The following is a 133,569-nucleotide window of genomic DNA, read 5'->3' as shown; positions in this document are numbered from 1 at the left end:
CAGTCCTGGTGGTTGAGATTGATTCCTGTATCGAGGACGTACACGCTTACCCCCTCACCGTCTCCGAGTACTTGGTTGTAGGTATCATCGAGTGGGAGATTGATCTGGTCAATGCGATCGAGCCCCCATGATGAGACTGCGCTGGCGTATGCTATTCCGTCTTCTTGGATGTATTCAACGGCATCAGATTTACGGAGCTGAAAATTGACAATTATGCATGACCCTTTCTTGAAATGATATATCTGTTTTATCCAGAGCTCTCGTTTACAGTATTTATCAATGACTCACGAGACTACTTGGGCTAAATAAGACTTAATAATAAAAATGACTTACATTTTGTTTTAATGAGAAATGATGTCATTTGTGCGATTTGAATATGAGTTTTTTAGGAATCCGGAGGAAAACAAAAGCTAACTTATGAAGAAAATTTGAGTCGTCATTATACACAAAAAAGGATGAAGATATCGAAAAGCTTTAGGTCGGGCTTCATTCTAACAGTGATAAACGTTTAGAGTTCTTTAAAAAGCACGATATGATACTGCAATCAGTGAATGTAAGATTCGAGCGGCCCTCGTGCGTCTTTGTAAAGGCCGTATTATAAAGATATTATATAGATATTGCAAAGCGTTATGTTGAACTTCATGTTAACACTGATTGGTCAATTCTTAATCACATGACATGCGTTAAAAGTAATGTTAAACAGCATCATTCTCCAGGCGCCATTTTAATTTGCGAGTAAACATTGCGTCATCAATGTTTTCGGATGCGCATCTATTGTTGCGTCACAGCCTGCGCTGCGCGATCACATCATTATTGACATAGGCGCCATTTTAAAGTGCGAGTGAACAACTTGTTTACTCGCACTATCGGTAATTTCATCGATAAAAAACGAAAAAACTCGTTGAGATTTCGACAAGGCTCTAGGAAAACTAAATTTCCGTCCGAGGTGTTGTATAAAACAAATAGTGAATGGTCTTTATTCATGCAATGGAACAAGATTTTGCATTCGGTGAAAGATGAGACGCTCTATTCAACTCGGCTTCTCCTCGTTGGATAGAGCGTCTCTTATCTTTTACCTCTTGTACCATATTGCACTCATGGCCCTTCGCTATTTGTAAAAGAGTTCCTTAGAAAGCACGATATGATACTGCAAACAGTTAATGTCAGATTCGAACGGCGCTCGTGCGTCTTCGAAAAGGCCGTAAAGCCTTCTGACCGTCAGTAAAAAAAAAAAAAAAAAAAAAAAAGAAGCTAATACTAGTTCATCATGCAGTAATAAAGAGGATATACTCACTCGTTCAACCAGACGATCGCTGAGATCGGCGGCGAATCCACTGAACACATTTTTGTATGTGCGTAGAATTTTGGCGCCATCTAGTTTGAAAGCGACATCATCCAACTTCCGTCCTTCCTGTACATATGCAAAATGTTGGTTCATGAATATTGTTTCAATTAAAAAAGAAAATATTTTTTACTCTTTTCAAGTAGTTGTATCCACTCTACGTTATTTTATCTATGTGCATGACATATTGAGCTTACTTTAGACGTAACATTTTTTGAAAACTTGAGAAAACGTTCACCAATTTACTATTGGAAATTACATTATTTCACTATTGTTTTCGGGACATCACACATTCTTTGAAAAGTTTTTTTTCGATCCGTATTATGCCGTTTTTTGGCGAACAAAATCTCACAAAGCCAATGACAGAGTTGACAAGGTATGAAGTATAATGTTGCTTTTAGTTAATGTATTTTAATTTAGATAATGCTGCTTTTGGACTCTATCAAATATTTTGTGTGCAACATAACTGACTTGGTTCTTTGGGACTCAAAACTCAATTAGTCCAAATTAAATGATAGCTTTAAATTTAGACAGAACCTTAATTAAATATTATACTTCCACAATTGAAAACTCATATTTCTTTGAATAGCTTGATGTTTAATCATATATTTGTCTGAATTCTTTGCCATTTGTCACTTTCATTCTTATGATAGAATTGTAAATGAACTGGCAACAACACCCACCGCAAAGCATTATTGTTACGTCTCCCTTGGGTGCCCTTCCGCATCCAGCAACGAAAATTGCTCGTGGTGTATTTGTAAAATGGTCGCAAGATTCCCTCCCCCCCCCCCCCCATTTCCCTATAAATTTGCATTGAATTAGGGGTGAAATGTTTAATAAGAAAAATAATGTCAAGATGAGAGGGATGAATGCTCAAAATAAGACATACAGAAAAAAGAGGTAAACCAGGAAAATTAAACGCTGAGTAAGAGATGGCCATGGTAGAAAAATGACAAAATATTGTCTATAAAAATCGTTATAATTTTTTTTAAAACATGTTCTAAAATTCTCCCCTTGTTTAGAAGATTAATTTTTCTTACCTTGAGTTTGACGATATAACGCCCGGGAATGGGTTCATCAACTGTTATCAATGGCGCAATCAGTTGCGAAGCTACAGCGGTCGCTAAGAGAACGACTAGGAGAACTTTCATTTCTATCAATCAAATAAACATAACATACATCAGGATAAATTGCTGAAAATTAGTTCTTCACAGTCGCTTCACTGACATGCAGTTTGTGTAAAATCTACCTGTTACTTTTCCTCTGATGGTGATGAAATGTATTTGCCAGCGTTACATCGTATAGCTGGCAAATGTTGTTTATACGGCAATAAGTGGGAACACTAATAATGTTATCTGGTATGCGTGACGGAATTATTCAATTCCATTACGTCGAAGATGTTAAATTTGAATATGAAAAGAGGGGATGCGGAATAAGGGTGCGGTGTATAGGAGGAGACATTCTAGTTGTCCAAGGTCCGCACACTGGCACGTTTTTTTAATGAAGTTTTTAAGGGTGAGCGAAATAATGATAATTTGTAGAAGACTTTGTTGCATCGAAAAGTATCGTGACTTCAGACCAGTTAGAGGAGCAGTGAACCCCAAATTATGACAATTTGTGTGATGTTAGATTGATTATTAAACAAGTGGACACTGGTGGACATACATATGGATATGCCAAACTTTGAAAAATACATATTCTCTACTGTCCTACTACCCTCTACTCCTTTGAAATGGATAGGATAAGTTTTAAAATGAAAGTTTAAAATCATTGTGTTACAGCCAAATTTTCAGGTTTCTCTTGTAAACTACTTCTAATTTCCTTTTGAAATTTCATATACATCAATATTCATATGTACTCCACAACTGCACATGCTTTTCCGTGATTTTAAGCGGTTCAGTTTCTTTTGCGCAGGTATTTTGTAGATTCTTCAAGGCACAGTTTTGACTTTGTATGGCTGACTTGGTTGGTTGGTTGGTTTTATTTTCCGTATAACAATTCAAATACATACAAGAATACAATTTACAAATATAATACAAATCAAGAATTAAAAAACGGCTGGAAAGTTCTATTTAGAGCCATTGTCAAAAAGACTCTGTTCTTTCTAGAGGTCCATAAATAATCAAACATAGAAATAAAACACAAAATATTACGAAAATATAGCATTACAAACGCACTATCTACAACCCCATCCCAAACCCTCTATAACACAATAATTATGAATACGACTGTTACCATCCCTCCCCCCTCCCCGTTTACACCAAAAGTTTATACATCAAAATCTAGAATCCATTTATTTAGGCCATGCCGAAATAGATTGAGTGTGTTCGGTCTACGTAAGTTAATCGGTAATTCATTATACAATTTAGATCCGCGATAAAAGAATGTTCGTTTACAATAATTAGTTTTAGGTTTGGGCAAGACTAAGTTATCGACATTTCTTAGGGCATAATTGGTTTCTTTGTGAAAGAGTTATTCTGCATATAATCTGGAGTTAAATTGTGGAAAATCTTATACAGCATTATGTACATGTGCTTTTTACTGGCGGCGGTCGTGATGAGATCAAAGCTTGGAAGCATGTTTGGAATGTCATTTTGATACTTTTGACAGAGTCAGGCAGGGGCGGATCCACGTAGCGATTTTTCCGGCCCGGCCCCCCCCCCTAGCCCCCCAAAACGATTAAAAAAATAGGATAATAACGTAAAGTTAACCTTTTTTAAAACACAAAAAAAAAAAGCGCCTCCCCCCCAAAAAAAAAAAAAAAAAAAAAAAATAATAATAATAATAATAATTGATTCACCGACCGGCTGAGTCGGCGCAAAATTTTTCCTCCAAAACTCGATCAAAAAAGGGAAATAAGAAAGGTGCTCTCCCCCCCCCCCCGACTTATTCGCCGGCCGGCTGAGTCGACGCTAAATTTTGTATTAAGATTTGGCTCCCCCCCCCCCCTTGTCGCCAGTTGGATCCTCTGCAGGCGCGGATCCAGGGGGGGGGGGGCTGACGGGTCAACAACAGCAATTTCTTTTTTTAATTATTTACCGGCTGGCTGAGTCGGGGTAAAATATTTCCTGAAAAATTGGACAAAAAAAGTGTCTCCCACCCCCACCCCCCCACCCCCCCCCCCCGCTTATTCACCGGTGGTTGAGTCGCAACTAATATTGTCTCACGGATTGGGCCCCCCCCCCCCCTCTTCCCGCCGGCTGGATCCGCCACTGGAATCAGGTGCATGGATATGTACCGATCAGTGTCCATTTGTAGTAGGTCCATGATATGATTAGTGTTAAGAGCCGGTAAAACAATATTCTGTATGAAGAATTCTCAGACACGTTTTTTAGAATTTGTGTTCATACTTTGGAAAATGATCAAGGCAAGTGCTATTAGCTCGGCAGGCTATAATAAAAAACATCGTATATTTTGACATCTGAATGTGATGGTTCCTATAATAATAATAATAATAATAATATAGAGTGTTTGTAATGCTCCAACTTCACATGACTAATGTGTTTGAGGCGCAATAGAGAACAAAAAGTACACGAAAATACACAAAAATGGGTGATATTATGTGATAAACGGTGTTAGGGTGAACAGAATCAATTTCAACGTTTCATCACTAATCAAAAGAGCCTCTTTTATAGTTAGCATGATAAATGTTGCTGACTGCAATTTTCTGAAAAAAATGAATTAAAACTCAAATACCTGCAAATACATCGGTGTATGTTACTTCCCCAAGCTCAGCACATGCTCACAAAAGAATAGGCCATTTTCGTAATGTAACCAAATTAAATTAAAGTGCCTCAATATAAATTATTTCATTCATAAGAATAAAATTATTTCAATAGTCAGAATGTAAATTGCATATATTAAGTGTTGCTAGGTAGGTCAAGCCATAATGTTTGTCCTACCTTGCAACAACTAATGTATGCAGTTTGGATTCTGTCTATTGAAATATTATTATTCTTATCAGGTGAATGAAATAATTTGTATTGAGGTACTTCACAAAGACTAATGCATTAAATTTGGATACATTACGAAAATGTAAGCAAGTATTACAACGATCAATCAAAGTATATTAAAAATCTTGATTTTCAAATCCTTCAAAGAATATAACTTACTGGTTTAGTACTGGTAGATGTAACTTGGAGATCAGTGCTGGCTTCGTACAGAAAACCGAAAGAAATTGTGAGATTTGGACACTAGTAAACGTATTTATAGCTTAATTTCAAATTCAGATGTTCTGGTTCTCATAATCAATTACACCAGGTAGCACATTAATGTGTCACACGTTCAAGTTTGCAGGCTACGTAATGCAAGTAAATAAGATAAGACTGTATAACATCAATTAGACGAAGGACAAAATGAAATGCGAAATGACAATAAAATATTTAAAAGTAGGGCAAATAACTAGCACATGCACTACTTGTTTATTTATTTGTACTCCTACTAATGCTACATAAACTTTTATTTCTCTCACATGACTGTGTGGGTTTATCTCCCTCTTTCTCTTCCTCCTTCTTTGTTTCCTCTTCGTCATCCTCTTCTTCATCTACTTCCTCTCTCCGCTCTCTCTGTCTGTCTCTCTGTCTCTCTCTCTCTCTCCCTCCCTTTCACACTCATTCCCCATTCTCTCTCTATCTCTATCCCTATCTCTCCTTTCTCCCCATTTCCTCCGTCGCTGTCTTTCCCTTCCCTCCACCCCACCCTCTCACCCCCCCCCCCCTCTCTCTCTCTCTCTTTCTTTCTCTCTCTCCTTTCTCTAATTCCCCCCTTGCTCTCTTTCCCATGCATTCCTCCCTAGCCCCTCTGTGTGCGTACATTATGTGGGGGAAAGTGTGAATCCGATGACGGGGATAATAATATACATGTACCTGTAAAGCGCTAGAGACAAGCGCTATATAAACCCATGATATTATCATTATTACTATTACTCTTTTTTTTTTTTTTTTTAAATAAAATGTTATGTTATGGTCAATTACTATGCTAGTAGATTTATTGGTATTGTGGCCACCACTCTTTAGTGAACATATTCAGACAATAAACAAATGCATACGAAAGAAAGTAGGTATTCTATTTAAACTGAGACATTTTGTTCCCAAGAATATACTTGTGTTATTATATAAGGCTTTTATACAGCCCCACCTCTCTTATGGAGTAGAAGTATGGGGGAGCACTTACAAAAGTAATCTAAATTGTATATATTTAAGTCAAAAAATGGCAATGAGAGCAATTACATTCAGTCCACTTAGTACAGATTCCAAAGCTCTTTTTCAAAGTCTAAATATTTCAAATATTTTTCAACTTCATGAACTTCTTGTACCAACATTTATGTACGATTTGGTAAAAGGTGTTTTACGACACTCTTTATGGAATGATCTCCCAGATGAAATTAGATTAAAAACATCGAGGTTATCTTTTCGGAGACATCTTTCCACCTACCTTCTATGTAAATGACGTGGGCTCAATCCCACCCCCCCCTCTTTGTTTTTCCTTTTATTTTACTTGTCTTCCTATGTATACACTTGCTTGTTAACGATTATAGCTTCCTTAAGCTTTTAAAGGATTTGTGCATGTACGCACATCTGTATGATAATATTTTCATTAATACACCCTTTTCATTTTTATGAACACATTGATGATTTTATTTGTTCAAAGATTTGTCTTCTTTCATTATAATGCTTTAACACTTAAACTATTTTTTTTTCTTTTTCATTTTAGTATGTACAAAAGTTACATGATACTGTATTATTTTGTTGAATATATGTAAATACAAAACAAACAAGTTTTACATTCATATGTATAAACAAATTAACAGGAAAAAATCTTGCCAAAGAATGGAACTAGGCTCGACTAGCACTTGTGCTAACTTCTAGTTCCCATTAACAACTTCACCTAGATATATTAATACACATATTTACGTAATAGTATGCAGATGTATGTCTAAATATCGTATTTAAACCATTACTGTTCAATCGACTCTTATTCTTTCTTTTGCAGCCCATGTCCAGGCACGCGCCACCTCTCACTTCTTCCATATATTGTTGTATATGTTCCCCTCCCTTATGTTAACAGAATAAACGAATTATCAGCTTGATTGCCTAATAGTTTTACATAAATTTTCCATAAAACACAAATATAGCTATCAAGCAATACGAAATCAATATTCTAAATACAAATAAGGAAGGAAAGAGTTCCTTGACCTATTCTTACATGCCTCGAAATCCTCTCGTGGTATTACATCTAGGGTCCATGTCTCTAGTAACCACTTTGTTATCATAATCATATCGTACCATTAGCCAGGACAAATATTGACACATTACGATATTCATTTGGCCTTATCTTTGTTATGACCGAATTCAAGTTGATAACTAATCTCAATAATTGTGAGAGTATTGACATGTGTCTTTGTTTTAGACAAACTTACACAAAGAACAGAAATAAGCATTAAATAATTGATATTTTAATCTAGAGAGGGATAAAAGAGAAAGAGGGGGGCAGAGGAAACCAGCGAGATAGAGGTAGAGAGAGAAAGAGAGAACAGAGAGACAAACAGACAGACAAAGAGACAGAAAGAGACATAGAGAGAGAGAGGAAAACAAAAAATGGAAAGTGGATGATGAGTGGGACAAATATCTCAAGAATTAACAATCATAGTTTTTAAAGTGTATTACGTTTCTTATGCGAAGAATTAAAAAGGCGACGTGGAAAGGCGATGGTCCCAATTAACTGATCCCAATCAGAAAGAATTTTAAAATGGCTTGCAATTGACACTATTTTGAAATGACACTGCATGCTAGAGTAACTAGATAATATTCTTCATTGGCCCGAATTCACAAAGGAGGTTTAGATTTAAACCACGGTTTAACGCGTCATAATACGTCATAACACCGAGCTTTAGACCATGGGTCATTATTTTGGTATTCACAAGGGAGGTTTAGGTTTAACCCACGGTTTAACGCGTCATAATACGTCATAATTTTATGTAGTGTACCTGTTCTTTGAAGATTTCTATATCGAGTCCCACTATATATGTGGCTTTGATTCGCTCAAGGTAATTGTTCTCTTTAGTTTCTCTCTTTATACTCGATATTTTTTTTTTTTAAGTCAGCTTTCACAACTTCTTTCTTAGTTTTTCGTTCGTTTGTTTGTTTTGTTTTGTTTCTTTCATGTGTTGTTTGGCTATAAAACAGATATTCATAGCCTTTTGAAGTAAAAGGGGGTAGTTTCCTTTTTTCATAATTTATATAATGACGATTACATACCTCTTAGAAATCTAGCGATCTGATTGGTCGAAATATTGTATTGTATCGTTACCGACACAACAAATTCGAATTAATACGAGAAATTGCGCAAAGATTAGTATGCGGCACCGCATAGTTATAGAGCTTCTTTTTAAAATACCTGAATTTGTTGAATCACGACAGAGATTTACAAGAATCTGGATCTTTCTCTAAAAATGTATTAAGGTCTTCTTTTCTCCCGAATGGCCGTGCATTAGAGATAGTCTCGCATTACAATTAAGAAAGAAAAATGCAAACATATTCAGAAAGACGTCAAAAATATAAAAACACTTTTGTTTTTCATTAAGAGTACAGCTCAACAGTTATATACAATTGAAGCCTATATTATTTTTTAAAGTATCACATGGTTATTTGAAAAAAGGGGCTAGGATGTTATTTGCTTTCCAAGCAAGCAAAAGAAATACAACCGTACTAGAAGTAAACAGGGTAGGAATCGATGTATAGTCAAGCAACGTACGAAATGTAGATATATAAGGTACATCCTCTAAAGATGTGATGGAGCAAGCACGGGCGATCCTGTGTTAGCGACTTTGTGTGGTAGCACCATTCCTAGTAGCTTGATAAGTACTGGCAGGAGCGTGTTCAAAAGTGATAGCAGTGTTTCTAAGCAGGGCTTTTCTGCATCCTACCAAGCTGTGGAGAGCAGAGGTGGTTAAAATCAAGGAGGTATTGCAGCAAGAGTTCAAACTAACCTTAATAATTGAAAACATCTTTTACCAGTGAAAGAATGTTACAATTAAATGATTACAGTACCTTGATTCTTTGATGTCAGAGATTCCAAGCCGACAGTGTATAGGCAGAGGCGAATGAGAGATATTCTATACCTATTAGGTGTTAAGATGCACAGCTAATTTGATGAATCAATAAGCACAGTACAGTTCTATAATCAATATTGGTCACATTTTAAGATTTCCAAGCCTCGACATTGATAACTTTTTGAGGTTTAGTGTAGAAAGTATACTATTCTATTGGCAGTTTCTGACTGCACTCTGTTAGAACAAGTATAAAAACTTTAATCAAGTTGGTTAAAATTTTAATCAACCACAGATTACTATATGAATCACGCAACTGTGGGTTAAACTTTAGACAACGGCCTGTTGATTAATATTTAAACTGTGGTTGATTACAAACTTTAATCGTTTATTAGTTAACCAAAATTGCTCAATGTTGGTTAAAGTGGCGTTGATTAAACTTGAACCATTTGTTAATTAAAACTTTACCCTTTTGTTGGTTTTTTATGCTTTGTTCGGCTGAGAACATCGTTTTGTTTATAAAAAAGATATACACACACACATACTCGTAAATCTATTTCGGTGTCTGAAAATCAATCGTCATTTATGCATAACAATACAATCCAAAGAAGCTGAACTGATAACGATTGACAAACATTTAAAAAAAAAAATCATGATGATTGGACGATTAATAAGTCGTTTACAGAGGTAACTTTTGACCTTTCACCTCAATGACGTCATTCTCACAGATACATGATGGTGACATGAATGGTCCTAATTATCTTGCTAAAGTATGTGGCACGACGATCCCTGCACCCATCACATCTACCGAGAACTCCATGTTTGTAAGGTTCATCAGCGACAGTTCAGTGAACAGACGTGGATTCAAGGCGACATACAGCATTCCATAAGAATGCAACCTAGGATCTACCGGCTCTAAATGTATCTACAGCCTTAATAATCACTTGGACTATACGAATACTTGTCATGATTATAACATACGTTAAACATAACTAATAATGACAAATGAAGAGAGTGAGATAACTATCCCTCTATCCACCCCCAGAAAAGAAAATAATTATTACAATAATATTGATAACAATCAGTTCCTCCTGTTCAAAGTCTAAATAGGCCTATCTATTTAAAAGGAAACACTCAGAGTGTTTTCAAAAGGTTTCTTTCAGTATAATTGTAAAGTCTTTTAATTTTCCAGTTTAACATAAACTAGATTTTCCTTTTTCAATTATCTCACGTGACGACATAAAACGGACAGTTCCATTGCAAACTTATGATAAATGAAAGACTGTGTCAAGTAAATACAACCTTACAATCCCATTATGATAACAACGTTGGGTTTTAAGGAACGATTTAGCTCTATATAAATAGTGCATTGTTGCCATTGTTAATTAACTATTACCCATTTGTATGCGTTTACTGCATTTCTTCGCTAATAGTATTAAAACTTGAAATATCCCACTTCAGATTTCTAATGACACTGTATAATTATGAATGTCATGATACACACAAAATGATGATGTGCAAGCCCGAGTGTGTTATAATTCTTTACAATTTATCTGTGCTGCATCACTAGGAGCCCCCAATCATGTTTGTATTGCCTGTAAGAGCTAAAAATAAATCATCAATTTTTAGCTGATTCTGGAGCTCCACCTCTCTCGATTAAAATATCAATCATGATGCTGACTCCTGTTTTTTGGTGTAAGTTTGTCTAAAGCAAAGACATATGTCACGGCTCTCACATTTATTGAGATTAGTTACCAGCTTGATTACCGTCGTAGACAAGATAAGTCCAAATTGATATCGTCATAGTCAATATCACGAGAGAATGACGAGGGATGTAAGAATAGGCCATTGAATGCTTGCCTTCCTCATACTTGTATTTAGAATATTGATTTCGTAACGCTTAATATCGGTACTTCTGTTGTATGTATTTCTGTTTAATGAAAGATACTATGAGGCAATCAAGTTGATAATTTCATTTATGTTTGAACAAATTCTTTTTTACAATATGTCTTTAATATGAGGAGGGGAACATCATTTTTTTTTTAATTGAAGAAAGAAAGAAATGAGAGGGGCATGAGCCTGTACATGGGCCTTAAAGAAAGAATATGAATGGTTACTGCAAGACGAATACATCTACATGTATTAGCGCATCAGTTAACTATGACTTATGGCATAAACAAACGAAGAGAATGAATATCAGTGATAGTATTAATAATGATAATATTCTGGGTTTATATAGCGCTTGTTTCTAAGCACTTTACAGATACATGTATATCATTATCCCGGTCATCGGATTCAGACTTGCCAGCACACAATGTGCACATAGAGGGGCTAGGGTGGGATGCATGGGAAGGAGAGCAAGGGAAATTGGAGAAAGGAGAGATAGGGAGATAGAGAGAGAGAAAGAGAGAGAGAGAGAGAGAGCGATAAAAGAAAAGAGAAGATAAACATAACTATGGCAGATGAAGGAAGACAGAGAGAGGCACCACAGATGGAAATAGAGTATTGAAGGGGCGGTGAAAGAAAGTTCATTGCTATTTGGTCTAATGACTCTTGGTCTACTACCCAGCTTATCTCACAAAGAGAGATCGAGACGGAGGAGGAAAAAGAGGATAAAGAGAGAGAATGAGAAAGAGAAAGAGAAAAAGAAAGAAAAAGAGAGAAAGAGATAGAGAGAGAGGGATATACATACAGACAGAAAAGAAAGCCATTATATAAGATTATTAATTCAAAACATATCCACAAGCGACAGGTGCTTTTTTGAACATTTGCCACTTAGGTGCTTTATTAAAATCGTTCATAGTTCTCTCCCCCCCTTCTCTCTCTCCCCCTTCTCCCCTCTTTCTCCCCTCTTCTCTCCCCCTCCTCTCTCTCTCTCTCTTTCTCTCTCTCTCTCTCTCTCCCTTCCTCTCTCTTTCTTTTCTCTCTCTCTCTCCCTGTCTATCTTTCTCGAGTAATATTTCTTGCCCCCACTTCTCTTGCCCCAATTCTCCTTGACTATTTCACCTGATCATTTTGAACACTCTCGTCACATGTCCTCTCTTTTTCTGCATGATTAAATCCATCCTATTACGTTTCTTCATGTATAACTCGTTAATCTTCACTAAATTCACATTTACTTTCACACGCTCACTGAAGAGTTAGTACGTAAATATAAATCCAATACACAGAGTAATTGAACAGACTGAATTATTCGCTATTTATTGGTCGAAACTTATCTTGGTAATTACAAGGCATTTTATGATTGTGTTATCTGGCGCATCCCCCCCCCCCCCCCCAAAAAAGTATATATATATGTATATACATATGCATGTACATGTATATATATTCTCTCGTGATATACTATGCATCCTGGATAAGATAGGTTGCTGTGAATCCTTTGCGAGTAACAGAGCTATCACTAGTAAACCTGACGTACATAGAACTCAGGGATGAGGACACCACATCTGGGAGAGAGATTCCACACACCTTGTCCAGGATGGGACCAGTCATGCCACCGTCATGGATCTGGTCAAAAGAAGAGAATTGTTTAGTCCAATAAAGTAATACCATGAGGTTGTTCTTATGGAGGCATTCAGGAACAACCGAAACAAACATTCGAAAGAATCAAGGGCGGATCAGTCTTTTGTAAGGGGGGCACACACAAATCTTAGTCAAGCAAAATACATACACTGTGTAAAAAAAAAGGAGCGATTATCATAGTTTAAATGTGCCATTCAGAACTAAAATTGAAAGTAGGCATACACGCACAATCACTGAGCAGGGTGTGGTATTCCAAGATTCAGTTAGAATAGGCCTTTAGGCGATAACGAAAATAAGAGCTTACATCGACGGAGTCATATCCACAAGTAGTGTGTTGCTCGAGCTCAATGTCTTCGAAGGTCAAGGAGACAACCTGTCCTGATGCACCCTGGATGAGGAAACCACAATCCGCGTTGTTACCATAGTTACTAGGATAGTTAGGTGAAGACAGGATTCCATTTATCCCGGTGAAGGTGTGGCCACAATCTGAAATTGAAAGGAGAGAATGCATTATTTCGATGAGATAAACTGTTTTCGAGGTCGACCAACCAAACCAGTTTGGTGCCCAGACATTTGCTCCGGCAACAGAAGTTGTTGTGGGTTTGATTTCGTAAAAGAAGTAGGGTTTGGGTTGTAATTCGAACTGTAGTTTGGTTTAGGGTTGGGCACGTCCTCGGTCTAGGGTTGAAGTCAAAGGTTCGGTTAACGTAGGATATTGACCGCGGAGCGACTATCGCTGGTGCATGTGTCTAACAACCGTCATCTTGAAATGTTTCGACCTTCAATTTGAGATTACCAACAGAACAATTTGAACTCAAAGTGTCTCCTCTCTGCGTTTTCTTCCTGTTGTTACACTTACACGCAAGACTGATCTTTTAAAATTACGATAGTTTAAATGGTGGAATGATACCATTGATCATCTTCTGTTTCTCACCTCCGGTTTCAGGAGGCGGTAGTGGAACAGCAAATTGGTAATCAGCTGAAAAACCGGTACGAGTAATGGAAGAATCAGAGGTGAATCGGATAAACATATCATTGCCACTACTTGTCACGATTCCTGGACTGTCAGTTCCGCAGAACTCTCCCAGTAGATTTGCTGACGAGCTAGGTCCATCATAGATCTAAGGAGCGAAAAAATTTACAGAAACAAAAATGTTGAAAATAAAGACTGGATGTCAGACAGCAACTTGTTTAATATCAACGCTGTTTTTGTTTGGTTTTGTATTATTTTTCGGTATGTTTGTATGTTTCTTGTTTTGAAAACTTAAAGATACGATCACTTTTTAATTTGCTGCACATTTTCACATTTGTATTTAGGCAGAAAAAGAAAAAAAAACTTCCAAGGCAGCTTAATCATGACTCATGGGGACGAACAATTTATAGCGGGGATAATTTTAAATGCAATTAAACTGAAACAGGAGAACAGAAGGCCTTGCAAAGAGTGAGAGTTGTTGTCTCGGGAGAAGAAAAAAGACTTCGATTGATAAATTGCACGTTCCTACCTCGAGGACATCGTACCCGCATCCAGAGGCGTCTTCGAGCTCGAAGTCATTGAAGGTTACAGTGATGACCTCGTCTTCGGATGCCTTAAAGACAAAGTCACATGACGAATCGTCGTCGTATTCGCTGGGATAGTTAGGGCTAGTGAACGTACCATCGGTCACATTGAAGTAACCACCGCAACCTTATGGCGAGACCAAGATAAAATAACATAGATATCTTGTGTTTCATTACCTACCAGTTCTATCCATAAACAAATCGTAATGTCAAGAAAAGCAGCTCTAAACATATAGATTAAAAGTTACTTTGGCCAATTTCCCTCTTTTCCGGGTATCTTTTGTTTTAACCAAAAAAAGAGAAAAAAAATGATTATCTGTAGTAACATGCAGTAGTTCAAAATAGAAAGTCTTTGAGATGATAGAGCTTACAATGAATTAGTCCCTCTTCATCGTTCGCGTCCATGGTTTCAGGATGGGGACGCTTGGAAGGCAGTGTAACCAATCGGAAGGGTGGTCTTTATATATTATTCAGTCACTCCGTTATATAAAGGAGGCGGAGGGGGCGACTGTCCTAATCCAACGAATATGCGTCCCTATACAACCCTGCATCACGTGTGAAATTGTTAATCCCCTGTTCTATCTTCCTTTTAAAAATCTAACGTGCCTAAACTAAATGTATATGCTTCTCAGTATCCCTTGAATCGTTTGTGCTTTAAAGATACCATTACCTGCTTACAATGATTCTAATCTGGCTCAATGAGAGCAAGGAAGAAGGTTTGTGTTGCTTGGTTATTAAAAAGAAGTCTTGTGTTCTGGATGCATCTTTAATTTTCCTTAAAATTCTGATAACTTGATACGTAAGAGTAGCCTCGAGATCGGGATTGGCAGTCATAAAACTGTAGCTCCGTAATAAAATGAACCGTTCCTTGGATGGCATTCTTACCGACAGGGACGTAAGGCTCAGGGATGTAGCCACCCCCGCTACCCTCTCCGACGTAGAGGAGGAGGTTTGGTGATCCGGCTTGGGGGTCGATGATAACATCAGCAATGGATTTTAGTTGCATGGCTGACTTCATTTCACTGGGGGACATGTTAGGATCCATACCTAGCATGATAGCAGCAGCACCTGGAATTATGATGATGGTAATACCAACAATAAAAGGATTAAATATGAAAATAATGTTTTTTTTTCTTAAGGCACGAAAAGCTCAATGTTATTATGCCCGGCTTCAGCTTAGCTGTTTTATTTCGAAGGTGCTATAGGATTTCAAGGATTTCTTCCTACGAGGCATCTGTAACCAATACGTGGACAATGTTTGAATTTCAATAGTTGAACATATCGTTGATATTATAAGCGAAAATAGTACCTGCTACATGATTGTGTGCAAACCATAGAGGTACCACTGATGGTGAGAGAAACCTACCTGCTACATGTGGGCTAGCCATAGACGCACCACTGATGGTGAGAGAAACCTAACTGCTACATGTGGGCAAGCCATAGAGGTACCACTGATGGTGAGAAAAACCTACATGTTACATGTGGGCAAGCCATAGAGGTACCACTGATGGTGAGAGAAACCTACCTGCTACATGTGGGCAGGCCATAGAGGTACCACTGATGGTGTTGGTGGCATCATCACCACGGATCCAGGTGGAAGTGATGGCTACTCCTGGAGCGAAGATATCAACACAAGGACCATAGTTGGAGAAGGATGCACGAGTGTCGGTGATATCGGTCGCTCCGACGCTGATAGCCTACAGAGCATTAAATCACACAAAGATAATGTGTACTGTGTTATAATTCATAATGTGATGGTTACAATCGAGCAAAACTAGATATCTCTGAATACTTCCCTGGACTGCTTTCTCGGGAAAACAACCTCTTGGCCAATCAGTCCCGATAACTAACACAGGAAAGTCTAACCGTCCTTCACTTGATCTCCGGACCGATTGGTAGCTCTCTTTACATGTATAGGCAGTGGCGGATCCATGGGGGGGGGGGGGGGGGGCGGCCCGCCCCCCCCCCCCCCCTGGGAAAAAAACTTGTAAAAACACGTGATTTTTACCTTTTGGGGGGGATACCCCCCCCCCCCCTCCCTCCCCCCCCCCCCCCCCCCCTCCCCCACTGAGCGGCTTTTCGGCCGGCGCGATTTTCAAATTTTCGGGAGCAAAAAAAAAAAAGTTGGGCCCCCTCCCCTGAGAATTCCTGGATCCGCGCCTGTGTATAGGGCCCTAGGGGTATACGTCTTGATGTTCGGGGGTTATTGCTCTAGGGTCTAGTGGTCTGGGGTCATTTTCAAAGCGTAGAACTAAATATATATCCGGAGGTACTGTAGTTAGTCTAGGGAATATTGTCTCTTTTATTGTAGCTAAGAGTTTAGTAGTCGTATGGATATCAAATCAGATTGTAATACGTTCGTGAGAGACAGACATGGAAATAGACTTAGTGCAGGAGGCAATGAACATACCGAGGCGGCGCGAGCAGGGGAATAGTCACAAGCATCACTGTCATCGTTTCCTGCAGCTACTGCGACGGTGATACCGGCGTCGACCATGTACTGAACAGCATCATCGACGATCTGGCTAGCTCCACCACCGAGGGACATAGAGGCGACGGAGGGACCGTTTTGGTTGTTGGCAACCCACTCACAACCTGATACAGAAAGAGTAAACCACAAACAGGAGATATTTACATGGACGATGACGGATCGTTCTGTTCGAACGCGGTTTATAGGCTTTGCCCAAACTTAGGCAACGGTAATGCGAGTATGCATTACGCCGGTAGCATCCAGTATCATAAGTATGGTCTAAATCGTGTTCGGTCACATTGACCTACCACGTCCGCATCCTATGTTCCCAATCTTGCATTTTTGAAGCAATCGACCGTTGCGTCCATAATTCGTTCTATGAGGTGACGCATATGGAACATGTTTGTATGTGCGTATGTGCGTGTTCATTTCTTGATGTCCAGCTGGGTAATTAAGAATTGTGATTCTCCGTTGAAGATAAGGAACATTTAACTGACATATTACCTGGATTATGTAAACAAAAAAAGAATGGAGGATAGAATCTAAATGATAAAATGACGATACTTTTTAAGCGACTTTCTTACCCTCTACCACACCGGCCCATGAGCCAGAGCCCAGACAGCTAAGAACACGAACTCCATAAACATTTGCTGCCTTAGCGACACCATACATGCTTCCTGCCACCGTTCCAGAGCAGTGAGTTCCATGGCCGTTGCAGTCGTCACCCTGAAAAATATTATTTAAAACAATTTCGATTCTATTTGAATACGTAGTAGACAGTAGTTTCATGCAAAGAGTAAAGAATGGAATTTGAATGAATAATTATAATTGTTTACTAACGCATTAATAGAAGCACAATAGTGTAAGGTTTGGGTACTTTGTAGATAACATGCATGATGTCCTCAAAGTAGGCCTACGTATACTGAAGTATGGTTTCATGTAGTATTTGGTATTAAAACTAGGGTAATATTTACCGACATCCTAAAGTACTTATAGTCTTTTTGGTACAGTAAAAATTTGTAGATAGCAATTAAGAATGATTATGATATAAGTATATTTATGACGTATTTTAAATACCGAAGTAGGATTGTCGGTACTCTGTAGCCATGGCAAACAGAGATCCCTCAAATAAGTACAAAATAACTTTCAAAATATATGATAAAAGATATTTACAGATCCGCCAAGAGCATCGTAGCCGATGAAACCCCTGCCGCCGAAGTCTACATGCCCAGCGTTGATTCCGGTGTCGATGACGTAGACATCAACACCATTGCCGTCACCGATTGGTTCGTAGACGTCATCGAGTGGGAGATTGATCTGGTCAACGCGATCGAGACCCCAGGATTCGACTGAGCTGGCGAAGACTACACCATCCTCTTCGATGTACTCTACAGCACTGGACTCACGGAGCTGTTTGTTTGAAGTGGGTCATGCAATACACAGGGGGGGGGGGGGGAATGAACCAATGCATAAAACATAATTGTGTGTATAAAAGGCTATAGTATGTAGTATTTGAAAACTATATCTTGGTAGGAAATTTAACTGATGAATCGGGAGGGGGTGGCACATGACCCGTTCAATCAAAATGTGCTAAACATACACAAGTATCCCCTCCACCGGGATCAGAAAACTTGGTTAAAAAAAATTGGTATTATCAAGATATTCACAATACATAGTAACATAAGTATCGATAAAATATGCCACCACTCGTTATATTTATAGTCCTTGACATCTGAACATCGAATGGGAAGTTTCTTATTACCTTAGACTCCCAAAGATAGCATTTGCAAGAATCATTTACGAAGTGTAAATTTAATGAAATTTGGGCATAGAATGACGGTGCGGTGCCCATTGTGAATAATGAGAATTGAAGATTATTTTACCTTTTGGACCATGCGGTCTGAAAGCTGAGCAGCGAATCCAGAGAAAACAGTCTTGTATTTGTAATAGACGTTCACATTAGCCAGGGTAGAGATCATATCATCTACACTCTCTCCAGTCTGTAAAGCCAGGGGGAAAACAATCATTCTGTTAAAGCCCCTTTAAAGTGTTGGGAGCCCCAAAGATTTGATGGCAAAATTTCACATAAATTGTATCATAGTATGAAAGAGGATGTCATTTAAGATACATGCACTTCTGCAAAGATTTCCTGAGAAGAAAAAAATGTTTGAAAACAAACATTAATTTATAAAAGAATACATAATTTGGGTCTTCTGTTGTAAGCAAAATAGGTACATTATGTATTCTTTCATGGATAAAATGCATGTATTCTGATAAACAAAAATAACAATAAAATTGAGCTCTTTATCAACATCATAATAGTACAATCACAACTGTCACACCACCAACCCGATTCTACACCGCTGATTGTTTGGTTTATTTTGTGGTAATGAATTATTTTATTCGGTCTGTATAGTCGGGCTGCGGTCGGGCTGCAGTCGGGCTGCGGTCGGACTGCGGTCAGTCTCACTGGTGTGGAGGTAAGGCTCAGTTATATGGTAAGCAAGAATGGTACTCACCTTTAGCTTGACGATGTAACGTCCTGGGATACGGTTCTTCTGGGTGAGAAGGGGTGCCAGTTTGGCGGACGCCGCAACGGCTAGCAGCAATACGATGAAGGCCCTCATTGCTATCATTATAAAGGGAATATAAGAAGACATATGTTTTGGTGGATTTTCAAAGTGATTTAAAAAAATTTAATCGCTCATGCTTTCGCCCTTAAGAATTAAAACAAAAGAATCACCATTTGTCAACATTTTGTGAGCATTAACTAATTCACAATATAATTTTTCCTGGGTTCAATTCGATAACAAGCACTCAAACTATTATGTACTAAACTCAAGTATTGTTGAAATGCAATGTGATTGAACTGAACTCAAATCTGAAATCTTAAAGTATCACCGTTGGCCTTAAGTATTCGAAGTATCCAAACTGCCAACATGAACAGAGAATCTGTGTTCAAATATGTGTGTTAACGCCCTTCTGGCTCCACATAGACGCGTACACGCCAAACTTCGGACAGCTGTATCCAACGTCCTCCCTTTTCACCTTTATAGTTACGCGAGTGTAGTTACGCTTGTAATGCCAATGTAATTTTAGATCCCTGATTGACTGAGTTAACAAAATATATTATGAAAGATGGTGACAAATTGAAGGTTCAAATGTTTAAAAAATAACGTTATCGACAATAATCGAGCAGTAATTCATCCTCTCTTTAAGCACTATCTATATAATAGATTTTGCACAATACATGTAAAAGGGGAAACGGACAAACTCTTTTATTGGGAGTGATATATATTTTCGCTGCTCTTTCCATAAGTACTCTAATTGCTACAGGGTGATTGATGATAACTGTAATAATTGATGTTTTAAATACCTTGACGATAGGAGGAAAGGAAATATAAATTCTTACCACTAAACGAGGATCCTCTTGGCCCAGGCAGGAGAGAGAATATCAATTTAAGAATAGTGATACAAAATCAATAACGCGTTTCCTTTTTATACATCCCCTTTCCTGTCTTATCAAATAAATTTTATGATGGTTACATATTATGGTGAACCTGTTATTGTGTAATGAGTAAACTTGTACAGCATTACGTCAATTGCGGACTCCGTGGGTTTTAAAAGGAGATTATGGATTAAAGTCCTTGTATGCGTGTGTTGAGAAATATTGGGCATATATGAACAACAGTGTGAGTTGAAAAACTGCGTTTATAATTCTCAGTTGTTCAAATATTAGTTAGAGATCATTAACGATAAAAACAAGAAATGTTTATAACATTTTTGAAGCATTTTCTGAGTTGCAGAAGTTTTTACATTGCGGCGTAATGTAATATAATTACAATTATAGTAATACAAATGTATTCATACAGGTATAGCGTGTTCCATATTCAACTTCGCTTTACAATAATGTTATTACCAAAGCCTAAGTCAATCCATTAATTGTGACGGCGCTGGTGTGATGGAAGCGACACTTTATTTACTAGGTGGCGGGAATTCGATAAAATATAGCGATCAGTAGAAGATAGATCGAAGGGGCAGTATCCTCTTCTTTTGACATTCCTTTCTTATTTCCATTTCTTTCTCCCCCCCCCCATCTCTTGTTAGATTTTTCTTTCCATCTTTTGATATTTGTTTGGGCAAACTTACTTTCGAATACTTCCAATATAATTCATGAGTTTAAATTAACGTTGGTGCAAACTTGTTATTTGTGTGTTTTAAAAAAAAACACGTGTAACCTAAAAGTTTTTAAATTAGTTTTGTTGTTGTCCAAAATGGATAATACGTCATGCACGTGTTTACCAATATAATCATTAAAATCTATTGGTAATCGTCAGATTAATTTGAAATCTTCTTAATGAGTTATCCGACTCTCCCTGTTTGCCAAATAACTTGTCATCTGGGCTACTTCGCATGGATATTAATGTAATGCTTGATTAAGTAATATTATTATCTCACAAATTTGGGGATAGTAACAAAGTGAACACTTGCGACGCACATATCCCCAATTAAACAAAAACATGTCAAGTATATAATGTGCTCCCATTCGACCCATGATGTGTTTATTGACATAGATATGCCCTTCAAGCTTAAGAAGCCCCCGTTATCTTTCTAATCGTTATTCTTTACCTTAATACCACAGCACAAAGGTTTATCAGCTTAAGCGATTAAAAGTAATTAAAAGCTTTGAAATCATCCACAAAGAGTATTTTAAAAATACTTAGAGACTAAGAGAATTTAACCATCTGTTTCACCTTTTGCCAAAACTAGGTTTTTCACAATTTTCTATAAATACGGAAAAAAATGTCTAGCTCTTTATCAATCCACTTTTGTCTCTACTATCATCTCGATTGTAGTATTGGTAAGTTTTGTTCGAGTTTCAAACCGAATTTGCTCTCGGTATTCTAGATCAGTCAACTGTTAAAAAGTCTTAAAAAGTGTTACAATGATTTTCCATCAATATTTGATTATCATTTGTTTTCAAAAACAAACTCAACCATTTTGTTCTTAAATAGATTGTGTCTGTTATTTCGCAGTTTTGTATAAAATAACTTATACTTGATTTCATCTGTGAGATCAACATCTGGAAGATTTCTCGTGTGTGTGTTGTTTCAAAACAAAACTCAATTCATTTTTCTCTTCTGAAATGTAATTTTTATGACGCAGGGCTGTTTGAATAATATTTGAAAGGAATTATGTTTCTCTTAATAGTAAACCCCATTCCCTTATAATTCGGTTTGTCTAGAGAGCAGAGTTTACCCTGACAACGTCTTTATACATCGAGATGTTGTATTTTTTTAAAAACCCTTTATTTGCCACGAGTGCTACGGGGCACAACAATAGGAACCAATTAACAAAAGTTTTTGCTGCAAGATTGAATATTAACTAGAAACGTTGGTAAAATTATAACATGGCATAGGAATGTTATTGTGTGTAATATGAATAGTTTATATGTAATATGAATTTGACTAAAATGCAATTTTCTTTCTCATCTAAATTCTCTTCCAGAAAATGAGGGCCTTCATCGTATTACTTCTTGCCGTTGCGGCATCCGCCAGACTGGCACCCCTTCTCACCCAGAGGAACCGTATCCCAGGACGTTACATCGTCAAGCTAAAGGTATGATACCTGTCTAATACCTGGGAAGCTGATTAAGATCATTGAAAAAAACACGCAACCACCGCAAATCTACTTTAGTTATTTATGTCATTAATATTTTCATCATCTGAACATATTTTCGGTTTATTTTTAAATCCACTTTAGGCGTATTTACGTAATTTACCATTTGTGTAATGTAACCAGATTAAATGCATTAGTCTTTGTGAAGTGCCTCAATACAAATTATTTCATTCACCTGTTAATAATAATTGTATTTCCAAAGTCAGAATGTAAACTCCGCATATTATGTGTTGTTAGGTAGGGCAAACATTGATGTTTCTCCTACCTAGCAACAAATACTGTATTCAATCACATTCTGACTATTGAGATACAATTATTTGTAAAAGGTGAATGAAATAGTTTCTATCGAAACTCTTCACAAGACGTATGCATTGCATTTGGTTACATTACGAAATTAGTAGCCTATTGCATTGAATTGTGCATGACTGTCCAGGTTGTAGTCGCTTAATTTTGGGGAGGCACTAAATTATTCTTCGAGCTACCACCATATTTGATTAACAAAAAATAATTTACTAGAGTGGTCATAAAATGCTACATACTCAAATTCGTCGACACCATTTGTTCATATACATGTATATCTGTATGTTTTTACGTATCTCTAAAAAATATCTTGGTAAAACTTTCCTTGTGAATAGGAGGGATACAGCGTTGATGCTAGCATCGCATCTCTCGGTGATGCTAAGATCCTCTACAGGTTCAAGACTGTCTTCCCAGGATTCGCTGCTCAGCTTTCTGACCGCCTCGTTCAAAGGGTAAGCTTCCTCCCCTCTTTATCTCTCTCTCTCTCTCTCTCTCTCTCTCTCTCTGTATTTATCTCTATCTGGTTTTTGTTCTCTCTCTCTCTCTCTCTCTCTCCCTCTCTCTCTCTCTTTATCTTCCTCTATTTTATTTAAAGAGGATTTCTTTTAACATGAAACACTTATGCTATAGGCACTTTAAAGGTCGGGTGAAATCATAATATAAGTTGATTCCTGTTGATGTGCAGGGCTGCATACAACTGATATTTTGTTATATAAACATCTAAATATATTTTATAGATTTTAAAAATATTTTTCAAAATAAGTTTCTCAGTCCTGCTAAGCTCCACCTTAAAAAATGCTCCAAAGATCTCATTCATCTTGTGACATCATATGTCAGTCATCAGTGAGCTAACAAGAGACAGCGGTATGTAACTTCCCCCAGCTCAGCACATGTGCTCACAAAAGAATTGCATTCTTTCATACAATACCTTCACATTACCTTTCTTTTCCTGGTGAGGCTACAGCACGTCTGACATAGCAACTCCTATTTTGGTATTGTATGGTCTATTGTAAACAGCTCTAGTGAAGCTACATACCACTGTCTCTTGTTTTTTTAATTTCTTCACATTTCCCCTTTCCCAGCTCCAAAAGTCCGACGCCGTTGAGTACATCGAAGAGGATGGCGTAGTGGAAGCTAGCTCCATTGCCTCATGGGGTCTCGATCGTATTGATCAGATCAACCTCCCACTCGATGACGTCTATCAGCCAATCGGTGACGGTAACGGCGTTGATGTTTACGTCATCGATACCGGTATCAATATCAACCACGAGGACTATGCTGGTCGTTCTACCCTCGGTTTTGATGCCTTTGGAAACACTGTAAGTTTCTTTCTTATTGGTTCTATTTCGAAGGTTGCAGGACACGTGCTCCTGCCACAATAGTTAAGCCTACATTTCTTATATCAACCGAATTCCTAACTTCAACCTTGGACCAACACTATACCTAACCCTAACCTTACACCTTTGATGAAATATAACCTGGTGCAATTATCACCGGAAAAAAGTATCGGAACATCGCTTTGGATGATAGTTAAAAAAGATTAATAGGTGCATATACCATGTCTGCATACGTGGAGGGGGTCTTGAAGGACATGCATCCCTATGGGTGTTTTAATTTTTAATTTCCGGCTACCAATATCACATAACTGGTATGATGTTTATATGCGTTACTATTCGTGCAAATGGTGGTGACTTTTGGTAAAGAGATGCCTCTCCTCTCCCTTAAATTGTGTCCGTAACAATCACTGCAAATTAAAATGACTCCTTATACATGTAGTTGCTGGATGAAATGAGATAAAATAAATGGTAAATCTAACATTCATTATTATAAACATATGTTACACCTTAAGTGTTATCGGCCTAGCTATGAACATAGTAATGATGATAATGATTCATTATGATCGTGATACACTCGGGATCAAGTTTGTCAGTTTGCAATATTTTGAAATTTCAACGTAATGATTACAGGGTGCCGACTGCAACGGTCACGGAACTCATTGCGCTGGAACCGTCGCTGGAACCCAGTATGGTGTCGCTAAGGCAGCAAACATCTTTGGAGTCCGTGTGTTGAACTGCATGGGATCCGGATCCTGGTCCGGTGTCGTCGCTGGTATGTTTCCCTTAACACGATCACAAAGAACATTATAATGACATACACTAAATGTGAATATTTCTATGGGATATACAATACCAATAGGGTATCAAAATTGTGCTCGATTGAATTTTTCGAAAGTATTTAAGATGGTGTTCGTGTCACTCATTTTCCATACGCATGACTACAGAAAAAGAGCAGTCTGATATGAGATGATAAAAACGACAATGATGATCGCAAATGAATTGGATCAGGGAAACCGATATATAATCAACACTGACCAATAGCCCATAATTGACACTGATCTGTATGGCATCAGGATCACGAATTAACGAAAATAAAGTTATAGGCCCATGGGGAAAAAATCCTTTCTATTCCTCCTAATTTCGCAGAATATTAGATGACATATTTTTGAAACCTTCCAATAGTATACTTGCAAGTTATTGAATAGCTCTCATCCAGAAACCAACATTGTCACCAAGTCCATAAAAACATCGATGTGCATTCAAAATCATTATTGTTTCGTTTCCAGGATGTGAATGGGTTGCTGAGAACGCTAACGGTCCCTCTGTCGCATCCATGTCACTCGGTGGTGGAGCTAGTACTACCGTCGATGACGCTATCCTAGTCATGATCGACGCCGGTATCACCGTCGCTGTGGCTGCTGGAAACGACGATGACGACGCTTGCAGCTACTCTCCTGCTCGTGCCGTACCCGTATGTAATACTCTTATATATTAGCCTGCCAGTGCCCATTTTTTCTTCTTTACAATACAGGGCTCACTAAATGTAAAGGAATGCGCCTAAAATTAATTGAAACAAGCTCACTGCTTATCAAAAAATTAAAATTGACTTTGACTCAATCTGTTTATCTGTTAATATCTACATGGTACGTTGTACGAAACTTGATCATAGATGCATGATCACACTCATAGCTGAACAAATGGTTTATGTCCATATCGATGTATTCTAAAGTTATTTCACACAATTTGTTTATAGATGCTTAAATGTGTTTATTAAAGGGAACATATTTGTCAATATCAAGTCTTTGGCATCTCACATAGTCCAACCACAACATATTTCCAAGGATATGTGGCCATATGATATATATTAATATCATATCATAATGTAGATGCAGACAAGTACGGTTTTTATAAAGAAGATTGAGGAAGTTGAGGAGTGAGAAGTTTGTTTACATTTACAAAACCAAGATTCCAGAGTGTGATAATTGCGTATCTCTAGAAGTTAGAGGTGTTCTTTTCTTCACCCCTCACCCCAGGCCACTCCCTCACTTTTCCTTTCACTTCCCCTTCTCTCTCTCTCTCTCTCTCTCTCTCTCTCTCTCGCTCTCTCTCTCTCTCTCTCTCGCTCTCTCTTTCTCACTCCCTCCCTTCTACTTGCGTGTTTTAAACCTTCCTCTATACACTAGAATACGAACTATTCGTTTAATGGTAGACTGTACTTGACTTTTGAGTAATTTGCAACTGTAGAAAGAAAGTTTACTCGTATAATCATGATTCTATTTATAATCTTTTGTTATGTATAGTTTTGTAAAAAAAAAAGAATATTGTTTAGCCCTCGAACTGCGGTGCATATATTTCATTTAAAAAAATAAACCATTATCATTATTATCATTATTATTATATTACAATACGATTGTATAAAATGTTCTTTTTATGCTTTAGTATGTTTGGAGCGTGGTTCTATCCCTCTCTTCTTTTCGTTCCTCTCCAGGCCATCACTGTGGGCGCCACCGATAGCAGTGATGACCGTGCTTACTTCTCAAACTACGGTACCTGTGTGGATATCTTTGCTCCAGGTGTCTCCATCACTTCTTCCTGGATCGGAGGCTCCAGTGCCACAAACACCATCAGCGGTACCTCCATGGCCTGCCCACACGTTGCTGGTAAGTATGTAGGTAATACGAAATTGCCGCGGGGGGGGGGGGGGGCGGCATATCTTGGAAAGGCGGAGCCGTCGGACCTATTATGATGAACATATTCTAAATTTCCTTAAAAAGGAAGGTCTCCTAACGATAGTTAAGAGGCAGAAGGGTATTAACTCATATACTTATTCGCACAGTTAACGCCTATCTTACTCTCAATAGACGGGATCTAAATTTGCCAACACGAATTTTCGTAAATTTTCCGACGAGTACCCAATATTAGGTAAAACAAAGTTATATAATTCTACATTTAGTTTGGTACCATTATCATACCTGTCAGACAGCTTGATTACATATGGGGATGAGACCAATATGAGATATAGATCTAGAAATTCATATTTGAAAATATGGTCAGTTTGAGTATTGAGTACATAGCGATGGTCAGCAGCTTATACAAAAGGAAATTAAAAAAATGTATCGCTTTGTGTTGTTAATAAATCATTACAGGTGCTGCAGCTGTCGTCCTTGGAATCAATGGAACCATGAGTCCTACTGAGGTAACCAACACCCTCCTTACCAAGTCTATCTCTGGTGCGGTATCTGATATTGGATCTGGATCCCCCAACCTGCTCCTCTACGTGGGTGAGGGTAATGGGGGTGGATCTGCACCAGGACCAGTCGATCCTGAAGACCCAAGTGGCCCATCTGACCCAAGTAAGATCAAGATCTTCTTCTTATCCTTCTCAATCTTCTTATCCTTTTTATTTCTTCTTCTTCTTCCACATGATACGTTTCAAGTACGGCAAATTATAATAGAATCTCCGAGGGCAATGCCAAAATGGAAACAACGATATTTAATCAACAAAACAAAAATGTCTGAGGAAACGCGCTTTCTTGTGATAAATAATAATAATAATAATAATAACAATATTTATAAAGCGCAACATATCCATCTCTAGAGATGCTCAAGGCGCATACAAATAATTTAAATTAATATTCAACATACTTAAGATTAAAGAAATATAAAATGTTAACTTGCATTAGATCATACAACTTCATGGTGCCAAGGTACATACAATGTGGCACAGTGCGATTGTTTGTTTTGCATGCATTGTATAAAAAGAACATTGAAATTTAACAATATGCATTGAGCATCAGGTGAGTTTTAAGCCCAGTTATGTGCTAAGCTATTTTCCTTGCCGCATTTCGTATATTATTCATACATACTCATGATAACGATGTGAATGATAAAGTAAATATCATCGAATTCTGATTTATCTGCTGATATTATCCTCCAGCCTGCGGCGGCTTCTTCAACGAGACCTCAGGCGTCTTCGCCAGCCCTAACTACCCAAATGACTACGACAACAATGAAGCATGTGACTTCGTCTTTGCTGCTAAGGAAGGTGACGTCATCAGTGTTGCTCTCTCCAACTTCGAATTGGAGGGCTCATCCACCTGTGCTTACGATTCCCTTGCCGTAAGTCCTTCGAAATATATTATATATGCCTATTAGTATTAGTCATACCAATTAGAGATGCTGCAGTGCCTGAACCACACGGTCGAATGGACTCCTAGCATGCCAAAATAATGATAAGATATGAATATTAAAGCCTAGTTGTGTCAAGAAATGTGCATACATTGTATTATAGCAGTTTTAATTTGTGAAAAATAGTAACAATTTACAATCCTATAAATCTGTAATTTGACACCCATCCGATTACTTCCGGTTCACAAAATAAAAAGTGAATTTGACCAACATTATGGCTTGACCTACCTAGCAACACTTGATATATGCAGTTTGCATTCTGACTATTGAATTACTATTCTTATCAGGTGAATGAAATAATTTGTATTGAGGCACTTCACAAAGACTTGTGCATAAATTTGGTTGCATTACGAAAATGGTCTATTGGTATATGTTAGTAAAAACGGCCCGGCTATTGATATTTGATACCCTTGGGGCGACGTAACATTTCCAATCAATATCAAACTATTCACATTGCATCACATTTTGTTTAACATTTTCACACGGCTATTATGAAATCCATTTGCAACTAGGCCTACATAATATATCACTGGTCTGATAAAATCACGTGTTAATCAATATGGAATAGTACTCGTTTCTGAGCTAGTGCAGCTTTTGATGCAGATATATAATCATATCAATGAACATGAAGGACCATCTCCCTTAAAGCAACTTCATTGGTCAACATTTACGAGAGATGTCCTAGATATATATGCACAGACCAATGATAGCAATATCATTATTTTGTAAAGTGATTTGACTTTCTCCCTCTCTCCCGATTCACACAGATCTACGACGGTGCTGACTCATCCGCCCCTCTTATAGGAGAATATTGCGGTAGTAGTAACCCTGGTCTTATCGTCAGCAGTGGTAACAGCCTCTACATGAGGTTCACTTCCGACGGTTCAGTCACCTATCCAGGATTTACTGGAGCTTTCCAGATGGGGGAAGCACCAGAGCTGCCTACAGTTGGTGGTAAGTCAAATCTCTTACCTTTTGCCTTTTCTTAACAAGATCGCAAATATTTCCAAGAAATCAACGCAAAGGCATTGCATGTACCCTATTTTGTTGCCTATTTGTATTGGCCATAGAAATAATGATCGGATTACGTAATTCGTCGTTGAATTGTTCGCATATTTCAATCGGTGATGCTCTATAGGCTATTACAAATGCCCTAAATTGATTTTTGAAAGTCTCTGGGATCATGTCTTTAGAACTCTCACACTACTATGACTTTACTTTCTCCAAATTCATATCTTAAACACAGGTGGTTGATTTGAACGTACACTTTTAGGCTATTCGAAAATTGAGACAGCAAATATGCAAATGTTAAAGTTCCCCACTCTTTTTCAAAAGAAGTAAAAGATAGAGTTTAGTTTGAGAAGCAATTTCTAGATATTATATGCCGTAAAGAATTTGAACCTTTCACCATTTTTCGAACGTATTCTTTCCCCTGTTTAAAAAAAGAAGCATTTTTTGCTTGTTCAAATCTCTTGCTCCAGAGTTGTATGAGCTCGGCAAGAGACATTAATTGCATTTTTAAAACGTTTTGAGAAGCTTGCCGACGAGCTGCGTCGGCAAAGTATGACAAGGACTAAAGTACGATAAGGACAAAAGGACGACAACGACAAGCCAGTTTCACACTCTATCTATCATTTCTCAGCTTGCGGAGACACTTTAAGCGATGCTTCCGGTATATTGATGTCACCAAACTATCCAGAAGAATACAGTAATAGCGACGAGTGTACCTTTACTCTCAAGGGTCTGGCTGACGACACTGTCACTCTCACCTTCACCGATTTCGACATTGAAGACCACAGCACATGCAGCTTTGATGCCCTCGAGGTGAGATTCTAGTCGTCATCATCCACGAGATCGATCTCATAATAGATGCTTGGGATGGGACTCTATAACACCTTTGTCCACCTTACATACTAGCAACTAACACAGTTATATGGAACATTTCTGATTGATTTTCAATGCACTTTGGAATTAGTTGGTTTTATTTCGAACTAGATCAACAGTGATCAAGTAGTTGACAGTATAGCTATATGATAGAGCAATTCGAAATTTGAAGGATAAAATGACAACGGAAAGTCTTCTAAGGAGTACACATTCTAAGATGATGCTCTCAATTTCCACTCTCCTAAGATTTGACTTGAAATTAACAGGGTTTTACTTTTCACTCTTCTCCTGCTTAAGTCGAATTGTATTTCTGGTATTCCTAAAGACTACGCGACACGTGCGCGATATCTATCCGGTCCAAATAGATATAGTAATTAACCCAATATATCAATTAGTAGGCGGTTTCTCGGCAAAATTTGTATCATCACGTATAAGTCAAAACATATTCTTTCACATGATAGGTAATAAGAGCTTCCATTCATTTTTTGAGAGGAGGGGGGGGGGGGGCTTTCCAAAACTGGTCTTTACCTTAAACAGTAATTGTGCCAAAAATCCATCAAAATTTCGCCCAAAACCACATGCAAGCTCGACTGAATTAAAAAGAAAATTGTATTCGTTTTGTTTGAAAGATTGTTTACCATCTCAATGCCATCTTTCACTGTACAGGTTTATGAAGGTGTTGATGCTTCCGGTCCGCTCCGTGCCAAGCTGTGTGGATCCTCCACTCCCGGACCAATCACATCTACTACCAATGCTCTCTTCGTCAAGTTTGTTACCGATAGTTCAGTAACCCGTACTGGATTCAGGGCTCTTGTCACCATACAGTAAAACCTGATTCACAGGAATCACATTTCTTAACTCTACCTCCGGTTTATCAGAATCAACCGCTTGCATAACACTGTCAAGTACCACTCATAGGTTAAGGGAAAGGAGAGATGGATTAAATATTCAAGAAAGGCTTGGCAAATGTATTGAAGCACTTGTACATTACTCTGGGCATTCACTTCAATTAAGAAATGAAATACCTGTACTGCGAAAGAAAGGTCCTCATCTTGACAAAGGAATCTTTTTGTTCTCCCTGTCTGTCTCAAAATGTTCAGATTCCCTCTTGATTTCTATATTTTCCTCTCTTCATAGATACATTGCTCTTCATGGTGCTGTCTCGAATCCCTCCCATCTATATTCCATTCTCAATACCATTTTCTTTTGTTCACTGACTATGTGGGGTATATTTGGTAATTGTCTTGGGTAAACCCAATATCATTTGTCCAATATGTGCAATAAGTTCGTATTTTGCCATTTCAGTATTATGTTTGGTTGGGGAATATAATAATGCAATAAATACCTTTCTTCAAGTTTATATTTTGTTACGTCTATGAATTTGTGTCAACGAATCGGGTGAATATTTTTGTTTAATTCCATAAAACCGAATGGTACGACTCGACGCCATTTCAATCAAGAAACAGGCTTTATGTGCGCAAAAACCTATCGTGAAATTTACTGGAACGATCAAATTTATACCGTGTTTACACAGTGACTCGGCTCGGGGGTTGAATCCGCGAGCCGTGCTCAACCCGGCATTTTTATGTCATGTAAATGTGATCTCAGTGATAAGCGAGCCGAGTCGAACTCGCCTTTTTGGATCCGCCAGAATGGCAGATAACCTTGCTCGCGGATTCAACCCCCGAGCTGAGTTACTGTGTAAACACGTTAACAAAGAACAATGTAAAAACAAAATCACCAAAGTATAACGGTTTATTAAACGCCCCTCTAAAGTGTTGGGAGCCCCAAATTCGCCAAAAATTTGATGGAGAAATTTGACTTAAATTGTATCATAATCAGAAAGAAGATGTCCTTTCAGACACACTCCTGCCTCCAAAATATTGATCAAAGAATACATAATTTGGGTTTCCTGTTGTACGCAGAAAACCTAAATTTTGTATTCTTTCATCGATATTCGACTCCAAATACATTTGTATTCATAATCCACGCAGAATTATGTCTTATTTAACGACATCCTCTTTCACATTATGATCCAATTTAAGTTAGGATACAATTTAAGTTAAGAGACAGAGAGATCGAAAGAGAGAGAGAGAGAATCAAAGAGTGAGAAAGATAGAGAAAGGGGAAAGAGGAAAAGAGAGAGAGAGAGAGGGAGAGGGAGAGAGAGAGAGAAAGAGAGAGAATGGGGAAGATATATAAAAAGAGAGAGTGTGTGGAAGAAGGGGGAATAGAGAGAGAAATAAAACAAAAGCTACATAGTCATTTCAATACAATCTACTTCCTGACTGCATGCCTTGTTGCTAAGTCAGGTAACCAGGCATGCAAGTCAGGCAGACATCAAACAAAAGCTACAAAGTCATTTCATTACAAATATATTAGGCAAATTTCAAATATATCTAGAGAAATGACTCGATGTTCAGATATTTCTGTAATAAGAGCAACCGTATTGAGGGAATCTTTATGATTTGCTATTATGTAGATGACTTGATGACTTGAGATTTTTGACATGTCAAAAAATGTTCATCTCCTTTCACGGATCCATAAGAGTGTCTACGAGGTGTTGCGAGTTGTGACGAGTTATTTACGAATACCAGACTCGTAAGAAAAATCCATTTATGTGAAGGGGGTATAACGTAGGCCTATTCTTACTGCGTATTATTTACGATTTGGGGAAAGGTATACTATACAAGCTGAAAAATCGTAAGGACTCGTAAATACTCGTAAATAACTTGTAACTATTCGTAACAACACGTAAACAGGTCGTAAAATGCCCGTAAGTTGCTCGTAGTTATCCGTGACAACTCGTAACAAATTGTGGAATTTTGCCGAAAATACATCGTAATAACTCGTAATATTAATGCAATTTCTTTGATAATAAGAACAATGAAAGGCCGTAAAGGGCCAGGCTACTGGAAGCTTAAGCCCCTCTGCACTAGTTTGCCAGGAGGGATTAAAGGGATTAGCGTGGTCACTGACATGTAGTTATATCATCAACTCAACTGTCAATTAACATAAGAAGAAGAGGATCATGGGGGACCAACGGGCACCGCTTATGCATTGTTTTCTATATAGAGGGAGCAAGTAGCTACAAGTAGTACAGTGGGGCTTTAATGTCTCTCTTCTTAAAAACGAGTCGTACAAAGAGGGAATAAGAAAAAACTATTAGTGAATGTAAAGAAGAAGTGATAAGGATAAAATGTAGAGAATTCTCTCAGAAGTTTGCAGTTAGAAAATCAAAGAAAGCTGTGAAGTCAACTATACTAGAGGAAAAATTAAAAGTGTTAGATACGGAACTGATAGAAGGTAACTTAACAATTTTAAATGAGTATGTGTCAGTAAAAGAGGAGGTCGAAAAGCAATATAAAATAGAATGCAAAGGTGCTGGAATAAGAAGTAGAGTTAGATGGATGGAAGATGGTGGAGAAATACAAAATATTTTCTGTCATTAGAAAAGCGAATTGGAGAGAGAAGAATCTATTGGACCACACATTGTCATGGTGTGACGAGTGTGTAAAGTACCTTGGCATGCTGATTTCAAAAGATAAAGAAAAGGCCTTACATATCATGTGGGATGGTAAAATGGAAAAAATAAAAAAAACTACATAATTGGAGAATAGTAAATCTGACAATATTTGGAAGAGTAGTTGTGGTGAAGACGAGCACGTAGATAGGTGGTACATCTATTAATATTTGAGGCTGTTCCTAAAATCTATGTCAAAAGAATGAATAAATCATTTTTCAATTTTATTTGGCTGGGGAAAAGAGAAAAAGTAAGGAGAATTGATATGTTCAAAAATTGTAAGAATGGGGGTGTAAGTATGATGGACGTTGAAACTGAGATTATGAGTTTCAGATTGCGTTGGCTAGGACGAATTACTGATGAGTCAGACACACTGTGAAAATGAATGGCTAATTTTTGGTTTGACCAGATAGGTGGGCTCTCTTTAGTATTAAACTGTGATTTCGATGAAAGAATTTTACATTATATTGTATCAAAATTACCAATGTTTTATTGTGAAATATTACTAGCATGGTATAAAGTAAAGGAGTATATAGTTAAAAATGTCTCATCGGAAATCTTATGGTTTAATGAGTTTCAGAGTTGGCATTTTGGATGTAAACGACATTTTTGGAAACGGTACCTTTAAAAGTAGTGCTCAAATTGGGTATGAATTAAAAAAGGGGAAATGCAATATATTGTTTGACCGTGCAAAACTTCAAAAAGCGATTCCAAAACAGTTGCTTATCAAAGGAAATAACTCTTAATTGAAAAGAACAAATTTACAAATTTCAAGAATTCTTAGTAGAGGTAAAATAAAAAGGCTGTATCAGTTAACTGGTAAACAAAACAATACTATGACATGCTACGCCTAGATGAGTGGGTTGCTAGATGTCGTCTATTTTGGGAAAAGCTTTTAGATAAAGATATCAGCTGGCAAATTGTTTTAAAAGAAATTTATTTAACATTAATGAAAGAAATTCACTTTAAGATTTTGTATAACATTCTATCAGTGAGAATCTTTTGAAGTAGAATCTTGCATCTGATGATTCGCGTAAAATCATTCTTTCAAATCATATATATGTTGGTTAATAGAAAAAGTGTTTGATACAGAAATAACAATTACAGCAGATCATCTTATTAAAGTAGGTGAGGAAAACTCAACAGATGACATAATTTCCTTTGCATTTTGGTCAATATATAAAATGATACTATTACGCAACAAAAAGGGGTAAGATTTTAGAAAATCTGGATTGAAGTATATCTTTACTTCGGAGCTTAAAAAAAAAGAATTGAAATTGATCAGAATCGAAGAAATAAAAACAAATCAATATAAGATTTTCCTAATCGACTATCAGAGTACATTTGAAGCAAATAGGTAACAGTTTATATTATGTTGCACATTTTAAAAAAATGAAGAAAAAAAAGAAGAAAAAAACATGTATGGTTTTTATGAACTTTTTTGTGATATATGTTGTGAGAATCTGAAATTAGGATGAAAGAATTAATAAAACGAGAATTGGAAAGAAAACAAAAATCGTAATAATCCGTAAGAAATCGTTAATAGCTCGTATTAACTCATAATAACTCTTAAATCGGTCGAAAAAGTGGCCAAATCGTAAGGATCCGTGAAAGATCCGTGAATTTGTGCGATCCGTAAGGACTCGTACGAAAAATCCGTGTATTTGACGGGGGTATTAGGTTGATATTCTTCGAAAGTCTTTGCGATCGGATTCACTGTATGTGAGTTAATAAGAATCACAGATGTGAAGAACAAATCTTCCCTCTGTAGTGTATTTACAAATTGCAACATGACGAATAGTGAGCGGGTGAGGATCGGTGTATGTCATAAACGGGGTTCGGTCGTTATCGTCGAACACCTTGATGACTCCCTGCTCGTACGTGACGAGGATTGACATCGTTCTGTTAATACTCAGTCCATAAAAGGGATTGCGTTGCCAACGTACCACACATCCAGCCTTACACCGATAAATGGAATGATGAGAACGTCTTCCTATACCTACGAGAACAAAATAAAAACAGATAAAATGAATGCGTACTCTCTCGGCCACAAGCATTAAACAAACATCGGTGTATAGAGGGGGATGGGGGGGGGGTGCAGTTGAGTCCTTTCAAGCCAATAACCAACAGGTCCATAAACGATTCCATCGTTATACGGGAACTGGCATAAATGGGGAGGGGCGGCAGCGACACAGGCTTTACTCGATGGATGAAATGATCAAAAGCAAAAGAGCCATTGCTTAGGGGAGGGTGTGGGAGGTGTCGCAGCGTCTTCTTTCCTTCATATTCCCGCTATCTTTTATTTTCCTGGGGATGTTTGCCATTTAATTGGGGATCCAATGTACCCCCCCCCCCCCCGTACATACGCTAATGTATTTGACTGTAGATAGTAGATGCCTGTCAATCTTAAAAATTACTCATTTCGTGGGCAAATATACAGAACTTACAAAATGACCTACCTTCATCGATTGAAAACTGTATCTAACAACTTACATACAAAGCGTTGTAGTGGGTGGGGTAGGATGATTTTGATGCCCTTCCCTCATTTTATCAAATTTGGACAATCATTTTTTTTTGGAAACAAGTTGGTATTGTTGTATTTTTTACGCCGTGTCCGTGTTCATAATCCTATGAATATGTTATGACAGGATTACGTAATGCAACACCCGATACTGACACAAACGATCGAAGTCTCAAAATATTTGCTCGTTTAAGTATCATTCACTTTGCATGATATATATACTTATAATGATACATTTTGAATGAATCAAGAACTACATTATCATTTTGATCATCTTACATATGCTGTAGATTGGTTCACTTGTACTGTAAGCCGTATGTAATGTAGATCGTTCTGCCAGCGCGATAACGGTCATGCCTACTGACAGAGTAGAAAACCGAATTCGCAAATTCATGTATTTATCGGCTGGGACAGGCGGCAATTGGTCAAAAGGGAACTTTCCAATATTACATCGCGTAGTCCGGAGATGGATATCACCTAAAGAAATGACATGAAATAACTTTTTGTAGATTTCTTTTATAGTGAACCGAGTGTTTCACTCAATCAATCAATCAATGTTTCATTAATGCTCTACAAACAACAAACAAACAAATTGTTCTGTATTATGTTTAAGTTTATAATGTAAAGCGCTTTGGGAATTATATCGTAATTATTATGCCATAATAAACCACAATACGTGGAAACGTATGAGACACCAAATCACCAATACGATCACTATTTGGAAGGGGGCAAAAAATATTAAAAAAAGGGGGGGGGGAGTGTCCATCCTGACATATTTCCAACTATAGAAGAAAGACAACCCACACATTTTAAGGTAATCATTTCTTTTAGTAATTGAAACTTCCAATTCATCAGTTCCCTTCCCCCTTTTCTTCCCCCAAAATATGTTGGGGTCGGGGGTGACTCCCTCCCCTCTCCATTTTTTCCTTGCTTGTACCTCCTGCGGTCCATGTCTGGAAACGCCACTGACTAGCTTCCTGCCCATAAAACACATGATTTTAATTACCTGTAAAGTTACCGCTCTGAGCAATAGAACCATGGAAGTCTCTGTCATCTAAAGGTGGCGTTGGTGCTGTTGGGGACATGTAGATGTTTGAGTTTCATAAATTATGATTGCGGTTTCTCCGTCGCTGAAGAATAGTTATCATTATTTTTAAAAAGATGAAATGCCAGGAAAGACATTGGCAAATCGAGGGCAAAGCAAAGTATTATGTTAACATTGAGCACAAAACAAGAAATACTCCCCTTCAGGCCCCGGCAGCAATTTTATGCCTCAATGGCACTTCGATTAGAGTATTTTTTGTCTTTCAAGAAAGTAAGTAACATAATAATAATAATAATAATAATCTTTAAAGTCCATTGGATCGGGCACTTGAAGAAGTACTTCTCTCTAATCAATATTTCGTTTAAAGTACATTGATTGCTATACATCCAGCTCTTGAATGGGTAAATCTGTTGATTTATCCGACATATCTGATTCTGTATTTACCGAGAACGCTGCAAACATCGTGCTGTCTTCTGATTCTTATTCCCCACCCTTTTGGAATCCATGGTGCCAGATCGCGCTCAGACGCGATCATCGAGTCATTGCTAAGAAGACTTCTTCCACATCGGAGTCGAAAGAATCTTGTTAACGCATCCTCAGGTCTTTCGTGACATGACTGGGCATGTACACCTGTGGGGAGAGAGAGAGAGAGAGAGAGAGAGAGAGAGAGAGAGAGAGAGAGAGAGAGAGAGGGCACCGCGGTAAGAACTTGCGAAAAACAAACTATACCCCATTTGGTTTTTTTTTAATAATTTTAAATAGAATGCACGGTGAAATGAGTAGAATATCTTGCATCCGCCACATGACTTTGATTTCAAACGTGAAAGTGGATATTAATGGCAATTATACTACACTGTGCCTAGAACTATTTACATGTATATCAATGCATTTTACACATACAAACAATGGGGGGGGGGAGGCTCTGAAAATATAAAGCATAATTTTCTGATTAACAGCGGTTAAGAGACTATTGGTACTCCGAAATCGAACAATAACGAGTTATTCCAATGAATGCAAGTCAGGCAAAAAGCTTCAATTTTTCTATCCTGAATGATAAATCTGTTTTAAAACTGTTTTAAGTCACTTCATCTTGAGATTGTTTTTGTGTATGATTGTTAGAGCTTTCGCGTAAAGAGGGTCACGTGTTACCCCTCTGAACATGAAGTGACAAATCGGTCTTTCTGCTTGTTTTAAGATATTTTCGGCAATTTTTTTGGGCAAAATTTAGTTCAACACTTCAGTTCAAAAGGTTATTATTGTAAGGATTTCTATTAATATATAGTAATATAAAAAACAACAGGGGTAAAAACCGATCGATATTCAGCAGTCAATAAAACCGTCGCTGTTTTCACGAAGTGACGGTAGTGAAAGAAAAATGCATTCACTTTGCGTGACGATTTTCCTCACTACCGTCACTTCGTGAAAGAAAAAGATATATTATAGACCTACCTGGTAGACCAGTTCCATTTATCACAGTAAGCACGATTGGGTAGTAGATCTGATCCAGAAAACAGATTAAATAAGAACTCAACATTGCATAATGACAAGATAATATTCCGAACCTAAACAGTACATTGCCCCAGAAGCCAGTCATAATTATGATTATTTAATTTATATTATGCCTTAATATTTGTTTCCATTGATTGAGATTGCAATGTATAATCATTGTATTTTACTTCCTATAGATCCATCCTGCATGCCGTTACTACTCAAATTAGGGATATAGGCTTAACTTAGACAAAACTATAATTTAAAATCTAGATTTTCGGGGAGAGGCAATGTAGGGAAATCGCATACAGAGCCGTGAGTTATACAAAGACTGGAGAAATAGATAAATTCATCCTGAAATATTTAGTCAATTAACATGAATTTTGAAAGGTTATGATGATAAAAATGAAATTCTTCATCATACATTACATTAAATACCAAAATACGCTGATATTTCAATTAATTGATTAAAACAAAAAGACCTCCCTTTTATCTCCTTGAAATAACATTATGCCAAAAATATCGGTTGTTAGAGAACTTTTCCGATGACAATATTGTTTCACAGTCAATATCCTACTCTGACCGAATTCCTAACTTCAACTCTAGACCAAAAGTGATATCTGACCCTTACCCTTTTCTAACATTTAACCCGAATGCAACCCTAACCCTAGCCCTATATATCTCGGACGCATTAAATCCCGGATCAAATGTCGCCAGATCACCCATCGCTGAAACACACAATAAGAGCTTCCGCGTGATCATACGTACAGTGAAGAGACACATCCTGACTTCAAGGATTAAGAATACCGAGTGAAGCACTAATAGAATTAATCGACAAATTCTGAGAGAGTGTGTCTGTGTGTGGGATTGTGTCGACGTGTGCGAGAGACGCCAGCATAATCTGGGTTTTAAAAAAATATATAAACTAAAAAGTTTAAACCAAGCAGTTTTGTTTATCTTGTTCCCATAAAGAATATTTATGTTCACTTAGGCTTTTTTCATGAAATTGAATTGTTCAATTTACTTGAAAGTCATCAAATTTAATGTGCAATAGTTCAGGGACCAATTCCAGAGACCGGGGTAATAAGACAATTTATGGAACAAGTTAAGAATGTTTTCATGTTCCCATAGAAATAAGAGCTCTCCTCTTTTGAAATGCTCGTTTCATTTTGATCCATAAAGTGCAAAACAAGGGGCGTGCGACATATGCTGGCTACATCTAGTGCTGAATTCGTCACTGACATGAAACGACGTTTCAAAAGAGGAGAGCTCTTATTTCTATGGGAACATGAAAACAGTCGTAACTTGTTCCAATGAATTTCTTATTACCCCAGTCTCTGGAATTGGTCCCTGAACTTTTGCATAATAAAATGTAATGGCTTTCAAGAAAATGGAAAAATTCAATTAAACGGATAATAATAAATGAGTTCTTGTTTAAGACCGCAAATGCCTTCAAAGTGCACGGTTATTGCTCTTATTCTTATTTATGACATTTCTAGTGCCCTTTAAGAAACTAAAATTGCTATGAAGGTAATTTAGACCGCAAAATGTGTGAATTTAGTTTGAATACGATCTTACCAATTCAACTCCACTTTCAAAAAAAAAAATACGGTGACCATTAATTAATTAATTAATTAATAATAACAATACACGGGCCGGCTGGATGTGCGTATTATAACCAACACGAAAAAGCCAATAAAAAGCCAATATTGGCATTGACTGAAATAAAACATATAAGGCGCTATCTCATTTTTCAACGGCTCAGTGGTTCAAAATTACCAAATATTTGTGGGGCACCACAAATATTAGAAATGGTTATATCATTTATGGATATTTCAGCCGTCTCTGAACCGATTTTGATCAAACACAGATGATTTCGTCATTTAAATTGCATATTCACTCAGTTTTTCATTATCTCACACAATAATTATTTTGTGTAGCGCCCTCTGCAACAAAACTCATCTATCCCTGTAAGTAAAAATAAGCTAAAGTAAAACATAAATATTGCTTGGTATAACCTTTTTATTTTATATAAAAAAATAAAAAAAAACGATTATGCTGGCTCACTCTGTACATAAAACCTTTATTATATAAATTCATGATTAATATATTAAAACATTAACCAGAACCTATTAGCGAGAACTGAGAACCATAATAGCACATTATACAATTCCAGAAACACGTACACCAAGAACAACAAAGTACATGTAGTTATCTATCTGTCTTTATTCAACATCTTAGTTCATGATGCCAACATTAGTTGCAGGACTACTCAATATCAGAGGTGTTTAAAATTGATAAATTCAATACAAAATGATAAGTTGAGCTTCAATTAGAAGGGAAAGGAAGGTGATTGTTCTTGGCGCGTGCTTGATGAAAATGATTCTATAATATTGAAAATCATACCGCGTGGCTCAAAAACGTTTTTTTGAAGAAAAAAATTAACCCCAAGCCCAGGGAAGCCCCCACCCCTACTTCATCCAAACTTATAAAAGGTATAAAATGGGAAGAAAATAATTTTTCATTAATCTTCCAAATCTTTAAGATAAATAAGACTAGTTTGTATTTCTACAAGACATCTATACGTATGTAGAAGTGTTGTAATTGAGCGGGTGCGTGAAAATTGCGACTGGGAGGCGGGAGAGGGTGAGAGAGAAGGAGAGAGAGAGAGAGAGAGACATTCCTCGTAGAGTGAATGAGAGGAGGGATGGAGAGACCGGGACATTCGTGTTGGCATGCATGTGAGGGGAAATTGCACGCGAGTGTGTTTGTGTGCGTGTGTGTGCGTGTGCGTGTGCGCGCGCGTGTGTGTGCGTGTGTGTGTGTGTGTGTGTGTGTGTGTGTGTGTGTGTGAGAGAGAGAGAGAGAGAGAGAGAGAGAGAAATAGAGAGAGATGAAGAAAATTAATCTGTATAAGTTTGAAATATGTATTTTTCAATTTCACAAGCGTTATAAACATTGTCCGCATTGCCTCTAATTTCAGTATTTCTAAAAGATGTATATATTTTTGTTTAATGTGCATATTATGTTTGAATTATGTGCTTGGTAATTTCAAAACAGTTGTGTAATAGTGTGCACATATATTGCAATATGAAAAAAATTGTGTATGTTTTGAAAATGTACATATGCTTGAAATATGTACATTCACATTCGTTTCGTAACAAGGGTCAACATTGTCTCAGATTGCAGTATGCAAGAACTTATGTATTGAAATATGTAGTTGGTAATTTCATAACTGTTTTCAGACAGCGTCTAATTATCAAAACCTGCATATAATACTTTTGAAGTCAAAGCCTACATGCTACCACATTACGCTCTTGATGTAAATATTTGAAACATAGATAATTATAACGACATGACGATAAAAACATAGATATCCTATTCAGGAATCCAGGATCCAACATATTTGATTTGGTGCATTTCTTTGCAGTTCGTGGTAATTATAATAAGTTTTAAAAAAAATAAGTATAACAAGTAGCATATCTATGATAATAATCCACTTCAGAAACACCAGTTGAGTGAAGATTATTTATTTAAAACAAAAAAACAGTATGGGAACGACATCACGTGGACAAAAATATCTTGATACCTGGCTGTAGAGCAAACAATATCACAACTGGGTCATGCATCATGCATCAACAATAAGGGATATACTAGCAGGACCCGTGGAAAATCCACGGGATTCTAGGGGAGGGGGCCAAATAGATAGATAGATAGAGGCCTATGTGCTAACCAAAAAAAAATTAAGATTATCTTTATATAGAGAATTTTTATAATATATGCTGTTTGACCATGAATGGCGCATCGTAAAACAAACTATGTCAGATAGGATCTCGATAATTACTATTTATTTGCATTATTATTGTTGTGATTTCAATGTAGTTTCATGAAAAGACTACATATGCAGAGGCTTGGATTATGATTATGTTGGCATTGTTCACAAAATGTGTATAATTATTTTCAAAGTAAAGATTTTACGCGAAAAATCGGACGGTTTGTGCACAAATTGACTCGACTGTGTGTGGGACTGTGAGCGTAGAATCCAGTGAAAGATTTTTTTTTTCGGGGACTCGATCTATATCAAATTTTGGGAAAATTTTTGGGGGCTACTTTTTTTTTCTTTTCGGGGGCTCATTTTTCTTGGGCTAATTTTTCATTAATTCATTTAAAGATGCAGTTTGTTTAGTTTAGTAGCGTAGTGTTACGTAAAAAAAGGCGTACTTTCTGCGTCAAGTTTCTACGCCGAAAGTACGTGAATTTTGTTAAACATATTAAATTGTTTGCGTCTATCTTGCGTACTTTTTTGCGTCCCTCAGGGTATAGTAACGTAGGCCAGCGTACTCTCAGCTCAGCGTAGTTGGTACGCAACTCTACTATGGACCCCACGCCAATTAGTGATCGACCTGTCAGTGTCACAAATAAGGCATTAAAAATATGCTCATCTGACCGTAATTAAATGCCTAAAACCCCTGAGCTTTCGGGGGTTCAGCCCTTTGTACCCGTGGACACCACGCCTGCACTCAAATCGCTTTGAGTTACCTGACCCCCCCCCCCCCCCATACTTTAAAAATTGATTTGATGCAAGAACTGTATCATACTAAAAGTATTATCATGTTTTTAAACGACCATGACGACCGTCTGATTTTCTTGTGAAAAATGATTATCAAAATTCAGTATACAACTATACATGGCCAGAATAATCACAATCCAAGCCCAGGTTTCATACATCTATTCACGAAACTATATTGAAATCGGGGCAATAATAGCAATTTCAAAGTGTTGTTTAGACTCTCCTCACACCCACGGACAGGCCTGGCTACTCCGGTCACTGCTACTCCATGCTCACACACTCAGCTCCGACAGCACCGCCGACAGCGGCGCTCAGCTGCCGTGGCAATACACTGTGGACTCAAGGCAGTTTGCAACTGAACTGTCACGTGAAGGCGTACTATCACAGATCTATTTGCGCTATTCTTGTTGTGATTTCGATGTAGTTTTCATGAAAAGACCAATAAAACAGAAGCTTGGACTATGATTATGTTGGCATAGATCACAGAATTTGTATAATTATTTTCAGAGTAAAGATTTTACGTGAAAATAGGTCCATGGTTTGCGCCAGTTGTCGCAATCGCCTCGACTCGAATCGACTGTGGTGTGTGCATGTGTGTGACCTGAGAGCGTGTAATACACGTACACTGTGGGCGCCTGGCCTACAAAGCATATCCTATAGAAAGACGCATAACACGGGTACGCTCAACCCGTTGAGCGTACATATTGGCTACATCCCATCACCTGAGTGAGTCATCTGTTAATGTGTATTTCTCTTACATGCTACAAAGCGAATCCTATAGCAAGAGGCCTTACTCAAGATACGCCGCAGCCTTTACAATGAGACTTGCTACACCCGTTGACGCGAGTGGATTCTCGTCTATCGTGTGTCTCTTCGTCTCTCTTTGATAATTAGACAGAGGGCGGGTGCACGCCTTGTCAACTCGCTCTCGCGGGTTCGTCGCCTCCTCGCAATCCACGACGCCAGCCGTGCTCTCGTCCGCCCGTCCTCCCCGGCACCCCGAAACCGCGTTTAACGGTATGGACGTCGATCGCGGGGTCGAGGTGGCACGCGGGTTACGGGAGACAGGCCTCGTGGAATTGTGCCACCGTTCCCGCGCCACGGCGGAGGCGAGCGGGGTCGGGGAAAGGCGTTTTTGAGGAACCGTTTTGCCCCGTTTTGGACCCCCCGCGGCGATTTTGCGTATTAATAATATAGATAGAGCAACGGCGATCTGGCGCTGCTCACTGGCTGCCGGGCTCACGATCAATTGGGCAAAAGAATTTCCATTTTCGGTTTAACTTAATAAAATTTGGAGTGGACTTTAAAAGATAATTATTATTGTTATAATTATTATTATAACTCAAACGATGGTCATTCTATATGGTTCAGTCATATCATTTCAACCCATGTACAGTTTGGAACGCTCAAACTGCTTCTTGTCAGACTTCGTTAGCGTAGTTGATGAATCGCAAGATTTGTATAAGTCTTCTTGCCGTGAATTTCGTTGAATGGAAGGTTATAATGTCATAAAAGATGTCAATCACATGTGTCTAGAAAATAACTTGTTTTATTGCCGTAATAATTCATTATTAGAATTCATTCCTTATAGAGCATGATTTACATATTTTCAAAAAGTGTCGTTTTCAAACACAAAATCGTAGAAGTCAGCTTAAAGTCATAATTATGAAAGATGGTAATATGTCTTATAATAATATATAATAATAATAACATGTATTGTTTACCCATGGTAGCCTCATCAGTATTCATACTGTTCTCCCTGAGGGCCCTGCAATCATATTATTACCCCGGTCATCGGATTCAGACTTACCCGCACACAATGTATGCACATCCTCCACTCCCATGTATCTATCTAAAGTGCACGTGTTTTAAGATTATTTGTTAACGAAAATATTTTTCAGGTTTACATCAATCCTGTCATGAATTTTAAGCATTATAGTATTCTCCTTTCATTTGTATTGTTGTTTTACCTTTCCAAAATAAATATTCAGTGTGGCCCTTGATAGTAGAACTTGACTTCATAGCGATGGAATGGTGTTAAAATTGATGTTAACTTGAGATATTACAGAAGATAGTTTAAAAGTTGAACAGCCGTAGTATATGGTGGTGGTGGTGGTGGTGGTGGTGATGGTCGTAATGGTGATAGTGGTGGTTTTGGAGTGTTGGTGGTGGTGGTGGTGGTGGTGGGGGTGGTGGTGGTGGTGGTGGTGGTGATGATGGTCGCAATGGTGATAGTGGTGGTTTTGGAGTGGTAGTGGTGGAGGTGGTGGTGGTGGTGGTGGTGATGATGATGGTCGTAATGGTGGTAGTGTTGGTTTTGGGGTGATGATAGTAGAGGTGGTGATGGTTTGTCGACAATGGTGAATGGTGATAGGATGATTGTTATGGTGATGATAGTAGTGGTGGTGATGTTGATGATGATGATGGTGGTGGTGGTGGTGGTGGTGGTGGTGGTGATGGTGGTGGTGGTGAAGGTGGTGATGATGAAGATTTTTAAATAATCATAATTAAGGAAAAAACACCGCCAATGTCAAAGTACATGCATTGCTTGGTAGTGGTCATGGCACTCAGCCAAGTCGATAAATTTCTTTTAAAGGCAAAGATGTGATTTGGACTTTGATCTAAGGACGAAACAGACCGGAACAACAGAAGGAGTACTTGAATGAAATGTTTATCGATTGCTTCACCTTTAAAATGAATACCCGGGCGTCAACAAATATCACTCATACCGCTGTGTATCGATTGCGAGGAATCTTAGTTCCACCACATTAAGCCCAAGGAAGTGTCTGAAATAAGAAGTCCACATCAATCTGATATATCTCCTCCTCCTCTTATTTTTTATTATTCACCCAGCATTTCTTTACGTATTTACATTTTTCAAACGGCTATTCATTTCCTACATATGAACAATTTCATACGCTTTCTTCCTGTATGTCTCTCTTTGTATCTCTCGAACAACCTCTTTCTCCACCCCCCCCCCCTCTCTCTCTCTCTCTCTTTGTTTAGTTAAATCTTTCTTCATATCTTCCTTCCTGTCTGGACTTTTATCTGTCCTTTCCCTTCTTTCTCTTTTTTTCTTTTTGCCTCTCACATCTCTCTAGGTGTTTTGTCCTCAACCTATGCCTTTCCAAGTTTTACTTTCACTTTTGTTCCAGCCTTTTTATTCTCTTCTCACTCAAACCACCGCTCTTCCTCTCTCCCTCTCTCTATCTAGCTTCTTAAAAAAAAAAAAAAAATCTGTTCCTGTTTATTCTTTTTCTACTCCCCCACCCTCTCTCTCTCTCTCTCTCTCTCTCTCTCTCTCTCTCTTCTCCCTCTCCCTCCCCCTCTCCATTTCTTTCACTTTTTATCGATATCAATATCATAAGATCTCAAAGGAAAATATATCCTTTTTATCTTGTTAATGTCTTTTTTTTTTATATTCTTCAAGTCATTTTGTGTTCATATTCACTTATTCGCAATCACGAATCCCTTCTTCTCTTTTCTCAAGGTCATATGTACATGTATTTCCATTTCCTTGCTGATCTCTTTTCTAAAGATTTCTTCTTAAACTCGCGAAATTATCAACCTCGTCCTCAATATTCTTTCTGTAGTCAGAAAAGAATGAGAAATAGAATTAAACCCTCTGATAAGAAATTGAGGGGACATTGATTTTTTTAAAACCATCTCATAGTGTGTTTTCAATTTTCCACACTTCAAACGCTCTTTATATTCGCCTGTATCCATCGGTGTCACTTCGATAGTCTTTTTACTATAACGTGTCTATAAAAAGCGAGACGTACAGGGTGGCTCTCTTTTTAAACCAGAGTATAGCAGCATATTCGACTTTTCACAAATCTAGAAATCACCGTGTTCCCTTTGACTAGTTGGTTCAATACAATTATAGGATTCTATGCAGGCCTTATTCTTCTTCTTTTGTCTCCACATGGGGCTACTTGGTTTCTATTTATTTATCTTTTATGCGCAAGCGCCTTTTTGATAGATTTTTAGCATTAATATAAATAGTTTTGCCTCAAAACATCTCACAGAGACACTCTGAAAAGGAAAAACTTCACAGCAGCTCATCTGCGACCAGTTGTTACTAGTGGTAAGTGAAAATGAAGAAAGTTAGTTCTGTTTATTATTCACGTTCTATGGTCTTTCAAGCCTTTATTTTATGTCCAAATGCTAATGTTACTACCTGATACTGATCTTTCTCTTGGAGTCTTGTGATTTTGAGTAACTATTTTTAATTTCTTTTTTGTAATGGCCGATAGCTTTCATGATTTAATTTTTAATTTTGTGTATCGTGGGAATTGTAAAGATTCTGCATTAATAGTGTTTTCATATTTGAAGAAAAACAAATCTAAAATACATTAGTTTACTAGTTGTCAATTCAATTTTACCTCTTATTATGGTGAGCATAATACACAAACTATGCATTATTGGATCAATCAACGTTATCAAAATGTAATCAGTTCAAATAGTATTCGAAGGAGAGCTCCTCTCTTTGTTGCTTCAATCTGACGTCTGTCTCTTTCTCTCATAATAATAATAATAATAAATTTAATTTATATAGCGCTAAATACAAATGTCTCTAAGCGCTTTACAAATATATTATTACCCCGGTCATTGGATTCAGTGCTTACCCGCACACAATGTGTGCACAATCTCCACTCCCTGGGGAGCATTCCAGCCAGGCGTTACATGACGCTCAAAAACTGTTTGACCAACAATGACGGTCGCATCCTACCGGGTACCCATTTAACACCTGGGTGGAGAGTAGCAAGTGCAGGTTAATATCTTGCCAAAGGATATTAGTGCCGTGTCGGGATTCGAACCCTCGACCTTCGCATCTCCAAGTCAAGCGCCTTAAACCACTCGACCACGACACTCTCATCCTCTGTCTATTCACTCCCTTATTCCAGCAGGTAACAGCATCCCTGGATGTCATGGGTAATCATATCATGAACCGTTTACATCTTGCCGCTGTCTTGGTCATTCTGTCAAATTCAACAATGGCTGAGAATGCCACGTCCCTTTATAACACGAGCCTTGCTGACCACCAAACGGCTACTTCGCTGTCTCATGATCCTTTCTTCTATGATGAAGCAATGTTAACTAGAGCTTCGGACATCAGAGAAACTACCACCATCGCAGACATCAAGGTCGAGCAGATTTGGGTGTGGTCCACTCTGGAATGGCCCTGGTGGACGATTCTCCAGCTGGTGTCGGCGATCGTTGGCCTCGTCGGTAACTTACTCGTCATCATCGTCACGTTTCAACGTCGGTCAACGAGTCGACCAACGGATATCTTGATCAGTAATTTAGCTATTGCCGACTTTTTGACCTCGCTGCTTCTGATCCCACGACCCCAAGCGACCCGTGTGCCAGATACAAGCCTTGGTAACTTTTACTGTAAGCTGATATGGTCTGCTTTCTTTAGATGGACTGCTGTGAGTGCGTCCATCTATATCCTGATGACCATCTCATTCGAAAGATTTTTTGCTGTAGTCTATCCGCTTCGATTTAACCGTATTATCAACCGCCGTCTCGTCTCGTACATCGTAATCTGTGTATGGCTTCTTGCCGTGCTCATTCCTCTCTCTGGTTTCGTCATGTTTCGTGTCGATCTCGTTAGCCAGCGATGTGTTCTCAAGTTCCCTACAAACGAGGGTCAGGTTGTCTTCGGATGTTTCGTGTTTGCCACTCGTCTTGCTATTCCTGCACTTACCATGCTCATCACTCAAATGCTCATTGCTCGGGAGCTTCAGAAGCAATCCTTACGCTTCAAATCTAACAAAGGCGACTCTCGGAGCAACGTATCGTTCCATATCGTCGCTCGGGATCGTGTCATCAAGCTGATGGCCATCGTCATCGCCATCTACATCGTGACTTGGGGGCCGAGCCAAACCGCCTTCTTTGGTCTCAACGTCGGCCTCGTCTCCTCGTCCTACTTCTTGAGTCCGTTCTATCGCATCCTCGGTGTACTGGCTTTCTACAACTCCTGTGCTAACCCAATCATCTATGCGGCCAGGTTCCCACAGTTTCGTCTTGCTGTGATGGGGTTGTTTGTCAGAAATACTCAAGGAAGGTCATCCATCTTTGAGCAGGATACAGGAAGCAAAGATCCCAAACCTGGGAGAGCACACACCGAGACATCATCAAACACCCAATTATCCAACATCACCCAGTCAACTAGTGAATCTGGAGATATAGCTTAAGCTACACGTATGTAATTATGTAAGATGATTTTATGATTATATCCAATTGTCGTAATTTGATATTTAATAAAAACTTTCTTATCTTCTCTACATGAAGTGCTCAGCTCTTTCTCTCTCTCTATCTCTGCTCTCTCTATCCCTTTCTCCCTCCCTTCCTCTGTTTTTCTTTCTATTTCTCCTTTCTTTGTGAGTGCAAGATGTTGTAGTAGGCGATTCAACTAAAATAAGTCCAATAGAGAAATGTAAAACATGCATTTAATAAAAGAGATGAGTTTGCAAAAATTATTAGTACATAGACCGTGATCACTGTATGTAAATGCCCCTCAAATAACTATAAAAATAAGTTCGAATTAGTTTCAAATTGTTGCTATTATTAATAAAATGATATAGATGTAATATGTTACTTGCCAAGAAATTTACATGTTATGTTAATTTCTTCAGTAATGTTAGTATAATGCTTGATCTTCTTGGTAATTTAAGTAATGTTAATTTGTTAAGTTATGCTAGTATATTTTGTTATCTTGGTGATTTAAGTGATGTTAATTCCATTAGTAATATTGATTTATCTTCAAGTATTCTTGATTTGTGTAAAGCGCTTTGAAACTTTTATGTCACAAGCGCTATATAAATTGTTCCTATTGTTATCATTATTATTACTGAAAATATCAAAATAGGTTCCGGCGGCAATCGAGATGCATTCTTGCATCCTTCTCGGGACGTTCCAACTGCATTCGAGCAGCATTTGAGCGGCAATCTAAAGATTCCGACGGCGTTCGAAGTCCATTGGGTTCTTTTAGCGTCTATCGAGATGCATTCCGGTTGGATTCTTTTATTCCAAAAACTTCAGTACATTTTATCTCCCACACCTCGATGAAGACAGATTTTGTGTGTGCAAATGTTGTATAAAAACGCAATTCAAATTTCGTAATACAGATTTAATTCTTATGTGTAAGTTTATGTCACTTTATAATTCTCATGTTAAAGATACTATGTCCCTTTTGAAGCCAACATCAAATTCTGTAGAACTCTGCAAGAATTGTGAATATGTCATGTATGTCCTATCTGTGAAATGTTAACGTTAGCAGTATCCTAATATTCAAATTATACAAGGAAACCCGTTTACTTACTAGACTCCATTGTCAGACACTATTGAGTGACTGACTGGCCTTTTTACTTCTTTGGTAATAACATACATGAAATGAGCTGTAAAGGGTACATGAGCATTTGTCTACATCTATAACCCACTTCTTGCAATGGCCAAAATTAAACTGATTGAATCTTTGCACAGCATAAAACGTACGACCAATCGGTACAATGGTCTGAAAATCAGACTATTGCATACTGGCTCTATAGCTCTTAAGTCGATTCTACAATTAATAGTCGTTATTTTCCCATTTAAAGACATTTTCAAGCCCCCCCCCCCCTTTTTTTTTTAGGGAAGTTCTAAATTAGTATTATCTTTCAAATGCCGTTGAAATTTAACCTTTTCATTTTTTGGGCCTGCAAATGGGACATAGTACCTTTAAGGATAAAGACGAAGACTTTTGATTTTTAGTGCTACTGAATTTACACTTTTTCCACCCTGGAATATAAAGCAGTAGGAGAAGTCAAGTATTGAGTATTATTATCTATATAAGACTTCCAAGTTGTACAATAAATCAGTGTATCTAATATCTTTCGCGCAGTACCCGGATGACTGATCAATATTGTTCTCGTATTGCTCAGTCATCCGGGAACTTCAACTATCGACATCGATATCACACGAAAACGAAGCCATATTTACCGAGGTAAGTCAAATTTTGTTATTTCGCTAGTCAGCCCGATATAGATAATAATGATAATATTGTTTGGTTTTGTTTTCGGGTGATACAAAAAAATATTGCTCTCGCTATGACAATATTGGACTCGTCTTCGACTCATCAAATATTGTAATAGCTCGAGCAATATATATATTTGTATCACACCCAAAGCCTTCCAATATTATATAAATACCTTTCAAATAAATTGTAATATGCTTAAAATCATTCACTGCTTGTTTGATATCACATGAACGTTGGCCAGGGTGAATCGTTAAATGCTTGTAACAAGGACTTGCTGAAAAGCAGTCATTTTAGGCTGATGTGAGTTTACCGTGATTAAATCAAGTCAAAAGTCAATAAGACTGTGTAACATTTATTTTTGTCAGTAACGTTATCTTTGGTTTGCTCTCAATGGAACAGAAATAGAACTAGTCATTAAAGACTTGAGTTTCAACCAAAAGGGATCCTCTATTTCAAAACAAAACAAAAGACAGAAGAAGGAGGGAAAAAAAACCTGATATAAGATATGGGTTTCAGGACAACATGTCAGTAAATAATCCCTGGCTCGGCAACCTTGATTGTTTTTAAACAGAGCGTCCAATATACTCCAGATCAATATGTACCCTGTCAGAATAAACAGATAAGTACAGAAATAAATAACTGGATGGAGCGTTATGCCTAGGCTCGCTTGTCTTTGTTGACCACACGGTGGATCTTACCATGAATGCAGATCAGCTAACACAAATCTATGTGTGCCTCGATACAAGTAATTTCATTCACCTGACAGGAATTATTGCATTTTAATAGCGTGAATGGCATACATAAACATTCCGTGTTGTTATGCCAGGACCAGGCATAAAGTTTGTCCTACCTATAGCAACAATTAGGCCTTAAATAAAAACTTGTTGCATTGCTCTTTAAGTGCCAAAACATGGGTCGGTCGGTCGGAAAAGATTTTATTTTTTAAAACTTTTTTTTGTCGCCCTCTTTGGGCCGATATTTTTCAATTTTCAATTTTTTTTTTTCCCCGCCCTCTTTGGCTGATATTTCTCAGTTTTCTAGCTGGTGCAGTGTATGGTATTAAACTATAAACACGTACAAGAGGCCGGGGTCTACTTACACTCGTATACTAGGATTTTAAAACTAGAGCAAAAGACGGGTGAAAATTTGGGAATAATTTGATTTTATGCATTTATTTCCCATTTAAACAAACAAAATACATATTTTTGTATTCATTAACATAACAAAATCTAAAACACGGTAAAAAAAAATTAAAATGCCGACCGTAGATTTTCAGATTTTTGGGTTAGTCGCAAAGGGCAATGCAACAAGTTTTTATTTTAGGCCTTATATGTATGCAGTTCGCATTCTGACTATTGAAATAAAATTGTTTGTAACAGTTGAATGAAACAATGTGTAACATCGCACTTAGCAAATATCTAGGCATTGAATGTTATTAGATTACGTAAATGGTCTATAAAGCCCCTATTAAAATGTCTTATAATAAATTTCTTAAGATACAGTACGTGGGACGCTTTCAAACGATTTGAATGGAAAAGACCTTTTATATTTCGTCATGTAAGTTGTAGGGCCTTTTTATATGACAAGTAAATTATTGGCCAACATTGTGTTTGGATATTGAGAAGTAGTTTAAAGACTGGAAAATGCTAAGATAAGACTTCACTCTAGAGAGTAAAAAAGGCAAACTGACCACTCGTTTAAAAGTAAGAAAATACAATAAAAAACGATTTTACAAAAATATCATTTCAAAACTGGTAAGAGGGGCATCTTGGATTTAATATAGTGCTGTGGCGAACGCTAATGGCTGCAGGCTATGCCAAGGACAGGCGCAGGCTACCTGTCGACTGATGTCAGCTACCTTCCCCTCTTTATTTACAAAATCATCATCACTCATCACTGCCTCCGCCGAGGCTCCTCCGGTAGAAGTCAGCTTGGACCAACTCCTAAATGTTGAATCACAAGGACCCAATTTTAATTCTTATTAACGCCCCCCCCCCCCCGACTTGAGATGGCTACTTCCCACAAACTCACCGGTAAGTAGCAAATTAATGAAACGCCCAACCCCCGCCCAACCACTCCCCCTTTTACATTTAGTACGGAGTACTAATCTATTATCATTTATTTATAAATGTATATAACTTTATGTATGAACAATAATTTTAACTTTATCTTTTATCATTTTTATTATACATTTATATGATCATTCCTGTTTTTATGCACATTTTATGTAAACATTGCATTATTGGTCCCTGGACTACTGCATTGTACATTGTATATGTTGATATTAATAAACCGAAATTGAATTGAATTGAATGGAATTGAATTGAATTGATTTGAGTTTGAGACTACAGAGGGAGAGAGAGAGAGAGAGAGAGAGAGAGAGAGAGAGAGGGGGCGGGATAGAGATAAGAGAGAGAGAGAGGGATATTGTACATGTATGTGTGTGTGTGAGAGAGAGAGACAGACAGACAGAGAGAGACAGGATAATATAGAGATAGGAGAGAGAGGGATAGAGGGATAGAGGTTGTGGCAGACAAATATTGAAAGAAACTGAGAATGGAGGAAAATTAAGTGAAATGGGTAGGATTTGAAAGACCGTAATATAGTATCCCCCACCCCCAGTTACATGTAAAGTCGAACATTGTCCAGTTCGCTGTAAATTTGCACAATACTTTATGCGTACTGCTAATTGTACGACTTTTGCCAGTTAGGATGCACATCTAATCTATATTTCTGTTATAAATTTGCACCGTGCTAATGCGGAAATACACAGAAACATGGTGACTGCAAGAATTGTATGACTGGTTGTGACACGGGACACAAATATGAAATTAATTCCAAGCAAGTGCGACAGATGGGGGGGGGGGGGGGTGGTCAAAATTATCCGAAGTTCAAAATTCTTTCGTGGAAAATATATCTTACGATCCATTTTTCTGTTAGGTTTCAAAGAACGGACTGGTAGTACGTGATATTTGTTCGGGTGAAAATCCACCGTCTGTTTGTATTTTCTAGTCTAGAGATTGAACTGAGAGCACTTCCTTCCCACCTTCCTTATCATTTCCGGTGCTGAAACCGGTATGAGAGAATGCTACAGTCCGCCCAAGTAAAAAAGCAGAATAATGTTTATCTTTGACCTCTGTTCGAGAAAATTAATCTGCCTCTTCTTTTCGTTTTACTACGGGTATTTCATCAGATAATTGTGTCAATATTATTGAACTGAATTCAGTTATTCCAATATCAAAACTTCTGTATGACATACAGTAATGAGTTGGCTTCCTTTTTCTTTCTTTCTTTCAGTCAAGTTAAATGGCAATATTTTTATTCCGAAGTCAAATAATATTTATTTGATTATTGGCAGCAAGAACATCATGTTTGTTTAACTTGTATTCATTAAAAAAAAATACAGAAGAAGGAATAACAGTTGACAAAGGAGTGAGTTTGTCCTGGCTAATATAGTTCCACCTATCAAACTGCAGACCATTGTGAATAGGAGAGGGTGTCAAACGAACAATTGGCTAGTGAACTACAAATAGACAATATGTTATAATTGTACAAACATGCCATAACGGAAGATTTATCATTGACAATGAAATAAAATACCAGTTTAATATTTATTTTTTTGACGCACTGTACTCGTAAAGGAAACTACTAAAACGAACAGAGTTGAGTTCATTACCTATTGTCTGTTAGCGCCACTAGGACACATCTGAATGGTCCATGGGTAGTTTTATCAGCCCGGCTCTTCGTTGTATTATTGCTGCACATAGCAAGTGAAAAAGGAGTTACCTTTATGGTAAGTTATGATTATAGTATTTAATATAACATTTCTTTTTGTATAGCGCGTGTAAGGTACATGTATAAAACAAAAATCATGACATTCGGGCAATCGTGACGCTTTTCCGTCCATCTTTTAGAGAATTATTAAGTTCGTGTGTATTTTCCTCAATTCTAATGAAAGGTGAATTTGAATGAGCGATAAAAGAGAATAAGTAGAAGTATTATAAGAAAAAGTACTATAATAGTAGGAGAAGGAGTGCGAGGACGAGGAGGAGCTGAGTAGCATAAGTTGTAGTAGAAGTATATATAGTAGTAATAATAATAATAATAATAATAATAATAATAATGGTGGCTTCTTAAATAGCGCACATGTCCGTCACATCGTGACGCTCCTGGCGCTGCCCCAATTAGTAGTAGTAGTAGTAGCAGCAGCAGTAATAGTAGTAGTGGTAGTATTAGAAGTAGTAGTAGTAGTAGTAGTAGTAGTAGCAGTAGTAGCAGTAGTAGTAGCAGTAGTAGTAGTAGTAGTAGTAGTATTAGTGGTAGTGGTAGTAGTAGTAGTAGTAGTAGTAGTAATAGTAGTAGTAGTAGTAGTAGTAGTAGTAGTAGTAGTAGTATAGCAGTAGTAGTAGTAGTAGAAGTAGTAGTAGTAGTAGAAGTAGTAGTAGTAGTAGTAGTAGTAGTAGTAGTAGTAGTAGTAGTAGTAGTGACATTAACAGTAGTGACTTTAAAGCGGCTTTAAAGGTACTATGTCCCATTTGCAGCAAACATCAAATTCTGTAGAACTTTGCAGGAATTATGAATATGTCACGTACATGGTGTATGTCGTATCTGTGAAATTTAAACGTTAGTTTTTGTCTACATCAATAACCCACTTCTTGTAATGGCCAAAATTGAATCTTTGCGCAGCACAAAACGTACACCAATTCGGTACAAGGGTCCGAAATCAAACTATTACTAAATGGATTGCAGTCATTGACGTCGATTCTACAACTAATGGTCGTTATTTTCTCACTTAAAAACTTCTTCAAAGCCCTTCTGTTTTGAGGGAAGTTCTAAATAAGTATTATCTTTCAAATGCCGTTGGTATTTAATCTTTTTATTTTTTGGCCTGCAAATGGGACATAGTACCTTTAACAGTTCTGCAAATTATCAAAGGTACATGTATAAAGAATAAAAGATGGATATTGTAACGAAAGCATTTGTTTTCCTTTTGAAATCAAAGCCATCACCATGCATTTCTTAGATGCTTGGTTTCCAGCTGGCGTCCTCATCATTGTGTGCTGTTTATTATCAAGATCTGTCGCACAACGTAAGTTGATTATAAAGTCAATCTTTATTTAATACATGTACCAATCTAAGATTTTAAGATCCACCAATCTTAAAATCCTATGAATTGACGCCATAATTACGGCAAGACTGATGTTAGACATCGATCTTCAGCCTATTAAATAGAATGACATCGTGTAGGCCGAATAATTTGTTCTTTTGTATTAATGATTAAAACCAGTTTAAAGATCACTGACGCTCAAAGGCACTCAAAATGATGTGTTTTCACTGACATAATAATAATAATACATATGATTTATAAGGCGCCAAATCCACTTGATAGTCAAATGCTCAAGGCGCAGCTTGTGCAAAAGATGAAATACATACATGATACATTTATACAAAGTGCGATAGGAAAGGTACAGATATGAAAGGTTATGGTAATCAATTATAAGCTAAATTAAACAGATATTTCTGTGAAGGTCCTCTACAAGCCATTGTGTCCGATTTTTGATGACATTAAAGGCTAGATAATAATACGAAAGTTTTTATTTTGTTGCAAAAAACGCAGGGGGCAATCTTATGTGGATACTTAATATTCGATAGATATGAGCAAGAACAGATCCAGGGTCTATATATATATATATTCTTTTGTTTCAAAAGCCCCCTCAGGGTGACCATATTGTTTAGTTTTAATATAAACAAAGGAAGTATAAAAAAAACAAGCACAGAGTAATAATGCCATATGAATGTGTATTCCACTTTTCCGAGTGTAGTAACCAAAACTACAAAGGAAGGAAGAGAGCAAACTTCGTTATTGTAACGTGGTTATGTACTCCATAGATGTTCATTCTCTACAAATCCATGTCCCATTGGTCCTTTGGGTGTTACTTACTTTTCCTAATGTTTATTTTTCCGAAGGTTCATAATTCCAAACATTTTTAAAGATTTCAGTCATGTGTTTATATTTTGCTTACGAATAAGATTAATTGATTCCTTCCCGATGTTTTACATGTTGCTACCTTGTTTGGCAATCAACAATAAGGGATATAGCAACGTCGATCTGGCGCTGCTCAGTGGCTGCCGGGCTCACGATCAATTGGGCAAAAAGAATTTCCGTTTCGGTTTAATAAAATTTGGAGTGGATTATTAGGCTATTATTATTATTATTATTTTTATTATTATTATGGGTTTCTCTTATTCAGTGATTGATCCCGAGATTCGTAACATCACGGCATCAGCAGGAGATGATGTTCTACTGGATTGTGTGCCACCTGATGGTGAGGCCCTCTTGATCAGTTGGAATAAAGATAACGACGTGGTACAAATTACAGATGCGTATAGGTATGTAAAGGTGTTGTGGTCTAGTGGATAAGTCTCTGGACTCTGAGCTACAAGGCACGTGGTTCGAATACATGCCGCAGCACTAACGTCATTTGCCGCTCTCGACCCTGGGGGGGGGGGGGGGGTGTTTCACAAAGATCCTAAGTCGAACTTAACTCAATTATGGAAAGCCGTTAGCATCTATGAAAATACTTGTTAAAAGTTATTTTAAAAGGCATAAATGTTAATTCAAATAATTCATATTTTCTATTATCGTGGGATTGTCATGTTCTTGATGTAGAATTTATAAAAAAAAGTCTAAAATACTTGAACTTTTGCTTTTGAATATATTTTATTTTAAGGCTCCATATTATGGCTCTCCATAATGTTTAAGTCTAACTTAGAGTTAAGTTCGACTTCGGATCTTTGTGAAACACCCCCCAGATATCATAAGTGGGTACCCGATAGATTTTATTCCTTGAATGCACTGATCGCTACGGTTGCAGAAGCAAATGATATCAAATCTCTTTTGGAAGCATATAGATCGAGAAGTTATCATAACGTGATTATGCGCTATTCAAGGACGGAATATTGCTGTATTATCTGATTATGCTGTATGAACTAGTGGTTATAGGATAACTAAAAGGGTAGTGGCTATTTGATAAACAACGAATATGTTTGGGTGGCCATTGGTGATTTGAAGGAAAAAACGGAGGGGGGGGGAAATGAGGGATCCAGGGGTGACCCTCTCACCTGGGGACAAAACAGGTAAAAACACGTTAACTTTACCTTTATTTATTTTAAATAAAGAAGACGGCCCCTCCCCTAGTGCTCAAGGGGGTGCGATTTTCACATTTTCGGGGGCAACCAAAAGTTAGTGCTCTCTACCCCTCCCCCCACCTCCCCGCTTATTTACCGGCTGGCTGTTTTGCCACTAAATATTTTCTCACGAATTGGACCCCGCTTTGGCCACCTCCTGCCGCCGTCTGGATCCGCCCCCCTGGGAGGGGGGGGGGGGGGCTACTACATGTAAGGGTAAATACTTCGACTAGTTGAGTAAATGTCCCTCTCCCCCTCCCCATTTCCCTCCCCCGGCCTTGTCGCTGCTTGTGGGGTTTTAAATGGCATACTCCGTGACGATTTGTCATTTCACTCAGCGTATTCAATAAAGTAACTTGTGATTGCAATTTTCGTTGAAATTACTAATTCGATTTGTTTTTAATTTTAAAAAGCTCTCACACACACTATCTCTCTCTCTCTCTCTCTCTCTCTCTCTCTCTCTCTCTCTCTCTCTCTCTCTCTCTCTCTCTCTCTCTCAGAGATGGTCGTATATTTCTGGATCAAAAGGAAGGAATGGTGATCTTGAATTCTGAACTATGGGATCGAGGCATGTATTCCTGTCTTATTCTCACACAAGATTCACAGATCATCACTCATCGATTCTGGCTTGATATAGCGCCACCAACCGATTCGGATGTAGACAGCAATAGCGCTTGTAAGTAGAAAGTTCTGTTACGATTAAAACAAAAGGATGCACATAGAAATACACGGCAAACAGACAGATACATAATTAAGAAAGATAGCTAATTGGAATTAGCATTTTTTACACACAGGGTGACCCTATCCCTGTTATGTACTCTATCACTCTTTCTCAGACTGATGTGGCTACTGTAGGATACTAAACAAGAAGATTAGGGGTTAATGATGACGACGGTGATGATGACGACGACGATGATGATGATGATGATGATGATGATGATGATGATAATGATGATGATGATGATTACGATGATGATGGTGATGATGATGATGATGACGATGATGATGATGATGATGATGATGATGATAATGATGATGATGATGATTACGATGATGATGGTGATGATGATGATGACGATGATGATAGTAGTAATGATAATGATAATGATAACAATAATAACAGATATGTATGGTTTTAACATCAACAGCGCATTCACAATTTGGTAAAAAAGCAAGATATATCTAAGAAAGTGTCTATTTTGTGTTCTTTTATTCAGTTCAATGTGGCTACTGTAGAGTACGAGGCAAGGTGGTAGGTGGTAAGGTCTCAAACGAGGGTCAGTCGCCATGGACAGCTCTTCTATGGAACACTAATGAAGGTAAACCACTCTGTGGAGGGGTGTTACTCAATAGAAGATGGGTGGTTACTGCATCACATTGTTTCTCACTCTCTGGGCTCTCAATTGACGAGTTTGAGGTAAGGATTTCAATTTATATGTATGTCATCCGATAGGCCTGACTGATTTGGTTCCAAATATTTGTCTTGAATTTGTACTTACTGTTACTTTTACGTTCCCAGCAAAGCATTAAAAATGTATTGATTGAAATGGAAGTTTTAGGCATTGGCATATCTTCAAATCTGGCTTTAAACGAGTCAGATTAATTCACGATTGAGTCACAGGTTATGTTCATATGTGTTTTATCTTCAGATTCGCCTTGGTGAGCACGATATTGAAGCCATCTCAGATAACGAGCGTACCTTCCGAGCTGAACAGATCATTAAACATCCAAACTTCAACGAACAAACTTACGACTCAGATATTGCACTCATCAAACTCCAGCAGCCTGTCACATACACGGACTACATCATTCCACGTTAGTTCTCTTACTTTACTTGTATTACTCTTCCATCAGATAGGGGATCGTGCCACCCCTCCCCCCCCCCCCCCCCCCCCCCCCCCCCCGCTACCACATACAGACGCACACTAAACGATACATTATATAAAATAGGGATGCATTTAAGATTCAAATTCAAAATCAAATTCAAACGTTATTGATTTCAATCCAAGCAGATAGGATCATTCTCAATTTGTGTACATTGGATAACAAATTTCAAAGTTATAGTGTAACATAGATAATTTAAGATGACATATAGAAAGAAAGAGGATAAATGGAAGAGAGGCTCGAAGGTGAGCGAGGGCGAGATGGAGAGAAGAGTATGAGAGAGGAAGAAAAGGGGATGGCAGACATAGCAGAATAGAAGAAAAAAAGAAAAAGGGCGTTTCAAATTGCCATAGCTAATTACATGTAAAGGACATTTTGTAAACGAACGTTAGACTGAGGGTAAGTGGAATGGATAGCATAAATAGTCATGACGTACATTAAATATTTTGAAGTGCATGCACATTATGTCAATCAAACATAATGTTTATGCTTAATATGCAAAACGGTACATGCTTTTCGGCTTGTTTTTAAGTTAAAATATCATATCATTGTAAAAAATGCCCTCTTTTCTACCAAAAAGTTATTGAATATTGATTACAATAAATTATGATGCGATCAGTTTGTTTACCCAGTGAGTTGAGAGCTGATGAACTCCTCAAGGCGGAAACACGAGGCTTTGTTACTGGATGGGGAAACACTGAAGAAGCTGGTGACTATTCTCGATATCTCAGGAGGGTAAGATCTATTATCATCAATTCAGAGGAAATAAGTCACCTTCATTATTTTGTATGGCTTGTACAATTAAAGAGATTGGTGCGAGGTTGATTGTTCGTTGATTTGTTTTTATCGGCAAAAGTTACAGCAAGAAATGGCGTAGTTATTAGGGGACAGGAGAACGTGACCCTTCTAATCGGATGACAAAGGGAGAGAGAGAGAAGGGGGAATGATTGGAAAGAACCTGTTTTGACCTCCCCTTAATCGATATCATTGTTAATTCACGTTTTACAAGCTTCCCTTTTTTTAAAGCCAAATCCAATCAATGGCTGGACCTACGCTACGTCACTGACGACAGTAATTGAATTTTTTTTATAGTGTATGCCAACATCGGAAACTAGAATATGGTGTAAAATATACAATAAGATATGGTCAATAGAATAAAAGAATGATATCTCGATAAATATTTTTTCATCGGAATCCAAGTCCCTCTAAGGTTTGACAACAGTCACACCCAATGCAATGCACATGCACACTGCCAGGAGGATCACAATATTCATCATTATTTTCTTCATGTTAATTTCTCTATCATATTGTACAATCTCTTCGTCTCTATAATGATCTACAAAATGCTTTTTTATCAATGTACATTGATTTATTTGACTGATTATTTTTGTAAAGATTGTTTAAATTGACCGTTTTGTTCAGAAATGAAAATAAAAACTGAAACTCTGATCACTTGATATTTGTATCAAACGCAAAACAAAAATATCACCTCTTCGCATCATTATGATTCTCTCTTTAAGGTTCGTTTAACGATCGCCAGTATGCAGGATTGCGGTAGAAGTCATATCGACATCATCACCAATAACATGTTCTGCGCAGATGGAGGGCGCAAGGCAGACGAGCGGGACGCATGTCAGGGAGACAGTGGTGGTCCTTTTGTTACCAAGGTAACCATGGTAGTCGAGATCTTATTCACCATGTTCATGACTGTATCATTGTTATGCCGTATGGCAGGCAAGCTAAATTTAACTTTTTTAAATGACAGGAATCTTTGCAAAGCAATTTTTTCATTTATCAAATCGCACAATATATACTTGGTGTATTAAGAATAAAAGTATAATGGTAGACAATATATGCGCTCTACAAGTTTGGGTTAATATAGCGCTTCATTCGTCTATGACACATCTATAAGCAATTTACAAATATAATTTTCAAAGATTGATTGACTGAATTGTATAAGACATATCGCGTCAACATTATTATAATTGAGCAATATACATCCATGTTAGAAATTCTTTACTTTAGGCTTCTCAATGTTGAATAAAAAGAGAAAACAACCTTTCTTTCAAAATTAGTACGATCATTTTCGATCTGATTTAAATGTTTTATCTATATCTACTGCATCTTTTAAGTGCAAATAATATTTTGATTTTTGATATTTTTTGCACACAGGATAACAACAGGTGGTATCTGCTTGGTATTGTGAGTTGGGGAGTAGGATGCGCCCGACCAGGCTACCCCGGGGTCTATACACGGGTTCATCGCTTCAGGCAATGGATCATGGATCTTGTACAACAAGACATGCAGACCTGTGAAGGTAGATAAAAGTAATATTCATGTAGTTATAATTGTATTATAATCATAACATTCTAGTGGGTATATAACTATTCATGATTACCATGTTTGTATCTGTATTAAAACAGTTTTCGCATTTTAATAACCAACGCCCTATTTATCTCTCTCCCTCTCCACCCCTCTCTTTCTATTTATTTTTAAGATTAAAGACCGTGAAGGCTCGCTCTGCATCTCTCTCTTTCTTGTTATCCCCTTTTTTCTCACTTATTTACTTCTTCTTTCAAAATCATCTCATATTCTGCTTTTCTATACCATGTCTACCTCAGGAGTCTGGACCATCTTCCTCTTTCTCTCTCATGTATACTTAAATCTTTATTTTTTATATTTACTATTCAATTTTGCGACTCTCTACTTTTTATCTCTCCATTTATTTCTCATTCTCTTTTTTCCCTCCCCTCTTTCTCTCTCTCTCTCTCTCTCTCTCTCTCTCTCTCTCTCTTTCTCTCTTTCTCCCTCCCTCCCTTCCTCCACCCCTCCCTCCCCATTGACTCCTGTTAACCCTCGCTCACTATTATTTTTCTCCTAGAGTCCTCGTTTGAGTTAGGTGAGGAGCTGCGTGCCTCCGTCAAGGAATCGAACAATCTTCGTCTTCTCAACCAAGAGCAGCAGCATCTCATCGAATACTTCCAAGAAGAACTAAACAGGAAAGATGAAGAGATATTTGATCTCCACGGTAAGCCGTCTTATGAATACTCGTAATATATACATTACGGTACATTATAGGGAGGGGCATTCATTCGCTCCCAAAAAGTTTTTCCAGAGAATTTTTGGATTCACACGCAATATAGAAGTGAGATCGACTCAAAAATCTATTTACAAATCTCAATAATTGCTCAGTGCATAAATGCCCATAATGAGTTCTTTTCTTCCAGTTCGTCAAAAGCAATTTGTAACAAAGGGCATGTGAAAAATGAGAAACTTCTGGATACATAATATATTCACATAATTACCTTATTTGAAAATTACTCGTACTTATGAATCATATACGAGAGGCTTGTTTTATCAGTTGGGTTTTGAACAGGATGCGCATAATTCCTGATATTACATTACATAGACGGACAAACAGTTAAAAGTAACCGTCTCCAAAAACATACCCATGTAGACTTAACAGCCCTAAACTATGCTTCCGGAATCTAGAATCCGATTAACTTCAATTCTTGAATATTATCATACCTGTTGTCAACGTCATCAAAGTTTCAACCGAAAGGATGTTTAGGCTACAACATGTTTAGAGGATGTTTAGACTACTATCTTCAAGATGGATGTAGGTATCTATAAGAAGGTGAACTGAGGTGTATCTTCGCTATCTTAATAAAAACAAATATATTGGATATTTATATAACGCACATAACCACCATGCATGGTGCTCAAGGCGCTTCAACCTTAACCCCGGCTCTGCTAGGCAGCCGATTTCGGCTCTCATGGCACTCAAGGAATTCCTTCCTATCTTCTGTCCTTAATTGATTAGAAATATTGTATTAATTGATTTTGCTGATTTAATACCCCATTCCCCATCTCTTTACCTCAAATCAGAACGCATTGAAACATTTGACTGCCCCGATGGACTCCCAACATCCACATCGCCCCCGGAATCGACCACCCCAACGATGACGAACTACCCCGTGATCACAGAGACGAGACCAGTGACCACGAGAGCTCCTATTCAAGAAGATGCCCTACCATGTCGTCATAATATGTGTTGGCATGTTAGTAACCTAGCTCGTTGCCATGGGGGATACTGCGTCTGTGACTCTCCGGACTACTCTCGGGTCTCATGTTTACGTAAATATATCTTGTGCTCTCATTAAATATATTATTACACCTTCACATCAGTCATCCATTGCACACTTTGGTATACAAAATGATATCTTCATGTTAGTCATTCAAACAAGATCCATTGATTAATTCACTCATTTTAACCTTATTTGTTCGATTTGGTCGTGATATAAAACGTATTGTTTAATAATTGTGTGGGTTTTTTCTTCTTAATTAGTTTACTTCTATCTTCTTTTCCTTCTTTTCCTTCCTACTTTCTTTCTTTCTTTTGTTCTGTCTTCTTCCTTTCTTTCTAACTTTTTTTGTTTCTTCCTTTCTCTATTCCTTTCTCTCTTCATTTCTTTATTCATTTCTTTTCAACCAGCTAAGTGATCGAAACTACAGTTGTTTTGTCTATCAGTGCTTTTACTTTAACAAAAAAACTATAGGCTTACCGTTTCTCAATCATTGATTGATATAATAATTGCTGCTTAACTCATCCTGAAAAAGACACTGTTGTTCCATCTAGTTATTACCATCACCTCTTTTCCTCCATTCCTTTCAGCTATCGTTGGATCTTGTCGTATCTACCGCAACAACTCATATGCGTTAGCCACCGCAACTTTCCGAGATGACACGCGTATAGCTGACACTTTCGCGTGTGAAGGCAACCCCGAATCTAACGTGCATATCATCAGTGTTTATGAAGGTCCCGTTCACACCAGACCGGCTTCTCCGGGTGATGTACATGTTAGAGTGACGGGTGGAGATCAAGGTCCTATCACCATTGTGTTTAGCTCGTATGAACCAGTCCGCTGGCTTGTTAGTGTTGATGAGGGCATCATGATTAATAAATTTGTACTGGTAAGAAAGTTTATTCTATATACGTATATGTTTCTTTACGATTATCATTTTACTACTAGTTGTTAAACAAATTAGGATTTTGGCTTATTTCGTAGGCTGAATTTGATTTAAACAGCTATAGTCAAAGATAACGATATTTAGCAACCATTAAGGAGAATCTGATATTGGAATCCTTGTATTCAAAATGTTGTAAGAAAAGTTATTGTGAACGTCTATTTTGCAGATATTCATGAATTATAGCTCTAGGCTAAATATCATTGCTACATTTCTTTGGGGCTGACACCGGTTGCCCTCCTGTTCCAATATTTAAACATTCAGGATTGTTCCTTTTCTTGGATTAATCACTTGCTTTGCTACTGAGTACATCATTCAGTTTAGAAAATATTCCATTTTAAAATTGCAACTTTTCTACCGATTTTCCCGGTCTGCATGAGTGCATGTATTCACAACTCACAAGGAACGTTTGATTTACAATCGTACGTGTGCCGTACTAAAGGTCCTCCAACTTTACTTTCTCTCTGTCTCTCTCTCTCCCTCTCTCTATCTCTCTCTCTCTCTCTCTCTCTCTCTCTCTTTCTCCCATGTGACATCCAGACGGGTTACTACCTTGACCTAAGTAGCGTTGAGGTCGTCTCACTGTTACACACCAACGTGACGGTCGTGACAGTGAGTCGTGTCCCATTCGGTTACGGAACGGACGGTGATGGCGTCTTACACACTGCAGAGTTCCTCAAGTACGTCCAGAACACGTATGGTGACGTGGGGTCCTTCTCGGGTACCTATCGAGCTGATAGGTGGGTGCTGACAGTACCAGGAGAAGCTCCAATCGTAGATTGGATGAGACTTCCATTACCCATAATTCCTATGGCCAGAGGTAAATTATTTGAATCTAGCTTTCAAGAGTAATCTGCTTTTAATAGCAACTGAACTTGAGATTAATTTATGTATCACAACCCAAGTACATAAGTATGAAGATAAAGCTTGGATATTGTAAGTTAGGGATTGATTAACATTAAAAAAATATTGATGTTCCAATAACAGAGATATACCCGCCCGTTCAGCAAAAATGATAATATATGCATGACAGTTGCCATGATTTCAGCTTCATAAATATATTTATATATATATATACATGTATACATAATAAATATATATATATATATATGATTGTCGCGATTTTGATCTTCTTACAAATGAGTTATAAAACTAGATTTAGTATGTACATGTACTTCCTTCAAATAGCTTTTCGGTATGCATCATATTGAGCAGGGTGTATTACCGCCCTTCAAACATTTTTCTTGCGAGATAAATCCAGCTATAATATCAATCGATCCCTGAATGACACTTCTCTTCATTTCTTTCCATTTCTCTCCAGTTGAATCGACCCTATCCCGCACTGGATGGACGCCCTTCCCATTCCGTTACGATGGATCATTCTGTGCATGTCACGGTGATCAATACGTCAAACTTTTAGGCGGATCGGAGAACGAACTCGACTACGGTGTCCGTTACGTCGGGGTCGTGCTGTGCCAGACTCCTAGTCATTACAAGATCTTCCTAGCCAATGACCTCGAAGAAACGTTCTTGTACGTTAAGATTTGAGAAAGGATTATTGTCAATTCCTCTATAGGTTTAATTAAATAGTATATAAAGTTGAATACACATGATAATTAAGTCTACCGATGTTCAAATACTATTCTAAAAAACATAACAGTTTCCTAAAAATCTGTATAATTACATCATATAGCCTTACTTCTTCGTGTGGGCTGTGAAGGCTGCAGTATATCACTTTGAAGTATAAAACCCAAAAATTAAATTTGTTAAAGCTCACTACTGGTAGAAACGCCAAGTGAATTTGTGTATACCCTTTGGCGACTTAACTCAAAGGTAAGTCCACCCTGGTATTAAGTTGGTTTTGATAGAAGCAGAAAGTGAGAGGAACAAAAAATTCTGTGACAGTTGAGCACATTCCGTTTAAAAGTAAGAAATATATGAATTTATGAAGGTGCGATCGATCAAACACAAATTGGCAACACTGTGACGTATTTTGCGAACTCCTCTTCGATTTGTTCTGTACATACAATTTCATAAACTTTCATTTTCTTCGTTATTAAAGACGGAAAAGATTTTTCCATACGGGGAATGAATAGAAACAAATTTGCAAAACTTAAATTAAGGGCGCATGGATGATTGAATACAGAGCGGTTGCCAATTATTTTACGATTTTGAAATTTCACCACTTTTCTTATTATTAATTTAATTTAATGTCAGGTGAACTTCCTTTATAACTCGCCGAGGCCAAAACTCTGCAATTTTCCAAACGTTCGTGATTACAGTATGCGGCAAACCGACTAAATGCACCTTTTTCCTTTCTCTGTTTGGGAACAGAAACGTTGGCGATGGGAGTGGAGGAGGGAGCGATCACTGTGAGTTTGTGGGAGGCCATCATGAAAACGAAACTCTAGCTCAGACATCACGTGACTGGCTGCTCATGCCAGCAGTATCAGGTAAAGATGAGAGAGAGGGAAACATAGAGACAGAGAGAAAGAGAGAGAGAGAGAGAGAGAGAGAGAGGCAGAGAGAGAGAGGCAGAGAGAGACACAAAGAGAGACACAGAGAGATAGAGAGAGAGAGAGAGGCAGAGAGTAAGTGATTTTTTTATATATATATTTTTTTTTTGGGGGGGGGGGGTATTGTTAAAATTTTAATTGGAATACACCAATAATTGAAGAGGAAAAACAAATTATGGGATTAAGGGATTATCTTTCTAGTCGAAAATTCCAATGATAGTGGCAGAAAATGTTCCATTATTATTATTATCAATTCTTCCATCTGTTTCATTGTATTACCAGGATACTACCGGAGTGTGTGGGGTGAGCCTGTTTCGTTTGGTTCTATTGGAGGCGGGTATCGCACATGGACCGGCAAGATTATCGTCAGCTGGTACGACTGTGGTATCACTATACCTTGACGTGAACTTCTTCAAACTCTCTAAACGTCTCTCAAAGATGGTTCTCATCCGATGGCCGTATATGAAGATGAAAGTCATCCATTTGCCGGAGCTGATATTATTGCCCGCACATAGACCCAATGATCGCATCATTTTACAGCGATTTACCTCCTTGTCGAAACACAATGCGGGTTGGTTTGACACCTCTGATAGTGGAAAAACCTTCTTTTTTATAAGAACATTTTATTTATATTTCATATCAAAGATTTTTGTTCTGTTTACCTCTTCTCCGGGAGGGGTTGGTTGTATGATGTTAAATGTCTGCAAATTAGAGTCAGTATAACACCAATACTTTACCGTCGATCAACATTTTGCTTATTTTTGTGATACATGAAATCGGAGTCTTCAAATCCTTCGTTACGAATACACCATGTGCATATTCATGATTTGTACGTGTAGAGGTGGATTTAAATTTTGTAAATAGTGGAAACCAGGCAAGCATGATATGTACATGAATCGTTAGATCATGCACATCACCTTAATTTGTTGATCTAAATTCGCATACCGGTATACAGGCCTACTAGAATAATAAATAAATTTGGTGAAACAAGATATTATATTATTGATGTAGGCAAGCTTTGTTTTAGATGTTTATATTTTAGACCTATTTGTGAGAAAGCTTATAGTTCAAGAAAGGGATTGACATGTTTAGCTTACTGCTTTTTACTCTACATTACATTTCTTTTGAATGTTCACAGCCATGTTGCAAATTATATATATATATTATTTAGTGAATCAATCTTTGTAATCAGTTTCATGTTATTTCATGGGCATCACTTGTTCGTTGTTCGTTCTTGTAACAGGAAATGTGATTAAAATCATATTTTGTAATACATGTTGGTACTCTCTCTCCCTCCCTCTTTGTCTCTCTCTCTCTCTCTCTCTCTCTCTCTCTCCCTCCCTCTTTATCTCTCTCTCTCTTCATCTCTCTCTCTCTCTCTCTCTCTCTGCCCTTTTTATCTGCTCTTTCTAATCTCTCGTTAAGTTTGAAAAACAATTTGTTTTCCCAAAGACCTATTTACATATTTGAATAGGAAATTCTAGTCGATGATACATGTATTTCAGGGACTTAAAAAGGGTATATCTTTGACATCTAGCTAATGATACCAACTTACAAAGACTAAACAAATATTGCAACAACTACAAAGAATTTTGAAAAAATTAACATGTCAACATGTTTATTTGAAATGAAACAACATTTCAAAATATCAAAATATACAGTTTATAAACAGTAACATCATTAAACACCAAACTATGCAAATTCTGATTTGGCATTTCAAAGTCTGGTTGAAAACAAGGAACTACATGAAACGTGATAGTCTGATACTGTATGCTCTTACAATTTACAAGTATGCATTGCAAAAGGCAGCTTTAGGCAAACAGAGAAAGAATTTGTTAATCAGGATAGCTGGGATGAAATCTTCATAGACGATGTTTAGAATAAGAATATTGAAGGGAGGGAGGGAGGGAGAGGGAGAAGGTGAGAGAGAGAGAGAGAGAGAGAGAGAGAGAGAGAGAGAGAGAGTACACAATAGAAATAAATTGAACACAGGAAAATGAGAGAAATTGAGGGAGAAGATTATATGGACTTGATTAACAGACTGTAATTTAAATAATACCAAGTAATCAATATCATGGTGTACCCTATTTCAGCATTCTGCAGATATCTTGATCATTCTTGATTCTTGATTGAATTGGGGACTTCCATTAATTTCTCTGATATAAGTATGTATTATCCTTCTCCACAGCTAAAATCAATGCTGTAATTTCAAGAATGAAGATACTTCAAACTTGGCAATTTGGAAAGGAATGATGAAACAGCAAACACTGATCAGAACGATGATCAAATTCACAAAAAGAATCCAACTAACCATTATATTGCATCTCTGTTAAGAGTTATATATCAATATTTATCTTTCATCTCCAGAATTTACCAAACAATTTAAAACTCAAATTCCAATATTTCATACCAGTTTCATACCATTACAACTTCAAAGCCTCTTTTTGGGACAAGGTATTGTCATGTTATCAGATTTTGATAAGAATTTATTACACATTTGGTGATAAAACATTAATATATACCTGTACAGCTACCACTGCTGTAAACGTACATATATCTAGGGAACTTTAACTCTTGTCAAAAATGACAAATCCAAACATTACCATTAATCTTCCTTTGGAAATAAAGTAGAATGGAGAACAGTAGTAATTCCAGGCTTGCAGTTGCCACGGCATGCACAAAAAGCAGCTCATTTTGAAAGTATTCCTATAATCCGCTGGTATTTTAAAACATCGCATTATATGACATAGTCCTTGGTTTTCATGAAACAGATATCACAAACTTTCAAAGAATCTGTTCTTCTCTCACTGCAATATGATGGCATGGTGAAAATTGTTGATCACGGAATAATTTTCACAGCCCATTCTGTCGAATGCCATTGCAAGTCGTTCATCTGTCTCATTGTATTTCACACTGTGCAATCATTTGATATTTGAGGACTCTGTTCTTAATGTGTTGATTACATCTTGGTTGACGAGGAAGATGAACCTTAAACCTGCAATCTGAAAGAGAAAACAAGAATAAAACAGAATATAAAAAATACTTTATTATATCATCAAATGCAAATTTGCATCTCGATTGTGTAGAATTCTCGAGATATTCCTTCGTTGCATACAATGGTTTGCCTTACAGAAAACAGATCCAGTATTGGCTTCTGATAAGTTGAATGGTCACACAATCCTTACATGAGAGCTTTACTTAAGAATCCAGTAAATATATTTCCTGTTTGTTAGAATAAAATATTGATTTCATCTATCTCCAATAGGGAAGTATTTTTTCTGCAACTGAACATGAAAAAATCCTCTAAGGAGGTGCTAAAAAAACTAATGCTAAATCCAATGATTTTTTTATTAAAACAGCCGAAGACCCAGTTTTGTTTTCAACATGGAATGACAAAGTGAACTTGTAATCAAATAGGTAACCAGAGTAAGCAGACTTCATTAACATAAACACACATCCCATGCATTTAAATTACTTTGTGTTAGGAGTGTTTGGATGGTAAAAACAAATGTACCATTTGAATGTTGTACACACTGTTTCCAAAACAGTAAAGCCACCAATAATAACAACTGCAGCTTATAAAGTGCTTTTTCCACTGGATACAAAGCGTTTTGAGATGCCACCCAGTCAATATTAGAGTTTAATTAAATACAAGCTTCCAAGCACTGGCAGTGTGAGTTCAATGAATGCATATGGTTTCAGAATAGATATGTCTTCAAATTCTTTTTGAATCGTTTTACTGTTGCTGCTGATTCTAGCTGTATAGAAAGACCACCTGTTTATTAAGACCAGAATTGACTTGTTTAGTGTTTATCTTTGAGACCGGTAGTAAAGTAATCAGAATGTATACCCAGCAGCTTATGAAGACAGAAATTCTTTGGCTCCCTTTTTAAAAGCAGGTTTTATAGACAAGTTTCACTTTTTACGAGTAGATGTTTTACCTCCACTACTGAGTTATTGGTGAGTTTCCACTTCTGTCCTTTAAGCACTGGTTTGCCATCAATGTGAACAGCCCTCTTGCCCTCGTTAGCGAGATAGAACTCTCCATTGTTCCTGAGTTTAATGACTCCTTGTTTCCTGGAGACCTTCCATGCTGGTCCCTCTAGAGACAGATCCACATCTATCGTGTTGTCTTTGCTTGATCTACCAATGGTAATCTGGCAAATAAGGAAGAGCATCAGAGAGTGAACAAGAAGCCGATTTTAAGCTTGACAAGTTTTTTTCTTTCTGTCAGTGTGAGTACTGCTTAATCTATGAATACATGAATACAATTGCATGGTTCTTCAGATATGTATGCTGAAGTTGAAAAGCAATGTAATATGTTCAAACTGGACTAAATCTGAGTAGAAAGAAAAGATGAATAAGCAAAAAGCCAAGGCCATGAAGTCCTATAAGCATATGTTAAAGTGATTGTAAAATAGAATTGACAAAACCCTGATCATTAATATTAGCTGTATGTTTGTTATCATGGAATAGGATATCTCACCTCTTTCGATCTCATGAGGTACCTGACTAGCCGCCCTCTCAGAACAGCTAGGGTCTGGCTGTCAAACTCCTGTGATGTCATACCTATGAAGAAACAAAAACATTCCAAGATTTATTCATCAGAATTATCACTATATATTTTTCTACAATCATCTGTGCCCAGAACGGGGGAAGCAAATGTAAATATTCACAGCCCTTCTTTCCTCTCTATAATCGCAAGGATATTATAGGGATTTAGACCTACTTTTATGAGAGGGTTATACAGGGCATGGCTCCCCTACCAAGTGGAAGACTTCCATCTATAAACATTCTATCCATTTCCGCACCGTTTACAAACACGTGCTTATGAAACAGGAAGGGACATTTTAAATGACAGTTGCTCTTGAGATTGCTTCAGCAGGAAGGCACTATCATTGTCATTGTAAACAAAGAATCTAGGTCACGGTTCACTTTCAATAGATTCAATGAAAGGGGATGAATCCTGGTTGGGATAAGGAGTGCCTGAGAGGTGTAAATTGTTTCTATTCAAGCACCCATAGCATCCTCATAGCTAACCTCGAATTATCTCACTTCTTGTGTTTGCTAACAATAACCTTTTATCTACAATATCTCTAGCTTTGCTCTGAAGCAGTGGCTTCCACTGCAATACAATTGAACAGTCTCGTGAAGAATAAGGCTGTCAATGCTTTCTATCCACTTTGGATCAAAGATTTTAAAGTGAAATTTGGAATTTCAACATGCTACTCTATGAAGACCTAACTTAAAGCCACACTGTCCTACTTGTAGCTACTTGCTCCCTCTATGTAGAAAACAATGTTTAATCGGTGACCATTGGTCCCCCATGATCCTCTTTTTCTTATGTGAATCGAGAGCTGAGTTGATGAGATAACCACCTGTCCAGTGACCTTGCAGGGTAGTCTAATTCCTCCTATAAACTAGTGCAAATAAGCTTTAATGAAAGTATAGAAAGATTGATCATACCTGTGACATTTTCAACTAGGACCTGCCATTTTGGAATCTCATTTTCCAGATGTCTGATTTGTCTCTTCTGTCTTCTATCAAAGGCTGCAAGCTCTGTTAATCACAAGTATATACAAACATCAATGCATATAATAATGGTCTAATCTAATCAATTTACAACAACGTTGAACTTAGAAAGAAATAATAATAATAAAAAACAAATCTGATTACATGACAAATATCAATTAAAACCCCTAAGTTTGCAAGTCCACTATTCCTTCTTAAAATTAGATATTTTCATAAGAACTTCTCCCGCTTTTTGTTTTGTCGTCATTGATTTGTATCCTGAGTATGGGCTTAGTAATGAGGCATTGAGGCACATACTGTGTGGATCTGTATAAAAAAACACTGGGTTCTTTTTTTCTAATTAAAATGCAAATTAGAACACAATGTCCTTACTCACCATGCTCTAAGACTTCATCCCTTGGGTCTCTGCATTGTAAAAAAACAAAGATATGTTTTTAATAGTAACAAAACTTCAACAACATCAAAAAGAATCTTACACTATGTACTCACATTTAGGTACATTCATTTCTTTCTCTAAAACTTATGTCTTTTCCTGGGGGGGGGGGCAGCTATTTTCAATTAAATCAATAAAATAGGGGCACTGCATTGTACATATACTGCCATGTAAAAAAATATCAGCATCAAGTGTGTGACAAGAGAGATCTGCCTCTTTCAGGTAAGCCTAATTTGGGGTAGGGTGGGGTGGGGGAAGGGATGCAATGATCGTGAAGAATGTATTTCACCTAGTGTTGCTCAATCAGCTTCCTTGATGTTCTATATATTTTGGGTGAACATTTCATTGCATCAATCGGCATAGTAGATGGCAATGTTTTTGGATTATTTGTGAACTTACTGTAGTTGTGAGTCATCCATCATGTCTTCAGCATCAGAGAAGTTTAATACATGGTCACCTCTAGGCATTGGTTGAACTAGAATATAGAAAGAAAACAATGGCATAAAATAATGGACAAGCCTAAGGAATATGCTCAGTTGATATCCCCCATGTTACCAAGCATCTGCAAATTGTGACCATGAATTAACATCAAAGGTATCATTCATCTTGATGTTCAGCCTAATCCAAGCTCTTGGATGGCTATCAACTAAATACAATAATCAGATATACTGAAATCATAGATAACTTGGTAATGTATGGGAGAAAATGAGCTTGGACCTGCCCAAATAACGAATTTCAATTCATTAAGCCCTTAATACAAAACAAGTTCTCAAGCACTCTATAGGTATGATCACCCGTTCATCAGATTAAGGCTTGCCTGTACACACACAATGTTACCACCATCTCCATTCCCTTCAGAGTATTCCTACCATAATCCATAAATAATAATAGGCATTTGTATAGCGCCCTCTATCTAGATAATTCTATTCAGAGGCACACTATTCAATTATTACCCCGGCTTTAGCCTAGCTGCCATTACAGCGCTCTAGCATTTCTAGGAATTAATTCCTGCCAGGTACCCGTTTACCTCAACTGGGTCGAGTGTGGCAAATGTAGATGCAGTGTCAGGATTGAACCACGACCTTTGAATTTCAAATGAAGTGCTTAAACCACTGGACACTTCTACAGTGGAGTCACAGTGAAGGCATACATGGTAATAACAATCATAAAACCCTTTGGGGTCATCCTACCAGCTCCCCATTTCTTCACCGGGTGCGGAGTGGCAAATCTAGATTAATGGAGCAAGATATTGATAAGTTTTTACCTGTTTGGTCTGGAAGCAGGTGATATTGTTTCATGGTCATCCAGTGTGTATGTAATCCTTTGGCTGTCCTCATGGGGTTGAATACTGTACTGTGTTTATTGATCAGCTCCTGGAAGGTGTCAACTGTAGGTTGACTTGACTGTGGCAGAAAATAAATAAATGAAGCATTATTAGTTAAGAAGCAATATGTAATTTTCAAAGTGGTTTGGATAAGTAAGAGCTTATGTACTTTTGATCTACGTCACAAACATCACTGCTCGTTCCAGTCTACACAAAATGCTTGCATTAAGCCAATGCATATGTACCTGTTTGTGACGCCGGAACAAAATGTCTTAAAGTTTCTAAGTCCGACACAAAACATGTTGTTTAAAATACATTTTGTATGTAATACAGATTCATGCAGTTGTTATACCCTAAATCCATTGATTAGCCATTTATTGACCAACATGGAAACTAGTGCTGTAGTCAAACGTTTAACCGTCCGGTATCCGACCGCCCATGGCGGATTCCGTTTTCAATTGGACGGTTTAATTTTCCTGTTTTTTGTTTTTTGTTTTTTTTTATAATTTTTTTTTTTTAATATTTTGTTTTTCTTTTTTTTTCTAAGTTTCGATTTATGCCCCTCCACCTGGCACTATGCCTGGCACTATGCCTGGCACTATGCCTGGCAATGTCTCCCAGCTCAGTAATCAGTGTGATGACTTACCACTTGGAAACTAGAACAACACTCCAATTTGTCTGTCATCTTGGTTTGAAAGTAATCTTTGTAATAGATCTCAATATATATTCATCCAAGTTTAACACATGGTGTACCACAAGGTTCTATCCTAGGTCCTCTACTGTTTTTAATTTACATTAATGATCTTACACATTATTCTAAAACGACATTGTTACTATTATTTGTGACTAGTTCACAAGCACAAATCGGCGCCTTCAGTTAAATCACCTTCTTGCTTTTTCACACGTCCAAAAAAAAAAAAAAAAAAAAAAAAAAAACGTTTTTTTTTATTTTTTTATTTTTATTTTTTTATTTTTATTTTTTTTTTTATTTATTTTTTTTTTTTTTTTATAAATCGTTTAACCGAAAACCGCCCGGTTTTGACGGAATTGGAGATATCCGTGATGTTACAGCACTAATGGAAATGTTAATAATAATGTTATCAGCTGAACATACCATGTCATGGGGCAAATCTTCATTATTATGGAACAATCAACAATTTTAATCAACTTTACCTCGAGCATTAATTATTGCCACTCATAAGCTGTAAATCAATCTGCTTATGCCCATTTTAGTTTCTAACATAGAAACAGCATTAGGAAAACAAATTAAACTAACCATCATTAGACAAATAATTAGAGACAAATGAGACTACTTACTGAAGTGACAGTTCCAACAAGCTTGTCTTCTTCCTCTGAGTAGAGAGCTTGTGACATGATAGCAATCTTGATATCAGGATTGAGTAATCTCATCGCTGTCTGGGAAGCTCTATTGTAGTCAAAGACAGAAACAAAATTATGAACCAAAGGCAATGGTGTTAACAGTTTCATGTACTTCCAAGCTTTTACTTAAAACATCCTCTTTTCTTCACACCTCTTTTCCCTAAACATACTATTTCTCTGTCTATATTATTTCAAATTCAAACATTTCATATTAAAAGTTTGTAAATAAATAATGGGATTAAAGTTAAAGACAAATATAAATCAAACTTTCAAGATGAAAAAAAAAATGAAACTATGAAATTAAAAAATGTAACAGAGCCATGTCAAAAGAGGGGGGGGGGAGGTGGAAATGTCAAAAATATCCTTGATTTGCGAAATTATGCTGGACAGTATCATTGATTTTTTCATGGAAATGAACATGGCTTTTCTTTTTTTTAGTAAGCCAGTTATCAACACCTATAGATTACCTTACTTGGTTAAACTTGAACCCCCTGCTCTAAGAGTAGTGTACACAGTATTCATAATGACAATCAGTCTGGTGCTAACTCACCAGGAAATTTCTTCCCTCAATTTATTTAACAGGTTGATTTCAATAATTTATTAATATTAGTACTCAATACAAAAAGCAATACAATTAATAACAGCTCGTACATTCAGAAAGAGCTGGTGAGAAGAGTCAAAGTTTCTACTCACTTGGATGCGACCGGGTCATAGAGAAGGGCGTACCATCTTTCCTCTATCTCTTTCATTGAGAATCGGTGAGAGAACTTCACCCCCTGAAACACCTGCTCAAGGTCATTAGTCTGTCAAAGGGAATAGACATGGGTTTAGCCAAAACACTCTATTGTCTTATAAAAACAGGATACAATGAAACAACTATGAACTAAACCTCTAGACACATCATCTCACAGATAACAAGATAAAACTACGTCGGTAAGCCAGAATCCACAAAGAACGACTCTTCCGCTAAACTTTTCCATTACTCACTCCGAAGTGAAAGAGATTCAATAAAGATCTGCAACTTTATGTACACCATCTTGTACTACAGTGTGGGACCACATCATTTCTTGTTTTTTTTATTATTTTGATTTCATCTCTGAGACAGATTTTGAATTTTTAAAAGTGACAAGTGATGCAATATCATTTTTTTATATATTTTTTTTAATTGGGTGAATTTAGAGAAATGAAATGTTGGCATCACAAACACTCACAGGTATACTTAAAAAGTATATAAAATCTAGATCTGGAAATTACAGAAACTGTAGTAAGATGTATTCTTATAAATTGAGTTCCAAATAAAGGAGAAATATCTCATACAAGATGTCAAACACACATACCTGATGAACAGCTGTGATTAATGCCAAGTCATCTTCTGCTGTCCAACGGCTAGTCTCTCGTGCCAATGGAACTATGGACTTTGTTTTCTTTGAGCGATTTGACTTTGAAGAGCTAGATTTGGAAGGCTGGGAAAAGGAGTGGGGGAAAAAAAAGAGAAACAAAACTTGCTGAAAGGTGTAGCACTGATTTTCTGATACAGGATCATATTGAATATTCATGTTAGTTTTCACCAGTGAAACGTTCAGATTTTACTATTTAAAAAAAATTATCTCCAGATTTCATAATTTCCAATTAAATCAGTCAACAAGTGCCAAGGAACATTTCCTCTGAAAATGACATAGGATTTCTAAAACACAATTCAAACCTAACTAGCTACCAAAACACACTAACACAGTAATGTTCCAATGTCCATGTGATCTTGTGACTCCTGTAGGTACTCACAATTGCTTTGCCCTTCTTCTTCTCAGGAGCAGAGCGTGACGTCTCTATCCTAGACTGCCTGGGTGCAGAAGGTGTGGGTCTGGATGGCTTAGGGGTTACAGCAGGTTCTAACTTGAGCTTCTTAGGGACATGAACTTCGGCTTTCTTGGGAGGAGGGGGTGGTGGTGGAGGGGTAGCCTTAGTGACTTCTGCTACCTTTGGTGGAACCTTCTCCTATGAAAAGCAAAACAAAAATGTGAGGTACAGTGGTACACAGAATAGATTAAGACAAGAAATGAAAGGATGTTGACTGAGTAAAATGTTTGGGCATTCTCAAAATTATTAGCAACCTACACAACAAAATGTACACTGTAGTTTGCAAATGTTGACCTGTACTTCTGACAAGGGTTATAATTAATGGGCACAAAAATCATCATCGTTGATATCTGTGAATGATACAAACTACCAAATTAAAAGAGAGAATGTTATCAAATAACTTCAAACTGTGAAGCCTGATTATTACATGTCAGGAGAAGTAAACATACATTGCAATAATGCCAGACTACAACAGATACATTTTCTCCAAAATCTTACATTCTCTGTAGGTTTTACCATTTCAAGATATTCCCACTTTGAGTGATATCACCAAAATCACAAATCCCTCTCATTTTCAAGTACAGTAAATTGACAAAGGGCATCATGAGGGTGTCTTGATATCATTATATTTGGGTAGATGGTTATGTGTGTAAGTTGGGTTACCTTCTTTTCTTCCACCTTGACTTCTTCTTTCACAGCCTGTGGTGGTGGTGGTGGTGGAGGCGATGGTAGAGGCTTGGGTGTACTCTGTAGTTCAGGTGGTGGTGGTTTGGAGGGTGTTGGTGAATGATGCTGTGTAGTTGTAGATGGTGTGGACTGTAGAGTCAGAGGCGACGGAGGTACCTTGCCACCACGAGACGACTTCACCAGACTGCTCTCCACAAGCTCATCATCAAACTTCTTCCTCTTGATGGATCTTGATGAGCTTCTGCGTTTGATGAGACTATCCTCTGGAGACAGTGAGGAGATTGGTGTGGTGGGTGTAGACATTGCCCTCCCACCAACGATCAAACTGGTGGTGCTCCCTAGAGACTTTGGGGTTGTTACCCTGTTTGAATGTCTTGTCTTCATAGTGGGAGTGCTTGGAGCAGCTGGGTTGGGGTTAGCCCCACCATTACCTCCTGATGAATTACTGGTTCTGGTCTTCATGGTTGGAGTAGACACAGAAGGGTCGCGGGAAGAGGTTCGTGTAACCATGTTGGCTTTGGTGACTGAGGATGCTTCAGATTTAGTATTATCCATGCCCTCTGGACTGTCTGGCTCAAGTGTAATTTCTGGTTTGATATTCGCTGTGAAAAGGAAAATACACATACAGAATATTTATACCAATTTCCAGTTACAGGATTACAGGTACACAATACTCCCAATAAAACCCTGCCCCCACAATATGATATACCGGTATATATATTCCACAAGCTTACACAGTCAAACTTCATTAAGGTTACAGTTCATCATAATCCAATTCAATTAAAAAGAAAATCCCTTTATTAACATTATTATTATGGATATACAATGTATGGAAAATTATAGAATTTCTCAAATTGTAAATTGTAGCACAATCACATTCAATGGTACATGTACTTTTATCTATTCATTTGTATGTTTTGCTTTAAAAAACAATATAAACAAGTTATCGAATAAGAAAGTCACAATTTTCCTGTAATAAATAAACAAATTAAACTTTTCATGCAAAAAAAAACTCATGAACATGAAACAGAAACCAAGTTTACATGCAAGAACGAAAAGGCGCTATATAAACCCAATTATTGTTATTATTATTATTATTAATTAAGTCAGATTACTGAATATGCTGTAAACTAAGAATTTTCACAAATTGCAGAAAGTCACTTTTGTGAATCAATGGTTCAACAGCATTACATTTTGGAGAATTTGGACCACTGGCAAAGATTAAGGTTTGGGCTTTACTACAAGGTGTATATATATATATACATGTATATGCATACAACCCGGTATGAAACAGAGACCAACATGTTGTACTGAAGACATAATTTGTCTCTGTAAAATCAGAGAAAAAGCAGCAAAGAAGACTATCTATCTCGTGAAATTGGGTACTGGAATCTTCAATTTATTTCACCTGAAACTATATGTACAATTTTAAATACATACAGTATGTACAGTGTATGTATGTTTTACCAAAAGAAAAGCATGAATGTAATAAATTTAGTGGTTATACTGTGCAATTTCTTGTTATGTCTTGTGATTAACTATTGCATTCTCCCTTGAGTCCCGTTACAGTATTGCAGAAGTCAAAATGAAAAATTGCATAAACAATTGTTGGTATAGTTGTAGCTCCGACAAACATGGCATGTCTACTGTCTAGACGAATAACATGCCATGTTTACAATCTTGTTTTAAGTAGAATAACAGATTTGTCACTAGACCCTTGAGAAAGGAAAGAAAAACAACAAAAACATTCTAAATCAAATTTGAAAGCAATCCAAATTGGCCTACACATGTACAGTGTAAAGTGAAACCACCAACACAAACAAAATGGTAAAAACAAACACATGGAAGGAAAGAAGAACTTAAGAACAATGGTTCATTTTCAGAACAAAAGTGCCAGTATTAAAAAAGGCAGAACTGCAATAACTCCCTACGTGATAGATGTTTTCCTCCAACAACCAGGACTATCAAGTCATTAGTGGGTTGGAATCTAGGAGGGGATCGCCACTTGATAGCACTCGGATAGGCTAGCGGATATTTAGGTTTGAGAGTTGTATAGTTTAGTCCCAGACTGGCACTCTTTCCCAAGGACTTGACATTCTCCTTGGGAACTGTTAGTTTCTTTGGGCTCCACTGCTTTCTTGTTAAAAACCTGTAGCTCTTCTTTTTATGAGGTCTCAGGTTGTGGACAATAGCTAGAAACAACAAATATATTTCTGATTACAAGCATGAACTAGTTTTTCACAACCAAATCTTATAGAGATCCCAATCTTTAAAAAGAAATACATTCATTAAGATGTTGGATATAAAGTTGGTATTTCACAATTCACATACCGACATCATTGACAAACAACAGACATTCAATCATTCATGCTCACGAAAATAAGAAGAGAAAAAAGAAACATATGCACAGAGTGCCACAGACCACGTTCTTGGAGTGTAATCAATTTCAGAGGTATTTTTTTAGCAGTAAGATTTTGACATTGACCATGCTGCTAAGGAACATTTCAGTTGACTTGTATTTTAAAGCTAGTAGTCATCACTCATTCATTTTCTTTTCATTTCTTCTCGCACACTTCATCCATTTGACCTACATATAAATTTTAGCAGTAATTTCACTTGACAATGCAACAAAGAAACCCTTTCTGAAACAAACTTACCACTCCTTGTGATCATCAATCCTGAAGAGGTGCTGGGTTTATCTTCTGCTGATGTTACCGCTGTTGATGTTGCTAAATTGGAGCTTGATGTAACACTAGACTGCTCCGAACACACCGGTCCAGTTGGTGCAGATGCAGTTGTCGCTGTTGTAAAGGAAGATGGCTCAGTCGATGAGGAGTTCGAGGTTGATGGGGAGCTTGAGGTCGATGAGGAGCTTGAGGTTGAAATGACCAACAAGCATTCAGAGGAGGGAGGGAGTTGTTCTGGCTTCACCTCACTTTCCTCTGACATCTTCCTTTTCTTTTCTCTGATGGAAATGTAATCACCTGCATGTGGGTAAAGAAATAAGGGAAGAGTGATTACGTACACATTCAAGGTTTTGTTTCCAGCATTCTTCACACAAGCAAATGGATGCCAATCAGATTGGTGCCGATTAAGGCTTGGTGATTTCAAAATCACATTTTATATATCAAAAATTTCAGTTTCTGATATCAGTTGTTTCGCTGGGACTACATCTGGCTCTACTGACCGCCTATACAGAGACTGAAGTACATGTACAGTTCATTGCACAGGTTAGTGAGGGAAGGTTATGAATTGCAGTTTGTGTGCGATAGCCTATCTCACCGCACACACATACATTAGCTTCAAGTTCAAGAAAACAGACAGATTACCTGAAAGTAAATCCTTGATATGTTTATGTATATGTATTTTATTTTACATCATCATTTTTCTAAATCAGACTGTTATTTAAAGTCAAGTCTATAGAACAGATAAAGAAAAATTGGCGCTAGTTCACAAGTGTTACTCGCGCATGGAGAGTACCCTACTAAACACAAATCAAAATCAACTAAATCTTCAACAATTGTTCAAATAGTGGCCATGATTTTAAAATCATTATTTTTCTTACCTGTTTTGTATCAATTTTCTATTAAACCCTTATAAAGTATTTTGCCTAAAAAACAAAGACATTATAATAGTCTATACACTTTCTCCCTGCAAACTGCTGCACAATTCAAGTACAAACCTTGTTATACGATGTGATGTGGGCAGGCCCGCGCAAGTGGTATGTACTTTTGCGCAAGGCAAAAGGATTATGAAGGAAAATGTCTCAGATCCTCATTACGGTAGATAACTTCACACAGACGTGAGGCCGCCCGCAACCCACCATCGGTATGCACTTGTACTGTGCAGCGGTTTGCCGTGAAACCTGAGAAAAAGTGTAGAATACTAATCGTTTTTCCGAAAAATACTCCAAAAAGAACAAGAAAATTGACACGAAACAGGTAATAAACATAACAATTTTTAACTCATGATCTTTATTTGGACATTTAATAAATATTTACTTCATTTTGGGTATGTTTTAGTAGGACTAGGGTATCTCCACGCCAGAGTTATGGGTCAAATTTTGGATAGGTTTCTAAACAACTCAACAAGCACCAAAATCTCTTTCGTTCGTTAGCCTCTGATTTGGGTAGGGTCGGCTCGCGCTCCTCTACCCAAATCAGAGGCTAACGAACGAAAGAGACAGAAATTTTGGTCTAGATCTACACCAAACCGTACCAACGCAAATATTCGGCCTTATCGTCATCGCAGTCCCCTCTCATTCACAGTGTGTACACACACATTTGCGTGCAAAGTATGGAGCCTTGGAGGTGGATCCCGCACACACTACACAGACGCAATAGCTAGCTGTGCAGAGAAATGAGAGGGGACTCGGATCACGATAGTATACAAATAACGCACGTCCCAGAGTGCAATAGCGGTGAATGCAGTACGCGCGAGGTTTCTTTAGATTGGTGCCGCTCTGTGCAACGAGCCGCTTGCGGCGAGTTGACAGTGCGAACCATCTGAAGAAACCGAGCGAACACTGCATTTACGTTTCGCACAACAGGGTCAAGTGCGTTATTTGTTTTATAAAATAGCGACACAAACAGCAACAAACAAAAGTTTAGATCTTTTATAATAGTAATACGAGAGTTCGATCTAGATCTAACTGTTAGAGTTATGTTGGTTCTAGAAATAAAATGAGGGTCTAAGACCTTGCAGGCTTACCAAAAAGTCCACGGGATTCATTGTTTGATTAAAAATAAAATGCATAGACCTCTAGGGTGTCTAGAGACGAGTCTACGTACATCAGACAGCTGAAATTCCTGGCTTCATTATAAAATCCAAAAGTCAAAACGGGTCTAAATCCAAGGCAAAAGTAAAACAAAAATTTGCTTTCTAATAATACCCCGCTCTAGAGCTAAGCTACGCGTACGCTGCGCTGGGGATCATGGTGGAGCGTACAATATTAGCTACGCGCGTAGCCTATAGCCTACAATGCACTCGAGGGAGCGTACTAGATCTAGTACTACGCGTACGCGCGCGCACTGGATCTCCATGGTCACGTACGCGCCGTGCAATATAACTTTTTACTGCGCTTTTTCTGCACTCATTTCTGCAAAATCGTGCTTGCATCAAAAATTTGTCAATGCCATGTGACGCGTATTGACCAATCACGATGCTTAAAATACTAGAGCCATTTTATAATGCCAAATATTCTTATATTCAAATATAAGATGCAGCGCCAGGATGGCTAGGTTACGTTTAAAAAAGAAGCGCACGGCGCGGCGAGAGCTAGATCTAGAGTTAGTTCCAATCAACATGACATGTATCACTTAGTATGGGACCGATATGACCGACTGACACGGTCTAGACTTGCGTCTGCCTGGTCTGGTCCCGTTCCCTAACTGTCGTCTTTACTTACATGAAGATCTCCAAATATTTGCATAATAATTCTATATTTAGATCTATACAGCAGTTTTAAAAGCACTTTTTTAATAATAATAGATACCAAACTTACGAGTTCAGGGAAATCAGGAAAATCACAAGTCAAATAGAATATTCGCTGCTTAGCTTAGGAAGCGATGTCGAATGTCGGTCGAATCGCGTTTTATGTCAGGATGTTGTTTTTCTGTCATGGATCTCAAATGCCAAAACATTTTTGCTTATATTCTAAAAGAACTAAAAAAATATGAAAATCATATTTTAGAATATTTGATACGAATTAAGTTTAAAATAGATTAAATAACAGAAATCGTATGTTACCAAATAAAGATAAGAGTAATTATGTAAATTTATATGGCATAAGGCAGACATTTTCCAGTCGACCTAGTATATAGCCTAGCAGCGTTGCGCTCTGAGACATTCGGTTGCGGCGGCCTAAAAAAAAAAAATGTTGGACCATACCAAAACATGGGTCGGTCGGTTGGAAGTTTTTGTTGTTGTTTGTTTTGCTTTCTCCCTCTTTGGGCTGATATCTCTCAGTTTGAATGCTTAAAAAAAAAAATGGGTTCAAAATGTGGAAATGTGCTGAGATATATAATATGATTCAACCAAAAATTTAAGAGCCTATATATATGCTCCCCTTACACCCGAAAGGGTGATCTGTAAAAATAATTTTAAAAATATTAATTAAAGCCCAATACTACTGGGCCAGAAGAGATTAGACCACACAGCGAGGTCATTGACATGTGGCTAAAGCGGCTCTCAACTAACCAGCCATGGGGGATCAACAGGCACCGATTGGGGAAGTTTTCTATGAGAGGGAGCAAGTATCTACAAGTAGGCAGTGGGGCTTTAAAATAAAGCAAATGGAGGCCTAGATATATATATTTATATATACTATAGGCTATGTCATTCTTTTCTTTCTTTTTTCAAAATTAGCCTGCTTGTTTATGACAATTCATTGACCTTGTCAGGAGATAAACTTTAAGTGCGCTGTAAAGTAGCGGAAGAAACTTGCAAATGAGGCCTTACTGGTAAGTCAGAGATAATGATATGCCTAATATACGGGTAATTCTTTGGACGGTCGTCTGATCTGCTAACCAGCAGCCACACTCCGATCTGCTCATCAATTCAAACGTAGGGCATGTTTATTGTATATGTGGGTCTAAAATTTAACCCATGATAACATCGGCCTCAGAGTCCCGGCCGATTCGATGACATTTGCTCCGGCGACAATTGCTCCGCTGTAAATTTCATACACTAATCGAATAGCTAACTTCAACCCTGGATTCAACACTATACCCTACCCTAAACCTAACCCTAAACCTAACATAAAACCCTATTGAAACCCTAACCCTAACCCTACATCTTATAGACGAAATAAAGCCCGGAGCAATTGTCGCAGGAGCAAATGTCGTGTCACCTCCCGGCCGAGTCATCTTTCTAATCCCATCCAATAGGCCTAAACGGTGGTATGTGTTTACTAGTGCTGTAACATCACGGATATCTCCAATTCCGTTTAACCGCCAGTCAAAACCGGACGGTTTTCGGTTAAACGATTTAAAAAAAATAAAAAAAAAAAAAAAAAAAAAAAAAAAAAAAAAAAAAAAAAAAAAAAAAAAAAAAAATCGTTTTTTTTTTTTTTTTTTTTTTAACCGACTCTGTCGGCAACTTTCATTTAACTGCGAGGTGCATTTAAAGGGGCCGATTTGTGCTTGTGAACTTGTCACAAATAATAGTAACAATGTAAGTAAGAATGTGTAAGATCATTAATGTAAATTAAAAACAGTAGAGGACCTAGGACAGAACCTTGTGTAAAAGTTGGATGAATTATTATTATAAACTACATATTGAGATGATGAGATCTATTACAAAGATTACTTTCAAACCAAGATGACAGACAAATTGGAGTGTTGTTCTAGTTTTGGAGTGGTGAGTCAACACACAGATTACTGAGCTGGGAGACATTGCCAGGCATAGTGCCAGGTGGAGGGGCATAAATCGAAACTTTAAAAAAAAAAAAAAAAAAAAAAAAAAAAAAATTATAAAAAAAAAAAAAAAAAAAAAAAAAAAATCGGGAAAACGAAACCGTCCAATTGAAAACGGAATCCGCCATGGGCGGTCGGATACCGGACGGTTAAACTTTTGACTACAGCACTAGTGTTTACGGTATATTAATTTTATATGCAATATTGTGCATCAGGTAAAGCTAAATGTTATATGTTTCATGCTTGTCTCTTAATTTATTTACAACAAAATTTAGGTCTCCTCAATTTCTGGATTTCATACTTGGAACGAAAAATGGGATAATGGCTGCCATATTTACAAAACTGAATAACCATTAGAATAGTCCCCGAATTCATGAATATTCATAAACAAATGATACTGATATCAATGTTCGCACCGATCTTTCGACTGGGCGTTGTGGCGTGCGCCTGTAATCCAGTTACTTGGAAGTCGGGGTTGGTGGATCGTTTGAGAGCGGGAGTCCTGTATGTCGTCGCTCTATGGCGATCGGGCGTCCATGCTAAGCTCGGCATCGATATGGTTGATTGGTCGGAGGACTGGCCAACCAGGTCGTCTAAGGAGGGACGTACTGGCCCAGGGCGGAAACGCAGCAGGCAAAAGTCCCCGTGTGGAGCAGTAGTGGGATAGCGCCTGTGAATAGGCGGCGGCTTGCAGCCCGTTCAACATAGTGAGACCCAATCCTTTTTGGTGCTCAATGATCTTCTTTTTCTCCCCCCCCCCCCCTTTTTCCGTTTTTTTTTTGTTAGCATGTTTTTGTTTGGTTAAACACTATCTATCATTTCGTATACAAAACAAAAAACAAACAAACAACAATCATTAATACAAACAAATAATGTGTGGATATCTCCTTGATGTAACGTAATTATTTCGTGTTGGGTAAATAGCTTGTTTCCTTGTATTGCCTGTTTTGTAACTCTTAATTTAGTCATTCTGAGATGCAGTGAACCACTTTTAATTATTGGTCCACCAAAGCTCTGAGTCAGAGTCTGCTATTTCAGCTCATTTTGTAAGTTGTTTAGTGATGCTATTGTTCACATTTTGCAACTTAAAAGAATTACAACTGACCCAAATAATAATTTGAACATGGTGAGATACACATCATTTGGTTTGTATCTCATTGTGCCTCATGCATGCATCTCCTCTTTACACAGGCAAGAAACATGGTTTATTGATTCATCATCACGATGGAAAAGGTTTTATTCACAGGATGTTACATTTCCTACATCAATTAACACTCAGTAATAATAATAATAATAACCTAGACTTATATAGCGCATTTCATAATCGAAGAAAATAGCAATGCGCTTTACAATATTAATACAACAAAATTACACATAACTACTAATTCATGAACTAAAGAAATATCAAAATAAGGAAAAGATTAATAATAATCAAACATTATAAACATCCATTACAGAGAAAATAAGGCAATTATATCAGAGTACAGTAATGTAATTAAATTTTGATGAATACAATAGTACAGTTTAAATGATATTAGAAAGCGTTTTTAAACAGGTAGGTTTTCAGTTGAGATTGAAAGAAAGTTAAGTCTGTGATGGTTCGGAAAGTAGTGGGGAGAGAGTTCCAGAGATGCGAAGCTGCAGATGAGAATCTTCTGGATCCGTATGACTTGGTCCTGTCTTTCGTGGGTTCAATGAGGTGTTGAGATGCAGAGCGGAGGGATCGAGTGGGTATGTAAGGTGTAACAAGTTCAGATATGTAGCTGGGACAGAGTTGATGAAGTGCTTTGAAAGTTAGAATGATGACTTTGTACTGGATTCTCTGGGATAGTGAAAAGAACTATGTAGGCTTCCAACTTGGTCCATGAAAAGGTTATTTGTATGATGTTCAATATAAGGCACACTTAATGTAATTTAAGTGTGAGGTCTTAAAAGTGTGAGGCTTTAGAATTATTATATTCATAACTTTTCATTTGCGCATAATGATCAAACATGTTAAATCATGCACTTAGAGAGAGGGGGTGACTTGGGGGATGTTGGAGAAAATGGATCATAACAATAAAATGTTCATATTAAGTGTTTTGTTTTTCTTCAAAATACTGCCAGTCCTAGCTTATTTTGGCAACAGATCCAACAATCATAAGACTAATAAGGCAGGCGCGGATCGAGGATTTCCAGCCCCCCCCCCCTCCTGGATCCGCCATTGTAATAAGGTGCAAGGTCTGTGAAACGTTAGATTAATATTTCTATCGACTGCAATACTAAAGAATTTCCCATTTCTGACAACAAAATACGACACTTTGGATTCGACGGTCTATAATCACGCTTTTTATTCATGCTTGTAATCAATGAAATCACATTATAATACAAATGTGCATGCAATTGTATTGGTGCATAGGCTAATAAAACACTTAATCTTTGGATTTGTAGAAATTAATCGCCTTAAAAAGTATGCCCTCTTTCTATCTCTTTTTTTTCTTTCTCTATCTCTCTATTATGCTCTCTCTCTCTCTCTCTCTCTCTCTCTCCCTATTTTTTTCTTTCTCTATCTCTCTATTATGCTCTCTCTCTCTCTCTCTCTCTCCCTATTTTTTTTCTTTCTCTATCTCTCCATTGTGCTCTCTCTCTCTCTCTAACTCTCAAGTTGTCGATATATAGTAGGAGCCTTATTTGTGGTCTCTACAACTAAATGAACATGGATTTAACAAAAAGGAAATACGTACAAATAAATTCTTCGGAAAATTTTGATGATATAAATACAATTATAATTGATTTTTCTTTCTCGGGAACTGCCTGCCAGAGAATGCTTTCGAGTAATTTGCCCGTGCTCGCGTAAAGCTACATGTCGACACTCACATTAACTGACGTTGGCGTAGAGATGAAATTAGTTACGAGTCGACAATCAGGGTCTCCTTTATAGTACTTTTTAATTTGATTTGATCACGTGTGACTAAATTTACTTTCTAAAGAGACCATTAATAAGCAGGTTAATCAAAAGAAGTGAGTTAAATAATCACATTACTTTAGCGCAACTCAATTTTTTTATAAGAGAAAAAAGTAATTCAACATAAAAATTTGTGTAACCTTTCTCTTTCCATAATGTTCATATCTGACTGTCATAATTTATGGAAGCGTGTGTAATTGTCAAATCTAATGGTAAAAGATTCAAAAGTAAAGAATTGAAACCAATGGAGAGTGAAATTATTTTCTAAACATGAATTTTGAAATTATAACGGTATATCTTTTCAAATTTTTTTTCTTCTTCTGTTTGTTTGTGCTTCCGTTTGCCAAACCACCGGAAGAAGCAAATTGATAAAAAAAAAAATATTTGTAACAAATTCAAAAGCAAAGAAATTTAAACTAGAGGGTAAAATTGTTCTCTAAATATAAATTTTATAATTATAATGGTATTTCTTTTCTCTTTTTTTCCTTCTCCTTTTTTGCATGTGCTTGCGTTTGCCAAACCACTGGAAGAAGTAAGTTGATACAAAATAAATACATATTCAAAAATGAAAGAGAAGCTTTGCAAAAAAGTGTTAGGTCAAGCATAATTCATACATGTTTTCTTGTGTAAAAAATAAAAATATCAACTTTCAACTACATGGAACGATATAATCGAATAATGGAAATTGACATTAACAGCCGTAAATTATGAGACTTTATTACGATATTCTTTGTTGATCTACTTACATGTATTACTGTTTCCGAAGACTCGATTCATAAACATAAAAAAAGAGGGAAAAGGCACTGGCTTTCTGATGATATAGTTTTCACTAAAAAATCTCCAAATGTAGCTTAATTGCTCGAGACGGATAGGTTGGTAACCGGCAGTGAGCTGAGCGCCATATCAAAATGTCAAATTCATTTCGGCCTTCCCATTTAAAAAAAGCATGCTGTTCTTTTCACAGCGAATCCATCAATTACTATTTTATTTTTCTTGACCTCTTAACTAGGTGTTTTACTTCAAAGATTTCATATATATTTACATCAATTTACATTGAAAATTATACAAAAGACAAAAGTAATTAAATAAATGGTAATAACCTTAACACTTTTTGAATAAGTATCACTTTGTTTTCGCCAATCAAAAACTTTGCATATTTACTATATAATATCGTAGTTTGAATTTGAAATTAATTAACAGACTTTTATTATCATACTTTTTACCATCATACCGAAGTTGATATACATTTTGTATATCATTGTATTGGCCTGAAATTAACATCAAGTGTATCACTTTTTTTCTTCTTCAATAAAATAACCTTTAACTAATGCTTTTTCATTAACATTTATTTGCTCACGAAATTAATTATAAAATAAGTTTTCAATAACTTTCCCAAAAAACTCGAACCTTGTTACAATATTTGGCAAGACATGAAAACCTTTTTTTTTTTTTTTTTTTACATAATTATATCACATCAATGACTTAAGTGTAATGCAGAAGTTATGAAATTCGCTTAACAAAACAACATGACATTTTATATTAAACTAGACACCCACCAAAGCGTCTCATTTTACTCTGATATAAAAAGGATCATGAAAAATTTCTTTCTCCGAAGGATTTAATTTGTGTCTCGAATACAATGTGTAAGCGAAAGCGAGCAATCTCGTCAAAATACCGAACAAATCATTGACAATACCGACTATAGGATAAAAGCATGATTGAAAATCAATAAAAGAAGAAAAGATATAGGGAGAGAATGTCGCCTGAGAAAAGACGATGCTTACCAGGTAGTTGAACATACCGTACATGAAGAATAAAAAGGTATTTCACATTTAAAGGTACTATGTCCCTTTTGCAACCAACATAAAACTCTGTAGAACTTTGCAGGAATTATGAATATGTTAACGTATGTCCTTTCTGTGAAATTTGAACGTGAGCAGTGACCTAGTATTCAAAGTATGCAAAGAAACCTGATTGCTGTTTAGACTTCACTGTCATACACTCTTGAGTGAGTGACTGGCTGACTGACTTTTTTTCTTCTTTTGTAATAACATACATCAAATGAGCTATAAAGATTCAATGAGCTTTAGTCTACATCAATAACTCACTCCTTGTATTGGCCAAAATTAAACCTGATTAAATCTTTGCACAGCGCAAAATTTACGACCATTCGGTACAAGGGTCTAAAAAATGAAACTAAATGTATTACTAAAAGGATCGCAATCCCTTAAGTCGATTTGAAAACTAACGATCGTTATTTTTCCACTAAATTTGTTTTTCTTCAATCTATTGTTTTGAGGGAAGTTATAAATTATTATTATCTTTCAAACGCCGTTGGAATTTACCCTTTTAATTTGTTTGGCCTGTAAATGGGACATAGTACCTTTAACATAGTCAATGCAACATTCCTAGACGTGGGTTCTTTAGAATGTGTATATAGACTGTACCGAGCAAAAAAAATGCCTGAACAAACATAATATCGGGCGAAACACATCGCCTTTCTTTTCCTCCACTCTATTTGTTCCATTCATTTAGATGGCAAATATGTATTTACTTGCCAAGTTCATGTCATCACTCATGCATTCGAGAATATTGTTGCGCGATTCTAGTTTCCGTTAATAATCTTATTTTAAGATTTTGCTTCGGTTATCAGACAGCTTGATCACCAGTCACCAATGTACGCCTAGGAACAGACAAGACACCAAGCAACCCGTTGGCGGTCTGAAAGCTTCGTATAATTATGATCAATCTTTACAATCTTGAATAGTATCTGTAAATTGCTTCTTTTCTTGTCTTCTTATCAAACTTGGATTTCATCGATGCAATCATGGATACGACGATTAATTCAACGATCTCCGGAACAAATACGTTAAAGATCGTGTCGACTATCATTTACTCATTTTTAGGATCAGTTGGAATCATAGGAAACGCTCTGGTTTTCATTGTTATGATTGCTGTAAAAGAACTTCGCACCATCACCAACCTCTTTATCATTAACCAATCAATTCTAGACATGATAGCCTCATTTTTCCTCTTTGCGAACTACATCGCTCCACATGCACCTTTGCCCGATAAGGAATGGTCTGGGACATTCATCTGCTCTATCTGGAATTCTGGCTACATCTTCTGGGGCACAATCATCTCATCGACCTATAACCTGGTCCTACTGTCGATAGAGCGTTACCTGGCCGTCATCCACCCGGTCGTCTATCGAAGCAAATTCAGCTATCGCCTCGCTGCTGCCGTTGCTGTCTCTCCGTGGATTATTGGTTTTGGCTACGAAGGCCACTGGGCAGCAGCTAACCAGTATTCCAGAGGGCAATGCACAGTTCTCTACGCCAGCTCTATCATCCAGAAGTTTACTGGTTGCCTGACATTCATTGTAGAATTCCTCTTTCCGATCGCTGTTATGGCATTTGTCTACATTAATATCGGTAAGTCCCTTCGATCACGGATTGCGGATATCAACCCTTCGACGACCATGACAACAGCCACTGCGGAAAGCATTGACAACACCGGAAGCAACACCGAAGACCAACCAGCTGCACCAAACTATCGAGAAAAGGCGCGTAAAAACGTCATTAAAACGTTATTTATCGTCTGCGTTACATACGCAATCTGCTGGGCACCAAATCAAATCATCTACTTGTATTTCAACTTAGGTGGAGCTTTAGACTTTAATGGGGAGTTGTTCTCATTCACTGTTTATGTAGCCTTTCTCAACATGTGTGTCAATCCTTTCATCTACACATTCAAATATCGCAAATTTCAGAAGGGCTTAAAAATATTGTTTAAAATGAAATTATAAACTGCTGTCGATAATATTATGCTGATTAGACAATGTTATAGATGTAGTAATGCTCCTGAGTGGGTATATAAAGAATGAAGTAGTGGTTTCTTTTTCTGTCAGTGATAATTGTTGTTCAGTTTTTCTGAATAGGAGGGCAATTCTTAATTGTTTACAAGACCGAAAGTTCACAAGGATCGGAAGAACAATGTTCATCGAGTACGTAGAAGTTCGGACAAAAGGGACAACAGTACAAGTCGCACAAAATTATCTCAGAGGCCGAAAGATTACGAGAACAAAACCGATGTATCTCGCAGACTTTCGAAACACTGGGACAATTATTATCCACAGGTGTTTAAAGTCCTAGAAACCAAGTGCCACTAGAACATACGTAATATTGTAGAACCTCTGAAATGTTCCCTGTTTTTGTGTGTGTGCATCTACATCTACATTTTGACTCGTATGTAATATCTATCTATCTATCTATCAGGCTATAATTCATCAAGACGTTGGACAAAGCCCTCCTCATAACATTTCCATTCTCTTCTTTCTCTATAGCAGTCCTAGTCCAAGCGACCGTTCCCATTATGATGTTAGGTCGTCTCTCCATCTTCTCTTCTGCCTTCCTCTTCTTCTCTTTCCCATCCTTGGTTGCCATTCTGTTAAACGATTTGTTGATCTATTGTCCTGAAGTCTTGCTACATGCCCAGCCCATCTCCACTTTGATTCTCTGACTTTCTCCATGATGTCTTTAACCTTTGTTTTCTGGCGTATGACTTTGTGATTGATTTTGTCTCGCAGAGATAAATGCGACATCTTTCTCTCCATATCTTGTTGAGTAGTCGCATATGTCACGTATGTAATAGATACGTCGTTATTATAGTTTTGGGGAACGACTTTTAAATTGATTGCTTTAACCTCTGATGTGTTAGTTTCTTGATTATTGTTGTTCTAATATTGTGATACCCTTTATGCTGATTTGAGTAGGTCTCTGGATTTTTCGACGCCTTAAAAGGTTCGTAGGATAGTTATTGTGATAACCACCATTATGAGAACCATTTTCCAAGCGTGAATGATGAGCTCACGAACTATAAAGGACACCCACATTTCCTTTGTATTGTGCAGAAGAAATTGGTTACGATAGTTTAATTTCCTTTTAGTGGCGTTTGGTGAAAGCACTTTTTAACTTTATTTTATCACTCTGCCTAATGTCCTTTCTAAAAAGACCATTGACAAGCAGGTAAATGAATTAAAGAAATATTGTTTGCTGCATCGATGAGTGATAGCGCCATTAATTTGAATCACTTTTCATGTTAATTTTCATCCACGTCAGCAATGACTATAATGTCTTTATTCAGACGTACAAGCCTTTTCATGGAGTAACTATGTCATCTTCCTCGCGCCCGTACATGACGTTGTTGACAGAAAAATATCAACCTCGCAAAGATGACATTGGCGAATTGCGACACACAATAGTCCATAGGGCACTTATGGCAATACCATAGTCTTATTCGGGAATCAAAATACGGTTATATCGGTCATTACAAGAATAAAATGAAAGTAGTTAAATATGTATGACTGTTACTAAGATGACGTTGATTTAGTTTAATTGCTTTTTTAATGTAAATATTATACGTAATATTGTATTGGCATTATATTCGATTTAACTCGTATTATTTTATGAATACAAATCTATGCGATATCGTTAGACATTGATAATGAACGAAAATAAAAATATGCACTCTCACACAAAATGGATTCTAGCAGATACCAGAATAGTTCGCTTTTCTCTTTTGTTTCTTTCTTTTGATTTCTTCTTAGTTTCTTACTGTCAACTTTCTGATAACAATTTATCGTACTCACCTTAGAGGGTTTGTAAAATAAAAGATAATTAAAGGCCAACAGTAGCTATACATATGAATTTTTCTGCATCATTTCTTCATTAAAATCATATTAATTTCATGTGTATAAGATTTGGAATACATATCGTGTGTATAAGAATAGGAATACATAATCCAAAGGCAGTTTAAGATATATTTCAAAACAGTTATTCCAAAATCATTTTTAAAAAAACATTTATAAAATAACTGAAAAATAACTTTAGACCCATTTGAAATTGTCATACAAAGTTCATAGACTTAGTTGAAAGATTCTCCTCAAAAAAATGTATTTGATAAAAGCTTCACAGAATTTCCAAATCAGCCGTGTTTTTGCCAATAATTGACAACGTCATTGTGATTGCCTTTTTTTCCTACGCTATTGAAATTAATATTAAAGTTGTTTTCATTGTACTCAAAATGCAGCCATATAGGACCGAATAGACAGGAGACCTTATTATGTATGGTAGATGACAACCGCATAAAACGTAACCACTAACGTGATTTCCATAAATAAAGGTCCACTGTAATAAAGGACCAGGGTAAGTACTTCTCAAAGAGTAAAAGGGTGCCCGTGGGAAAGGAATATTACATAGAACAAGTGTAACATCAGAAAGAAGAAGAAAAATAACAACAATTCATATATACTTTTCTTTAGAAATCTAGCCATCTGATTGATCGAAATTGCAGTCGAGATTTTCGCCGTTCCCTGAGCAATGCCAGTAATGGTCAATGGTTCATGAGTAATATTCCCGCAAGATTCCGGGTAACAGAAAAATAGTTGCGATCCCCATTAGTTTACGTGTTAAAACTTAGTCTGTGCGAATCGGAGCGCGGCTACCATACACTTTTGTGCGAAAAAATTGGGTCACTACAAACGCTACAAACACAGCGCAGACGACCGTCGATCTCGATTGTATCAAGGCCTAGATCTACACGTAATGACGAGATGACGCCCCTAATCGAAATATGGAGATTAACCTGCTCTTTACATATGACATCTCATTTTTTTTAGTATCACCCTCAGGATCACAAGCAATAAAGGTTTGAATCACGATTTGGAAATTAAAACATTGATCAATTTTGCATGATCGCGCAATGCAAGTAGACTGCATAGGGATATATGCGTGCAATCTCAATGGGAAGGATTTTTGCACACAAAATCGAGTGCGCGATCAGACACCCGAAGACTAGGTCTACCTGCAAGTCATTAACACATACCTCGATAGCGTAAACAAACTTGATTACCATGATTGGCAAGTCGCACGCCTCGGTGTGATATCAGGATGCAACATCCCCTTGAGCCAATAAAACAACTATTCCTATTATAGCAGTCATTATATCTATACAGTATTAACAACTCACAGTAATACTGATGATGATAATGAAAATGATAATAATTATGATGATTATGATAATGATAATGATGATAATAATAATAATGTTAATGATAATATTAATGTAATATATAATAATGGTGACGGCTATGATGGTCGTTATAATATCATTCTTCGCAAATATACCTGTACTTTTTTTCTTCAAATGCATATAATTTACATCTTTGTATGCAGTACCTTTTTTTCAAATTAATTTAACGCGAGTGAAAAATTGTCAGTTTCATGTCAGTGTCGTTTATATTCCCCTCAGTTTCAGCCTTTGGCTGCTATTTTGAATGCATGTTTTTTAATCAATAAACCAGTCCAAAGATATTCTCAGTTATTATAACCTCAACAGCGTTACTTATGAACAGATGGCATCAATAGGATTTTGGTATGAAAACTAGATTTAACAAAATAAGCACAACTTACATTAAAACCATGACATAATGATTTGTACACAATCTTAATAAATTTTGTCATCGATCAGTATTTTTTTATATATTAAGTAAACGAATTAAGGACATTAGGTCGTGTAACATAATACAATTTGTCTTCTTCTTGGCGACATGCGCGGACGTGTGCGCCCGCCTGCACACTAAATATTAGTGAGAATAGAAAAACGCACGCATACATGTAACAGTTAAAACTTAAGGAGAATAGTGAGCGCGCGCACACTCAAGGGTAAATATATATTAAAAAAAAAACGACCATAATCTGGTCATATATATCTAGCTTCAGTTGTATTGGTGTTGATATGGTGACTGAGGTTCTGAGGAAAACTTGACACATTGGGGGACAGACAGCCACTACACCTAAACTATATAAAGTAGGTGCATTATCTTACTATTTGTTCTGAAAAGTTGTATGTTCTCAAAGTGAGATGTGTAGATCCCGTAGGTCTTGAGTTTTAAAGTTTATGAATTAAAACATTACAAGTTTGTTTAGTTATCTTTTAACTCCAGTATTTCCCATGGGTGATCTAAAATGCACTGCATAAACACACCCTGGAGATCATCAAAGGCTAGATATTTAACCATGACCCGGAAAAGCAACTGCTACTCTGAATATTTCAGAGTTATTTAGCAACATTGCGACCAGAATACAAAAATTAAAGGTTCCTTTGTTATGTGGCATGAGCATGTTCATATCATAGAATAAGATTTACCAAATGTCCCATCAGCTATGCAAGGCCGGCTATGAGCGAGGGGCGGAGGTTAGGAGCAATTTTAATTGCTTTAGGATTAAAAACCTGGTTCGATCTCTCAAATAGGGGCGGTTCTAATAATTTTACTGTCCCAGTTTTGTAGTTTTAAACTCGAGTGATTAAGTCAGAATTCCGAACAAAATACATAGCATAGACAGAGCCAAATGTTGACAATTTGGTGTCCATGTATAATTTACCATAGGCTATGTAGTCTGTTGGCGTGTAGAAATGGACATTTGAAATGAATAATGTTATTCTTCATATTTACCATTCCGTGCGGCAAAATTAAGTTACCATGAGCATCCGTATGATTAATTAAAAGAACTTCAATTTTACGGTTGCATACACTCTTTGCTCGAATAATAATGACCTGTGATCTTTTTTTTTTAAATTTCTTTTTCTCTCTTCCAGGCAAATCATTTTGAGAAAAAGTGGGCTGGAATTCGATATGGACGTGATATATGCACTATTACATGAATATCGGTGACTATTTTGTCTAATTTCAACACTCACAAATTGTTATTTTTAAATCGAAAAAGAAATGTTTTGAACAAAAAATGTGAAATAAATGCTCATCATGAATGCTACAGATAATTTGGAATCCGAAACAGATACCCTATACTTCGTGTCGCTGACCATTTTCTCCTTAATAGGAGCAGTCGGTATTATTGGCAACGTTTTCGTTCTCTTTGTTGTGTTTGCTGTGAAAGAACTTCGGAGTTTTACAAACATCTTTCTCATCAATCAATCCTTCATAGACGCGTTGGTATCATTGTTCCTGTTTGGAAACTTCGTCGCTCCCCCCGTACCTTTGCCAGATCAGAAATGGTCTGGGATATTCATCTGCTCTATTTGGAATTCTGCCTACATCTTCTGGGGTACGACCATCGCATCGACTTATAACCTGGTGATGCTGTCCTTAGAGCGATACTACGCCGTCATCCACCCGGTAACCTACCGGAGCAAATTCACCTACCGAGTCGCAGTCGCAGTCGCTGTCGCTCCGTGGATCATTGGTTTTGGCTTTGAAATACACTGGGCTGCAGCAAACCATTTCACCAACGGACAGTGCATAGTTCAGTACGCCAATTCAGGAATCCCTATTCTCACTGGGTGTCTGGCATTTATTGTCGAATTTCTCCTTCCGGTCATTCTTATGGCGTTTCTCTACGTCAGAATCTGGATGTCCCTTCGATTACGGGTTGGAGATAGGCCTACCAACTCGTCGACGGCCATGACAACAGTCTCTATGGATGGTAGCACAAACAACAGAAGAAACACTCAAGACCAACCAACAGGCTCAAACTATCGAGACAAGGCGAGAGATAACATCATCAAAACTGTGTTCATAGTTTGTATTACTTACACAATATGTTGGGCACCAAATCAGATTGCCTACTTCTACTATAATCTAGGGGGAGATATAGATGTTTATAATGGCAGAGTTTTCTCTCTCACCGTGTATATTGCCTTTCTCAATATGTGTGTTAATCCATTCATATACACATTCAAATATCGCAAATTTCAAAATGGAATGAAAACTTTGTTCAGAAAGTTGTAGTGAATCAATTCATCCCAACCATTCTAATTATACTTTTATGAGAAGTACCTTCAGGCATTGATGTTGCTGTACCATTTTCATTTACGTTTACCATTATAGTAAAACCAACATTAACATAGATTTACAGAGGCAACATATTTAGTTTATATTTTAACATATTTATTCATGTTTTGTTGTTAACTCGTAGCATTTTATTTCTTTATATATAAAAACGAGTCAACTTAGCCGTTTCTCCCATGGAGATAGAAAAAGTCATTATGGCGGCCACCTTCGACTTTTATAAATCTCGAAAAATTGTATATATTTTGAATTAGACATGTAATTAAGATAAATTACCATGTATATCACACCCCCCCCCCCCCCATAGATATCGATATAAATATATGAGAAATTATCAGTTGATTCCACAATAGATCAAAAAGTGAGCATCTGGACACCATCATCTTTCTCATGTTTCCTAGTAGAAACAAAAATGCGTGCTAATTTTAACCGAAAATTAGTGATGATTATAATAATAATAATAATACTCAGTTTTTATAAAGCGCTTTTTACAATCACTAACCGCTTTCGAACGTGGAGATTATTACCCCGGCTTTAGCTGTGCTGCCATTGCGGCGCTCTAGCATTTCGAAGAGGTTTATGTACCGCATTGTACTATGGCACACACACCCACATCCACACACATACGCGCGCGCACCCACACCCACAACCTACACACACATATATATTATTAAGAGATAGTTGGGAGAGAGAGAAAAATTTGAAAATTTGACATTTTGCTCCGTTGGGGGGGGGGGGTAAGGTCACCTGTTTTAGGTCAGCCATGGGGGTAATTTTTTTAATTTTTTTTTAATAATTAAAAAACAAAAAATCCAAAGGGGGGGGGGGGTTAGGGGAGTTTGGGGGGGGGGGTTTACACACATAAAAATACCAAAGGGGGTGGTTTAACCCCCCCCCCCCCCCCTGTGTACGCGCCTGCTTTAATATAAACAGTAGAAAAACAAATTAATAAGGTTATTGTATAAACGGATTACCATTTACAGTTCTTTTATAAGGCCACATGCGTGACGACAGTTAATAGGCTGACTTTATGGCTAGTATCTGAATCATGCAGTACAATATGGTCGTGTTAATACCTGTATAAATTAAAAACGTTGCTTATTCATTGTAACTCACCCTTGCGCAATATATCACTATTCATAACCCAATCAACCGTTGCACGTATTTTATCTGAAATGACCTTTGAAACAATATGGTCATTTTTTGTACAGTATTTAGGCAAATTCATTAATAAGAATTATTGAACCAACTCTAAAATTTTCTGATTGAAGGTCAGTTCGCTGTTTATTTTCTCCTCCGTGTTCTAAACAACAACAACAACAAGAAAGGAATAAATGCCCTACTGGCATGTCACATGAAAACTTCTATGGATTTAGCGCTTTGTTGAATGTACCATAGAATTATGACACATTATTCAACTTCAGTAACTACTTTGAAAATGCGACGGCCAAAGCAGTTTTTTTACCACACTTTGATTATGCAGATGTAGTATGGTCCTTCGTGAACAAAAACACAGTTGAATACGTTACAGAAATGACAAAAAAGTGCTTGAAGAATAATAGTGAAAACAAATTTGTTTTTAAATATAGGTCTCTACTTGAAATTTCATGATATTCTAGACTCGGAGACTTTACACAATCGCCAACTCAATCACATAAATAATTTGATGTACACATTGTTCATTATGAGGTTTCCACATTATGTGCAGGATCAATTTATTTTTAAATGATTGAAATATTGGTCAAGAAATGGTAACAAGGTGAGCTAACTTACTATCTAGGCCGAATACAAAAAAAATGGCAAACTTCCATTTCTTAAATAACATGGTGGTAAATTATTGTGTAATGATTTACGTCGTACTGAATATCCAAACGTATATAACTTTGGATTGTTATAGAAAGGAGTATAAATGAAAACCTAGAAGATATTAAATATATTATGTAGTCTTAAAGTTTTACTGTAATCTGTACTATAAATCTATTTTAATTTCTGGGATTAAACCCTTCAATTAAACGAACATTAGATTTAGACATGGGCTGGAAAGGGTGGACGGGGCAGTTCCTGGGAATAACATATCGCTGTCATGGTATTCATTGGTAATTATGTACGCAATTATAGTATCATCTTTGTCAGGGGATCTGAAGCGGTTGATCCCTCGATATTCATTTTGATTGTATTATCAATTTTTTTTTTTAAACAGTGTAAAATAATATAGCCTAAGTGTTTTGTTTCTTTATGTGTTTCAAATTTTATGATCGTAAATAAAACCAGCCAGCCAACAGATAAGTGATGTGTGTTATAATCCCAAGATGGTTGTCTCTCTCTCTCTCCCTCTCTCTCTCTCTTCTCTCTCTCTCTCTCTCTCTCTCTCTCTCTCTTTCTCTCCTCTCTCTCTCTCTTCACACTTCCCTTCATAAATTATGTTTGTATTCATACCTTACCCTACTACCAAAAACATTCATCCCAAAAAAAGACATTTGACATATCGTCGAAATTTATTAAAATGTGTTATACAATAGTACAGAAAGTACTAATTGTAAGTTTTATGTGTATTTCTACATGGGATAAGATCTAATTCGGAAAAAGGAATTTATATGTGAACTTTGTACTAAGTAAAACTATTGTATATACCATCTTGTTTTAATACAATCATATTAGTTTTCTGTATAATTATGACAATGAGCTTTTACACGTAGATGTACATGCCTCTCAATGTCATTATTATTTACTTCACCCATGAATGGTATTGTCAGATTATTTCTCATTTAGAGTAGTTCAGTATTGTATAATATAATTGAGGTAGTGATGTATTGTTCATTTTCCCATCGGGAAAAGCTATTGTAAACGCACTCATTAAAAACATCCAACAAAATAGAAGATGATTTTGACGCATTCTTTATAGTTTTTCTCCGACCCGCATCAAAATTCAATTCAATTCTGGTTATAAACAAAAATTCGTAGACTCAAACAATTCAGTTTACAAATTATATATACATACAAGAATATAAGAAATCAATACTTTTAGCAATCTTCATACTAATTAATGATTCTAATTAAATGAATAACTAATATACATGTTGTCATTATTTAGCTGTAACATCTAACTAGTTAGATATGTCCTCAGTATTTTTCTAATTGTCATATTCATACACCTTCAAATTAATAACTAATAATTTTTGACATAATTAATATTTCTTCTAGAATCATATTTCTATATGGATGATTATCACAAGAAATATAATAATACAAAATATTAACATTATAATAACTTACAAAGTAGTCCTATCAGTATATGACATTTGATTAAATCTGGTTAGTTGGCATGACAAAAACTAATCACATTTTGATCCAAACACCTGAATATAATATGGTCATTATATGGGGTAAACTTAACTACAGATTTGAATTAAAAACGATAGCGACCAATCGAAATGATCAAAGTGGTCCTTAATGTGTAAATTTATGCAATGGGATTGATTTGGATGTCAAAACCCGCCTATCAATAGATTCTGACTGAAAATATTGCCTGATTCTGGACAAAAATCAATGCATATTGTCATTTCTGGCCTTTATGTGACAGGGGTCAAACTGGCGATTTTTTTTTTGCTAGCGTCTTGTACATAGAATAGGGCCATCAAATCTCCTTTGCTGATACAGTTTGAAAAATTACTCCTCAACAAAAGTAATCATAATGGTCAGTTTGGGTTAAAATGAAATGCCCGAAATCCACCAAATCCTTTAAAGTAGTATCAATGATAGTGATAATTTGTTTATCCAACGCAAAATTTTACCCCGGATTAACTATTAAAAAATAACCCACCGAAAATTATGATTAATTCCCCTTATCTCCTAGTGTATGATATTTTGTCGACTCCCATAATGAGATCACGTGAAATCTACTTAACACTGGTGTATATAAATAGCGCCGTGAATTGTGAATCCACCGTATTGTATAAATACCTCTCCCTTCTTAGCAATTTATACAGACTCTCTGTATATTCTACCTATTTGAATTGACTATGATCGAGTGATAATTGTAGTGCCATTTGATGGGATACATTATATCTACCGGTACACAATATTAACATAATCATGTCGTCGGCCGCCCACACAAAGGCCATTAGGCCTACTGCCATTGATCATACATAGCAGTTACAGCTTTATTGCGGACAGCCCAAGAAGTATAGTGATCGTTCATATATTATATTGGTTAATTTGTTGATATATGCTTTTTGATTCCATTTCCGACTTGTGGGGAGAGAGGGACGATTTATGATATAGTTTTTCTACGGCTAAGGAGAAGCATATCAATTATGTATCAAGAAAAGTTTCCATTCTAGCAGGGCTCCCACTTAGCCGAGTTGGAACCTCGAGTTGTGGCGAGCTGGTGCGATCTTATGGCAAGCCGTTTTATTATTAATTGATATCAATAAATCAATTCTTGTTATCAAGAAATAATTTTACGTCGTAAAGCAATGGTAATTCTTGATATCAAGAATTGAATTCGTGATAACAAGAATTCGATTTCGTGATATCAAGAATTCGATCTCGTGATATCAAGAAATATGTTTTAATGATAAAACTGCTTGCCATATGATCGCGCCAGTTCGCCACAACTCGAGGCTCCAACTCGGCTAAGTGGGAGCCCTGCTTAAAGTATAATGGATGATGGAAATAGTACAGTCCGCCTTTATTCAGGTTCGCAGCTACCACACTGAAATTGAACTAGTTTGCAGCCATTGAACAGACAAAAGATATCTTTATATATTACGTTTTATTTTTTTTTTCCTATTTCTACTCAAAACAAATTATATCTAGCTTGCTGGGACGGTTAGCCTGTTATCGCTCCATAGCCGAGTTGTGAACATATCTTTGCCCTTGACTCGTTTGACGAACCAAGAGCCCATGATGATGTGGCTGCCGATTTGAATCCCTCCTCTATTCCGACCAACAGAGACCGCGTATAGGACACCCGCTAATAACAAAAAAGAAGGACATGTAGAGAGAATATTAGTAAATTAAGAGAGAGAGGGAGAAACACACACCCCACACACACAAACACACACACACCCACCGGAAGAGTGAAAATATCGCTTGAAGCTGCTAGTTCGCGGAACAGGCACAATATGCATTTTAATTACATGGTAAAATTATCTCGCATAGGTAATACTGTACAATATATCATGACTCTATACTATTTTGGTACACATACTCTAGTAAAGGCTTCGATTTAGCCTTCAAACTCGATTTTTAATCAAAGATTATTATTCAGAGAAGTGATATGAGAGACATTACAGTCATGTCCAGTCCCAGCGTTAAAGTAAAAGCTCTGCATGTCTTTCTTTCCTTTTTTGTTGTTGTTGGCAAAACAACTTTTGTATAATTTACACTGAAATAAAAGAGAAAGAGTTGAGCATTTTGAAACCCATGTCGCAATCTGTTGCTCAAACTGAATACATTTTGACAAAATGAACAGAAACTCACGTGTTTTGTAAGGTTTCATTGCTTTTCCATCGGCATGCAAGGGTATGTTACTTGCGACTGATTCACCGTGCAACCTTGCTTTATTAGCCATCTTTTGTTGGTCAGCAGTGGAGCAGTCTCCTACAGCAAAGATTTCCTCAAAGCCTTCGACTTGGAGGTATGAATTCACACGAAGGGCTCCACGCTCATCCATCGAACTAGCTGGAAAAATAATCACAAAATACACATTGTAAACTATTACAAAGATGGTTCTTTTGTTATGTGCCAGAGTACATTGATTGGCAATATCTCCCCCCCCCCCCCAAACAAAAACAAAAACAAAAAAACAACATAATAATGATATTATATAAATAAAGACAAAATACGGAGAAACAAGAAATACTTATTGTCTTTCAGTCACATTTCAGCAGGTATTCAAAGACAGATCTATGAGGAGCAATAAGCAAGAAAATATTGGTGGAATTTCATCGCCGCGTTATAGGGTATTTTCCATTCTTATTATTTTCAAACTTTACAGAGTGGGTTTCGTGAAGAATTGTTATCAGAGCCGGATCCAAGATAGTCATGAATGGTGGGGTGGAAACACATCCCGACAATGTATACCCCCATAACATAATTTCGAAAATCCTACCTGCACCGGCCCTCCCAATGCTTTCTCAGTGGTATTGCATAGAGGGATAGAGAGTATAAGATGGTCGGAATCCCAGATTTTAAGCCAATTTTTTTTACCCGAGATTACGGGCGATCTTGGAATATAACAATATCTCTAAGCCTCTAAAGATTGTTTTGGTCTCACCGTGACAACGGAGGTGTACCCCCCCCCCCCCCCCCCCCATCAACCCCTATCTAGATCCGCCCACAGTTTATTCCCGAGTGGTAAAATGTCGCTGAGCTCACCTAAACTGTTTGCGTACACCGTCTTGTTAACACTCATTCCAATACAGATGAAGACGAGATCAGATGGTACGACTGTTCCTTTATCAGTTTTCACTTCTCGAAATCCTCCTGATAGGTCTGTAGGGATGTCAGACAGGTCTAACACTTTTTCACCTATAAAAGAATAAAGACAAAATACAATTTTCATACTTCCTCTACGTAACGTATAGGAAAGGGGTTTAAGAACTGTTCAATAAGATATTCATCAATAATATGTTCTAGTATATACAATATAATATAAAGCACTAAAACGGTCCATATCATTTCTTTGGAACAAATTATATCAAAGACACTCTTCCATCTCTGTTCCGACTCAATCCATCATACAATAAAAGAGCATGAATATAATGCGTTGATATAAACCAAAATTAATACACATGGGGGAAAGTATATATAGGAGACATATTTTGCTTTCAATTAACCTTATTTCAATTTCAAGTTCATAACATTGTATATACATATTCTATGGTGAAATAGGAAACCAATTAAGGGTCTGAATATCTTTCTGATCAACAACACAAAGTAATTAAAAGACAGTCAAATCTCACCCTTGACTAGATTAACTTTCAGATCAAGAAGTTGCTCCTCGACCATGGTTCTTAGTTTGGGACGGACAGCTGGTTCAAGTAAGGTATCTCTGGAGTGGATCAAAGTCACATCTTTCTGAGGGAAGTCAGTTGCAATCTCCCCAGCCAACTCCACACCGCTCGCCCCTCCTCCTATGACTGTGATTCTCTGTGCAGCTTTCACCTAGTGGTAAAGGAGAAGGATGATAATGATTAATCGTTTCTAAGTGCTTTACTTTAATCTTATTATTATCCCAGTCATCCGACTCCTTCACGTGCAAGGTGTGTACCATTTGCACTCCCTGCATGGGGAGTATTCCTACCATAATCAATGTCCCGCCATTTGATATGAATACCGGTCCGGAGATCGAACCATGACCATCAGCTTTTTTTCAGTCAAGTGCTTAAACCAGTAGACTAAACAACACTGTCGTGTACATCAGATAAGTGTTTATTTTATTTATTTATTTCGTTTTATTTAAACAGGGTGGCCCCGTCAGTAATCGCAGTACTGTTTTCCAGGGGGCCCTGTACACAAATGCAACATATACATGTATGAAGAAACAAACTACTTGAACAATATAAACATCACGGAAACGGCTCGGTGTAAAAATGTCAGAGGAAAAAATGTCAGAGGTAAAAATGTCAGAGGTAAAATGTCAGAGGTAAAAATGTCAGAGGTAAAAATGTCAGAGGAAAAAATGTCAGAGGTAAAAATGTCAGAGGTAAAAATGTCAGAGGTAAAAATGTCAGAGGTAAAAATGTCAGAGGAAAAAATGTCAGAGGTAAAAATGTCAGAGGAAAAAATGTCAGAGGTAAAAATGTCAGAGGAAAAAATGTCAGAGGTAAAAATGTCAGAGGTAAAAATGTCAGAGGTAAAAATGTGACAAGCTTGTTATAATTACACCCGGGTTATATATTTAATTAGGCTTATCGAAAAAGAACAGCGAGGGATATTCTGCAGTCGTTATTTCACCGCTGCTTTATTTTCCACTTTCCCAGTTTAAATTTATTTACCTTTCGGCCCAAAATTGTGACTTTTTGCCCGATTATTGCCGAAGGAAGACAAGGGGGGGGGGGGAGGAGGGTATTCTTCTTCTGGGGCACGGTGACCCGGCTGCTCTCCCCTTCCTCTTAAATATATGCTTTGCAACATATCCTTCCGAACAGTGGTCAATGCCTAGGCAGAGCAGGCAGACTATAATGGGACATGGTTTCTACTCCGAGTTTTGCGCCTTGCAAGCAGTCATCAGGCAACTGATAGCATTCTTAAAAGTACATGATTATCCTACAACCTTGGTACAAATACCCCTAAAATAAGAATTAACTAATAAAAATACAATTGGAATTACTCATGAGTATTCTTATTGCATTGTATTCAGGTATTGTAGTCTTATTTTTCATTTCATTTCATTTATTTTCATATTTCCCATAAACATACAATGTATGTTTATGAGAAATATGAAAATAAATTTTGTACTTCATTTGAAATAAATGTCATTTATTTCAAATGAAGTACAAAATTGTTTTTATTTTAATAAAAATAATAATAACAAAGATAAGTGGTCAATATGAATTTGTGATTTAACTAAGAGAAATATGATGGGACCTACATGAAAGCAAGCTTGTAAGGCTGTAGGCCCCAGTAAAGTAATTGTGGTAATAAATGGAGGACGGATATACATGTATTGTATAGCTCTTATTTTGAGCGTATTTGTACCAAGGTTGTAGAGGAATCATGTACTTTGACGAATGCTATCAATTGTCTGATGATCGCTTGCAAGGCATGAAACTCGGAGTAGCAACCATGCATGTCCCATTAGTCTGCCTTATTAAATATTTATTTACCGGTATATTATGCTTTTGTATAAGCAAATGGTACTGGTACACTGAGCAAACTTCTGGGGGGAAAGATTTCTAAAATCGAGAAGTTTGGCCATGTTTTATAGGCTGAGTTATCGCTCCATGGTGTAATCATTAAATAAAAGAAAAGTCAGTACAGCCCACAAAATAGGATCAGATATCTATGAACCTCCCCCCCCCCCCCCCCCCCCACACACACACTTCTCCTTCACTTTTGAAGATTGTTGGACATTTCAACTGCGTGGCAATGACTACTATTATATGTAATTTCCAATAAATGCATATTTCCGACAATTCCACTTTCTTGTGGGCTTGGTATTTTGATACTCTGAAAGTAGGGTCCATGCTGAAACAAAGCAGAAAGCCATGTTATCAGTGCTAACCGCACCATCACATTCCCGAAGTGCGCACGTTGCAATAACATATTGTCGATTACTATTGCGGTATAAAATAGTCTGGGAAAAATCAATAAGCAGCTTTGTTACTCCGATACAAAGCAGAAAGCCGCCCACGTTACATCAATTAAAGAGAAGGTTGAGTTCTGGGGAAAGGTGAACAATAATATGTGAGCGTTTGTTATCATTCTTATTATGCAAGTGTGGAAGAACATCAAAGAAAAAAGTTATTCCTTGAAAATCTATTTCAAATGACTTCATATCCCAGATATGACAAGTAACAGCTTTAAAATGAGGCCCGATTTGTATGCCATATGTTTGTGTAGTCCCATATCAATATCTTTCTGTGTACAGTGCTTGTTACTTTACCAAGACTGGGCCAAAGATTTTATCATTTTGATGACTCCAAAACCTTGCACTACACACCATTAATAACATGTTTATGCTAGATGATCAACCTTTCTTGATTGCTTCCACACCGTTTCTTTCACAATGCAATCGCAAGACCAGAACTCAACTTTATCTTTAAATGCCAACCGCACCATCACATTTTAGAGAAGTGCGCGCTTTGCAGAGGTTCGGTTTAAATGACATCGTTATTTATAATTGTCGGAGAGTTTAAAATGGGGATGAGCTTCTGAATCGAGACAGTCTTTTACTTTTTGGAGCGGGTTTTTAGTTTTCGGAGCGACTTTTTACTTTTCGGAGCGACTTCTTGATTTTCTTATTCTTACTCTACTTCCTTTGCCGCCATGAGGTGCTAAAGCTTTAGCAGTGTTCGGGCGCCCAGCCCTTATATGTAACTTTTCGTGATTCCTCGGGATTATGTAACTATTTTGTACTAAATGCACTACTCACTTTAACACTTGACTTTTGTCGAGAATTTTCATTTCTTCGTTTGGACTTTGTTCGTCTCTGGAACGTTACACGGGCTATGTTGCAGGCTGCCACCGGCCAAACCGGTCCGTTTCACAAACATTAACACATCAACCAAATCAAAATATCAAAAAATGTTAGACATTCATTATATGCAAGCCTGATCACAACAAAATAAATTTCAAAATCTATTTTCCACATTGTATTATCCTCAGGACATGTACGAAATACTTTGCTAATTTTTTTGCTTGTACCTCTGACATTTTTACGACTGACATTTTGTCCTCTGACATTTTTACGACTGACATTTTTACCTCTGACATTTTTACGACTGACATTTTTACCTCTGACATTTTTACCTCTGACATTTTTACCTCTGACATTTTTACCTCTGACATTTTTACCTCTGACAATTTTACCTCTGACAATTTTACCTCTGACATTTTTACCTTTGACATTTCTACCTCTGACATTTTTTCCTCTGACATTTTTTCCTCTGACATTTTTACCTCTGACATTTTTACCTGGCACCACGGAGACATCAATACATAGTAACATATAATAGAAAAAAAGAGTAAAGAATAAGAGTGAATAATGAAACAAAGCCGTAGTAAGAATGATAAATTTCAATGAGCAATTTTAAATCGATAAAAATATACTCTGATTATTATCAATGATCTGTTTAGATTTGAACAAATTATTTTATAGAGAAATTTATGTAAATATTCATGAAAGAAATAATTAAAGAAAGGCAAATTCATCTTTAACATCGCTGCTTAAAATAGAGAGAACAAAAAGTATTCTTGGTCGGGGCATTTCGAACTGAGTGGGGTAGGCTATTCCACTGAAGAGCACCATCAACTGAGAAGGCACGTTTTCCACATTCTGTTTTAATTCTTGGAATAATGACGCCCAAATTGTCAGCATTCCTTGTTGAGTATCTATGAGTATGGGCGGACAGGGTGAACATATCATATAAATATGATGGGGCACTATTATTCATCACATCATACATTAATTTACTTTTATTGAACTCTCATCTTTTTTCCATGTCAATCCATCTTAGGGTAGTAAACATTTCGGATGTGGGAATCAAAGTATTTATTTTCAGGATAATTCTTGCCATCTGCTTGTGTTGCTTAATCAAGATATCTTTTGTTCTTTTATTACAAGTACTCCATGAGACACTACAATAGTCATAGTAAGGAAGGATAAGAGAATTGGCAAGTAGTTTGGCACTATCAATTGTGAGATATTTCCTGACTCTACGAAGTAGGGCCAACCTAGATACAATTTTATTTGAAGTGTATTTCACATGATCCTGCCACGCCATGTGCTGGTCTAGACAAACTCCCAGATATTTTACACTTTGAACTTGCGTGATTGGTACATTAGAAACTTTTATTGCGATTGATGTGTATTGCAAGTTTAGCAATTTCTGCGGTGTTCCAAAAATCATGAAGCATGTCTTGTCCGTATTCAGGGTAAGTTGGTTTCTTTCCAACCACTTTTTCACACAATCCAAATCATGATTAAGACATGTGTCGATTTCCCTTGGATTTGAAGAACTGTACATAAGGGCAGTGTCAACTGCCTACATAATCACTTTACCGTGCTCGATGACTGATGGAAGATCGTTCATGAAAAGAGTGAAAAGGAGGGGCCCCAATATGGATCCCTGGGGGACTCCAGACTTTAACTTTAGCACGTCAGATTTTTTACCTAGCAAGGAGGTACATTGTGCCCGGTGTACAAGATATGATTCGAACCATGACAATGCTTGTCCCGTAATGCCATACAGTTTTAACTTATCTAGTAATAATCTATGATTAACAGAGTCGAATGCCTTTCGTATGTCAAGAAAGACTATTCCAGTTATTCTACCTTTATCCATGTTAGTCAACAAATAATTGCTAAAAAATGCAAGTACGGTGTTGGTTGAATAACCTTTCCTTATTCCAGATTGGTGGGGGGTTAGGAGATTATTATCTGACAGATAGTCTCGAAGTTGCACGTTAACTGCCTTTTCTAATATTTTCATAATCGACGGTATAACAGATATGGGACGATAGTTGCTAACATCGTCCCTATCCTCACCCTTGTGAATTGGGGTAACTCGTGCCTGCTTCCAGTCAGCTGGAATTTGGCTGGTTTGCAGAGAAAGATTAAACAGGTGAGTAATAGGTGTACAAATAGCGGGTGTGGCCAACTTCAGGAGACGTGCACTAAGCCCTTCTAGGCCAGTTGCCTTATTAATCTGAATAGAGTGCAATTCTCTTCGTACAAAATCCTCAGAAATCAAATCGAATTCAAAGACAGATCGAATAGAGTTCTGAGATAATGACAAGATCACAGGTTTTCACAACCATTCCTGCAAATCCTTATTTGCGTGCATAATGTTGGTCACAAATCAAGACAATAATAACATATTTTGCAAGATTTCTCTTGGTTTCAGTACCCACCCAACACACCACAATCAGTCATGTCAAAATATGGCAATGGATATAATATAATGCAGGGTTTTAAATTATACAAATAATTATAGAATGATAAAACAGTAAAGATATTCATCATCAAATGAACTTGGGTTTAATAACCTTGTGGCGAGTTTATTTCGGGAATAGTATCACACCGTAATTAATGAACAAGTTTCCTACCCCCCCCCCCCCCCATTAAATCGCAATTGGAATACAACGTAGTTGCCTGACAGTAATTTTATATAATGGTACACTTATTGTAAATCTGTCTCGCAGCCATATATACGCTGTATAAAGGTTAGGCAATATTTTCCAACACTTTGCCCAGCGTTGTGCCAATATTCAACCCAACCATCGATTAGGCAATATTTGCCCAGTGGTATTGGTAAACGCAAGTACGTGCATAAATGTTTCGTACTTTGCCCCAAAGCAGGTCAAGATTTTCCCAACCAGTGGGCTACCGTAGTCGGGCAGTTGAAAGGTCATATCTTTGCCCACAATTTGTACAAAATACGAAACAATTATGCACGTGTGAAGTAGGGTACTTACTTTTACTACTACCACTGGGCAAACTATTGCTCAATAGATGGTTGGGTTGACTATTGGCACAACGTTGGGCAAAGTGTTGGAAAAACATTGCCCAACCTTTTCACAGTGTAGGCTGAATACACGATTGTTACTACTTTCAAAAAATCAACTAACGCCTAATTTAAATATTAGTACACCATTGTTTGTCCCATAAAAATCATGTTCGGGTTACGTAATATATGTACAACAGGTATTGAATGTTTTATTGTTCGCACAATAAGTAAGGTACAAGAACATTGTAATAGGCCATTTTCGTAATGTAACCAAATTTAATGCATAAGTCTTTGTGGAGTGCCTTAATACAAATTATTTCATTCACCTGGTAAGAATAATAGTATTTCAATAGACATAATCCAAACTGCATACATTAATCGTTGCCAGGTCGGACAAACATTATGGCTTGACCTACCTAGCAACACTTGATATATGCAGTTTGCATTCTGACTATTGAATTACTATTATTCTTATCAGGTGAATGAAATAATTTGTATTGAGGCACTTCACAAAGACTTGTGCATTAAATTTGGTTACATTACGAAAATGGTCTATTGCCTTGGGTTGTTTTTTCAAAAGTAGTTGCGATCATGTTAATTGTCATTTTTTTTTTTACAAAATGCATACGACAACACATAACAATACTACAACCTACCTTCTCAGAGGCCTCTTTGTAGAGGGCGTGGCATTCTTGGATGGACGTATCGTTGGTGATCTTGCCTGGGAATGGGTTGCTACTCCCTGTAGCTATCACCAGGTAATCATAAGAGATCGTACTGCCGTCTTCAAGACTCACTGTCTTCTCTGGTGGATCGATCTGGACAACTTTTCCTCTTCTGAACGACTCGCCATGGACGTCCGTCAAAGGAACAAGAATTTTATTCGTAAACTCTACAAATAAAAGAAACATCACAGAAAGAAATTAGTTCGCATGAAGGTTAAAGCTAATCTTGAGCTCTGGTTTGGGAATCGTATTTTGAGAGAAAATTGCTATGAGTTATTCTGGATTGTTTATCCTGCAGTAGATTGGTTGTTTGAACAAGTGAAATAAAAACAAAAGCACAAAAACTTACTGGGCATCATCTTCAATAATTTTTTTAAAAAAAACTCCCAATGTGTCGGGCCTACTTCAGTACCCGGATTTCTTTTTCTTTCTATGCTTATTACTCAGCCACTATTCATTTTCGACCAAATTTGTTTGGCACATTTATTTTTAATCTTGGAAATTCAGTGTTAGTTTCGTTGGATTCTGTGAGAATTTATTTTCTATATATACCAGAGCTCAAGTTTATCTTTACGAATAATCTTTGGGGAAACAAATCGTCTAGCTGGTAAAAACATAAACTCACTATTGTCGTGATTCGTGTAGGGCATCAGGAAAACGTATTAATATTATAATAATTAGCAGTCAGATAAAACAATTATCGACATCAAACTATAGTTATTATCATTATTAAGACAACAAAAATAACTGTCACAGGGAGAAGGATCCCTCCCCCTACCACCCCCCCCCCCCCCCCCCCTCCCTTCCCAACCTAAAACTCCGTTTTCCGTCTTTTTTAAACATTGGATGCCAGGGCGGCCCTGAATTATGACCTAAAGTTCAAACATTCTCTTGGCTGCTCTTTGCGGCTTTCAACAGGACCCATACTATGAACCTCAAGTTAAAGTTCGATCACTGCAAATCAGTCTCAACTATTTTTTTTTAAATGCCCAGACAAAACAAGATAAGATAATATTTATCGACTATATCGAGCACCTCTCGGTTTATAAGAGTACAAAGAAAGCCACATATATAATGTTTGATATTGCACATGTAATTCTAAGGGTGAACAAAATGGATAAGCATTGTATAAAATATTTTTACACAATTGCCGTTCTGACTTCGTGGCTGTTCTACCAATACGAGTATGATAATACAGCTTTACCTCTCTTACTTTCTATACGATGTCATTCTTTACTCTCTTCTGTCGGTGTCAAATATCCAAGGATCTATCTTTAATAAACGCTGACGCAAGATGTATGCTTGTAATTTTAATAGCATCTTTTCATATGTGTCTAAAAATAACAAATAAATAGGACAATTTATATGAAGTATCCATGGTGATGGTTTATTGAATTTAAATATCGCAATCCTTCTAGTTAATGAAAAGTACTGTGCCATGATTTTTTTTTGGATGTTGCACAATTTAATATAATAAAGTCTTCTGCTTGGATTGTAGGGTGAATAAGTTGTTCTTCTTTCAATTTAAATTAATTTGATTGCTTTTGAAGTATCTCCTCCGTCACCGGATTTCATATTTTCTATATACTCCTAGGATTGTATAAACTTCATGGAGAAAAGTGGATAAACCTATTAAATACTCAGAAGATATACCCAAAAGGTTGTGCCTTATATTCATTCGTTTGGTTAAAACAGCTGATTCTTTACAACACTTCCTCCTTCATTTCCCTTTACTTTCCAAGAGCTTTGTTATCCTCTTTGTGTTTCTTTACAACGGTTCTATGATATCCCCTGGATTTAAAGGAAACCTTATACCAAGAAATAACCTTAGGTATTCTGAGAGATTTACTGTATTCTTGCTCATTTATCATCAATGTTTATAAGAGAGCTGTAAAGCAAAATAGTTGTAGCGCAATGTAAAGTTTCTCAGCACGACATGGGCATCTCCATTTTCTTTATAACGTGACGTACTATGGGAAGTCGGTTATCGACTGAATGTATGCACATTTATGGATGCTTCCTTCTCATCTGTGTTTGGTGATGAAATATTTTATCCATCTGCTTTTATATTTTACACTACAATAAATTGTCAGAACGCAATTTGCATAATTAAGATGTTGCTTTACTGTGGTGAAGGTTTCGCATAAATCAAATAATTTTGCAACTGCTATATTCCAGTATTTTTTAACGAATTTGTTATAATTTTTACCCTATATGTACTTTTTAACCAAATATTTATTTCACCTTCTCAGTTATGATTTTCCCTCATAGAAAAGTATAAGTTATATTATTGAATTAAAATGTCTCTACAACTACAACTTTGGTGGATGGTAAATGTGCAATTCCGCCTGACTACATCATTATTATCTAGTAAATGGCCGCGCCCATGACATAATAGAAGACAAGACATCATGCCAAGAATATCTTCATTTCGTAAAGAATGCTGTAGACCCATAGACATGAATAAAAGGTATAGCTCAGCATACCTTCACTTATTCTTTGGGGTGAGGTTTCCTTTAACGCAACGTTGAACCCTAGTAACCAATTTACTACCGGTAGTAATTGATTCGATCAGAGTCTGATAGTCAAATCAGACATGACGGCGTTTTTTTTTAATTAAACTTTTTTTTTAAATCAGAATAATGAAACGATGCCAAGTAAGGCATATCTGTAAATTATATATACAATTTAACAATTTAGGGATATGACAAAAGATCTATTCAATATGACGAATACAAACAGTGATAACCATTCGCCTCAATGTTTTCCTTTCTCCCTCTCTCTCTCTCTCTCTCTCTCTCTCTCTATCTTTTAATTTTCTGAACATTTTCTATATTAGGAAACACACTCAAACTAATGTAAAGACAAAAATGAGGCAAGTTATGCGGTACCATTCATATTCCATCCAATATTTCTGCGAGTCTAAACTTAAAATTTCGATAATCTTTATAGATATCCGACATGTATTGTTCATGTTCTTCTTCTTTCGCTCCCGACTAAGCCCCAGAATGATGATAGATGGCGCAATGATAGATGTGTTGTACCAGTAGGTCCATGGTTACACAGAGTTTGGCAAACATACATACATACAGTGCAGTGTGTGACAATGACAATGACAATGACTATGCATTTTTATTGTCATGTCGCCATAAGCAGGATACTGGAGAAAACAATCAAACATGTAGAAATAATTATCATCATTGTAGTATATCACCATTACCCCCCCTCCCCCACCTCCCACTCCCCCCCACCCCCTCACCAAACCAAACCTGAAAATACAGGCCAACTAAATCATACATGTAATAAAAGTAGACAAACCCGACCATTTTGAAAACGTTTGTGAAACATTGTTATTAAGGTCATTATGGTTGTTATAGCGGTGGTGGTCGTTGTTGTTATTGTTGTTGTTGCTTGTCAGAATTTTTTTGACATCCTAGCCCCCCCCCCCCCCCTTCCCCCTCCGCCGTGAGAGAATTATGAATTTCCCACTTACCATGATAACATTGATAGACCTATATGGTTAGACTTTAGACCCTAGAAAAAGATTATACGGCGTATAGATTATACTAGGGTTTAGATATTTACAATAATACACAAACCTGGTTCAACCACGGCTCTAGGCGAGGATACAGACAGAAACATAGCTTCCTTGGCGTCGATGACGATGAGTTTGCACTTTCCTTTAAGATGTATAGCTGCTGCATTACCGCCATAGCTACCTCCAATCACCACAACCGTCTTGTCCATCAAGGCATTGCTACTGCTAGAGGCACCCATTCTGAATGATCTCTATTTACAGAATGACATACATTCTAATGTGAAGGACTACTACGATGTTTTCTAGTTCTAGTTCGTTTATTCTTTCAGTCCTGTTTTTTCTAAGTTGACCTTTGTACTCCATCGCTACTGTATAACAGGAAATGACTGATCCATGTCAAAAATACAATTCAATACGGAATTAATGAAGTGTGTCTCCAATAATAGAAAAATTCTCATTAAGGGCAAACTTTGAAAGTTCGCGTCTCTTCTTCTCTCTTTCTCTCCCATTTCTTTTCTTTCCCCTGTTACACTGGCATACCTATGGGGGGGGGCAGGGGGCAGAGTGCCCCCCCCCCCTGACGGGCTCCAGGGGGAAAAAAAGAAAAAGGGGAAAGAAAAGAAAAGAAAGGAAAAGGAAAGAAAAAGAAAAAAGGAAAAGGGAAGAAAAAAGGGAAGAAAAAAGGAAAGAAAGAGAAAAAAGGAAGAAAAAAAAGGAAAGAAAAAAGGAAGTAGAAGAGAAAAGGAAGAAAAAGGGAAAAGGAAAGGAATAAAAATGGGGAATTTTTTTTTTTAAAAGACCATGGCCGTACGCACCAGGGGGGGGGGGGCAGTTGACCCCAGATATTTTGAAAACGTAATTTTTTTTCTCCTGAAAATGTAGTGTAGGCCTATACCAAATCCTTCAATTCTACTTTTGAAAATGCAAAAGTACCCTCATGACCAGTTCGGTCGCTCGAACTCCCTTCACTCCTTTTGCTTTTGAGATTCTTCGAAAACTTTTAACGCATCTTTCCCCCTCCCCCACCAGAAAAATATTCCGCATACGGCCCTGAAAAATTAAAACAAATGAAAATAGGAAAATATAAGTGATATAACAAATTTGAAACTCTTCGCTGGCGCGAACTGCTTGCTAGCCTATTTTGTATTAAATGTTTTCACTTCACAAAAAAATGAAATTAACGTCGCTAACAAGTGAATGTTCCCACCCCCAACTTGCAACAATTCCAGTTTATATACAAAACGTTACTTAAAGATTTTTTTTTTGCTCGCTCGCTCGCCAGAAGTGAAAATTAGCATCGCCTTTTTTGTTTGTTTCGGTCGCTTGCCCCCCCCCCCCCTGACGGAGTACCCCAGGTACGCCACTGCCCTGTTATACCTTCAATATTTTGTATGTTTGTTATTCTGAATCCCAGACAACTCGTCCCAAAACAGCTGGCCCCTGGACAACTCGACATCTCGCCACAATAACCTGGACAACTGGCCATGGTCGAGTTGTCCAGGGTGGATGCCTTTTTGGACAGCTCGCACGCTCATGATATCTAGATCTAAAATCCCTCATCTTATAGGAAATTGTCATGACCACTAATTATGGGTAGGGGTTTTGAGGCTTGAGCGGCACACCCTGTCCAAACCAAAAGCATAATGTATCATGAAAAAAAAAAAAATTTCATCTAAGATGAGGGATTTTAGATCTAGAAATCGTGAGGGGAAAAAAGTGTGGCGAGCTGTCTGAAAAGGCACCCCACCCTGGACAACTCGACCATGGCGAGTTATCCAGGGTATTGTGGCAAGATGTCCAGGGTATTGTGTCGAGTTATCCAGGGTTGAGCTGTCTTTGTGGCGAGTTGTCTGGACCCCGTTATTCTCTCTCTCTTTCTCTCTCTCTCCCTCTATCTCCCTCCCTCTCTCTCTCTCTGTCTCTCTCTCTCTCTCTTTCTATCTCTCTCTATCTCGCTCTCTATTTATTTATCTCATTTACTACTTTAAACCACTTTAAACTCAAACTATAGATAAGGTTCTATACTTACTTTACACGGATCGTAACGCAGACGTGTACCCTTGATGGCGATTCCCCTATTTGCATGAGATCCGTATGGCATGTATTTAATTATATGATGCGCAATAGACCAATCAATTGCCTATATTCTTTTATTACGGATGGAATATCGTGTACGTTAGGAAGGTCATATCGACGAGATGCGAGCTAATGGACATCTCGTTTGGGCATAACGTAATGGATCGAATTATAATATCAAAACGTATATAAATTGATATTAGATAGATACAGGGATAGAAAGGGAGGGAAGGATAGAGAGAGAGAGAGACTGCACCCACACACACACACACACACACACACGCACACGCAAACACACACACACACACACAATGACATGGAGAGAGAGAGAGAGGTGTAACGGGCAAATGATGCTTTTATTTTAATGTTATTATATAATAACTCCATATCTATGCTATTTTTTCTCGTTTATTTTCCATTCGAAACAAAGCAAACATACAATTTATTTAATGAAAATACACACAAGTATCAGGAAGTCGTTTTAAAAAGGAAAGCATGACATGATTTATGTTTTTTCACATTAATATCAATTACTAATTTTTGGGGGGGATATAGATACTTAAAGCTTATATAATCACACAATTTCATATCAAACCTGCATTTACCAGAAGAGAGATATCATTCTCAAACATGTGAGCAACCATTGCTGGCATTTTCAAAACCAACCAGATATTTTTTTCTCGTGACCGGGGGAGGGGGTGAGAGAAAGCTTAGCGATCATTTTGGCGAAGAGGGGGTTGTGGGCCGTTGTCATATTATTTTTTTGCGAGGTTGAGCAAAATAATTTGCATTCGTTATCAGGAAATGTGCATTTGAAGCACGTTTGTTTACATGGGTATTTGGAAAAGTATTTGATATTGAGATTGGTTTATTCGTCCACAATGTGGAAATATGCTTCCCACCAGCATTACAATAATACAAGAAACAGAGTACTATAATATGAAACATGCAAAACAATTAAGCAAACAATTTCAGAACTGAAAAATATCTCTCGTCATTTCAAAGAAATAATTTTTACGCCATCCAAAATTGTTAAACTTCCTTTCTGATTAGATGATTAAAAATATCTCTCCACTGCTTTTAACGGGCTATTCAGTATAATCATCGTTGACGTTTTAAGCTTTATGAGAACAGTTTATAAATTCAAATAATTATGATCATTATTGCTATTGTTATTATTATTATCAACGCCATCATTGTTCGTCAAAGTGGATAAATAACTACAGTTATATCATTGTGGTCGTATTGAAATCATACATACAATACATGTATGTATACTAACAATAGTATTAAAATCATACATACAATATGTATACTAACAATAATGGGTAACTGAAATGCTATCGTTTATTATCAGCTCTTAACGAATTGGTTGAACTTGTGAATAGTTTGGTACGAAGGATTGGCGGAAGCGTGCTCGGTTTGTACGTGGGACGTTTAGTCGAATTCCAGAAAGGTTGAAAGAATACTGGGTGTTGAGAGGGTGACTTTGATCTTTCGTCGCACCCAGTCTAAGCGAGTCCGGTTTTTCTGGGTCCCGTTTCCGTAATAACAAATCACGTTGTATGTTAGATTGCTTTGTACTTTAACATGTTGATCTTAATTGCCCTATTTTCTCCTTCTATTAATTTTTTCTAAATGAGGTTATTCAGCATAATTGCCATAATCGTTATTATTATCTTGTTATTACCCCGCCCTTCTGGATCAGTGTCCCTGATTGGTACTAAATTGTATAACATTTAAAGATACTCGTGAACATTTTTCCATAATTATAAAATATTAAAGTTTTAAATTGTTGATTAATTAGGTTTTAGAATGTAATGTAATGTAATACCCTAGAAACTATTTTTTTTTATTTTATCAAAATGAGCAGCATTTCGAGATGGTTAACTAATTGCTCATATTTGATAGGAAGAATATAAATGTATTCTTACCTCGGGACGAGCAACATTTAAGATACACATTAATTTTACCACATAATAATTATTTGCAAGAAATGCCATGCTATCGTTACCATCCCTGTAATTTTGCTTCCCATCACATTTGGGGCTGATCTTTCAACATCTATTTTCAATTTTCAATTTCCATTCAAATCATTTTTTTAATTCGCGGATATTACAATCTACTAGCAGTTGTTTTAGATTTATTATTATCAAAATAAATGAAAATAATAATTCGGTAAATCACTAATCTCCATTATAGTATCGAATGCACAAAATATGGCATGTAATAAATACAAATAATATGTGTCTTTTCATTAGAAAGGTTTGAAGGTTCTTTTGGAGATGTAAGCTGGTACTCTTGACTTTGTTTTATTGTAATGTCTGAAAAAGAGAGCCATCGTATTTTCCTCGAGTCACTTCTTAAAACATCAAAGATACAGAGTAGTATCTCCTGCAGTCCGTATTAGTATCGTTGATATGTACATGTACATGTATATCACGGACATTGTAGGGAATTCCAAAACAAATACAAATATCAAAAATCCAAATCAGCAAAGCTTTATTTTGTAATTCGCTTACAAAACAATACCTTAAGTTTTTGTCATGAATTATACATTTTAAAAAATGCTTTATCACTAGCATTAAAGAATTTCGAAATAAGGTTTGTATTTTGGGGTTAGCAATCATTCATTAAGGAAGGCACATTGTGCAATACCATTGTTACAATATTTTGAACAGAAGTAAAAAATTGATTACTTGTTTAATCGTTATCTAAACATAATTATTTTACTGAAATATTTACACAATTTTCTGTTCACCCAATAAAATACATTCCAACCTAATCAATTCAAGTACATAATATACATGTACTTGCACTTTTCCAGGTCTCAAATATTGATGATTTGCCATCCAGAATGCCATTATAAATATGATTTCAAATGTACATAAAACAAAATTAGAATTCAAATATCTACATAATCAGCTAAGCAGTCAAATTGTATAATGTAATGCATCGGAAGGATATCGCCAATAAGTTAAGTCATGACGTCATAACAAGATCGTAGCAGCTGGCAGCGAACTTGTCTTATACTATATCACATTGTATGAATTACGATGAATAAAGCTGTGTTCTGACAACTACATATTAATGTGATTGTTCTCAGACAAGCAGAAATCGAATCAAATCACTCATAAGCTGATTCAAAATCTTACTTAATTATACGCAATATGCTAAAAATCTGATATACCGCTTTCTTGAGAGTAATCTACAAGATACAAGAAGCGAAACATCAAGCCTCAAGGCAATGTGTGTGATCATCCGAAGAGTTCGTGTCAACCTCTAGTAAATGCAGTTTAAATGTTACACATTCGCATATAGTTTTCTCATTTCGTCTGCTACGTAAACCACACTGAGCATTTACAGTCGTGTCCATTTCACATAGCAATCATTATGACGTCATCTATTTGCACTGGTTAACCCATTGCGAGCTATGGCACTGCTGGCAGCGCACATAGCAACACCAATGAAACGTGCAATTACACCACTCTGTCCTTCTCTCCAATCGAATATTGTAGCCTCTCCCACAGCACAAGCTATCACACCCGTCAATGCCTGTACTTGTACGATTACAATAGCGTTCTCTCGTGCCAGGGCTATCCAACCTGGTGTCAGCATCGCAGAAATCGGGCGATTTCTCCAAGAATACCAGCTCCTCTTGAGGTGGGAATCGACGCTTCTTACGAGGGGTGGAGAACTGCGACCTTGCCCTTGTTACCAGCTCCACGCTTCCACTATTCGTATTTCGCGCGCGAATCTCAAGGGCCAATGAAAACTTCTCCATGAGACGGTTTCCAACCTCCCTGAAGTGAGGAGTCTGCATCCAGCATGTCTTGAGCTGACAGCTTCCCGACATGCCATGACATTTACACCTCTTTTCGGCGTAGTGTGACACCGCCTGCACAGTAAAGAAAAAAAAAATTGATATCATAATTAATGATTGGTTGAATTTTATGCACGAAATTCGGTATATAAAAACAGAATCAAACTTCTTCTAACAAATAAGGCTTCGAAATCCTCTTAACGAATCCTATATTACAGTTTTATTGAGATTTATGATACAGACACCATTAGTTGTCGCCTACAAACATAGTGTAGCAAAGCAAAATATGGTAATCTACACTTCTTTCAACAGGGGCAATACGTGACACAAGTCTGAAATGCAGATGGCACTGTAACAAAAATAAGACCCATTGATTAGGAAAGTTTGGCCAACCCGGTTCGAGTTGGGCACAACGTGTCGTACATTTTTGTTTCTTGTTTTGTGCTTGCCCAACAAAACGGTATTCGCCACAAAGTGCCCAACTCCTAAGTGTATATGTATATATGTTATTGTTCCAAATGCATATTTTCGTTTGGGTTTTATCAGCGCTCTATTTAGTAATACGGTAAAAGCGCTTAATAAGCAACAATTATTTTTCATTAGTAGTAGAAGTATAGTAGAAGTAGTAGTAGTAATAGTCGTAGTAGTAGTAGCAGTAGTAGTAGTAGTAGTAGTAGAATTAGTAGTAGTCGTAGAAGTAGTAGTAGTAGTAGTAGAAGTAGTGGTAGTAGTAGTAGTAGTAGTAGTAGTAGTAGTAGTAATATTATCATTGACTCGAACCTGGTCAGCCAAATCAATGGCACTGGTAAAACTGAAACCAAACTATGCTCTGCATGCTATGCATTCACTAAAATGTTTTTTAATGTAAGCTTGCAATAGTATCCATCATGTTATTGATAAAATGTATTTCATTGTAAGCGTACATGAGCTAAATCAGGCATCGATGCGTAGCTATCTGTGTTAAGCTTTCAAGAGAATTGATGATGAATCAAACTTCTGAAGTCAGTCATCATTAAGATGGTGCAAGCCTCTATTATGTCTGCATCTGCTTTCCTCTTCACCTTTTCGCAGTACTGGTCCCACATAACGTCATAGCTTTTATTGCTATGATTAATAACATCGCCATCCTTTTCTAAACCTCATCTGAACCGGCTGTCGCTCCGGAATCATCATGAAACATGAAAGCATCTCACCCTCTATTTCTCTCTCTCTCTCTCTCTCTTCCTTCTCTCTTTCTATTTGCCTTCTCCCTATATCTTTCTTTGTTTTTTTCCTCCTTTATGTCTCATCCATTAATCCCGTTTCTCTCTTTTCCCACATAACACACAAACGCACACCCACGCACATCTCCTTCACTTTCACCGTTTATCTCATCCTGCCCCTCTCCAAATCTCTCCCTTCTTCTACGTTCCCATCTGTCCCCTCTGTGTCCTCTCCACACCTATGCTATACACACGCGCACACCCACATAAGCTATCATAATAGTACCACCCTTCTGTCTATCATCCCATTATCTTTTGTCCTATTCCGAAACTTACTTACATCTATCTCCTGCTACCCCTTCACGGGCCTATCTCTTTCTACCACCCGCCCCCGTTCCCATCTCTAGTAAGTCAAATACAAGGAGAGGGCGCCACAGGGAGTCAAGCAACTGTCAAGTTTGTAAGTGTTTCTTTTTTCTCTCTAACCCAGTGCTTTGGCATCCAGGGGTCTCAGTTAATAGTTTTCGCCCTCTTTACCCCGCTGATGTCTCGCTCCAAAAACCCACAAAATACTTTCTCCCGCTGCTTTTCAACTTTCAAGAAAGATTCCCTGTTCTCTTCAAGACTTCTACACATGATGGATACGTACTCTTGATTGTTAGTCTCCTAGCCGTTCCCTATACGGTGTCATGGCACAATGTATAATGTCAGTCGGACTATTCGAGAACGAGAAATTCTGGTTGTCATGAAATTTACGAAGCCCACGTTGTGTTTATCGTTAGAATTATCAAGCAATGTTAAGTGAAGAAGAAACATGCATGATCGGGCAGCTTTCTGTTCTGAAATGAATATGGCTACAACGTGTTATCCTTCGATGGCTGAAAATCAGAAGTTGTTCGAAATATCTCATGCCATATACACCTTGTATCATAATCTATCTAAGTTTTTTTTGGTTATCTCGATAGATATTACCCAACTTTTCCTTTAATGTCTTGAGCCGGGAATGGACAGACTTCCTAGCGCGATAACGCGACTGACTACCACGGAGGCGGCCTCTTTCAAACTAAACAGCGCTCACCATGATCTCAGTGTGACATGTTCAATGTAATGATGGATGTAAACAGATTATAGATGGATGAAGATTCAGTGAGATGAAACTATCTCTAACTCATCAAAGAAAAGGTCATCTTGGGCAAAAAGGTGAAGCGATTTATAGAGTTCACTTTATATGTTGACGTACAGGGTAGGCCTATTATAAGGCCAAATGTAAAACTAAATCTAGATTATTATACAAGCTATAGGCTAACAGGACAGTTACATTATTGAACCATCATTAAATCATGGTTGTGTAGTGCAGAGGAATACCCAAATTTTGATTTAAATGCTTTTTGCGGAAAGACCCTGCACAGAAACAACATAAATACATTACGTACGCACGCATGTAGCATCACGCACCCACGCACCCACGCACTCACGCACACTTCCATACCACGCACCTATCCTTATAGGCGCATGCTTGTGTATATAACCAACACTTTGATTTGTACCTGATACTTTATTTCAAGAATAGGATGTACACAAGTTTATCGTGTAATTAACATATCTTATTCTTATCTGGAGATGTTTGAAAATGAATGATATATTTGACCCCAAAAAAGTGATCGACTAAATCAACCTATATGGACCTTATTAAGATATTAAAACAATCTTTAAATCCGCTCTATTATTAACATGAAAGATGATCTAAAAGTTTTTAATGAAGTCAAATTGGATGACTTTAGATATTGGAAGAGCGGAGAGAAAGAGACGGAGAAAGACAGTGAGAGAGAGAGAGAGAGAGAGAGAGAGCGCGCAAAAGCGTCATTACATGGTAGAGATGTAGCGAAAAAAGATGAACGGGGAGAGATAGACAGACAGACTTGACCTGATTGGGTCAACCGTGGTTTCCGGAACCAGTCACGGTATCAGTTTCCACTTCCAGTCAATTTTCGTTTCTGATAATTGTCATTCTGTGCTAACAAGTGTGGTTTACCCTGATTGAATGCAAACCGCTTAAAGTTGTCGATGTATAACACGCCATTATTTTTAGTTCAAAATCAGTTCTTATGTTCTACGAATTAATCTTATGACTAAATACTTAATATAATTTTGTTTAGGTTGTTTTTCCTTCTTTTCAGTGTGTGAAGGAATACTCCTTGGTTCCTATGCTAAACATGGTTAAAATGAAAGAAACCCACGCCATCCTGACCCCTATTTATTGGGGCTATATTATGTTCAAGTTCCTTTTATATTCGTTATAAACTTTTCATGTCATTATTTTCGTTGTTCAGGATTGTTATATTATATTGAAATTAAATTAAATTAGATATCTTTCTTATCATTTAAAGTACCTCGTTTTTGTCTTCCTATTAAAATTGTAGGCCCATATTTTGATTTAGGTTAATCTATTGAAGACTTCCGATGATATTCTACAACCATATTTATTCCTATTTATCATTATCGATATGAAATGAGACGAGGTTTACCCTTATCAATCAATGTTAAAACGCGTAAATTTCCTAATTTTTGTCCCTCGGGCAGTAACGGCTGCAGCGCGAGGAATTTCCCCCGCTGCGAATAGTGGTTTGTGCACAGACAGCACAGCGCCACCGTACATCAGCGCTTGACCACTTTTAGCCTAGAGGTGTTGGCCAATCATGTGAAGAAAAAAAATATTAGAAAAGTAAAATATTGTTCTAGATTATATTAATTGTTTTCTTTTCATCAAGTTTGTCACAATAATAATTTGAACATATCTTTTCACACGACATGGATAAGCTAAACATAATGGGCAGACAATTTATACACCCCAGACCAATATCTTCCCATTATGTGTGGTCAAACCTTGGCCAATGTTATCACAATTATTAATATAACCATCTCTTTCCCACGAATATCGATATGATAAGCACAGTATGAGATGTTCTTACTTGGACTTTATTTTGTTTATTTTGATTTCTTGAAGCCATGGTTAACACTAATGTGCTCTGAATGTCAGTAGAAAACGTTTTGAAGTTGGATAATACATTCCTCTATTCATTACAAAGAATAAAGAAAGTAAACTTGATAATAAACTTTATTAAACATCACAAAGTCATGCCTAATCAAAAGTAAGAGCATTGGCAATAAAAAAGGCACCATATATGAATTTAGATATCATTAAATTGATTAAATTAAGGGACAAGTCGCTGTAGAAAGTAATGAAACTGAAGAGATGAAGAAAACATTTCATTAAGATAATACATACCAGTCTTCCTGCTCGTTTATTATGTAGATTCATCCTAGCTTGGGCATCTCGTCCAGACTTCTCACTGCTATCTAGGAAGTCGATGGCGAAGCCCTCGCCGAACTTGATGTCGTGACTGCATCCGCCCCACTCGAACCCCTCACCGCTCCCGACGAATCGGGTATCGCAGCCACAGTATGGGAGTTTACCCGCACTGCATGATCTGGTTACTTGGTATAGGACGCCAGCAGATGCCAGGGAATGCGCGAATGCTGTCTCTTTTAAACCTGCTTTGAGTTTGTAAAACAATAAAAGATAGAAATGAAAATGGAATTATTTGTACTGACATTTTAATAGTTAGTATATACATTTTTCACATTTGTGTAAATAATGAATTGTGATAGATATATTTTCAAATTAATGAATATGAATTTTTTTGTGTTAAATTGATACGGTCAATTTATGTGTTTCATTGGTCTACTCTAGTGGAAAACTTACTCTTCTAATACCGAACAGTCTGAATATACATGATAACAAAGGTATTTTTATGAACTGCCGTAACTAGTAAGAAGCGTAACTGCCTAGTTCTATTTCACGCCACCTCATCAACAAAGTACTCCTTCTAACTCAGTAGGTATATAAGAAAACAAATTGACTCAATTAAGATGGTTAATACAGAGGTAATCGAAAGGATATCACGGATCAATGACAGTTTGTATAACATGCTTTCTCTCAGTATGATAAATAAACTGTATTGACTATGTAAAAGTATCCAGTATTCCAGTCAACCACTTCTATATTATAAACCAATGATATTTTGACACAATGACCCCTCGCAACTCATTTTCTTAAATTAAAACATGAATAACGGTGAAGGCTCTTGTTTATTCGATTATTATCTTTAAATTCCTGACCCTGTGTTAGTAAACAAACATCATTCCTTGTTACCATACCATCAGTGCGATCATAAAATGCAATTGATAACATCCAGTTGCGAAAAGAAACTGTCGCCACTTTTTATGATAAGGTTTACTAGCCGTTTCTTCTCCAGAACCCACTGCTCTCTATAGAAACATTTTTAAAGGTCTTCCGCGAAACATACTTTAACCATGTTTCACCACGAAAGGTTGAGGACCTTCTTTGTAAGAGTTTACGATTACCTTCTAAAATGGTTCTTAAATGAGCTCAGCTATAAAACCTGAATTAGTCATTTTAGAATGTGTGTGTGCGTGTGTGTAGGTGTGTGTGTGTGTGTGCTGACCTGAATTACTCAATAGATTGAAGACAGAACAAACTATTTAAAGCTACCAATGGAATAAAATAAAAAACGATGCTAGTGCAACCATGCAACAATGTAAACACAATATGAACGAAAATCAAGAGGGCGAGGAGAGAGAGAGAGAGAGAAGAATTTTTTTATAATATTGTGATTCTCAATCCTCTCTCTCTCTCACATGGTCCACCCGCAATCCTACTGTATATCTACATCACCATGCAAGCCGACACTTACAAGTAGCATCTAATTGTGATTCTTTTTATCTTTTTTTAATGTCAATTTCAGTTCTACATTGAAAATTATTTACTTCACATTTACTAAAAAATATATAAAACAATAATGATATTTGTCATAATGTGTATCACTCATAACCAACCGAGTTGTCGAAGAGACACAATAAATATTGCAACTGTTTCGAACTAGTCGTTATGGTACAATTATGATAATATATATTTTGAATCGAGTTAATTTCTGTGCTTTGGGACTATGTTTCTTGTTTCAACGTGACACAAATTCACTACACTGATCTGTTTTTTGTTTGTTTATAGCCAGTGTAATAAAATATAACAAGAACATGATAGACTTAGGCTAAATGGGTTTCAAGAAACAAGAAGTATATATCTGTGGTTCATTCGTCAAATAATGTCCATGGTAGAACACCGAGAAATACGACAGTGTACTACACAATCGGACATTTACTGGCTCTTCTTGTAAAAATCGTTAAAGTCATGGACATTAAGGTAATAAAGGTATGGCTTGCGATTAACGTTGTAGTTGCGAGCTACAATCAAGTAGATGAATGAAAATTAAACCCAAACATGCCTAATGCAATTAATAATGTGAGATTTGTTCTTCTCTTTTCTTATGTATCATATTGTAAAAGACTATTCCATGGATTCACTCTTGGTTTTCGCTGAGGCTTCTGATTACATAATCCTTATAATGCGATTGCTTTAAGAAATACAATTCAGTTGATGTAATCAATATGATATAGGCCTATAGTATTCAAATCCCTAGAACTTTCTAGGAAAAACATTGGATTTAACAACTCTGTTTTTGGAAGTATTTGCCTTATGTTTAGTTTGTTGTACGACTTTAATTTATTTTTGTTAAGCTGCATAGCTTTTTTGCAAAACATTTGACAATGTTATTGACAAATCTAATTTCAGTTTGATTTTTAACCTCTCCGTGATAACATTTTTTTTTAGAGGTGTTCGTGAAAGTGAGATCTTGGAATTCGTCATATTTGATTATATCAGAAATATGTCCATGGTAAAAACAAACCATTTTTCTTATCTTTAGTGTAACATGAACAACTCTATTTGTTGCATTGATGCAATTTGCATGTACTGTTAACCAATCAAGGAAAGGTACGGTACAAAAAGAAAAACCTATTTATAGACTTCATGAAATCGACGGCACGCAAAATTGTCATATAGGCCAGACAAACTGGCCCGAATTCACAAACGAGGTTTGTACAAACCTTGGTTTGAAACGCGTCGAAAAGCGTCATATGACGTACATAAACCTAGATTTGTCAACAAACCTCCTTTGCGAATTCGGGCCAGTAAGTTTGGTCACACACAGTTAAAATTTTTGTGAACAAGTTGTTTAAAAGTTTAAACAACTCTTGATTAACGGGTGACCTGATCTAAGAGTTGTTTAAAATGTTAAGCAACTCGAGTTGTTTAAAGTTTAAACACTTAGTTGATCAACATTTTGAACAACTTGTTTAAAATCACAATTTAAACAACCGGTGTTGTTTAAAGACGGTTGTTTAAAACGGAGCTGTTGTTCAGTGGGGGTTGTTTACACCAACTGGGTTGTTTAAAGAAAGTTGTTTAAAACGGAGCTGTTGTTCAGTGGGGGTTGTTTACACCAACTGGGTTGCTTAAAGAAAGTTGTTTAAAATGGAGCTGTTGTTCAGTGGGGGTTGTTTAAACCAACTGGGTTGTTTAAAGAAAGTTGTTTAAAAAGGAGCTGTTGTTCAGTGGGGGTTGTTTACAACAAAAGGGTTGTATAATGGGGTATAAGTTGGGTTTGATACTCTGAATAAGTGCACCACTACTTCTGGGTCTCTATATAGGTATATGAAGACTAGGGTAATTCTGCAATTCATGAATTAGCGCCAAAACAGTGCCCATTTTGCATGAGCGCGCATGCACGCACGTATAAACTGCATATATATGGATGCATGCAATCTCTATGGCAAGGAATTTAGCACACGATCTATAACCGAGTGCGCGATCAGTGCCGCACTGCATGACGCGACGATTTTAAGTCTACCTATATTCTGACATTTGCGTACAGATACTGAAAATTTTAACTGTGAACTTACGCTATAAGTTAAAAACTTCAAATTGGTTAATAGAAAAGTGATTTCAATTAAGCCACTGAATCCCTGCAGTCACTTAGAAGCGCGTCGGTAGCTTGGTCGGCCATGATGTGTGTTGTGTTGTGGGCTGGAAAGTAATAACTATTAAGCTAAATAAATGTAAGTTTAGAGACAAACAAACTGGAGCCTGCAGAAACACGTGTGGTTGCTTTGGTAGTTTAATCCAGACTCAATATCCATGTGCTTTTACATATGTATCAATCTGTGTAGTCAACAGAAGACCCTTGCATACACTTGCATTGTGTGTATGCATCTAATATGAATAACAATGAGCTGTGCCTAAACAGCTGCACTACATTTCTAAGTGGCATGTTAATTTCAATTGCATGTTAGTTTCAAGGAACCTGTTTCTAAACATAACAATGTGAAATAAAGCTTTTAGCCAACGGGCACTTTACTGGCACGAGACACATGACGTCATATGTAAACAACACTGTCTAAAAGCTCTCGTATAGTAAATATAGCAGTCATTAAATTTTAAACAGCGAATGTTTAACAAAACTAATTTCGTTTCGAGCAACGTTGTTTACAATTTGTTCAACTGTTGTTTAAGATAGTGTACAACTGTAAGTGAACATCACTTTTTTAAACAGCGTTTTTACCGTGCACAGACATGATATTATTCGCAGTGTAAAATGGCTTGAAAAAAACGTTGTTCTATCGCTGGCCATCTCACACAAATCCTCTCCTCATATTATGTTCCATCATTCTACGTCCAATTTTAATTCCTTTTCACATCACACTGATTGGAAATGACATCGTAACAGTGTCCGTGGATGAAAGTCATCAAGGTTTATTCTTGGAAGCAATGTAGACAGACAGTGATATATCCACTACAAAGAGTCGATAGTGTGCTGCTAAACAATATTTGTTTGTTGTGAAATATTATGATTCTAATATTACCGGCGCGAAATCGACCATTTAACCCTTAAACCGAATAAGATGTGTTGTCGTAGATTTCTCCCTTTCAATCATTCTTTAAATCGTTTTTTTTTTTTTGGTGCCAGTAACTTCTAGCCACTTCTAGATATCTATTCTTCATCTTTTCTTTTGTGGTTATATATTCGTTTGGCTCTTTTCTATCTAACCCAGGTACCTATCTTGCATTTTGTATAGATCTTCATTTTATACCTTCCATCCACTTTTTTTCTCTCTCTCTCTCTCTCCTTATTCCTTCATATTTGTATTTTCCATCCTCCTGTTGAAGTCACATTGTACATAATACCTCTCACTGTCCTTATTGGAACTCCACCAAGGATGGCAAAACACAACACGAAGCATACACGTATATACTGCACTGCAATTTGCTATTTCAACATGTCACAATCTACCCTCAAAAGACTGCTTCTTGCAGTGCCGTTCTGGTGACATCGCAACAATATCGTCACAATATGAGGAGGGACCCAATTTGAAAGGATGCCGGGGTCTCACATCACAGCAAGATGAAAATTGAATTTTCTTGAGTGAAAGAGCGGCACCATTGGTGCTAATCATAGCAAGTCGTGTGCGAGTAAATTTCATCTTGTGTGTGGCAATGACGTCAAAATATCAAACTAGCGACGTCCATCCAAAGCATTTTACTTCATCAACAAATCGACACATACACTTTTCGTGTGTCCTATCAATTTTCTATTCTCTTTTCGTTCACTGTAACAATTCATTCTTTCTTATTCTCTTTATACAACAGTGTTATTAATTGTCTCATTTTCAGATTCATGAACATTCTTATGCTTTACTATCAAAAAAGAATTGTCCAATTGTACTTTTTAAAAGGATTTCATATAGTTATGTGTTCAAACCATTAACCAGTACCTTTAGTTTGCTAGAAGAAATCAAATTCCTTAATAAGATGATTAAATTGACATTACAAACAACTGTGTCTGATGTAACTGAATACTGATGCTATTACCTAGTTAAGTGAAGACAATTATTATGACTTTAAATTATTCTGCAAAACTTCAACACATTATTAGAAAACATAGCCTAAAAGAATTATCGATGTGACCTTAAAGAAGTATCAAACATTACTGCCTAATACATAGACATATTACACACACCACATACCCACGCACAACCTCATACACACGCACACGCACACACCCACACACACTTTATGAATTCCAAAGAATTGCAAAATAGTGTAAAATATTGTAGCGTTATCCTTCTTCCGCGTTCGAGTCATTCGAGTGGGATCACATTGAACACGTACGTTACCACACTGTAACAAAGTTAAACATCCCCAGCTATTAGACGAATATTAAGCTTTCAAAACGAATTACGTCAAAGTGATGTTTGAACTCCAAAGTATGTTCGTAAGGTCTTTATCAGTTACACCTGCATTAGTTTGCATCGCGTTCTTCCCCTTTTTACAGGGTTGAGGACGGCTCAAATTTGTGACAATTACCGATCAAGATGGGAAAACGTGACCGAGCGATGATGGAAGCTGGAACTAAAAGGCACCGCCAAGCTGCAGGGGTGCTTCCTTCGTAATAGAGAAGGAAGACCAGTGGTAGAAGAAGGACTTTCATACGAGGGATGTGTG

At 37.1% G+C, this 133,569-nt stretch overlaps 10 protein-coding genes across 15 annotated transcripts in view; 4 read left to right on the top strand and 6 right to left on the bottom strand.

The window, feature by feature from the left end:
* LOC753819 (extracellular serine proteinase) overlaps positions 1-5,081 on the bottom strand; it is a 16,765-nt gene extending 11,684 nt beyond the window's left edge. Inside the window, exons 1-4 of the mRNA XM_030974747.1 lie at positions 5,039-5,081; positions 2,383-2,495; positions 1,295-1,411; positions 1-197 (exon numbers count right to left, since the gene is read on the bottom strand). The exon at positions 1-197 is cut by the window's left edge and continues 43 nt beyond it. Coding sequence (XP_030830607.1) covers positions 1-197; positions 1,295-1,411; positions 2,383-2,493 — 425 coding nt within the window. The 5' untranslated portion in view covers positions 2,494-2,495; positions 5,039-5,081. The remainder of the gene's footprint in view (positions 198-1,294; positions 1,412-2,382; positions 2,496-5,038) is intronic.
* A 7,483-nt stretch (positions 5,082-12,564) lies between these two features.
* Positions 12,565-20,430, bottom strand: LOC589910 (extracellular serine proteinase). Its single transcript, XM_030974877.1, has 12 exons — positions 20,351-20,430; positions 19,458-19,567; positions 18,822-18,938; positions 18,112-18,348; positions 17,523-17,664; positions 16,879-17,063; positions 15,994-16,165; positions 15,354-15,536; positions 14,414-14,595; positions 13,846-14,032; positions 13,216-13,397; positions 12,565-12,896 (listed from the first exon to the last, which is right to left on the bottom strand). The coding sequence occupies exons 2-12, from the start codon at positions 19,563-19,565 to the stop codon at positions 12,732-12,734; spliced, it is 1,860 nt and encodes a 619-aa protein (XP_030830737.1). The 5' UTR covers positions 19,566-19,567; positions 20,351-20,430; the 3' UTR covers positions 12,565-12,731.
* A 1,330-nt stretch (positions 20,431-21,760) lies between these two features.
* Positions 21,761-31,685, top strand: LOC589938 (extracellular serine proteinase). The gene is made up of 12 exons (XM_030974861.1): positions 21,761-21,799; positions 22,447-22,557; positions 23,253-23,369; positions 24,000-24,236; positions 24,885-25,026; positions 25,541-25,725; positions 26,743-26,914; positions 27,401-27,607; positions 28,192-28,373; positions 29,210-29,396; positions 30,085-30,266; positions 30,993-31,685. Exons 2-12 carry the CDS (start codon positions 22,450-22,452, stop codon positions 31,152-31,154), a joined length of 1,881 nt encoding a protein of 626 aa, XP_030830721.1. The 5' UTR covers positions 21,761-21,799; positions 22,447-22,449; the 3' UTR covers positions 31,155-31,685.
* A 3,589-nt stretch (positions 31,686-35,274) lies between these two features.
* On the bottom strand, positions 35,275-39,071 carry LOC105437907. 2 transcript variants are annotated; one of them, XM_030974954.1, is made up of 5 exons: positions 38,865-39,071; positions 37,860-38,045; positions 37,377-37,442; positions 36,650-36,847; positions 35,275-35,848 (listed from the first exon to the last, which is right to left on the bottom strand). In XM_030974954.1, the coding sequence occupies exons 1-5, from the start codon at positions 39,007-39,009 to the stop codon at positions 35,577-35,579; spliced, it is 867 nt and encodes a 288-aa protein (XP_030830814.1). In that variant the 5' UTR covers positions 39,010-39,071; the 3' UTR covers positions 35,275-35,576. The 2 variants fall into 2 exon arrangements, with proteins under 2 accessions (XP_030830814.1, XP_030830815.1); XM_030974955.1 differs by lacking the exon at positions 36,650-36,847.
* An 8,499-nt stretch (positions 39,072-47,570) lies between these two features.
* On the top strand, positions 47,571-49,676 carry LOC763871 (allatostatin-A receptor-like). Its single transcript, XM_001199985.2, has 2 exons — positions 47,571-47,579; positions 48,384-49,676. Exons 1-2 carry the CDS (start codon positions 47,571-47,573, stop codon positions 49,674-49,676), a joined length of 1,302 nt encoding a protein of 433 aa, XP_001199985.2.
* A 5,516-nt stretch (positions 49,677-55,192) lies between these two features.
* LOC100887833 lies at positions 55,193-69,387 on the top strand. Its single transcript, XM_030974716.1, has 16 exons — positions 55,193-55,289; positions 56,499-56,585; positions 57,748-57,886; positions 59,185-59,360; positions 59,902-60,101; positions 60,334-60,499; positions 61,188-61,303; positions 62,089-62,235; positions 62,741-62,885; positions 63,450-63,596; positions 64,457-64,705; positions 65,244-65,542; positions 66,137-66,416; positions 66,918-67,128; positions 67,931-68,049; positions 68,395-69,387. Exons 2-16 carry the CDS (start codon positions 56,507-56,509, stop codon positions 68,511-68,513), a joined length of 2,592 nt encoding a protein of 863 aa, XP_030830576.1. The 5' UTR covers positions 55,193-55,289; positions 56,499-56,506; the 3' UTR covers positions 68,514-69,387.
* A 315-nt stretch (positions 69,388-69,702) lies between these two features.
* On the bottom strand, positions 69,703-84,920 carry LOC592452 (microspherule protein 1). Of its 4 annotated transcripts, none has more exons than XM_011665941.2 (14): positions 84,826-84,920; positions 81,980-82,306; positions 79,299-79,924; positions 78,561-78,773; positions 78,119-78,244; positions 77,475-77,584; positions 76,719-76,827; positions 75,342-75,480; positions 74,477-74,552; positions 74,021-74,049; positions 73,579-73,671; positions 72,599-72,681; positions 72,054-72,269; positions 69,703-71,114 (listed from the first exon to the last, which is right to left on the bottom strand). In XM_011665941.2, the coding sequence occupies exons 2-14, from the start codon at positions 82,269-82,271 to the stop codon at positions 71,034-71,036; spliced, it is 2,193 nt and encodes a 730-aa protein (XP_011664243.2). In that variant the 5' UTR covers positions 82,272-82,306; positions 84,826-84,920; the 3' UTR covers positions 69,703-71,033. The 4 variants fall into 4 exon arrangements, with proteins under 4 accessions (XP_011664243.2, XP_030830173.1, XP_030830172.1 ...); XM_030974313.1 differs by lacking the exon at positions 84,826-84,920 and adding an exon at positions 83,005-83,148; XM_030974312.1 differs by lacking the exon at positions 84,826-84,920 and adding an exon at positions 82,510-82,549.
* Positions 84,921-92,501: 7,581 nt separating this feature from the next.
* LOC757163 (type-1 angiotensin II receptor A-like) lies at positions 92,502-94,035 on the top strand. The gene is made up of 2 exons (XM_030974543.1): positions 92,502-93,246; positions 94,030-94,035. The coding sequence occupies exons 1-2, from the start codon at positions 92,509-92,511 to the stop codon at positions 94,033-94,035; spliced, it is 744 nt and encodes a 247-aa protein (XP_030830403.1). The 5' UTR covers positions 92,502-92,508.
* Positions 94,036-104,338: 10,303 nt separating this feature from the next.
* Positions 104,339-117,484, bottom strand: LOC757151 (apoptosis-inducing factor 2). Its single transcript, XM_030974763.1, has 6 exons — positions 117,052-117,484; positions 113,384-113,619; positions 106,518-106,719; positions 105,931-106,083; positions 105,034-105,234; positions 104,339-104,524 (listed from the first exon to the last, which is right to left on the bottom strand). The coding sequence occupies exons 1-6, from the start codon at positions 117,227-117,229 to the stop codon at positions 104,364-104,366; spliced, it is 1,131 nt and encodes a 376-aa protein (XP_030830623.1). The 5' UTR covers positions 117,230-117,484; the 3' UTR covers positions 104,339-104,363.
* Positions 117,485-119,403: 1,919 nt separating this feature from the next.
* The window catches only part of LOC576131 (protein Wnt-10b), a 24,465-nt gene continuing 10,299 nt past the window's right edge, over positions 119,404-133,569 (bottom strand). Inside the window, exons 3-4 of one of the 2 annotated variants that reach the window (XM_776471.4) lie at positions 127,378-127,646; positions 119,404-122,964 (exon numbers count right to left, since the gene is read on the bottom strand). In XM_776471.4, the coding sequence (XP_781564.2) occupies positions 122,470-122,964; positions 127,378-127,646 (764 nt within the window). In that variant the 3' untranslated portion in view covers positions 119,404-122,469. The remainder of the gene's footprint in view (positions 122,965-127,377; positions 127,647-133,569) is intronic. The other variant, XM_011665942.2, reaches the window with a different exon arrangement.

This window comes from Strongylocentrotus purpuratus, unplaced genomic scaffold, assembly GCF_000002235.5.
Source record: "Strongylocentrotus purpuratus isolate Spur 01 unplaced genomic scaffold, Spur_5.0 spur5_scaffold_7, whole genome shotgun sequence".
NCBI classification, from domain to species: domain Eukaryota; kingdom Metazoa; phylum Echinodermata; class Echinoidea; order Camarodonta; family Strongylocentrotidae; genus Strongylocentrotus; species Strongylocentrotus purpuratus.
This window is presented reverse-complemented; position numbering and strand designations above follow the sequence as displayed.

What these genes read in the sequence shown, in the direction of transcription:
- LOC589910 (XM_030974877.1), bottom strand. Translation starts at nt 19,565, where the DNA reads ATGAGGGCCTTCATCGTATTGCTGCTAGCCGTTGCGGCGTCCGCCAAA. An exon ending in TGAGCCTTACGTCCCTGTCG is followed by an intron (nt 14,596 to 15,353) that starts GTAAGAATGCCA and finishes TCTCGCCATAAG; the next exon opens with GTTGCGGTGGTTACTTCAAT. An exon ending in GCGGGTACGATGTCCTCGAG is followed by an intron (nt 14,033 to 14,413) that starts GTAGGAACGTGC and finishes TTCGCTCCTTAG; the next exon opens with ATCTATGATGGACCTAGCTC.
- LOC589938 (XM_030974861.1), top strand. Translation starts at nt 22,450, where the DNA reads ATGAGGGCCTTCATCGTATTACTTCTTGCCGTTGCGGCATCCGCCAGA. An exon ending in GGCCTGCCCACACGTTGCTG is followed by an intron (nt 26,915 to 27,400) that starts GTAAGTATGTAG and finishes AAATCATTACAG; the next exon opens with GTGCTGCAGCTGTCGTCCTT. An exon ending in AAGTGGCCCATCTGACCCAA is followed by an intron (nt 27,608 to 28,191) that starts GTAAGATCAAGA and finishes ATTATCCTCCAG; the next exon opens with CCTGCGGCGGCTTCTTCAAC.
- LOC105437907 (XM_030974954.1), bottom strand. Translation starts at nt 39,009, where the DNA reads ATGACTGGCTTCTGGGGCAATGTACTGTTTAGGTTCGGAATATTATCT. An exon ending in CGATGTTTGCAGCGTTCTCG is followed by an intron (nt 37,443 to 37,859) that starts GTAAATACAGAA and finishes TGTCCCCAACAG; the next exon opens with CACCAACGCCACCTTTAGAT. An exon ending in TCAGAGCGGTAACTTTACAG is followed by an intron (nt 36,848 to 37,376) that starts GTAATTAAAATC and finishes TCATTTCTTTAG; the next exon opens with GTGATATCCATCTCCGGACT.
- LOC100887833 (XM_030974716.1), top strand. Translation starts at nt 56,507, where the DNA reads ATGCATTTCTTAGATGCTTGGTTTCCAGCTGGCGTCCTCATCATTGTG. An exon ending in CACGGACTACATCATTCCAC is followed by an intron (nt 60,500 to 61,187) that starts GTTAGTTCTCTT and finishes TGATGCGATCAG; the next exon opens with TTTGTTTACCCAGTGAGTTG. An exon ending in AGACATGCAGACCTGTGAAG is followed by an intron (nt 62,886 to 63,449) that starts GTAGATAAAAGT and finishes TTTTTCTCCTAG; the next exon opens with AGTCCTCGTTTGAGTTAGGT.
- LOC592452 (XM_030974312.1), bottom strand. Translation starts at nt 82,534, where the DNA reads ATGTACTTCAGTCTCTGTATAGGCG. An exon ending in ATGGATGACTCACAACTACA is followed by an intron (nt 74,050 to 74,476) that starts GTAAGTTCACAA and finishes TTTACAATGCAG; the next exon opens with AGACCCAAGGGATGAAGTCT. An exon ending in CCTAGTTGAAAATGTCACAG is followed by an intron (nt 72,682 to 73,578) that starts GTATGATCAATC and finishes GTTTCTTCATAG; the next exon opens with GTATGACATCACAGGAGTTT.
- LOC757163 (XM_030974543.1), top strand. Translation starts at nt 92,509, where the DNA reads ATGGATACGACGATTAATTCAACGATCTCCGGAACAAATACGTTAAAG.
- LOC757151 (XM_030974763.1), bottom strand. Translation starts at nt 117,229, where the DNA reads ATGGGTGCCTCTAGCAGTAGCAATGCCTTGATGGACAAGACGGTTGTG. An exon ending in GAAAGTTAATCTAGTCAAGG is followed by an intron (nt 106,084 to 106,517) that starts GTGAGATTTGAC and finishes ATTCTTTTATAG; the next exon opens with GTGAAAAAGTGTTAGACCTG. An exon ending in AATGAAACCTTACAAAACAC is followed by an intron (nt 104,525 to 105,033) that starts GTGAGTTTCTGT and finishes TTTTGTTATTAG; the next exon opens with CGGGTGTCCTATACGCGGTC.